The sequence below is a fragment of the Populus trichocarpa genome, chromosome 1 (assembly GCF_000002775.5).
Source record: "Populus trichocarpa isolate Nisqually-1 chromosome 1, P.trichocarpa_v4.1, whole genome shotgun sequence".
Lineage (NCBI taxonomy): Eukaryota > Viridiplantae > Streptophyta > Magnoliopsida > Malpighiales > Salicaceae > Populus > Populus trichocarpa.
Genome location: NC_037285.2, coordinates 43,411,978 through 43,527,444, shown reverse-complemented (window position 1 = coordinate 43,527,444; position 115,467 = coordinate 43,411,978). Strand labels below are relative to the sequence as shown.

The 115,467-nt window shown below is 32.9% G+C and overlaps 8 protein-coding genes and 1 non-coding gene across 19 annotated transcripts; 4 read left to right on the top strand and 5 right to left on the bottom strand.

The window, feature by feature from the left end:
* Positions 1-4,149: 4,149 nt before the first annotated feature.
* On the top strand, positions 4,150-5,067 carry LOC127904429 (uncharacterized mitochondrial protein AtMg00810-like). Its single transcript, XM_052447942.1, has 3 exons — positions 4,150-4,245; positions 4,594-4,801; positions 4,961-5,067. Exons 1-3 carry the CDS (start codon positions 4,150-4,152, stop codon positions 5,065-5,067), a joined length of 411 nt encoding a protein of 136 aa, XP_052303902.1.
* A 1,684-nt stretch (positions 5,068-6,751) lies between these two features.
* On the bottom strand, positions 6,752-13,599 carry LOC18095658 (cyclic nucleotide-gated ion channel 4). Its single transcript, XM_024593624.2, has 7 exons — positions 12,930-13,599; positions 10,217-10,432; positions 8,791-9,104; positions 8,528-8,636; positions 7,876-8,112; positions 7,464-7,550; positions 6,752-7,329 (listed from the first exon to the last, which is right to left on the bottom strand). The coding sequence occupies exons 1-7, from the start codon at positions 13,503-13,505 to the stop codon at positions 6,814-6,816; spliced, it is 2,055 nt and encodes a 684-aa protein (XP_024449392.2). The 5' UTR covers positions 13,506-13,599; the 3' UTR covers positions 6,752-6,813.
* Positions 13,600-48,537: 34,938 nt separating this feature from the next.
* Positions 48,538-49,718, bottom strand: LOC112325214 (uncharacterized). Its single transcript, XM_024591119.2, has 2 exons — positions 49,599-49,718; positions 48,538-49,131 (listed from the first exon to the last, which is right to left on the bottom strand). The coding sequence occupies exons 1-2, from the start codon at positions 49,640-49,642 to the stop codon at positions 48,675-48,677; spliced, it is 501 nt and encodes a 166-aa protein (XP_024446887.2). The 5' UTR covers positions 49,643-49,718; the 3' UTR covers positions 48,538-48,674.
* Positions 49,719-57,111: 7,393 nt separating this feature from the next.
* Positions 57,112-72,983, top strand: LOC18095655 (double-strand break repair protein MRE11). Of its 5 annotated transcripts, none has more exons than XM_052454187.1 (24): positions 57,112-57,225; positions 63,873-63,909; positions 64,174-64,309; positions 64,573-64,730; positions 65,122-65,212; positions 65,475-65,594; positions 65,677-65,745; positions 65,830-65,921; positions 66,133-66,235; positions 66,313-66,420; positions 66,512-66,574; positions 66,643-66,714; positions 66,848-66,925; positions 67,410-67,472; positions 67,569-67,629; positions 69,027-69,109; positions 69,449-69,562; positions 69,774-69,851; positions 70,303-70,374; positions 70,536-70,801; positions 71,323-71,443; positions 72,168-72,362; positions 72,446-72,501; positions 72,589-72,734. In XM_052454187.1, exons 2-23 carry the CDS (start codon positions 63,893-63,895, stop codon positions 72,494-72,496), a joined length of 2,211 nt encoding a protein of 736 aa, XP_052310147.1. In that variant the 5' UTR covers positions 57,112-57,225; positions 63,873-63,892; the 3' UTR covers positions 72,497-72,501; positions 72,589-72,734. The 5 variants fall into 5 exon arrangements, with proteins under 5 accessions (XP_052310147.1, XP_052310141.1, XP_024460185.1 ...); XM_052454181.1 differs by lacking the exon at positions 57,112-57,225 and adding an exon at positions 63,530-63,663; XM_052454188.1 differs by lacking the exon at positions 57,112-57,225 and adding an exon at positions 63,574-63,713.
* LOC18095654 (uncharacterized) lies at positions 72,918-77,167 on the bottom strand. Of its 3 annotated transcripts, none has more exons than XM_024604454.2 (7): positions 76,941-77,167; positions 76,288-76,352; positions 76,154-76,183; positions 75,168-76,041; positions 74,519-74,953; positions 73,398-73,501; positions 72,918-73,277 (listed from the first exon to the last, which is right to left on the bottom strand). In XM_024604454.2, the coding sequence occupies exons 1-6, from the start codon at positions 76,980-76,982 to the stop codon at positions 73,433-73,435; spliced, it is 1,515 nt and encodes a 504-aa protein (XP_024460222.2). In that variant the 5' UTR covers positions 76,983-77,167; the 3' UTR covers positions 72,918-73,277; positions 73,398-73,432. The 3 variants fall into 3 exon arrangements, with proteins under 3 accessions (XP_024460222.2, XP_052310155.1, XP_024460216.2); XM_052454195.1 differs by having other exon boundaries at positions 72,918-73,501; positions 74,519-74,665; positions 74,861-74,953; XM_024604448.2 differs by having other exon boundaries at positions 72,918-73,501.
* A 2,585-nt stretch (positions 77,168-79,752) lies between these two features.
* On the top strand, positions 79,753-81,080 carry LOC18095653 (chlorophyll a-b binding protein 13, chloroplastic). The gene is made up of 3 exons (XM_006370276.3): positions 79,753-79,967; positions 80,056-80,217; positions 80,418-81,080. Exons 1-3 carry the CDS (start codon positions 79,848-79,850, stop codon positions 80,925-80,927), a joined length of 792 nt encoding a protein of 263 aa, XP_006370338.1. The 5' UTR covers positions 79,753-79,847; the 3' UTR covers positions 80,928-81,080.
* A 269-nt stretch (positions 81,081-81,349) lies between these two features.
* LOC18095652 (myosin-2) lies at positions 81,350-95,336 on the bottom strand. 5 transcript variants are annotated; one of them, XM_024595446.2, is made up of 26 exons: positions 95,091-95,336; positions 94,815-94,903; positions 93,558-94,035; positions 92,574-92,675; positions 92,331-92,474; positions 92,078-92,228; positions 91,943-91,970; positions 91,598-91,766; positions 91,438-91,501; positions 91,306-91,319; positions 91,132-91,216; positions 90,051-90,154; positions 89,797-89,935; positions 89,118-89,236; positions 88,849-89,004; positions 88,675-88,764; positions 87,933-88,010; positions 87,648-87,806; positions 86,534-86,701; positions 86,100-86,305; positions 85,879-86,014; positions 84,656-84,785; positions 84,227-84,340; positions 84,036-84,151; positions 83,050-83,262; positions 81,350-82,258 (listed from the first exon to the last, which is right to left on the bottom strand). In XM_024595446.2, the coding sequence occupies exons 3-26, from the start codon at positions 93,999-94,001 to the stop codon at positions 81,794-81,796; spliced, it is 3,594 nt and encodes a 1,197-aa protein (XP_024451214.2). In that variant the 5' UTR covers positions 94,002-94,035; positions 94,815-94,903; positions 95,091-95,336; the 3' UTR covers positions 81,350-81,793. The 5 variants fall into 5 exon arrangements, with proteins under 5 accessions (XP_024451214.2, XP_052307199.1, XP_052307202.1 ...); XM_052451239.1 differs by having other exon boundaries at positions 94,815-94,876; XM_052451242.1 differs by lacking the exon at positions 94,815-94,903 and having other exon boundaries at positions 95,169-95,336.
* Positions 95,337-112,113: 16,777 nt separating this feature from the next.
* Positions 112,114-113,370, top strand: LOC18095651 (uncharacterized). Its single transcript, XM_006370274.3, has 3 exons — positions 112,114-112,282; positions 112,395-112,449; positions 113,006-113,370. The coding sequence occupies exons 1-3, from the start codon at positions 112,195-112,197 to the stop codon at positions 113,160-113,162; spliced, it is 300 nt and encodes a 99-aa protein (XP_006370336.1). The 5' UTR covers positions 112,114-112,194; the 3' UTR covers positions 113,163-113,370.
* A 741-nt stretch (positions 113,371-114,111) lies between these two features.
* Positions 114,112-114,183, bottom strand: TRNAQ-UUG (transfer RNA glutamine (anticodon UUG)). Its single transcript has one exon. It is a non-coding gene; the product is annotated as a tRNA-Gln (tRNA).
* Between the last annotated feature and the right edge of the window lie 1,284 nt (positions 114,184-115,467).

The window sequence follows — 115,467 nt, the reverse complement described above, 5'->3', positions numbered from 1 at the left end:
CCCATAACCTAAACAAAACTCTTCACTTCCAGTCCTTTTTCATTTAACATTGAAAATGGTCATAGCCTCCAAATTACCACTCCAAAATCTTATATCCCCGAATCCTTACTTTTCAAGAACAACATCACCAACACTAACAGTCATGAGAGTGACTAATCGAATAGAGAAGAGGAGACCTTGGATGATGTCATCATATTAGTCGTTGAAAAATAAATTTAGAGTTTTTGGTTTGGTTTTGTTGTTAGGATAACATAACAATAACTTTTATTTTTATTTTGGGCTTTGTTTTCCAGGATAAATGAAGAAAGAGTTACTATTTTAGCAGAATTAGCCACCTACTGATTTCCAAGCATCTCGTGACAAACTTCGAAGTCAGTTGTAATTTTTTCTGCCTAATTGATGGAGCAAATGGTGAAGAATTATTGAGGTTACTTTTATATTTATTTGCAGGGAATTAAATTGTCCTTGAATTTTTATGGTTTTCAAGTAAGATTTTATGCAAAGATAGAAATTCATGCCATCAAGATAAAGATGCAAAGAATATTTTGGTCTTTTAGCCATGATTAATTTTGAAATTTTCAATAATGATACAAACTCAAGATGATAGAATTGAGTGTGGATTGTTAATGTTGTTATTGAAGATACTGTAGCTATTCATGACAAAATGATTCTACAGATGCAGCTATTGATGAATATGATTATGTAGATATTTTAGCATTATACTATTGCCTAATGTAATTTATTTGTTACCTAGTTTTGATACGATTATGTTCTTTTATTATTAATATGTAATCTTAACGAGATGCTTGGGAGAAATTATGTGCAAGATTATCTTTCCTTGACACATAATTTCCCTGCGATATATATAAATAGACACACACACACAACAAAAGAATAATATGAATGAAATTCTATTTTTCTGTAAGATTTCTATTTTCTGCTATCTTAAATTTTTTCATGGTATCAGAGCAAGTTCTCTGGGTTTTTTTAAAAACCATAGGCAGAATTAGTTGTGCTGCCATAGAAGATCACTTTAAGGATGTCATTGACGTTGGCTCAAAGATTTCTACACCAGCAAATTACTCAGATGACACAAACACCTCCCAAAGATTGAGCTCTGTATTGTTGAATGAGTTCAATTATCTTTCTTAGTCAAGGGCTGTAACCATTGCCCTTGGTGGAAGATCTAAATTGGGTTTTATAAATGGTTCGACCATTTCTCCTAAAGTGAATGATCCGAAATATAAAGCGTGGTTGTTCAAAGACCAGCTGATTATGTCATGGATTCTCAACTCCATGGAGAGAAACCTTATCGAGATTTTTAGTTTCTCAGAATCATCTTCAGACCTATGGGATGCTATTCATCACATGTATGGAAATCAAAATAATTCTGCCAGGACTTTCTAGATTCATCGTGAAGTTGCCACCTTCACCAAGAAGGAAAACCTTTTGTTCAATTATTGGGAAGTTTTAAAAGCTTGTGGAATGAATTGGAAATATATCGCCCTCACACTACAGATGCTACCATACTTCAGAAAAGGACTGATGATGATAGAATTTTTCAGCTATTGGCAAGTCTCGGTCTAGATTTTGAAGATCTACGAAGTCACATTCTAATGAATCCAGAACTGTCATCCTTAAAGTTAGTTTGTGCCACCATTCAATGTGAAGAAATACACAGAAAGGTAGTGACTCGTGAAGTTGGAGTATCTGATACTCGTGCATATCAGACCAAGTTGTTGCCGCAAGATATAAATTCTGGAACCACTGATCATGGTCAATATAGATCACTATATGATAATAAATCTTACAAAGGGAAACAAACTAATTTGAAGTGTCAATACTGTCACAATCTTGGTCATCATATGGATCGTTGTTGGCTTCTGCATCCCGAAATCAAGCCTAAATTTGCAAATGATTTGAAAAGACAACCTAGACGCGTAAATAATCATAAGTCATGACTTACACATAATAATTCCAGTTCCATTGAGATTTTTTGGGTCAACCCGACAACTTTGTTATCTGATTTTGCAAATTATTTACAAGACAAACAAGGCCAAGAAAAGTCACATGATCAACCAACCAGTCAAGACCAGAAGCAATCAGCTGCCCTCCTTAGTCATTTTGCTGATTTTTTAGCAGAGATAGACCTAAAAAATAGCCAAGGTAAACTGACTACTTTTATGACTGTGTTAGAACTTGTAAATTTACATGATCTTTGGATAATTGATTTTGGTGCCACTAATCACATGTCAAACAAATTAAATAACATTCATGATTTTAAGTCATTTATCTGTTCCACTTTTATGTTTGTTGCTAATGTGAAAAATGCTTATGTTAAAAGGAAGACAAAGATAAACCTACCATCTTTTCCATTTCAATTGCTTTTTGTCAGTAAAATTACATCTCTCTAAACTGTGAAGTTATTTTTACCCCCATCAAGGTTGTGTTTCCGGATCTTGTCACCAAGAAGATGATTGGTGAAGGATTTTTTCTACATGGTCTCTATTATATCTCTTATAAGTCTTTTGTCTTTAGGGGTTTTCAAACAACAACTAATCCTTCACATGAGAACCTCTAATGGCATCGTCGTCTAGCACACCCTTCAGAGTTTGTTATTAGTAAAATAAAATTGGTTAAAAAACATGAACATTTCAACTATGAGATTTGTCATTTTTTGAAATCTACAAGACTTCCTTTTACTTATTTGGTGTCAAAAAGCACCCATGCCTTTGAACTTGTTCATTCAGATGTATGAGGACCTTTTTATACTTCCATTGATGGTTTTAAATATTTTGTACCTTCATCGATGATTTCTCTAGAGTTAGTTGGGTGTACTTGCTGAAAATGAAACATGACATATTCAGTTGTTTTAAGGATTTTTATTTGTTAATCCTTGATCAGTTTTCTGCTCACATTAAAATTTTTCGATTTGATAATGACACCGAATATATGTCCAAAGACATGTCAAAATATTTACATTCTAATATAATTCTGCATCAGACTAGCTGTGTTGGCACACCTCAATAGAATGAGATATCTTAACGTAAAAATCATGATTTGCTTGAAAAAACTCGTGCCATTATGCTTCAAATGAATGTTCCAAAAGATTTCTGGTCATATAGAGTCCTTACAGCTGTTTATCTTGTAAATCGCTTACTTAGTCGAGTGTTGGAATTTAAATCTCCTTTTAAATTTTTGCAGGATAAAATTCCAGATATATCTCACATTAAAGTTTTTGATTGCACTTGTTTCATGCATTTATCAGCTACACACCGTGACAAATTAGATCCTAGAGCAAGCAATGTATATTTTTGGGCTACTCCACAACCCAAAAAGGATACAAATGTTATGACACGTTGTTAAAAAAGTTAACACGTTGTTGAAGAAGTTATATGTGTCCAGAGATGTTAGATTTCTTGAAGACACACCATATTTTCCTGTAGGAAAACAAGGGGAGATCTTGTCTGATTTTTTTGCCTTTGCCTAGTATTGAGAATACTAACCAACTTCTATCTATTGTTCCCAGTAGTGATTGTATTCTTCTCAATCTGGACCAACAAACTCAGTCCTCCACTGCATCCATTTCCAGCAAAGATGTTCTGCGAAAACATCAACCACAAACTGACCAACATAATAAACTTCAGTCTGCCTCTGATTGCAGCAATCCTCGACTTGACTGTATTAGTGAATCAGATCTACCTAGTTCTCTTGATGTTTTGTTAGCTACTAGAAGAGTTTCTTTTCAAACACGTCAACTGCCATCTCGAATGCAAAATTATGTCACCTATAATGTGAGGTATCCTATTTCCAGATTTATATCTTGTCATTGACTGTCTCCAACATATAGTGCATTCCTTACCTTTATATCAAATGTTCATGAACCAAAGAACTTTAAGGAAGCTTAATCACAGACAGTATGACAGTAAGCTATGAATGCTGGCAAGGAAGTTGTCGAATGTTGTTGGATATTCAAGACAATTTACATCCAATGGGAAAGTTGATCGGCACAAAGCTCATCTAGTTGCACAAGGTTTTACTTAGAAATTTTATGTTGATTACAAGGAGACATTTGCTCCTGTGGCCAAGATGACTACTGTTAGAGTTCTTCTTTCTATTGCCATCAACCAAGGGTAGTCTCTCTACTAAATGGATGTCAGCAATGTATTTTTACATGGCGACCTTGAAGAAGAAGTATTCATGAAACTTCCTCCCGGACATCCTCAAAGTGGAAACTTTATGTTGGTTTGCAAGCTTCACAAATCTATCTATGGCCTGAAGCAAAGTTCTCGTGCTTGGCATGCAAAATTAAGTATTGCTTTTGAAGGTCTCGGTTTTACAAGAAGTATTGCAGACTTCTCTTTATTTATTCAACTTGGTTATGCTCATAAACTAGTCGTGCTAATATATGTAAATGATCTCATTATAACGGGGAGTAATGATGATTCCATAACTCAACTTAAAAAATATCTCCAGCAACAATTTTCGATTAAAGATCTTGGCCACTTGAAGTATTTATTAGTGATTGAAATGGTAGCCTCTCGTATAGGATTCTTTCTCAATTAGCGTAAGTACATCATTGATCTATTGCAGGATGTTGATATGTTGTACACTAAGCCTCTTGTGAACCCTTTAGACAACAAATTAACATTAGAATCTTCTAGTGAACCTCTTGTTTCTTACACTTACTATCAGAAGATTGTTGGCAAACTAATTTACGTAACAATCACCCAATCGAATATTACATTTGCTATCAGTCTTGTCAGTGGCTATATGCATGTTACAACAATTCAACATCTAGGTATGGTCAAATATATCTTGCGATATCTGAAAGGCACCATTGGTTGTGGTATAGTTATGATTCGCAATGGTCATAATAACATCATGGGATACGCTAATTTTGACTGAGTAGGAAATTCTCTCAATCGTCGATCTACCACTGGCTATTGTATGTTTGTAGGTGGCAATTTGGTGTCCTGGAGAAGCAAGAAACAATATGTTGTAGCTCGCTCAAGTGCTGAAGCAGAGTATCGTGCTTTGGCCTCTGCTGCTTGCGAACTGATATAGCTCAAACAACTTCTTGCTGATTTTGGATTTCATGACATTACTCCTATGACACTGTTTTGTGACAATCAAGCTGTTATGCATATTGCGTCCAATTAGGTATTTCATGAATGCATAAAGCACATCAAAGTCGATTGTCATTACATACATCAGCAGGTTAAAGCCAAATTCATCCAACCTCAGTATATACGTTCTCATGATTAATTAGTTGATGTGCTCATAAAATCTCTGCCATCTACTCAATTTCACCGGTTTTTAAGCAAGCTTGGATCCACCAATCCGCTCGATCTAGCTTGAGGGGGAGTATTGAAGATACTGCAGCTATTGATGACAAAATGATTCTACAGATGCAGCTATTGATGAATATGATTCTGCAGATATTCTAGCATTATACTATTGCCTAATGTAATTTATTTGTTACCTAGTTTAGATATGATTATGCTCTCTTATTATTAGTATGTAATCTTAGCGAGATTCTTGGGAGAAATTATATGCAAGATTGTCTTTCTTTGCCACATAATTTCCCTACTATATATATATACACAAACACACAACAACAACAAAAGAACAACATGAATGAAATTTTATTTTTTTTGTAAGATTTCCATTTTTCGCTGTCTTAAATTTCTTCAATTGTGGAGTTGTGATAATGATAATGATGAACTATTATTGGTGAGAGCATGGCAGCTGAAACTTTAGATTCTTCATCAATGATTTCATGTTACAAAATATTTTGGTTATAATATGAACCTTTGCAGATTAGCTTTGAGTTTGTAAAGATATATTGGCAAGCTATAGATTCAAGTTGCTCACCAATTATTTGATAAAATGCTTGAAAATCATAAACTATTAAAGTTACAGTTTCTTTTTTAGAATTCAAGATTTTTTTATTCTCACCATATATTCTTGAATTGTTGAATGTCCAAAATGTTTTTATAGTCGATGGCTCTTTATAATTACAATGAACATATTTTAATGGTTCGTTCACATCTTTTATTCTTATTTAATAGTATCAACATCAATTATTTTATTTTAGAAAGAAATTTGATGTAAAAAAGTCTATTATTTTTTCTTGTTTTACGAAGATTAATCTTATAGAAATTATGAATCTTATGAGGATTGATTAAAATAAAATAAAATTTTTAGATGAAATTGAGACATTATATAATTCTTAGAGGATAAATTAAAATATATCTATATAGAAGAATTTATTTTAAATGAAGATGGAAGAATTCTTCTTCTTCATGTGATGAGTTGATTATCAAAAACTCTTAGAATGAAAGGGAACATTTATAAAAGTTTGTGAAGAATTATAAAATATTCTAATCAATGAAATGAGAGCGATTATCTTATTAACAAAAAGATAAATGGAACTTATTTCTATTCATTAAATATCAAATACCTGTTTATTGAGAAAGCTTTAAAAAGGTTATTTAAGAAAAAAAACATATATTTTAATTGAAAAGTACTTTTTAAGTTTATTCCTTTTCTACTTGAATTTGAGTTTTGATTTTATTTTAAGATATTTCTCTTCGATGGATGTTTTTTCGCCATGAATATCCATCTTATGGCGCATCGAAGGTATACTTGGCCTCCGTTTATGAAATGGCAGGTCACATGCTGCTAGGTATAATTTTCTCATTTTTGAAGTAATGGGGGCCTTATAGCCACTAAGCAAGCAGCCAAATAATATAATGCAACTGCCTTTCAACAACGAAATGTACCATAGTATACAGCACTTGATCATTTTCAAAAGTCAAAATCTTCTTGATTCGGCTTCGGTGAAGTTAAGAGAGCAGTATAAAGCCTAAGCCTATCCTCTCCCAAAGAAGAACACCTTGACAAAGGTCTTCTAGGCCTTATAAATGACAATGAGGTAAGCGTTAACCGATGCTTATACCTTCTCCAAGCCAGCTGAATAGCCACAGCAGCCCAAGTTCTCCATCCAGGTGAATAATACCTTGCGCTTCTCTTAACTCTTTCCTTAACGAATGTGTACCTGAAATGTTGCGTCACATATTTCACGTCTTCAGCTTCTAGGCCAAAAGCCTCGGTGGTTTCAAGAGTGACCAACGTTGATGAAGATGGTGGCAAACGTTCGATAAAGGGTCTTCTCAGGCACCATGATAAGAGCTCATCACCACTGAAATTCCCAGGCCCTAGCATGCAACAGCTTTTGACACCGTCTCTGAGAACTTGGCTACTTTGGAGATGTCCCCTTACTACAAATAACATTCTTTGGACAGGATCTCCCTCCCTTGTAATCTACAAGAAATTCATTTAGCAATTAGGAATGTTCAAGAAAATTATTTTATTACTCACGCGTGAGCAACTCTGCCCGCTCATGTTAACGTTTCCCGTACAATAAATTTCTGCTTTGGATCATAAGAGGAACTTACTGTTTCTCCCTTTGTGAAGATGAGAGACTTCACACGGTCACAAATGTTCTCGAGGACCAAATCATCCATGTGTTGGAACAGTGGTACCTGAAACAGATTTTTGAAACATCCCCTCGAATATTATAATTTGAAACCAGAGAATTTGCAAAGCCCAGATCTGATTGGACTGAAAACGAATGCGGTGGTTGGTCTTGAATCACAGGCCAATAAATGGAAGCTCAGCAGTCTTTTCTTTTTAAAATGTGCGTGGACTAGAAGCCCATTGTATAATAGGAAGAAGATACAGTCAATATAATAATAATAATAATAAAAACCACAATTTTGTTTTTCTTAACTGTAGTGGACCCCATTAGACCCACAGGGAAAAAAAATAAAGATAAAAAAGACAATAGCTTGGTACTCTGGCATTTACCTGTCTCACCAAATCCAGGCAAAGATGGTACTTGATGTCCCTCCTAAGGCCCTCAGGGAGGTTCCGGATCATCTCACATTCATCAACACCCCTCATCGCTGCCCACCGTTGCCGCTCGTAGTTGCGCACTCTCTGCCGGAACCCCGTAGGCAAGTGCCTTTTCCTCATCCACCACTCTATATTCCTCATCTTCAATTGCATTGCTTGCTTCTTTGATGTGGTTGCATGCAAGAACACCTTCATGCACAAACAATGGTGTAAACATAATCTTCTTTCTCTTGATGATTAATTCAAATGAAAATGAAGTTTTGTAAAGGGAATTAAATTAGAAGAAGAAGACGAAGAATGGGTGCTGGTTTGAAAAACAGGGAACACTTGGACGTGGGCCCTTTAAAGCTCTATAATTTTGCTGGACACTGCATGTTGGACTGTCCCAATAAGACAACCCGTCCTTCGAAATTTTTATCAAGAGGAAGTTAAATGGATTCCTTGCAAGAATTGAACGGTGTGTCAGGTAAAATGGTCTTCACGAGTGGCCATTATCAAGCATAGTAAATACGGAATCTATTCCATTAATCATGGGGTAGCACCTGCCACTGTCACCTATCTACGAAGCATTAAGAAATAATAAAGTTGAATAAAATGAGATCACCTTGATATTCCCAATCAACATGGTGACCAAGAGCAGCCCACTCGTTAGAACAATGATGTTGAAAACAACCTCTAACCACTCAGTTGTGCTCTCCAGGTTCCCAAAAGTGCTGTGATGAAAACACATGATTGTCAGAAAATTAAGAAGAAGAGTATCTATCGATGATGGTGTAATCTTGAATTTCTTTCTCGTGAGCCTTTTTGTTTAGTGTACGGTGTACTGCCGGACAGAACGTCCATGTTGAGGACTGTCGATCAAATTACCTGAGAGTCATTAGGCCCCAGAAGATAGGAAAGAGTATCTTCTCTAATCTGCTGTCATTGGTAACAAGCTGAACGGTCCATTTATATGCACCATAATCATATTTATCAGGGCTGTCTAAGCACATAGATCTTGCTAGCTTGTTATCCGCCCATGCCCATCTCGCCTTCTCCATCACTTTTCTTGTTGTTCCATAGTAAATAGGCTCTTTGCAAGACAACAATCCCAGGCCACAACCCGGTGTTTCTATGCATTGTTCTTTCAAGCATTTTGCAGCCCTTTGAATTCCCAGCAAGTACCAACATGCTCCTGCTGCCTGCACACGTTCATTTGAATATTTTAAGAAGGGAAAATTCAGTCCTCCTAATAAATTAACATGTAAAAACAAGCATTGTCTTCTTGATCCAATATTTAAATACAAAATGATGCACATCAACTTTATGGTTTACAGTTGGTAAAGAGTAACTGTATGGTTTACAGTTGGAAAAGAGTAAGGATGACAGTGATTACCGGTGGATTGGGTTTTTAATTATTATATCCAAACCCTAATTATTGGTTTTTAAATATTGTTTATTATTTAATATGAAATTAAAAAAATAATATATATTTAAATTATGTTTGTATTAAATGACAATTTATGCTACATATATTGGTTTAGATTCGAATCAAGTAATTTGAAGTGGGATTTAACAATATTTATACTTTATTTATTAATAATTATAAAAAAAAAACTCACAAAATAATTTGGATCGATATCTGTCAAAGATCAATTATCATGCTGTTTTACTTTTCATCTTTATATGATTAAAAGGTACTTCTTTAGATAAGAAATTATGTTTGTTTATTCAAAGAAGAATCTTGCTTAATGACTAGTTTCGCTACTTCCATGGCACTAGAATCCAGGGCCTAAATAATTAAAAGTTCAAAAGATAACAAATAGAAGCTGATAAATTATTTCTTTTGAGAATCCCTTTTAGGACTTTTTATTCCGCTCTGAGTATATCGCAGTTGATAAAATTGTTTTCACAGTCAATAAAGAAGTTCAAAACGTTAAAACATGTTCTGTTTTTTAATGCATTTCATTTAAAATAATATATTAAATTGATATATTTTTTAATTATTTGATATGCTATGTTAAAAATAAAAAATAAAATCAAAAAACAAATCTAAAAATATTAAGCACACACTTAGATTTTTGTTCCTTTAATTAGGAATTCTCCATTTTACCCTTCTGTTTTTCTAAAAATTCCAATGCTACCGTACGTAGTTGTTAATTAACCTTCTTTTCTTAATTTGGTTTTTGAGTTTTTTTAGTCTTTAAAGTGTTTAAAAACTTTAAGGACACAAAACTCAAGAACATACAAAAAGAAAGGCTTAGAACAACTATATTAAAAAGATATAGGAGATATATAGATAAAGGAAACTTACATGTGATGCAACAAAGTAAGCAATCATGTTGAGAGCGATTCCCCACCAAACAGTTCCAAATATATAGCCAGAGAGACTTTGCATGCGTCGAAGGAGGCAGACGGAATAGTGTATTTTTGGGAGATATTGGAAGAGGAAAATGATCAGAAACACGTTCATCAGTAGCGTTACTGATCCCTTTTGCAACAGAGATGGAATTCCCACCCATAACACAATCTGCAGTGAGGAAAGCAAGCATATATATATCCTGTGTGTCAACCTCAACATATCATGGACACTTTCATTCTGTTTGTCACTTTCACTTAGCGTATAAGAGGTCCGTCATCTATAGATACATGCAATGGCATTTCAAGCAATGTTTGCTTTTGATGTATATGTTCAGTATTTATTTAAATTTATGGGATATTTTTATCAGCTTTAACTGATATATACATATCTCTTTATTACGACAATGACTCTAAACAGTAATTCTGTCAAATTCAATTAATATTTTGCTTGAATATGCTGGAGTCAATATCAGTGAAAATATACCATAACCACCGCTAAAGTTAACATAAATGCTACTATATATATATTTGTGAAATGCCAAGATAAATATATTTGTAAAAGCAGTTTTTTCTTTTGGAAAGCACCTCTAAGATCAATTATATTGAGCTAGAAGGGGCTAGAGATAACCTATGTCTTTCAAAAACATCCTTCATGTGAGTCATCAAAACTAGCAAGAATAGAATTATTTTGACACGACTTGTAAGCTAATATATAGATATTCATGCAGCAACTACTGACATAATGAAAAGTAAGCAAATAATATTCTTGCCCAGATTAAACTTCTTTAGTTTCTTACTGCACAATTAATTACAAGTAATTTTCTTTGCTTAGCAGTTTTTAGTTGATTTTTTTAAAAAAAAATCTTCAAATAAATCTCAACCTTTTCTTTGATTTTTTTTTTCTAAAGTTCCCATTTGAAAGTAACTTTATTTGCACCAATAATTTTCTGTCTACCACTTTGCCTTCCAAACAGCTGCGACCACCTGTCTCCTAGAAACATGTAATTGATAAATGACTGTTTAGACATGAAAAATAACAGCACTCTCGTTTTTCCTTTTTAGACCTCCTTAATCTCATCTATTTAATTATATATTTCACGTTCACCCGCCATTAGAGTTTTAGCTAAAAGTTAGCTAAGCTATTGAATTAATGATTCTGAAACAAAGAGAGTTTACTGTAATTCCAGACTCTGATTGAATTTGGAAGTTAAAATCGAATATTTCTACTGACTGAACTTATGTTCTCATCAGAAATATCATTTGCGGCAAGGCATGTGACAGACACGTGTATGGGAGCAAATGAGTGGAAACTTGGATGATGAAAAGCTAAGTTGAGACTCAATTTCAGAACCGGAATTATTCAGGCAGCATTTGCACCTATTCTTTACGTCCTATAGGGAATATTTATAGCTGATTGATAATTAATGTGGGGGCCTGGACACCTTTTAGCCTTGAATTTGGTTTATGATAATATCATCATCTACACTTCCAATCACACAGAGAACTCGTTTAATTCAGGAATCTAGAAATAGTACTAGATCATGTGTGCACTCATGGAATGCTTCATTAAATGCACATAATTTGTAAGAGTTTAGTCCAGATTTTTATTTATTTTTCTATTTCTTGTATGCTAGTCCAGATTAAGGAATATAGCTGACCTCAACTACTATTTAATGGCAAATAGCGTTGAAGACTCGGTTGAAATTAGCTTCCATTTCACTTTCTTATGGCAAATCAGGAGGTAATTTATTAAAATGAAAGTACTAATTTCTGTAATCTGTAGTATTGAATTTTCAATTAAGTAATTTATGAAAGTGAAACATTCCATTAATTTATATCAATTCACGTATGTTTCAGAAATCTAAAATTAAATTAATAGAATCATTATTTAAAGTGCGGGTTACATCTACGGGATTTAGTGAGTGCTTGAGAATTTACTAATTTTTATTTTTTAGTGTTTTTTTAAAGTATATTTCACTTGAAAAAATATTAAATCGATATTTTTTAGTGTTTTTTTTAATAATTTTGATGTATTAATTTTAAAAATTAAAAAAAAAACTAAAAATAAAATTTTAATTCATTTTCAAACAAAAAAAACTTTTGAAAAGCATTTACATTACAATAACAAACATTATCTATAAATCATTATATATTATATAGTTAGTGAGGTGTGTAAACATATATAAAAACCTGGAAAAAGTTCTTTTGATTATATTATATAATATGGCACCAAGTCAACTTCCCAACAAGCCTAATTAAGAAAGTGAAAACCATAGAGCTCCTTCCAAAAACCAAGCATCAAATTGATCAACAGACCGTTGTGTTTGTTTTCCATTACCCATTTTTATCCTTTTTTTTTTCTTTTCTAAATTGAAAAAACGACATGGCTAGATCACATGGTTACACTACCCTATATAGAGAGAGAGTTAACCTGCATGCCAAAAGAATCCATGGCTAAAAACAACTACTGGCATGGATTTGCATTTGTCACCTTCCTCAGACACTAGCATACAAAAAAATGTACTTAACAAATTATGAACATGCCCCTGGTGACATATATGGTGTTATATACTAGTTGCCATGACATAACAGATTCAATATGCTGGTGATAGTTACTTGAATGGTAATTAATGTTAATTACTGTTGTCATTTGCTGAAAATCTTACCTGGGGTAGAGGCAGAATAACGAAGAGATCAAAGAAAAATCCTTTCTTAGCCTTCAAGTACCTCAGAGCCGAGGAGCAAGGGCCGGCAACTCGGGACCCTCCTCTTTCTCCATCTCCACCACTTTCACCACCACCATGTGGTCTCTTGGCTATTTTCAGCTGCAACCACATGTTCCACAAGTACAAAACATCAGTCATGCACCGGAGAGCCGTGACCGTGATGGCAAACCACCCATCGACGAATAGGCACATGCACGTGTCGCTTATTGAGAGGACGTAGAAGAAGAGAGGGTCCACAAAAAGTCCTGTGGCACACACGAGGAGAAAAACCCTATTCCATTCCTGAACCCATTTGCCTCTAGGGTCTAACACCTGTCCTAGAGACCACCCTCTTCTTTTAGAGCCACCACCACACAGATTCAAGAACATGCCTTTGCAATCTTGTGGACTTTCCTCCTCCACATCTTCTTCTTCTTCATCATCTTCACCTTCATCTTCTTCACTTTTGCTGTCTTCATCTGTAAAATACTGCAAGTACTGTGCAGCATTTGAGTTTTCTTGGTGCTCACTAGCCATGAAAAGAGGTGAAGAGAGGGAGCTGGAGGAGGTGTTTAGGTTGGTAAGGGGAGAGCAATACACGTATGACTTTCTTTGGGGGCATGAATATGTATAAGAAATAAGGACACAACTGTAGACTGTAGAGATAGAACTTGAGAGAAACAAGATCCTTTTATTAAAGTACTAAACTACCCTTAGGTTGGTGTTCTGTTCCTCCATTATCTGCCTCTAATCCTTCACTTAATCAGACGAGTAATTATTAGTAAATGAGTTAAAGCTAAAAAGTCAGCATTAACTCTGGATAATTGATTGCGTTAACAGCAATGGTAATTACCCAACACGTTTTTGGCATGTCTCTTCAATGACGCCATGTGAAATGTCGAAAAGTGTTTCTACCCCTACCTCATATAAACCTTTTCCAAAACATAATATATATATATATATATATATATATATATGGAGAACATAAATACAATTTCAGTGCCATAATTAAATACGATTGTATTAGAATGTATTAATAAATATATTTTTTTTTAGTTTTCATAAAAAATATCAAATGATATTATTTCCGTATGGGTTTGATGGCTAGTGGATTAATTACTTTCTACATTATTATTTCGAAATTAAATTCAAGATTTCTCAAAAAAAAAAAAAAAAAAAACCTTAACTCTTTTCTTTTAAGATGAAAATTAGATTAACATAGAAAATGACACAAAAATATATACAATTGTCAAGAAAAATTATTCTAAGAGAACAATACAGTATAAAATTTTCAAATTCTTGATAATAAAATCTCAAAAAATCTAAGCAGCTTGGGAGCAAGATTTATATCTTGAATAATTAGTTAATCTTTTTATTTTGGAAATCTGATTTATTCTCTCCTCGAGGTGACTAGTGGCTGGTACTTAAAGAGAGAAAATATCTCTGGTATAAAAATGTCTTATCAAAGTAAAAATCATGGGTGCAGCGTTTGTCTAAGCCTGAAGATGATGGTCCGACGAACCGTCAAACCCACAGATGCTTGGCCTCAACGCTTGGTTGGGTCTAGGGATGATGGGTCTGGTAGTTCACCAAACCCATAAAAATCTAGGCTCAGCGCTTGGTTGAGCCTAGAAATGATAGGTTATTACCTTAAACTTTGTTCATTTGTTTATGAGGGAGGATCCAGGAAAAAACAAAAAAAAATGGTAGTCCATCAATAACCCCCCAAATCTGTGTGTATTATATTATACACAGATTTTGAAAATCTTTTGTTAGCAGCAGATGAGGACCTTTTTACCTTCTTCTAAAGATTTCACGTGTCCCATACATGACAGTCAGGATCTTTAAGTCTAGGTGACTTGTCTTTACTATTGGAACGTGTCCTTTGGGAAACAAAGTGGTAGTGGCTTCTAATGTAACAATTAAGTGAATTTCTAAAGATTTGTGATGATATGAAGAGTCATCCATCCGACAATGGGAGTAAAAAGATTTTTTGTTTACAACCCTTGTCATTCTTACTAGTGACTTTTCTTTTACTTTCACTTTTTGTGCTTTTTGAAAACCTGCTCCCATAACAAGATCTCAAATATCTTTTCCACTTTTGTTCCCAATCCAAAAGGAGAAAAAAAATACTTTAAACACCTTTTTCATTTGGACATTTCTCTCTATTTATCTCTTAGTCAGAACAAAATAGACCTTAGAAAAGTCAAATTTGATATAAAATAAAAGTGCTCCTAAACTCAATGAGGAGTTCAGGTTTCAACTATAGCCTGAAAGAAGCCATAAGGACAAGGGTCCATCAAGCTAGGTCCTATAATGAGAGAACCTTCTCGTAGGAGTCCCTCTCCTCCCCATGTTAGAGATACTTAGGGGAGAGAGAGAGAGAGAGGTTGCCCTAGAACCCCATGGATAACATCCCCAGCAACATAAGTGCTGAGGATGTAAAATATGTGGCTCGCTACCAACCAGGAGAGTATATGGCTCAGATACCTGATCATGCTGAGCGTATCAATAAGCAAACCCTAGGATCTACTCGGGTTTATTTTGAAATTACCACCCCCATCTGCATGTACGTGATGAGGTACTCCTTCCCTCTTCAAGGATTTATGAGGGAGGTGTTTAGCCACTACTAGCTAAGTTCAGGGCAACTACATCTCAATGGATGGACAATTATGTCTTCTTTTAAAAAAATTTGTAGGATCGTTGGGCTTGAACCTACAATTAATGTTTTTAGAAATTGCTACTAGTTGGTCGTCAACACCAATAGTGGCAATGACATACACTAGTTCTTTACCTTGACCAACAAGAATAATAGCGTTATAAGGGAGATGGTTGGTCATGAGATTCATTGGGACAATTAAACCTAGTGAGGGGCTAGAGCTAATCTAGGGTTATTCTCATCACTAAAGGGTCCCTCCCCATGAAGTAAACAACAAGCCTCCTATGACCTTGGATAAGGAGAAAAATTATGTTTCACTGGCCTCGACTTCGACTTAATATGAAGTCAATAATATGGTCAAAGGTTATTACCAGATTCTCTTGCAAAATACATTGATTTTCTGTATTTTTCTCCTTTTTCTGAACTTTTTTGTTTTGTTTTTTTTTTAGCTGAAGAAAAAATTTCAGCAGGGCCTATAGAAGAGAGTCTACCCTAGGGATTTTTATTTTATGTATCTGATTGAGGCATAGGTGATGGAGGACCTCCCTATCCTTGTGAACTCTTCACTTCTGAGGGTTTTGCTTCTAAGGAGATCATGATGAGAGTTATGGCCACTACAAAGGTGGAGGGTACTGATCTTCCCCCATCCAGGGAAGAAATGAATATAACTCCCCCTGTGGTGATCGTGGAATTCTGTGTTTCAGTCCCTCATTTAAAGGCTCATATGGTGGTATTTTCTCTATCACAGATTCTTGTATTGTTAACTGAGGAAGCAGCGGGTGGGACTTCCACGAAGGCTGACCCCATGGAGTTCAATGACACCTTTTCTCAAGTAGTTCGTGGTTGCTCTCCCTTTGATTTTCTCATCCTGTCGGAAGGAAAGTAGGAACTCATGGAGGCCATGGTTGGAGGAAAAATAGGCCTCAGGAAGGCTGGCCTCAAGGTAGTGAGAACATTAAAGAGAGTTCTTACATCTCGTCAGACATCTCGGTAATGTCAGATGAAATCTTCCACCGCTATTTGGCTTTAACTAGCCAAATAGCTTTTAATGTAAGGAATTTTCCTATTTTTTTTATTTGGTTTGATGATTTCCTTTTTTAACATTTATCATTGACATATCTCCACAATATAAGCCCATTATCAAGGCATTGAGTGACCAAAAAAGGTCATATGAGGGAGGTTGTAGCTACGAATATGGTAAACCAAGATGCTTTTAAATGGATGCAGAGAGAGAAAACTATTATGGAGGCCAAACTACGGAGTATTAACGTGGATTATTCCACTTTAAAAGACCAAGCATAGGGTTTTGCCCTTGAGCTAGGTTCTTGCGAAATAACATTCGAGGCTACCTACAAACAGATGGTTCCTTTGAGACAGGAGCTTGAAGCAAAGGCCTCCCAAGCTGGTCTGCAAGCTAAAATTATTGCTACACAAGCAAAGCTTTTTGCTGCAAGGGAAGAGGTTTGGTGTTTCCAGGCAAAGTTGGAGACTTTAAGGGACTCTTTTTAGGGAGTTCCATGGATTTTTCATAGGGTTCGCAGCTTTGAGTGAAATACTAGGAGATAAGATATTCTTTTCCATGTCCAACCTATGTTTCTTCAATCCTTCAATGGGAAAACAAGTTGATTTTAGTGCAGCCTTTCACCTATTCCCGGTCCTTAATTTCATGGACATTTTCTCGATTAGAGCCACTACAACCCAACGGGGGGAGTACCTGGATGAGGAGCCTGGCTAGATTTTTAAACCCTTCTAAAAATGTATATATGTATTCTTCTTTCATGTACATCATATTTCTTTCATGATTCTTTTATCTACATGTTGCTCTTCATGAGTTTAAAGTCCCCATGTCGAGTTCTTATCTGGATCTAATGCCTGTACTTAGAAAATTATTTATGTATCCAACACCCATACTTAGGAGATTTCTGGGTCCAACGCCCATGCTTAAGAGAACATTTCTAAGTCTAACGCCTATGCTTAAGAGAACATTTCTATGTCTCCTAAGAGAATATTAGGAGATTTCTAGATCCAACACCCATATTTAGGAGATTTCTAGATCCAACGCCTATACTTAGGAGATTTTTTTTAATTTTAAACTTTTCCTAACCTTAATCAAGGTTAAAAAAGGATATATCTCTTGCTTGTAATGGAGAGAAGAGGCTCGGTCTCAAGTAGATTCCTAGATAGATTTGTAGTGGTTTGTTAAAAAGAGCCTTCTAGGTAGGTGATGGAATTTTATGTTGGTATCCTTAGGCAAGGCAATGTCTATCCCATCCTTGAAGAGATGTGCAATTGCACTAGAAAAACTAAGTCAATCTCTTTCAAGGTAAAGTGTGTCGTAACATTAAAGAGACATTGATTCTTTTCAAAGTAAATATGTTATCGCACTAGAGAGGGTAAATTCATCTCATCCTTGGAAGGTTAAAGGGTTGTCATTCTAGAAAGATCGTATTTGTCCCTGTTGTTGAGAAAGTGTTTATCCCATCCTCAGAAAGATGTGTCGTAACATTAGGGAGATGTTGATTCTTTCAAAAGTAAATGTGTCATCGCATCAAGGAGAGTAAATTCATCCAATCCTTGGAAGGTTGAAGGGTTATTATCATGGAAAGACCTTATTCATCCCCGTTGCTAAAGCAATGTCTATCCCATTCTTAGCAAGATGTATGATTGCACTAGGAAGACCAAATCAATCTTTTTCGAAGTAAAATGTGTCATAGCACTAGGGAGATGTTTACTCTTTCCAAAGTAAATGTGTTATCGCACTAGAAAGAGTAAATTCATCCTATCATTGGAAGGTTGAGGAGTACTTGGGGAATAAAAAACATTGTTGCGTTAAACCCTTTAATTTATATATATGAAACTTATATTCTTAGTCATTGACCATAGAACATTGCTATCTCCCCTTGAGGTATAATCATCTTTAATAACACTTCTATTAAGGGTCATAGTCTCAATTCTAGGAGAAGAGAGAATAGAGTTTCTCCCGTAAATGTCTTATAGGTGATCTTCAGATAGACTTCTCTAGATGTACACTTTGAACCAACATTATATTGTTCTTGTTGAAAACTTTCCAAAAGTTTAAGGCTCCAACGCGTCTGTGAAGTTAATAAATGCATAACCCAGACTTGCTCAATTTTATCAAGTCCATGAGCATGAACAAAGAATCATGTTCTGATTTTGGGCAATCAATTTGTTACGTAGCATTTTTTGCTTCTTATCCAAGAATGTTGAGGCTCTGGTGGAGCGAATATGTTGATGGTTGTAATGAGGTCCATGACGCGTCTCTTTTCGAGAGGGTCTTGGCTCTTTGCCTTTGATATTGATTTGGGATGTCAATAAACAACCCTAGAAGAATAATTTATGGTTATTTTTAATGTTTTCCACAAATGACATCACTGATGATGTCTTAAAAAATCCAAGCAGCTTGGAGTAAAGCTTATGTCTTGGATAATTGGTTAATCATTTTATTCTAGAAATCTAATTCATTCTCCACTTGAGGTGACAGGTGGTTGGTGACTAGTGCCTTAAAAAAGGTTCAATTTGATGAATTTAGGACTCTCCATTGATTAAGTCAGTGATTTGTTTAGAGAAAATATAATAATCTTATAGAGAGATACTTTAAAAAATAAATATACCATAGAGAATGAAGATTTTGAACCTCATGGTTGAAGGATTTATGACTTATTTACAGCCTATAATTTTTTTTATGGAGAGGAGGGGTAAAAACATAATATTGCCTTAATAATATTAAAGAGGAAAAATATACTTGACACATGTACTAATGTTGATGGAATATATCTTTGACATATGTATTAATGTTGATGGAAAATATTCTTGAGATATATGTTAAAAAGAAAAAATATCCCTAACATAAAAATATGTCTCATTAGAGTAAAAATTATGGGCACAACACTTCGCTGAGTCTAGAGATTGTGGGTCTAGTGAGCTGCCAAACTTATGGATGTTTGGGCTCAGTGCTTGGTAGGCTCAGAGATGATGGGTTTAGCAGTTCATCGAACCTACAAAAGTCTGGGCTTGACACTTGGTTGAATCCAAAAATAATAGGTTAATACTCTAAACTTTGTTCATTTGTTCAGAAAATAGAATCTAGGAAAAGATTAAAAAAAAATTATAGTACATCACATTGCTTAATTTGTTTTTTTTTTCTTTTTGGATACATGATTATTGAAACCCTCATTTGAATTGAAATATCTCATGCATGGGTGGTCATGAGAATCTACAAAGAAAAGGTTAGATAGAAATGAAAATATAGTATAAAGAAACTCAACAAACAATCATCCCGTGATACTCTTGATTCTAGAAACTTGTGTAAAAACTTTATAGCATTTATTAGTAATAACGTGGCAAAATTTTTATATTGAGAATTAGAATTTAGTTTTTTTTTATGATCATTTGTTAAATTCCTTTTTCTTTTCTATATTTTTTATAGTAAAGTTAAAAGTTAAGTATTAATACAAAGTATCTTAGTTTTAATACTTAATTAAGTAAATATTAGCTGCTAATATATCAGAGACATTCATTTATTTTAGAAGACTTATATTAAAGAAAAAATGATAAATCATGTTCAAAAAACACGAGAGGGTCCTTATCCCTTTTTATAATGGCATCCTTATTTACAAACTTTTAATCCCGCTTTCATGAGCGTGTATGTCTAGTCTAATATTTGATTAGAAAGGGATTTTTATAATATAAAAAGTCAAAAGGGGGGAAAATACAAACTATTTATTAACTCCATAAAGAACGCTACTATAGCAAAAATTCAATTTAATTAGAAAGGGATGTAGTCTCAATCGATGAAAATAAATGATAAGAATATCTAACATAAAAAAAAAAAAAAAATCTTTGGATTGAGTGGTTAAATTTTAGGATATAGATGAGTATTAAGTAATAAGTTAAAGGGTGTTGAGATTTTACTGTTCACCCACACTCAACGCACTGTGGATTACAACAATAATCCACATTGGATTCTTTTTTTTTTGGGTGTTTGGAAACGCGGTTTCAACCGCGTTTCCTAAAAATATGAATTTGTTTTATTTAAAATTAATTTTTTTATATTTAAATTTTTTTATGTACTAATATAAAAAAAAATTAAATAAAAAAATATATTTTAATATATTTTAAAATAAAAAACATTTTAAATTATTATAATTATTGTACTACGCTATCAATATAAAGACGGAGAAGTAACTGTGCAGCAACTGTTTTGCCATTAATTTACCAGGAAACAAGAAGACAATTGATATGTATATAACTCGATCAGCGGGACCATCGGTATATCAGGAGAAATGATTTTTAGCTACTATACTTTAATCTTTTTTCCCTTGATGATACTGCCTCAGCAAGAGTGTGGATGAAGGCAAGGCACTCCTGTCATGTCAAAACTTTAAAATAGAAAACACATTTATGTTCATGCATGCTGTGCCAAAATGCTGGGAAACCCAAGTTTTCACTTTAATGATCACTGTCGTGTCTTTCTTCGGCGCTGTCTAAGTGTGAGGTTCCGCGTTGTTGATTGAAAACTTCGTGACCTTGAATAGTGTTTATGTATGGCTGTAAGTTTGATATATATAGTGCTATCGGAACTTACACCAAGGTGAACCCGCTACGGTTGCAGTTCGGAGGTCTAACCGGTGGTTTACTTATTATAGCTGAACCACCATGTATCTTTTTATAATAATATATACAAAATCTTCATATATTTATTATTCTTTTACCATATTAAATATTATGGTCAAAATATATTTATCTAACATTACAGTAGAATAATAATCTAGAACATAAAAATTAAAAGCTAGCGGTTTAAGAACCGGCCTACCACTAGGTTAACTGATTCATCAATTTAACTAGATCGTCCAGTCGGTTTTTCTTTTTAATTTATTGTGTAAACAATCATTTCTAAGAATTGATCAGTTCATTTGAGCTTTGATTCACCGTTTTTTTTTTTTTTAGATACACACACACACACACATACATACACCATCGTTATTCATATCAATCATTTTCTTCTTTCTTTCACGAAATTTGGAATTATTTGACCACCTGTCCAAATTTTAATCAATAGGAAAGGGACTGTACTTTAGCTTGATTGATAAGGGGAGCGGAGGTTATGCTCTTTTTGATAATAATCGAGAGAGCTTGTGGCTATGCTCGAAGTGGATCTATGAAGGATATGATTAATTTGTGAAAGCACGGGGACATTTTAGGAAACTTAAAAGAGAGAAACGGAGGGGGAGGGCAAGAGTAACTATACGTGAGGAAGGCGAGAAGGTCAAGAAAAGGACTGGGGGACGGTTGCGGTCTTATTCACAAATAAGTTTGAACAACAGCAGGTTCCATGCAGTTTCGTCCCTTTGTCTGTTTGCCCATCAATTATCTGTTTGATACCTAGGAATTCATGGACGTGAACGACGCAACTTCTTCTTCCAGCTAGCCACCAAGAACTAACAGGTAAGCAGTGATGAAGGGCCGTTAGCCCATCGAACACACCACTGCCCTAAGCATATACAGAACAAAACATCCTTTCTCTCTCTCAGCAGCCCGACTCATCTCCTTCTCTTATTCTATACTCGTACCAACTTGGATGGTTAATGGAAAGTGAGACTGTTGTTTCAGAAAGCATGTGAATGATTGCAGAGTTAATGCAAGAAAATGGACAAGACAGATTGCAATTGTACATACCTAGCTAGCCATGGCCCTCAAATGTGACTCCGTGGCACATGGATGAGCTCTTGTTGATGGATGTAAAATAAGTTTCAAAGTTTTTTATTATTTTTTTTTAAAAAAAGAGAAAATTAAAATTTTATTATGCTAGATAAATTAGAAACTCATTGTAGGCTTTGCTTCTAGCTAGGTAGAAAGAGATTTTATAAACTGTGAAAGCAACCAAATCTTAGACGATAAGATGGAGATCTTTCCATCTAACAAAGAGTTTGTAATGTGGCTAGCTTCCATAATACAAAGATGCCCCTTCTAACTAGTATATACTTTATTGCATTTTCCCAGATACAGACATTTTGCGTTGCAGAATTCGGCTGGGATCTCTGGCCCATAATGTTGAATAGGCCATGCTAGGGAGTGGCGTGTTTGATTCAATTTCAAACATGGCTTGAGCAAGAAAGGAAAAGTCATGTGCTGATTGATTTTCTTGCTAAACTGGGGTCTTCGATCTCGTCATTGAATGGTCTGGGTGCCTTTATTATTGGTTGATGTTATGGATGCTTTCCGTCGTCAGGCATTAGCCTTTCTATTCTTTGCCCTCTTGTGCCAAAAACAGTCGTCAATTAATGAAGATTTTGTGGCATATGACTGCCAGTTCCGTGCAATTTGTATCAATATTGATGCCTGCGGTCTTGTTTGTTATCAAATAAACCAAAACAATATGTTCTTTTACTGTTTTGTGTTTACTGTTCATGCTTTCACAAGCATTTTTGCTCACTTTTTTCACATTTTGGTCTTTGAAGTTTATAGTTTTTTTTTCAATTTAATTACGTTATTTTTTATTTTCAATTGCATCATTTTCATTTAAAGCTATGCTTGTGTAATTTTATGAACTCTAATGATTTGTTTTGCTCTTTCTTCACTCGCTTTGTTAGTGTGTCATTAAACATTTCGATATTAAATTAACAATTAATTTTATAAAATACATTTTGACTTCTTTTTAAAAATAAAATTGAGAGATTGAGGATCAAGATCAAAATGAAGAAGGCCCTTTTTTCATAATAGCACACAAGTTTCAATTGATCCCTCAAGTTTCAATTTTTTTCCTTTTCTATCTCTATTTAAGGTTATTATATTTTAGTTCTAAACTTTATTTTTATTACATTTCAGTCATTGAAGTTGAGCGAGGAAAGAGTGAATAATTAAAAAAAATGATGAGAGAAAAAGATCTTAGGTGGCCGGATTACGAACACTATTAACTTTGATTTTGGATTTCATGGATTTGTCTTCAAGAAAGAAACTTAATAGAGATGGTTTTCGCCTTCAGTTGCGCCAAAAAAAAAAGATTTGAGCTTGAAATTTTTTCTATTTGATTTTGAGTTTTTAGGCATATTAGAGGGCATTTTGGGTTTGTTATTGGTTATTGAGCTTTCTATGAAGATTTTCATGTTCTTTTAAGGTGGAGAGTTGAGTTTTTAATGTCCAAATATGTTGGATCATGATTACCGAACTCTATCGGTCCAAATGTAAAGCAAATTCCATGTCGTCGCCTAAATTTTTTTAAAAAAATAAGCAAGAAGAAAATAAAATAGATGCCTAGGTTTGCTTTGCTAGGCCTAAGCACCTAAGCTTTTTCCTAAGTGCCAAACTTGCAGGTCTAGCTTTTGAGGCTTGCACGCTTAGTCTTAAAAAAAAAATTGTTTGTTTTTCTTAATTTTGTAATGATTTTCTTAATTAAAAGAAAAAATTACCATGAGCATCCTATAGTTTAATCTATTTTACATCTTGCCTTCATTATTTTGAAAATAACATAAATCATCATCAGTCAGCAAAAAAAATCTTAATCAATCAAAATTATTAAAATAATCTCATATATATTATATCAGAAAACCCAAAAACCTGATCCCTCTCTCTCTTCAACTTGCGACTTCTTCTCTCTATTTAGAATTAAAAAAAAAACAAAAACTCTCATCCGTTGGGAGGAAGCCAAGATCTATACAAAAATCAATTTCCTTGTTAAGAGAAACGGTGTGTTGGTGAGGAAAGTTTCTTGGGTGGCTGCGGACTAGAAATTTATGAGATATTTTGTGGTGTTTTCAAGTAGGAATTTTTTTGGGGAAATCTATGGCTATGGATTTTACAATGAATTTTGCCTTTTATTTAAGTTAAAGAGTTTCTCTAGGGATGGATCAGAAGCAAGTTAATGTGTGGAGAAAAGGGTCGTGAGAGAGGCTATGAAATTGGCAGAGAGAAATGTGTTGTGGAGGTTGTGCTTTCACTACTGGTTGGTTTAGTCGGCGGGGAGAGAGGTTTAAGTTGTTTGACGATGATGGTGATTTTAGAAAAGATGGAGACAATCTGTCCATGAAGGTTAATCTTTAATTTAGATTCTCATATCCTATAATCAGAGTAAAATTTTACTTTAGATAAAAATTATTAGATGAAGGGGAAGTTTAATTGATGTTTTGATAAATACAGAGTCGATCTAATGCTAGCTTGTTGTTCTTGCTTCTTTAAGGGACTAGATGGTCAGTCAGATCCTAACATCATGCATGGAATTTTTAGCTCCAAAATGGATAAGAGGTTATGTTAGGGAAGGTTAGCTATAAAATGGATGAGCATTACTAGAAATTCAACGAATATGGTTGGTAACGAGAGTGGTAGAAAGGATGGTTTGGTCAACTTCTAGTGCTAGCAATGTGCATGGAATTGTAAATTACAACAGTAATCCTTACATGAATATGGTTATAGATGCAATGAGAATGAATTAAGGTAATGTCAATCAATGTCCAATCATAATAGAAGAACATAATGCAAACGCGACCAGGTTTTTTGATATGTTGAAAGATTCTGATAAACCATTATGGGATGGTTATACAAATCATAGTAAATTATCAGTCGTAGCACAGGTTTTCACCATCAAGTCGAATTATGGGTTAAGTGAGGACGGTTATGACAGAATTATTGAATGGGCGAAAAGCATTTTACCCGAAGGGAATATGCTGAAAGAGAACTTCTATGTTGCTAAGTCTATGATGAAACCCTTCGATTTAGAATACCAAAAAATTTATATATGTCTGAACTTCTGCATGTTGTACTACCTTGAAAATGTTGAGCTGACCGAGTGCATGACATGTGGGCATTCCTGTTACAAACCCAGAACTGGCATGGAAAAGACTCTCGTGACATATAAAAAACTTCGATACTTTCCAATCACACCTAAACTACAAAGGTTATTCATGTCATCAAAAACTGTTGAGCACATGACATGGCACCAATCACATGATGCGATAGATGGAATGATGGTGCATCCTTCTGATGATAAAGCATGAAAACACTTTAACAGTGTGCATCCTCACTTTTCAGCTGAATCAAAGAACATGTGTCTTGGGTTGTGTATAGACGGATTCAACCCATTCGGGTCATTTGTTGCTTCTTATTATACCCATAGTTTACAACTTGCAACTAGGATCGGTATAAGGCTGGAGTTCATGTTTTTATTTACGGTTATACCCGGTCCTAACAATTCGAGCTGAAATATAGATGTTTGTCTTCGACTGTTGATTGATGAGTTGATGCAGTTGTGGTCCTCCGGGGCTTTGACTTATGATGTATCAAGAAAACAAAATTTTCGTATAAGGGCAGCTTTGATGTGGACTATCAATAATTTTCCAGCTTATGGAATGGTTTCTGGTTGGAGCATGCAAGGAAAACTAGCATGTTCATACTGCATGGAAAACAAGACATTCACGCTAACAAATAGAGGTAAAATGTCTTTTTTTTTACCTCCATCATCATTTCTTGCCAACAAATCACAACTACAGAAATGATTTCTTTGTTGGTAGAGTTGAAAAGGATGTTGCACCCCTATGTATTTGTAGTGAAGAATTGAATGACATGGTGTTAAAGTATGGTGACATTGTGTTTGGTTTCCAATTCACTAAGCAGAAGTTTCTTGGTTTTAGTTTGACCCACAACTGGGTAAAGCAAAGTATTCTCTGGGAGATCGATCATTTTTTTATAAATATATGCTCCAGCAAGTTGCAGACACGTCACATTGAGAGGCTTGAAATGAATATCATCAAGACAATATGTAAACTTGAGATGATATTTTCTCTATCGTTTTTTGACTAAATGAAGCATCTACTCATATATTTATTGTATGAGGCAGAAGTTGGAGGCCCAATCCAGTATAGATGGATGTATTCATTCAAGAGGTTAAATATTACAAATGCAATGTATTATTAATGTATTTTCATTGTTTTTTTTAATTTAAAATATTTTTTTAATTCCATACAAGTACTTGTTCAATCTTAAGAAAAAAGGTTAAGAACAAGGCGCATGTTGAGGCTTCGATATGTGAGGCCTATATTATGAAGGAGATCTCAACATTTATCTCATACTATTTTGAGCCTCATTTGAGAACGAGAATCAACCATGTTCCATGACATGATGATGAAGGTGAAATGCCTTTGAGTGGGTGATTAGTACTTAAAAGTGCATTCTCATTAAGGCTTTATATCATCATATTACACTAAAGTATCATTAAATTCTCTAACTAAAGCATGTTTTATAATAACAAGTCTAATAATATAATATATCTTTAATTTATGGTAAATGCTTGTTTTGAATACAGGTATATCTCATAATTCAAAGGATTGATTGATGTGATTAACTATTGAAAGTGAAGAGACAAAAAGAGGACTAGGCTAAGAGAAGAAATGTTAGTTCAATTCCAAACTGGAACACCATTCGGTTATTGGATCATAACTAGAGTTGTAGACCTTGGATTTTGGTCTGCTTTATATGGATGGAAAGCTAAGACATAGACCTAAAACTTTCATGAGGAGTCCAAGACTCAATTCTGCCGTTTTCAAGTTCAAATCTTAGCAACAATAGAGAAGTCAGAATCTGTCCTGCAGCTCAGACACTGTTCGGTTTTCAGTTCAAAACTTGAGTTCTATAAATCCAAATGAACTCTGGTTTTTTTTGTTGGAAAGCTAAGACAATTGCCAACATCTTTCATGGAACAAAGGGCTCAAATTTTGATGTTATCAATGATGTTTTGGCCAGCCAACAATGTCAATAACCAGCTAATAATGTCAATAACCAGCAGCCAACAATTTCAAAAACCAGCCACCAACTAAATAGTTTGTCAACCAATCAATAGTTCCAAATTTTAGCCTATAAAAGGAGGCATTTGCCATGTATTTAATCATCTTGGTTTTCAGATCAAGATCATGTTCTTGCTTTCTTTCTTTATATCTTTGTAATGTTCAAGTTTTCTTTCATGCTATATTAATCTTTTGTTTATGCTTTTCATCATAACTATGTCTTTATCTAGTTTATTTATGTTCTTCTTCTTCATTATGTTTAGCTAAGTTAATTATGTCAAGGTGAAAAGGTTTCTCTAATGGTGTTAGAATAGGTATAATATAAACTCAACATGGACTTTAATATTTATATCCAATAAAGATTGTTATTAACATGTTTTATCTTTTTATCTTACTAATTATTAATACATTGCTTCTCAAATGGTTAATCTAGATTTGTGTTGTATAACACTTGGTACATCAAATTTTTGATCCTTCATAGTCTTCGGCCAACATCGTTATTATGATAGGAACTTGATTTGTTGTTAACATAAGCTAGCAACATGAATGCCTGATGATATTTATAAGTATGGTGTTTCTTAGATAAGATGATTAATATGATCATGTTAATAATTTATAATGAGATAATAACGATAAATCATCCGATTAGAACCTCATTTGTGTGTGGTTTCCAATTGAGTAATAAAAAGAGTTTGTATTATATTTATTTGAAATACCATTAGTGGATCCTCTAACCTTGACAATTGTTTTATCCTTGTTTAATCCTTACATCAATATTACATCTCAGAGTTCTCTTCAACATCAATATCATTTTATTATTTATAATTTATATAATTCACCTCTCTGTGGTTCGACCCCGGTCTTGTCGGGTTATTTATTACTTCGACACTCCTGCACTTGGGATAAGACATCAACTCTTTGATCGTGTCAGTGGGCACAATATATCTAGCACATGATGTCTGAGTGGTTCATACGACGCTCATAATCTGGTGCTGAGAACCAGAACTGGAAAATTCACGATTCGGTTACAACGCACACCGTCGACTCTGTTCCGTTCATTGAACATGCGAAGTGGATGGTAAGATTAATTTTAATGACATCTATCTTTAATTAATTTGTTGTTATTTATAAATATATTTAACTTGCAACAATTTTTTTTCTTATAGGCTACGTCTCTTGGACGTGAGCCAAGCTCAATGGAGCTTTTTGTAGAGACGCACGTCCGGAGTGAAGACCGCTAAAAGGGGGTGCAACAGTTCGTCAACAATCGCGCTCAACACTTCGTGGTATGTTCATTCAACCATTTTCTTTCGTAAGTTATTATTTTCTTGAATTGAATTTGATGGTTTCTTTTTTAATTTTCAGGAGACATATAATAGCCAGTTGAGGGAGATATACGGGGATGATTTTTTGACCCACCCAGATTTCAATCCGGATTTATGGATGGAGGCAGGATCGTCTAGTGGACCCGATAAAAATCGGGTGTACAGACTCTTCAACACTACGGCCGAGAACTTGAGAGCGGACCTTAGTGTCTCAACTGTTGGGAGCTTCCAATCGGTATCGAGCACCCAGTCTCAGGAGTTCGTAGGTGGAAACTGAGTTTTTAGTGTTCAAATATGTTGGATCCTGATTTCCTACCCGTCTATAATGGTTAAAGCATAAAGCCAATTCCATGTCATTGCCTAAATTTAAAAAATAAATGAAACTGACGTCTTGGTCTTATATTTTTATGTTTTGTTTTTCTTAATTTTGTAATAATTTTTTTTAATTAAAAGGAAAAGTTACCGTAAGCATCCTATAGTTTAATCTATTTTACATTTTGCTTCCATTGTTTTGAAAATAATAGAACATCTTCGATCAACAAAAAATCCTAATCAATCAAAATGAATAAAATAATCCCATATATATTATATCAGAAAACCCAAAGTTGAGAGGAAGCCAAGATCTATACAGAAATCAATTTCCCCGTTGAGAGAAACAACGTGTTGGTGAGGAAAGTTTCTTGGGTGGTTGGCGACTTGAAATTTATGGGGTGTTTCGTGGTGTTTTCAAGTAGGAATTGTTTTGGGGAAATCTATGGCTATGGATTTTACAGTCGATTTGGCCTTTTATTTGGGTTAGAGGGTTTCTCTGTGGGTGGATCGAAAGCAAGTTAATGTGTGGAGAAAAGGGTCATGATAGAGGCTATGAAATTGGCGGAGAGAAATGTGTTTCGGAGGTTGTGCTTTTACTGCTGATTGGCTTAGTCGGCGGGAAGAGAGGTTTAAGTAGTTTGACAATGATGGTGATTTTAGGAGAGATGGAGACAATTTGTCCATGAAGGTTAATCTTTCATTTAGATTCTCATATCTTATAATAGGAGTAAAATTTTACTTTAGATAAAAATTATTAGATGTAGTGGAAGGTTAATTGATGTTTTGATAAATATAGAGTCAATCTTATGTTAGCTTGTTATTCTTGCTTCTTTGAGGGACTAGATGGCCAATTAGATCCTAACATCATGCATGAAGGATGTGAGGTTATGTTAGAAGAGGTTAGTTACAAAATAGATGGGTGAGAGAGAGGGAACATGGTGATTTTATGTTAATTTATGGGTGGTTAGAGTTGTTGTCATGGTTGTTCATGAAGAAGGAGGTTGTGGTGGCAACTAGAATGATGGTCGGTTGAGGAGAAAATGGAGGAGAGTAGGAGGGTGTTATGGGTGCTGAATTGTGGTTCTGGTTTGAAGGGTGATGGAGATGAGGTTGGTTACAATGGGTACGGAAGAGAGTTTGGGAAAATTAGGGAAGATTGCATTTTTTTTAGCAATTTTGTAATTTTAATGATGCAAGGCTTTTTAATCATTAATTGAAATATAATATCAATATTGTAAATAATTTTATCTTTTTATACGCATGTAAAGTGTTATCAAATTATAAACAATAAAATATAAACTGTAATTTTAAAAAAATAAAGGTAAAATAAAAAAAATTAACTAAACTATAGGAGTATTAAAGTAATTTTCTCTAATTAAAATTATTAGAAATATTTTTTATATTTCTAGAAAAAAAAAAATTTCGAGGAATGTATGCTTATTTAAATTTTGTTAGGTTTTCATTCGAAAAATTAAGTTATTTATAAGAAATACTTATATATATATATATATATATTATCATCAAGTCACAAGAGATACTTTTTTTATCACAATACAAAAAAAGAAATACATTTATAGAAAATTAAATTTAAATTAAGAAAATATTTTTTCTCTATAATTAAAATCATTTAGATTTTTAAAAATATTCATTTGGATTATTGCAAAGTTAACAAAAATAGGATGCGGGTACGGCTGGTTGAATGTAATAAAAGAAGAAAAACGTTTCATATATGTTCTTGAATTAAGTAATTACTTAGTATTGTGTGATTATATATATATATATATATATATATATATATATATATATATATATATATATATATATATCATCAAGTCACAAGAGAGGAGTGCAAGGAACTTCCTACGTTTTTCTAAAAATGCTCCGCGTGGTAGATAACATCACGATGAATGTAAGAACAACTGTAGAAATATCGAAGATATTGTAAGATTGTCAGTGTCATCAGCACTTCAATTATAAATGTTATTTGCTATTTAAAGATTCCTCATGTCTCTTTGAACATTGAAATAACATGAACCCAGCAAGCATATGCAGTAACAATGACACCATCCTTTTGATTTGAGAGCGATGTCTACGTCCATCTTATTGAGGATTAATTTGTCTGAGACAATCCCATATCATTAGCATATGGACAAAACATCCTCCTCTGTATATATATATATATATATTTGCTTCAACTTTACAGAATTTCTCGTAATTAAGTTCTTTCCCACAATTAAATTATAAAATGGGCCCATTTTATAATTTAATTGTGGGAAAGAAATGGAGTTAAGTTGACATATTAGCAAGTTGACAAAACGTACTAATCGTACCATTAAATTTCTCTAATTTTCCCAGCATTATTAGTTATTGATTTATTTCTTTGAGAAAAGGACTTCTGGTCTGTGGATTGACACCTCGAGCAAAAGATTTACAGTGAAGATTTTGATTCGAGTTTCCATCCGTCGTGAGAGGGCGAATGTGTTTGGCTTCTTCTGCATTTGTATATATTCTCCTTTGATGTGAGATCACAGCATCCCCAGCTGTTTCTTTCCATCTCTCCCAATAATTCTGTACATGAAATACCTTTATTTCAATTTCGTGCTTTTAGTTTTCAAGAATCTATTAATTAGTTTAAAATTACAAATTTAATTTACCCTTCGATTAAATCAAGATTTTTACCCAAATATTGTATCAAGTTTTTTTATATAACTTAACACAATCTTAAAAAAAAAATTTCAATTAATTTGCAAATTAAAAACATATCAAACATACCCTTAATTTGATCATTTTAATTCCTTCTACAGTCATTTTTTTTTCCAATTATCAACAAAAAAAGAAAATGGTAGTATTGTCTAGTCCTAGTGCTTCCTTTGGAATGAAGTTTAAGTTGCTTGAAAATCATCAACCGGCACAGGATCGGATATTGAAAAGATGCATGGGTTGTCTGGATATGAAAGAGTGATTTGTCCTCTCAATTCATTGCCCTCAAAACCCGTATGTACTTTTATATATTGTAGAGTTGTTTGGTAGTAAGTTTTAACATTTTATTTATTTTTTATTTATTTTTGTTAAAATTTAATTTTTTTAGTGTTTTTTTATCATGTGCTGATGTAAAAAAATATATTTTAAAAAATAAAAAAATATATTATTTTGATGCATTTCTGAATGAAAAACACTTTAAAAAATAACCGTTACTACTCTAATAAATATCCTTAAATGGAATTCATATAAATCAATCAAATTTATTAAAAAAAAAAAAACTAAATGTGATAGGAAAGTTATTGTACCCTTAACACACAAAACAAAAACATATTAATTGTAAAGTGTAATAACTAAATTGTCCTTTAATCATTTAAACTTTGAACTAGGCATTAAAGATGAGGTGGTCTTTTCACCATGATATAATTTTATTTTTTTTACAAATTGTATGGGTTAGATTGGTTATTTGTTTTTATAGTTAAATTACTAATTTAATCATATAATAAAATAATCTAATGCTTATTTCTCAAGAACATTTTTCTATTTTCAGATTTTTAGAATAGTGAAATTAATTTGATATTTTTAAAGACAAAACAAACAAAACTCTCACCCAATGGTTTTTTTTTGTCATTTTACATTATTTTTATTGTAAATTCTAAGGGTATTCATGGGTATTGTTGTAAATTATATTTATTAAATATAATTAAAAAAACTTGTTAGCGCATGTTGAGCACGTGTCAGCTTGTGGATGATTCTAGTGTCATTCGGGCGGTGCGGAAAAGGGTCGTCTGATAATCAAGCGTCGTCTTAATTATGGGGTGGCATTTGAAAGTTCTCGACGCCACCGACCCGATAAGATGGCGCATGTCCCAAGATTCACAATGGTTTGGCAACAGTGACCGTTTTCTCCTTTCTTCTCTCTATCCCAACCTAGATTTTCATGCCAGCCCTTTAAAAATTCAAAAGCAAACCTTTAATTTATTGATTCTTTAGATTTGGTCCCTTTGACTTTTATTATGGGTTTTTTATTTTTAATAATTTATAAAATTGGAATGCCTTTTCAATTTTATTTTTCTTAATTTTTTTCATCTTTCAAATTTGATTCTCATTCTTTTGATTGCTTTTTTTTTTTTTGAATCAATTTTTAAATTGATTTTGTTTTATGATTTCACCCTCTTTTGGTCCTTTTTGTTATCAAATTTAATTATTATTCTTTTGATTGCTAATTTTTTTTATTTGACTAATTTTTATTTGAAATCAATTTTTATATTGAATTTATTTTACAATTTCACTCTCCTTCAGTTTTTTTTCTGTCAAATTTAATCGGTAAATATTGTCCGATGAAAATTATTGACGAAGATTTTCTATCACAAATTCTATTGGTAAATAAAGACAAAATATTTTTTGTTGACACTTCCATGAATTTTTTTTCAATTTTCCAATTGTGGAGCCTCAACTAGTTTCACTACTACTTAAAATGTTATTAATTTCTAGTTCCTCTTCTTCTCATTTCCTTAAAAGGTAAAAATTCTCCATTTCTGTTCCTTTAATTTTCCTTTGTTTCAATAAAAAAGAGGTAAATTTATCTTTCTTCGTCTATTTTATTCCCTTCTCTTAACGTTTTTTTCTTTTTTTCTCTTTTTCCTGCCACCAAACCACTCATGTTTTAAAATCATGAGTTACTTACAAGCTCACCCAGCTCAACCTACAAATTTTGGATTATTTCAGTTCTTAGAGAAAAATACTGGATTGGATCTTATTTTTGCAATCAATTCAATGGATTTGGCGGATTGGATTTTCACTTGCCTCCTCTAAAATAAAGAAAATATTCTGCTGGCCCCATTATATGACATAGAATATTTGACAGGAAAAAAAAAGAAAAAGACAAGAGTGGCCCCAGAACGCATATATCACGCCAACATTCCTTGCGTTTCTTGGTCCATATACGTGGGTACATACAAATAGCAGGAAATTGATGACTTGTTTCAACAGCATGTAAATTACTAAATTAGCGATCTTCAAAACCTTACAGGACCCCACGTACATTTATAAAGCTTGAAAATCCTTAATTTTGTCAAGTGACCCTTCGTATTTGACTGCAAATACACTGTATTTTCTATGTATATACACAGTTTGGCATACGAAGCTTCCTCGGTCTACTACTCCTCCCAAATCTCCATGTTTAAATTGAAGCTGTCATTTTCCCTTTTCAAAAGAAGAAACTTGTTTATTTATTTTTCCCCCAACGTCAGTTTTTTCCCACTCCAAAGCATTGGATGCCCAAAATAGTCAACGAAATCCATCTTATCAACTCCCTGTCATGGGCGATGAGTTACTATGTATACATGAACACATTCCATCGTTTCAAATTCCCTATAATGGGTGACGGGCTAACCATATAAGATGGATATATCCTATGGTTTAATTCCCATATCAGCCAAGAACATTAACAAGCGGATAGCCTACTAGCTCCTAACGTTATACACAAGCTCTCATGTGCTTTACTCGACTGATCTGTAAGCCACAAGGTTCCAACAACAACGAGTAATTCTGCAAGCTTTTTTCTGAATTGAGGCGTCGCATTTTAAATCTGAATTCCTGTAGCAACTTAGAAAACGGGGGCACAACTAGCTAGCAGCTCTTAATTCTTCAGAAAAATTAAACAATTACTAGCCCCGATATTCTTAATTGCACATTTCAAAGAATTCAAGATGCAATGGATCATTGAAATGATGGTACGAGGACAAGCAAACAACCTAGTTGAATTCGAGACATGATAAAAAAGCATGGAGAAAATGGAAACTCCGCAAAATCCAAAAAGGCTAGCTAGTACTCCACGAAGAATTGAAAATCAACGTGTGGCTAGGTAAAGAGAGTGGGAAAAAAACTAGCCTCTGACTTGGACCTTCGAAGGAGTTATAAACATGTCTGTTATAACACTAATGAACTCAAATCCAAACAAATCATTTAGATGTGTGACCCCTCAGCAGCATATATTAATATGACATTTCAACCGGTGTGCTATTATATGATTTATAACATGTCAAAACAGACATGAAAGAACAGGACTCCATTGTCAAAATCCTTACGAAAGTCCACTCAAAAAGTAGACCAAACTTCAAAATCACTCAAGGAAGCATAAATCCAATTATTAGTACATATATATATATGGCTCTGATTATTATTAAGAAAAAAATTGGTTGAATATATGGTTATGATTAGTTGGTGTATGCTTTCGTTAGAGGACAACGACTAATTGGTGAGCTCTTTTACACTCAAGCATGACGAAAGTAATGAATCTAGATATTGCAATATTTTATCAAACAGAGCACTAAATGAATAAGCTAAGGTTCTTGGTTTTGTTGTCTTTCAGCTATTTGTTTTGTTGGTACGTATGCATGGAGAGAGCGAGCGAGCGAGCGAGAGAGAGAGAGAGAGAGAGGAGCTAACGGCTGCTTCCAGCGTCTACAGGACTACAATATCCGATTGCTTAGGGAATTTCAATTGAGTTCATGGGAAAATTCCATTACCAAGTCTAGCTACTACTGATTTTTTCAAGCTCGTGTATACAAAAAAATACTTGTATTAGGTCATATACATTATTTTTCTCCTTTCTGCTTGGCAAAAGCAGTCAAATATAATCCCTTTATATAGTTTATCACTCAATTTAAACTAATAATATGTCAAATGTAAGAAGTTTAACTTATTTTTATCATATGTTATTAAAAAAAATAGCCTTGGTGTTATGATTCAAAGAAAGGAGTTATAATTCAAAAATAAATACTTTAATTTATCCCACATCATTAATAAAGAGAAGATGCCTCGAGCCCACCACCATCCCACAACGCTAATCAGAAAAGGGCTATACAAAAAGCCCAAAAAGTATAACAGGCTTGAAAAGTGAAATATTTGATTGACCGGACAGTATTTTCTTTTTCTTGGTAAATAAGGCGGCTTAAACACAAAAGAAAAGTAACTTGAAGAAATACAAAATCTAGGTATAGCAATCCAAGGGCCTCTTGATGCGAGAGATCACAAATGCCATCAGGAGGAAGATTGAAATACTGCACTCCTAGTTGAAGCTTGAAACCAGTGTTAGCAGACCTTGGTTCCCTTCCGCCATAGACGTAAGTAATTGAGCCTCCAAGCCACGGTAGTTTCTTACACGATCCTATCCTCAAAATTTATTACCATTAAACATCCAAAATGCACAAGGTTTGATTAGGGCTCTTCAAAAAAGTTGATACGAGGGATTAAACTGAAAAAATTAAATTAATAAAAAAAAACTGAATAAATCAATTAAAAAATCAGATAAATCACTCTATCCAGTTTGATTTCGGTTTCAAAAAATTTAAGTCGATTAAACCGGATCAAACCATATTGGTTCTATTGAATCTGAATATGACTTAAAAAAACAAGGTATAAAAGGAAACATCTTTAACCCTAAATCATTTTATTCCTTTTCAGCTGCCCCCTCTACTCTTCTATCTCATTTTCTCTCTTATTAACCTAACACTAAATCCATCCTTTGAGTTTTGACACCACCCAACCTCCTTTTGCCATTGCTCTTTGGCCTCCTTTATGGCTATGGTGAAACTGATCTTTTTTTTTCTTTGGTTTTTTTATGGAACCTACTTGGCTGATAAGGTTACGTCAAAGCAATTTCTACACGATTTAATTTAAGACTCAAGCTAAGTAGAATGTTGGGTTGAGATTCTTAAAGTTTGAATTGTTGTATTGAGTTTAATGACAATGCCAAAAAAAATTGAAGGTCTAGAAATTATTTTATTTATATTTTCTAAAAGCTTTTTTAGTTCAAGCCACAACGAGAGCACAATCAATAAATTGGTTTGTGTATATATCATAGTTGTAAAACATGGCCTCACTTAGCAGGTTGATCCGGAACCCAGTTGACTTAGAGCGTTGGCCGGTTTTACATAGGTGAAAATTAGAGTTGCAATTGGTCAGGCTAAACCTAGGTGACCTGCCGAGTCAACTCGAAACTCAAGTGACCCAGCATATTTATTTTCATTAAGAAAACAGTGTCATTTTGTTTTAGAGATACAAATCCCGACCTCCCCTTTTTCTTCCCTTGTTTCTTCATTCTTCTTTCTTTTGTTCTCACATCGTTTACATCTATGAGAAAAAACTAAAAAACTCAGTCCAATCCCCTACTCTTGCTCCCTTTGTTCTTCATTTATTTTTGAAACTACTGCTTTAAAAGTTCATCATCTCCTATTATAGGTAATTTATTCTTTCCACTGTTGCCAAATCTTATTATCTTGTATGTTAACATGCTCTTACATTTACAACAATAAGTTTTTACAAAGATTACTATGGTGAATTGTGACATTGTTTTTGTCTATTTACAGATATTTGAGTAGTAAGAACAAGCTCACATGTCTAGTTCTCCATCCTCTCAAGAAAATGTCTAACAGTGGATAATTGCAGCTAAGATTTGGCTATCAACTTCAATGATTATAAATTTCTCAAGTGAAACATATATATTTTTAGTGTATAATTATAAAGAAAAAATGATCAATGTTTGGATAAACTTGTCGCATGTGGACGCGCGGCGTCAGAGGGTTATTTAGAGTCACCACGTAGTTGTTTGGTTCAGGGTCGCTAAGAAACTCGAGTGTACTGACTCGGGTGTATTTGTCTTATCAGAAATTCAATGGTAAAGGACTAGTTGTGACCAGGAAAGGTATCAGCACCCTTAGCGTACCCTACCTGAAGTAAGTTGCTTTGTGTGATTTGATGTGGTTTAAAGGTTTTTGTGGTTTTTTTATTGGTGGTCTATCTGTGGTCTAGGATTGAGATTTACTCTTATAAATAAATTTGGTGTTTATGAATTTATTATGGACTCGTGTACCCAAATAAATTCTTAGAAAAAGATTATTCATAATTGGTGTATTATGGTGAAAAATACTCCAAATTAAAATTGGTGAATATTTAGAATAACTCTAAGAATTTTCTGGTCAACTACCGATATTTCAAATATCAGCCTCACTTGTAGGTCCAATGTTCTATACCAGGATTTTTAACCATTAATTCTAATGAATTAAAAAAATAAGAATTTATTAAAATATTGGCCAAATTCTCATGGGTTTAGTAAACTAGTTATTAAATCCTAAAATGTATGCAAAATACATATTTTGAATTCTTCATATGTAAATACTAGACGATATGATTTTGTTTATGTTTTTAAGAGACTTTGATTGTTTGCAATTAAAAACATTTATTTTGTTTTGTCTTTTTAGTTTTAAACATTCTAAAACATATAATAAAATACAACTACACACTCCCATCAGCGGAGAGAGATTTGGTCTTCCAAAGCTTCGATCCTTTTTTCCTTTCTTTCTTCCTAGGCCGGCGGTGAGCTTGATCTTTACCTGCAAAACAAAGAAAAACAACGTAAACATTCAATTTTAATTTTGTTTTTTTAGATCTGATTAAGCTTTCTATTTCAATCTTTCTCTCTAGTTTGTCTTTCTTTTCTTCTTCTTCAGATGGCAGATCTAGTTGTTGGGTAGCATCGGTGCTGATATATCACTGTCTGCAGGTACTATTGGAGGTTATTTCAATGGTCAATGGAGCTTTAGAGGTTATTGGGTTGCGTCATGGGTATGGTTATTGATGGTGATGGGGCCAGTGGTTGTGCTGACCAAGAGGTAATGATTGGCTCATGGTAGGGTTTTTAGCCGTGGTTGAGAGAGGTAGAGGATGGGTGGAAAATATAGGGTAACCAGCGATGAGAAAGAGAAAATGACAATGAAGCTGCAGTGGTTAGAGGCGGTGAGGAAGTTGTTATTTTCATTGGCAGTGATAGGGAGAGAGAAGAGAGGTTGTCACGGAGAGAAGAAGACACAGCTTGGATTTTTTTTGTGGGTCTAGGAATGGTGGGTGACGGTTGGATGGTGGTTCGACCAAGGAAAAGGGTTGCTAGTCAACTAAAGGTGGAAGATGGGTGGCCTCTAAGGGGAAGAGGTTGCTGGTAAAGAAAAAAAGAGGGAGACCTCTATGCAGGGGTTTTCTTTTTTGTCAAGAAAGGGAGGCTGGTATGAGATGGTATGGATAATAAAGGGAGACAATCAGGAGAGGCGGCCAAAAGGTGTTGTTGGTTTTCTTTTTCTTTTTTATGTTGGTAGGTCCTAGTGTAGAGATAGGGTCTAAAGTTTTTTTTTTTTTGTATTGTATGGGTATGGGGAGAGTATGTGTGAGTATTTTTTATTTTTTTTGTATCTCTCAAATTTTCTCCCTCTCTTAAGTGTGTGTGTGTGTGTGTGTAACCCACTTATTTATAGATAAAAATCTTCTTTGGCTTGAAGGCAAAGCAAACCAAGATCAACCATTGGATTTCAAGAATAAATCACAACCATTCATTTGCTAACTTGGAGACAAATCAAAGAAAAATGGACCCTTGAATAAAGAGAATTGATTGTAGACCATTTGATTAAAAAAGATGGGTTGCGTGGTGAGAGGGTTTCTAATTTTCAAATTGGTCCTCTCCCTTCTGCAATTACAATTAGATCACTAAAAAATTAAATGTATTTTTTTCTTTTTTTCTCTTTTTTTTTTAATTTTAATGACCTTGTTTATGTCTACTATAATTTGAGATTAAAATAAAAGTATTTTATTTTCTCTAATTCTTCAAATATTATTTTATCTTATTAAGATGCATCATTGACATTTATATTGTGTTTATCTTTACTTTGACTATGTAGGAATTATTGGAAAATGGTGAAATTATGATCCAATCAATTTTTAGGTATTTTGTGACATTGATAATTAGGTTGTAGAAGATGATCCATCAACATTAACATCTAAAGAAGATGTTTTCGCCTTGATCTATCAACGGTGACTATTAAAGATACTTTCAATGATGATAATGAATGACTGATGCTTTACTTATTGATTTGTTTTAAACAAAGTATTATATAACATGTAATATTTATTCTTTAATTATATTTTAATTATAGATTTGATAAATTTCAATAAGATTGATGATGAAACTATAAAGGAGCATGGTTATGTTTTGATAAGCATTGATGAGGTAGACCCAATACCATCGACACTTAATTTGATTTTTTTTTTTTTTGGACATGGAAGAGCTTACCATGTTCATTATACCAAAGTGAAGGTGTTCACGATGATGCATCAATATGTGTTGCATTGGTTTTCAATATACTTCAACATCAAACTTGAAATATAATGTTGTAGGATCTTGAACTTTTTAATAATGAGGATATTGTTTATGATAAAGTATCTATCAAAATATAGAATTTGAAATTGTAATCATTTAATTGCTTTTCCCCTTGCACCTGTAGCATGTTGAATAATAAATGATAGTTCAATAACGAATATTCATATGGATATCCTAACCTCGATGGATATCTAATTTTTTTACTTTATGGGTAATAGGTAAAGTATGGATATAGAGAAATCCGACTAGTGAGTAACCATTGTCATCTCTAATCAATTCAGTGCTATATTATAGTAAACAAAGAATAAAACATGTGTTTAAAATTTTTTGATGATATGGATTTAATAATTTTGTAATTTATGGCATGTAATTAAAAAAACTTTACTCTCTCCTCTAAGTTTTCAATTTACCTCAACCAATACATGTGTTTTATTTTTTTTTCTTATTGTAGAAATTTAAAAAAAAAAAGAGAATGATATTATTTGATAATTTAATTATATATGTGATTTGAATTTCAACTTATATAGGGTTTATATAGTCATATAACAAGACTTATAAGGAAAAAAAATAAACGAATTATAGGAAATACTTGATCATCATTCACTGCACTTTGACTAAAAGATCAATCAAGTGTTCAACCACAAAAAAACACGTGTTTAAAAATTATTGGTGATATAGATTTAAAAATTTTGTAATTTATGGCATGTAATTAAAAATCCTTCCCCTCTCCTCTAAGTTTTAAATTTACCTCAACCAATACATATGTTTTATTTTTTCTTATTGCATAAATTTTAAATAAAAGAGAATGATATTATTTGATAATTTTATTATATATGTGAGTTACATTTTAACTTATAAAAGGTTTATATAGTCATATAACATGACTAATAGAGAAATAAAATAGAACAAATTATTTAAAATGGTTGATCATCTTCTTTAACTGGATGATTGAAATAGTTTCTTAATTGTTTGGAATTACTTGATTCCTTAATTTTTTTTATTGATTAAAAACATATTTACATTATTTATTTCCTTAACACTTATAACATGGTCTATTTAAAAAAAATACATTTAAATTTTAATTATGATTAAAAAATACAAAACTATAACTTGTGAAAAGACTTAGTGGCTAAAGTGGCCTATTTTCTAATGTATTCTAAATAATAAAATGAAACCAACCCTTGTCTAAAAAAATCAACAAGACCTCAAATCATGACAACCCTAATTGATCGCTAGTTTATATATTGCGATGTGTAAATTGAGAAATATAATATTCTATCTTGCTAGTCAAACTAACAAATGTAGATTGATGAATATAATATTCTAATTTCCTAGTCTAACTAACACAAACTTTGTATTTAGGCCTTGAATAAGCCTTAGGCCATCAAACCTTTTAGTAGCATGTTTGAGGCTATGACTAATAAGTTTGATGAAATCATCAAAAAACTTCACACAAAAATTAGGTTTTTTGCAGGTTGCAATCCTAGACCAAGACATATGAGCTTGAATATAGGTTTGGTGTTTAGACTTGATTATACTTGAAAAATAAGTCTCTTGTTTAACAAGAGCCTCTCTGGTGCTTAAGTCGATAAATGCAAGAGAGAAATGAGAAAGATGTAAAAATAAAAGTGAAATGTTGAGTCTAAAGAAATTATAGCCTATGTGAACCTCTTTGTTTACGCCATGATCTAAGATATTTATAGACCTTAGACATATCAGTTCACCTATAAAGTTGCATGAAAATTGATTGGTGAGACTTTAATGTCCACTATTAGAAGAGTGTGTTTGGTATTGCGGTAGCTGTTGTGTTTGTGGTTTGAAAAAAGTTGTTTTATAAAAAGTACTTTTAGTTGAGGTTGGTTTGAAAAAATAGGTGTTTGGTTAAAACTGTGGTTGAAATTGAGGTTGGAGAAAAAGTAATTTAATGTGTTTGGTTAAGAATGCTTTTAAAATTGAGATTATAAAATAATTTTAACAAAATATATATTAATATTGATGGTTTTAAATTTAAATATTGTAGAATTAATTACTCTTATTACATCATGAAATAAATAATACTTTATGTAAAATATTTTTTATTATCTCATCAAACTATTTATAATTCCATCTCATACAAAATTCATACATAAAAGCTGTTGTGATCCTTGATTAGCTGAGTGAGGTACAATATCAGATAAAAAATCATCTGGAATGAAATTGAGATTGCGATCATACTCGAAAAAAACCTCATCATCGTGCTTCCCCGAAACCTAAAGCACAATTCTCTCAAGAAATCAAGATCACCAACAGATAAAACTACACACAAAAAGACAATTTAGCGAAATCTTGAAATCCGCAAACACTACCAAGAAAACTGATCAACAAAGTATAAGGAAAACACAACAAGTTTGAATGGCAGATTAACAACAAAAAGAGCCCCATAGGAGATAAATAAAAAACGAAATTGATCCATAAATCGGATACAAAATCTCCAAATCAGTACTCAAAACCCAAAATGGCAACTACATAATTTCTTCAACAGACAACTTCCATTAAAAAATCAAGATTTCAAAAACAAGTTCCCAGCACTGTTGTGCTTCCTGCAAACCGAAAATTCCTGTAAACCAAAATAATGGAGACTGCTCGGCATAAATGATTTCGGTGAAGGTGATCTGATCTTCGCTTCACAACAAAAGGGACAGCAGGGAACGATGACGAACACTGTCTCTGGCATCAATCTTCGTCCAGATCAAGGGAACAGGGGGGAAGGGAACACAGGAGACGAGCTCGGGTTGGGAAAATGTTGTGTTAAAATCTTTCGTTTGACAGGAGAATGGACAGAGGGGAACAAGATGGAACATTGTCTCTGGCGTCAATCTTTGTCAATCTTCATCAATCTCGTCTAGATCTGTAACAGAGGGGAAGGGAACAGAGCTTAAGCTCGGGCAAGGAAAGTTGTTTTACAAGAAAAAAAGTGTCCGTGAAAAGTGTATGGCATGGAGTGAAAAGCAAGTGTTACTTGCTTTTCCAAAACTGAGGTCCAACCTCAGTTTTTGGTGGGGCCATGTTAAATAAAAAGTGTGGTTGAAAATAACCAAACATCTCGCTCCTGTTTTTTTTATTAACCGTAGCCGTAGCCGCAGAGCCAAACGGGCACGTAATGTTTGGCATAGTATTGGCGAAGTGTTTAGTGAATGTCAATGACATATTAAAAAGAAATAATCATTAGCCAATAAAAAAGACGTCTGATTTTTATAAAGCATTGAGTATGTTTACACTACGATCATTGGCTAAAAAATGTGGCACTAACCCTGTATAAAAATATGCATTTACAGAGAATACATCAAAAATTATGTCAATTAAACATAAAAAAAATATTTTATGTGTGAGTAGTGTAGAGTTGTGTTTTGAATCCTTAGAACTTGAAAATACATTAGGATCTGTATAAGAGTTAAGAATTTTTTGTTAGGTTGGAGCATAAATAATTTTTTGGTTCAAAATAAAGAGAAAAAACAGGTTTGGTTAGTCTAAGCAAACTAAAAAGCATTTTGTTTGGAATGTAGTCTATAGGGATTGGAATTAGTCCATTTGGGCAAGAGCCTAAACGGGGCTATTTAGGCTGCTGGCTTAAATGACGTGTATGCGTGTGTGTGTTCCCTATAGTACATGCAATGCACGTGCTAAAGAGTGGACTACTTCTCTATCCTAAGGAAACGTGTATGACCCGCACCATCTTTTAATGGTCTTCCAAGGTGCCATTATAATTGTCTCGTCAAGATTTTTCTAATGATACTAGGTATCAAAATCAAAGATCAAGTGTGTCCTTGATAACCTATTATTTCCTTCGCTTTTTTCTTCCTATCTTATCTTTCCTCTCTCATTGCTATGTCATCCATTAAATATTTTAATTTTTATTTCACTCTATTTAGGACAAAGCCCTAACAGGGTAATTGTTTATTTCATCCTGTTTGGGCCATGGCCCGAATGGAGTGGCTTTTATTTCACTTTGTTTTGGCCACGACCCAAACAAAGTGGTTTTCTGTACATACACCACAATTAATCCCCGCCTCTCTGAGGTTTTAAAACATACATGTTTGAAATACTTAACTAGCATAAGTTAGGAAAGAAAACTTACTTGTTTTGTATAGATGATGTTATATTTTGTGGCTATGAGAGTGGTACTGACTTTTGAATGTTGGCTTTTTTATGTTTTGCAAAGTTCCCAACATGAGAGTTTCTTCATGAATTTTGTTAAGTTTTTTGTGTGAGAGAGGAGAATTCAATAGTGTTGCTTGTAAAGACAAGCAGTGTACTGATAAAAAAAATTGAAAGTAATATGGTTTGTGTATATAGATGAAAATATTTCATGAGCAGCCATAAAAACTGAAGAATGATCCTTGATTATTTTTAAGACAGGTAGTAACATGTACCTAGAGAAATGTGGTCATACAGACCTAAAAAAAGTGGTCACGGGGACCTAAAGAAAGATCTCTGATCCTTTAGAAGATATTAAAGATATGTATAAATATTTTATAGAGATTTTGCCATAAATATTTGTTATTGAAATACATTTGGAGACATGAAGATCTCGTCGTGGAGATTTTCATGGATACACATTTGGAGATTTCAATGGAGATTTTTGTCGAAGATATTAAATATGTGAAGAGAAGTTACTGCATTTATTGAAAGTACAAAAGATAGAGATACAATTCTTGGAGCTAATTTGGAGATTATTTGATCTCAAGTAAATCATTAAATATGCAGACTTCTTTTCTTTCATGCTTAGGTTTTCTTTCTTTTTTCATGAATTGGTGGAGATAACTTATAATGATTAATCTTTCTATCTTATTTTTCAAGGCATGCAATTCCTCGGTGTCATACCCATGGTCACAGTAAAAAAGGCAAAATGTATTAAGGCTCCTGGTGTTCGCGTTATATTTTATAGGAGAAGGATGTTGCATAAATTCTCTTTCTAATAGCATGTAGCACCTTAGTCCATGTGGTTGTAAGATGGGTTATCAAAAACTTAGAAAATATCAAGTGATCATGAATATGTCATTTGGTGCTCTTTATGATTTGTAAGGCCATCATAGTTATCTAAGTTAACATTCGTAGGGACACATTCTTTGAAGAGATTAGTGTGTAACACTTTGTGATAAAGTGGAGAATATCATATTTGGTGGGATTAGTGTTCACTCTTAGGAGCTGATCTTATCTCGTGTCTAGGTTCTTTTTTATCAGGGAGTATTCGAGTAAGAGTTAAAGGAGAATTGATGAAGATAATCACTCCTAAGGCCAGGATCCAAGGAGGAGTGCTCTCCCTGGCGAGAGCGGCTTTTTTGGAGTGTGAGAATGTCATGCATATTTTAGATGTTATTTTATCCAGTTCTTTTATTGAACTCGAGTGGCCTTTATATACCTGGTGCATGTAATGGATCTAAGTGTTGAATTTCTTGTTGGTGGAATGGAATGGTGTGAAGTTGTTCTTATATAGTCAAAAAATCTTAATGAGTGAGTTACAGGAGATCTAAAGAGTTAGAGTCCTTATAGCAAGGAGGTCAATTACTTTTTTTTTAAAGTTTTGTCATCTATGAAAAAAGTTTTTTGGAGAGAGATGAAGGTGATAAACCAATTTTTTATTTAGTTTCTCGTAAATGATGTCGGTGATGAAGTCATGAAAAAATTCACATAGAAATTGAACTTTTCACGGGCTGCGATCCTGGGTGAGGACATGTGGACTTGAATATGGTCTTGGTGTTTGGGCTTGATTATACCTGAAAAACAAGTTCCTAATAGAATAAAGGGTTCTTCAATGCTTAAGTTAGTAAATGTAAGAACGAGAGTGAAATGTTCAGTTTGAGGAAATTATAACCTATGTGAACATCTATGTTTACTTGGTGACCCAAGGTATTTATAGATCTTGGTAACATTAGCTCACCTCGGAAGTTGCATGAAAATTGATTGGAAAAAATATTGGTGCCCACAATTGGAAGTAGTGTCTGACATGGTAATTGTGAAGTGTTTGGTGAATGTCAATGATATGTTGGCGAGAAATAATCATTGGCTTAGAAAGGAGGTGCCTGATTTTTATAGAGTGTGGAGCATGTTTGCATTGCGACCATGGCTAGAAAAGTTGGCGCAGACCCAATATAAAAATATACACTTGTAGAAAATATATCAAAGAATATATCAGTTAATCATAAAAAAAAATATCATGTGTATGGGCAGTGCGACGTCGCATTCTAACTCCTTAAAACTCAAAAAAATACGTTCAAATATGTGTAGGAGTTAAGAATTTTGTGTGGTACTAGGTTGAGGCCTGAATAATTTCTCATATCAAAAAAATAGAAAAGGAAAAGAAGAAGAAAAAGTCTAGGCAATCCAAATGAACTAAAAAGCATTATGTTTGGATTATGGGCTAAAAAGATTTAAAGTAGTTCATTTAGGCAATAGTCCAAACAGACTAAAATCACCTCTTTTAGGATGTTAGGCCAAACAAGGTGAAGGCATCTTGTTTGGGCCTCAGCCCAAAGGAGGTGAAAGCACCCTATTTAGACTACTAGCCCAAACAATACGACTTTATTTTTATTTTTTTCGTTTGACACATGCAATGCAATGCAGATGCTAGGAAGTAGGTTGCTCCATTTCTTTTAGGAGGCATATCACGCTTACTCAGTCATCTTGTGGTGATCTTCCAATATGTCATTACAATCATCTCACCAAGATTTTTTTCAACAATATCAGGTGTATCGGAATCAAAAATCGAGTGTATTTCAACAATACTTGTTTTTCTTTTTTCTTTTTTCTTTTTAATTTATTTTTTTGATTTTATTTTTTAATATTGAATTGATTGAAAATTAGATTTCGTAACTTTTCTCAATTTACTTTCTATGAGTTTATCTTTATCTCATAAACCAGATTAAGGGTTTGATATGTTAACCCGGGTTTACTCAAGTAGTTTTTTTTTGTTATTTTTTAAATTTAATATATTTGTTTTTAATTTTATCTTTTAACATTGAATTAATTAAGAATTTATCCTCATAATTTTTAAAGGGTTATCACGGTCTCATGATCAAAACTGTGGATTTGATAAGTTAATTTGAGTTGATTTAATATATTATTATATCAATATTTAAAATAAAAATTCTTCAAATATGATTTTATATTAGTATTTAAAAAAATATTAAATACAAGTCTTATTTTAAGTTTATAATTAAATAATTTTTTATTAAAAACATGTTAATAATATTTAAATATTTTTCTTATTAAAAAAATGATCTAAACAATTATCTAAAAATTAAACTAAATAGCAACCCAGTAAAAAAAAAAAAAACAAGAGAGAGAGAAGTGTGGAACTATTTTCTGCCCATATCCGAGTGTCTTCATTTCTGCTTTGAAATTCACCGCCACCGCAACACCCTTTCTACTCCTTTCAATCCCAAAATCAAACGGTAAAAAAATGTCTCTCTGTAATGTTTTTCTTTTCTCGGCAACCAAACAGCGTGTGCTTCCTTGCTTTTTAGCTCTTTCATTCGTGTTTGTATTTACTTGCTATTATATCCTCAGAAGTCGTGATTCGTGGAACTTTTTTTTGATAAATTTAAGTGATTTTGAGTTTCTATCTAGGATTCTAGGTACTTTTTTAATATTTAAATTTACAGTACTGTTGTTTTTATTTGCTCTTTGTGTTTTTAGGTTTTTGAAGAGGAAGACTTGTCAAGGTGAATTTCTCTCTCTCTCTCTCTGTTTATTTTTTATTTTAATATCTGATTTCAAGTTAGAAAGAAAAATAAATTAATCGCACTTCAAAAAAAGATGAAACTTGAAACCAAAGAGGCTAAAAAATTGATTTTTTTTTTCCAATCTCATTATACTGTACCGTTAGCAAGTCTTGGTAGCTGGGAATTTTTTACATTTATTTTAGAATTTTTGTTTTTTTGATTATATTGAAATGGGTTTCCCAGGGATGATGTTGCAAATACGCTTCGAGTACTTGTTGCAACGGATTGTCATCTAGGGTAGGATGAGATACGGCGGCATGATTCTTTCCAGGCTTTCGAAGAGACATGCTCCATAGCTGAGCAGAAGAAGGTAATTTTGTTTGTGTGCGCTATTGATTTGCTTTTGTGATGTGCCTGCTGGTTTGAAAGTTCTTGCTATATCTTGTATATATAGATAGCAGAAGAGACGTTTGCTGATTTTCTTAAATTCTGAGCAATGATCTACTTTGTGATGGCTAAGGCATTGAGAAGCATGTTCTCTTTTGACCGTGGGGCAGTAATTCTCATATTTCTATTTCCAGATAGCATGAACAAGTAGATTCTTTAACACCGATCTCTTGTAAAAACTCTTATTTACTGGCCCACTAATCAAGTAAAATACATGCATATCTCCAAAATACAATGACATGTGTTACAAAAACATATATTTCTACACAACCCATGATTTTTAAAGGACCTACGCAGGCGGCTGGTTTGGTTCCTCTTCTTCAAGGCATCTCACACTTCCAATTAGCCTGCTCAACATGTGGAGTACCCCAGCAACTGTTTGGCATAAAAAGCTGTACAACTCCTGGAATGATTCGTATGCTATTTTCACAAATAAACAGGCCCACATCAAGGAAATGATGCAGCCCATAATTGGATAAAGAATTGCCAGGAGCAAAATTGCAGCAAAGCCACCAGCAAAGAGGCGGATGTTGCCAACATGTGTGTGATAGATTGATTCAGAAGCTCGGAGCATAACCTCAACCACCAATGCCGTGGCATATATAAATAGAGCCAGGAGGAAAATGAACATGATAAGATGGTGTGTGTCCATGGGAGACGCTTGAATTGATTGGTACTTCACTTGGATGTAATTGCTTAACGTCTTGAGGAGAAGGGCAAAGATCCCATGTTGCACAATAATGATGCTGTCATCACAACAAAATAAAATTGTTTTAGACACGCTAATATTCAACATTATATTTTTCTACGGTGCATGAGGTCAGTAAAAGTTGGGTTTTTTACCAGTAAATATTCGATATAATTTACTTTTAGAAGCTTTGTGTAGTTAATAGTGTTTCCTCTGTTTAGCCCTAAAACCTTGTTTATGGGGTAGGCTTTGACAAAGTGGCAAAGTCAATGACATTAGCCCAAAATGTAACTTTTAAAGAGGAAATTTTGACTTCGTTTCCTACACTCTGAGCAAAGGAAACAAAGACAAGATGGATCAACACTAGGTGAGAACAATGAGCTTCATAAACAACGGAAGGCTAGTTTTGTTATTGAGACTTGAACAGGAATAGATTACAGTAGAAGAAAAATTATAGTTAGTGAAGATCAATAAACGGAAAAAGGAAATTAAACTGAATGAAAAAAAGAAGAAGAAAATACTAACCTTTCTTTTTCAAAAGCAAGATTTGGGCTATTGCTGTCAGCCATTTCCTTTTTTTCCCCTCTCTATAGAGCTAATACAGTCTCTGCAGTTGGTGGGGTGGTGGGAAGGGAGCTGAATTTGGCTATGAGATGGTGCCAAGGCTCTCCTCCATATATATATATATATGGTGGGCTTTCTTGGAAGCTTGGTGCGACAAGCAAAAGAAGGGCTGGGGGTCAAAGAACGTCCCACAAGACGAAGTGGAACAAAACGAGACGTCTCAGAAAGATTATGAATTGAGGGGTTTTTTCATCGAACTTTGACTAAAACGGCAATGAAGTCTTCTCCCACGTCATCCGTTTTCGTTTTGTACGAGACGAATTGAAAGAAGACGTCTCAGAAAGATACAAATTGAGAGGCAATCATAATATTAATCCAAAATCAGACATGGGTAGAGGCAATAAAATTGTAATATTTTACTTCTCTGTTAAATTACCCGCTTGCTGCTGCAATTTTTCTATAATTTTGTAGAAGCCATTCTGGATTTTTTTATTCCTATGAAGATCCTCAAATAACATCAAGATTTTGATACAGCTGATTGTGCTTCTGATAATTCCCAGTGATTTAATATAATAGCACTTGGATCTCGTTATTAAGGTTCTGACTTAGTGTTTTAATTAAGTATATGTTTCCTTTATTAATAGAAGGATTTATTATAATATTATTAAATTAATACACTTTTAAGACAATATATATATATATATATATATATATATATATATATATGAACATATCATTTGTAGTTCGAACATGTTGACAGGTTGTTCTAAAAATATTTATAATTACTTCAAAAAGAAAAGGAAAAGGTTATATTATTCAGATAAATATAATAATTTACATAGATGTCAAGTAATGGTATAGCGAATTGAATGGGCATAGTGAATTTTAAACATCAAAAGGTTCTTTGAGCAAACACGATATTTCCTTTTTATGCATCAAAGAGAATCTTAAATATTTATCTAACTTTTCCTCTTAATTCCTTAATTTTTGGTACTATAAAATTGCTTTCGCAAAAATTATAATGATAAAAAAAAACACTTTATTTTTTTGCTTTGTATAATGATTTTTAAAAAAATTGCATTTTTAAAAAATTAACAAAATAACATGGTGCAAAAAAGAATTGGGAAGATAATATAGTTTACACTTGTCGTGTTTGAAAATCCTGAAATCACAAAATTCAAACTTGTTACTATTTAAAAACACAACATTTTAAATCAATGGTGAAATAAACTATATAAATTATGATGACAGGAAAAAAAAAAGAAAAAAAGAAAACAATAACAAAAAATTTACGAAGTCGCACTAAAGCTCCGATAAAACACCACTAATACCTTTAAAAAAATCTCAAAGAGACAAATCTAACGATACTAAGGAGGTCATTAACAGTGAATTAAATGTGTCATACTTGTCGTGTCAAGGATAATAGGATGACTTATTTGCCTTTAACGACAAGTATGACTCATTTTATTTATTATTGATATTTTTTTAAATTATTAGATTCATTTCATTAAGTTTTTTATTTATTTTTATGATACTAATAGTAGTGTTGTAATTGAAGCTTATGCAATCAGATTCACGTGGGATAAGGCTTCCATTGGATTCTTGGGTTTCTCTTTCATTTAATGCCAAGTTTAAATTCGAAATCCTAAGTTCCATTGACTTCATGTTTTTTCTTTGTTGATTTCTAGAATATTAACTAGTGGGGGTGGTATCCACTACAATGCGGGCTAATATTTTTAATATAAAAATATAAAAAAACACTAATATTTAAGAGTGTTAAATTTATCTGCAAAGCTAGATCTAAAAGTCTTAAATCTGATTGTAACGTCTGACCAAGAGTAATATTTATAATATTAATTATAATATCAATAGTAATATTTATAATATAAATAATAATATTTTAATATTAATAATAATAATAAACTTGTATGACCCAATTTCTTATAGTTTTTTATCCCTTTGAATTAAATTTATGATTTTTCTCCGATAGTAATAATATTTTTTTAAAAAAATTATTAATGATGATAATAATAATAATAATAATAATTATAAACTTAGGTCTGGCGCCTAGCAAGACTCAAGTTCTTATAATTTTAATCTCTTCAAATCAAATTTATGATTTTTTTCAATAGTAATAATATTTTTAATACAAATAATAATATTTTAATATTAATAATAATATTAAACTTGCATGTCTCAAGTTTAAGTGGGTTTAGTTGCGATGCTAGACTTAAAAGCTTTTGACCTGACTGTAACATCGTATCCAAAAGTCTTAAATGTGGATTTGATTATAAAATCTTCTCATGATAATATAATAACTAAAATTAATATTAAAATAACGAAGCTAACGAGAAATGAAAACGAAGATGAAGCCTCATCTTTAACAGAAGACAACGCCAGATGAAATCGTCTAGAAAATAAAAAAAAAATATATTTTTTATAATATACACATAAAAGCCTCACACCAGCAAGCCAATTATTTTCCACAATACTCAGAGAAATTCAGTCATTGAGAGAACAAACAATGCACTTGAAAACACACAATGGCAAATAGTACAATCCACAATAAAGTTACACACAATCAACAGTGAGTATCTCAACACGCATTTCAGAACAAACAATGTAATTAACAGCCATGTACTAGAAAACACACGTTGCCAAACAATGCAATTTACGATAAAATATCATAAAAAAAAATATTATAAAAATCTAACGTCCAGATCATCAGGTATGGTTGAAATACTGGACTAGTATGTCGAGTATGACTGTAACATCGACTCAACAATGATATTTATAATATTAATAATAATATTTAATTTGTACATTTAAATTTTTATATTTTTTAATCTTTTAAATAAAATTATGGTTTTTCTTAGATAAGAATAATAGTTTTTTTAAATCTATTAATAATAATAATAATAACAACAATAATATTTGTAATATTAATTATAATATTAAACTCCCCTGACCAAGTTCTTATAGTTTTAATTTCAAATTTATTAATGATAATAATAATAATTTTTTATTTTACACTCCAAATTAATTCTATTTTTTTCATATTGATAATATTTTTTTTTAAATTTATAAATTATTTTATTAATAATATTATTTATAATAATATTTATAAGACAAATAATGATATTTTTTATATCAATACTATTAATTAGAATAATAATAATAATAATAATAATAATAACACAAATAATAATATTTTTAATATTAACAATATTAATTATAATAAGATTAACAATATTTTTTATACAAATACTAATATTTTTAATATTTACAATACAAAGATATTGGGTCCGGCTGCCCAGCCATACTCAAGATCGGTGGTCTCGCAGGGCATCCAGACCCAACTTTTTTTGAAGTGTTGGTGGGTTTGGCGTAAGGCTGAGCATTTTCGGTTCGGTCCGGTTTTGAACCAAAATAAACAACCAAACCAAAATTATTTTTTAAAAGTTTTTTAATCGAACCGAACCGAAAACCGGTTCAAACTGATTAATTTCGGTTCGGTTTTTTTTCCCTTTCAAACCGGTTCAAACCGAAATTATGATGCTCGATCTAATTTCAGATTCAATCCACTCCTTCTCCAGGGAATGTTACAAGGCCTACCAGTTGCAAACAAATAGAAAGCAATTCCCAACATCATGCATGCACCCAAATCTCATCCTATTGAGGTCACTAAAGATCAGATCGAGTCCATGATTACTGGATTCAACCAAAAGCATTTCTAAAAGAATTTACCAAATATCTTCGCAGGGAAAGAATTAAACAGAAGCATGATCTGAGAGATGAACCTACTAAAACTGTCAAGCACCACAAAGCCACATCATTTGGGCCAAGAACATGCAGATCTGAGAGATAGAGATAAAGAGAATGGAAGAGAATAAGACAGATTTGACTCAAAACATTTGAGAGATGAGAGACAGAGAATAGGAAGAGGAGGCGGTTGAAGGAGCATGGAGCTTAAGCAATGGAGCAGGAGCTTAACAACTAACAAGTAACAATCATGAAGCTGAGCATGAAGAAAAATCAGAGAGGAGAGATGAGGGGGAGATGCAGAGAGCAAATAGAGGGGGGAGATGCAGAGAGCAAATGGAGAGCAATGGGAGGGGGTGAATGTAGGTTTAGGGTTAGAAAACATTCTATTTATACTTGCTTTTTTTTAAAGTGGTGGCCTAATTGAACCGGTTCGGTTCAATCGGTTTCAGACTTTGAAAACCGAACCGAACCGAAACTTTTTTGTGATTTTTTAATTGGTTTATTCAGTTTTTTTCAGTTCGGTTTTTTCAGTTTTTTTTTCTGGTTTTTTTGGTTTAATCAGTTTATTGGTTTTTTTGCTCACCTCTAGTTTGGCGGGTCAGAAGAGACCCAGGCACAGGGGGCTGCAGACCACAGGCTCCCGAGTCTGCAGAACACAAACGCGCGGTGCAGGCTAATAGGTCCTGCCTCAGACCCAAAAAAATTGAGTCCTGTTGCAGAACCCATAAGTTTTGGGTCCAGTCGCTAGGACCCCTTAGCCTTAGGTCCTGACGCCAGACTCAAGAGAATTGGGTCCTGGTGCAGCACCACAGATACCTGGGTCCGACATCCGTACTCATCTCTCTTGGGTCCAGCCATATCGATGGACCAATCAGCCTTTGGTCCTGCGCAGACCCAAGAGAGATGGTACGGACGCATGACCCATTACATTTAGGTCCCGAAGATGAACCCATTACATTTGGGTCCGGACGATAGACCTGTAAACTTGGTCGTTAGCCAAGTCCAGGTGTGCCATGGACTTGGCATCTTTTATATAAACATATTAAAACTATAAAAAAATATATCAAAAAAATAATTTAATATTTTTTTAAGTAAAAGACAATTTAAAAAGTACTTTGAAGCATAGTTATTAAACCCAGTTCGGGGGTTGACCCGGCCAAAGGGCCGGGTCCCGGGTTTTATGGGTCAACCCATAAAACCCGGGTTATTTAAGGGTAAGGTTAGGTTAAAAATAAGAAATGGAGAAGGGAGGCAGTGAAGTGGGATCCATGTGGCAGTCATGTTGTCGCTTGTTTTATGAAAAGAAAAGGCTCAGCTCATCTCATTACCATCTCCTCACAAATTTTATCTACCCTCTCTGACTTCATCAGAGGCAACCAAGTTGTCTTTTTTTTTTGAACCATCTGTTTTGTGCAGGGATGAACACGACCTATTGAAGCCTAGAAGCACAGTCCTTGCTCATGTTGCCTCTCTCTCTCTCCTGAAACTGTGAGTTTGGTCCGCCCCCCCACTCGACGACCAAGACCTGCTAACGAAGAGGAAACGGGTGAGCGAAGAGATTCGTTTGCTTCTTCAAATCAGAGCCATCAAAAGGAAAAACAAAATAGTTGACCAGCTCCTCGATTGGATGAGACTGAATAATGAAACGGATCGTACCCTCTTGGAGGATTTGTCTGAGGAGCAGGGGAGGATTCCCTTTGAATATCTAATCTATTCTTTTTTGCCTTCCCTGAGGCTCACGTTTCAATTGTAGTCCTCTTACCAGCCATTTCTTAGCCATTTCTAGTTATCTTGCTTGCAAGTTTTCTTACACCCCCTTCCAATCATCAATAGTCAGAAGGAAGAAATGGAACCCAACGCCAACCCTCAAGATCTCAAAATCCAGATCTGCAATTATCTCAAGCAGACCCAACTCCAAAACGCCGGGTCTCGTCCGGGTTTGCCCGGGTCGACCGGGTCATGGGTCGACCCGCCGGGTCGACCGGGTTTTGCCAGGTCGTTGCATCGGCCGGTCTTTTAACAAACCCGAACCGGTCCAGCCACCGGGTCGGCCGGGTCCCGGGTCGACCCGCCGGGCCGGTCCGAGTTTAATAACTATGCTTTGAAGAACAATTTAAATTACATTAATAAACATAGCCTAAATTAATAGCATATAATGTACAGTTGACAAAACAGGTTAAACATTCTACTCATTTCCAAACAATTGTAGGATATTGTTGTGAATATAAAAGAATTAAAGGATAAATAATATTAATAAAATATTAGTGGTAGTGGCTAAATCACTATACTCGCATCTAAACATCTACAAAACACTATTTATTAGAATATTATTATTTATTTAGTTTTTTTATTTAGTTTTTTTAAAATTTTATTATTCAGTATTATTATTTTAGAAATTGTGCGTAGTAATTTTTTTATTTCCTTTATGTTAAGTCATATAATGATCTTATAGATTTAGATTTTTTTTTTCTCTATTTCAACTTTCAATCTTAGATTTGTTTAAAATGGGGTTTCATAATTAATTTTCTTTCTATGAATTTATCTTAATCTCATAATCCAGGTTGTGAGTTTAACATGTAAACCCGAGTTGACCCGTGTTTTTTTTTCCTTCTAACTGATTTTTTTTTATTTTATCGTTCAATATTAAATTTATTGGAAACTAAGTTTTATAATTTTTTTCAATTGTTTTTCTATAGAATTATACTGATCTCATTACCCAGGTCGCGAGTTTGGCAACTTGACCTAGGTTGACTATGTTCGATTTTTTTGGGTTCCTTTTTAAACTTGAATATTTTTTAATTGTTGTTCATATTTTTATTTATTTGCTTTCCATGAGGTTATCCTGATATCATGATTGGGTCGTGTGTTTGGCAGATTAATTCTGATTGCCTCAATTTATTTTTTAACTGAATCTATTTTTTTTTCAATTTCACCCTAAAACAACTTAATCTCTCTTTTTTTAATTTTATCTTTTAATATTAAGTTGATTAAGAATTGAGCTGCGTAATTTTCTTCAAATTTTTTTTTGTGGAGTTATCTCGATCTCATGAATTTATTTTTTTCTCGATTTCAACCTTTAACATTAGATTTGTTGAAAATGAAGCTTCATAATTTTTTATTTATGTTTAATGAAGTTATCTCGGTCTCATGATCTAGATGACAAGTATATATAACAAGTTAAATTAAATTGACTTTTTCTTCTTCTTTTTTCTAATTGGTTTCCTTTGATTTTTTTCTTTTAATAATAGGTTGGTTGGAAATTGAACTTCATAATTTTTTTCAATTTACTTTCTATGAATTTATCATGAACTAATAACCTAGGTTGAGGGTTTGACAAGTTAACCCGGACTGACTTAGGTGGTTTTTTTTGTCATTTTGTTTTTCAATTTGATCTTTTAATATTGATTTAATTAGAAATTTATTTTAATAATTTATTTTTTATAGGGTTATCACAATTTTATAATTTAAATTATGAATTTAATAGTTTAATTCGAATCAATTTAACATATTGTTATATCAATATTTAAAAAGAAAAGTTCTCATACATGTTTTCCTATCAATATTTAATAAGATATCTATTACATATCATATTTTAAATTTGTAATTAAATAATTTTTTTTATTAAAAATTATGTTAACAATGTTTGTATATTTGTTTTTAGAAAAAATAATTATCTAAAATTAAACTAAATAGCAACCCAGAGAGAGAGAGAGAGAGAAGTGGGGGACTATTTTCTGCCCATTTCCGAGTGTCTTCCTTTCTTCTTTGAAATTCACCGCCACCGCAAAACCCTTTCTACTCCTTTCAATCCCAAAATCAAACGGTAAAAAAATGTCTCTCTGTAATGTTACAGCGTGTGCTTCCTTGCTTTTTAGCTCTTTCATTCGTGTTTGTATTTACTTGCTATTATATCCTCAGAAGTCGTGATTTGTGGAACTCTTTTTTGATAAATTTAAGTGATTTTGAGTTTCTATCTAGGATTCTAGGTACTTTTTCAATATTTAAATTTACATTACTGTTGTTTTTATTTGCTCTTTGTGTTTTTAGGTTTTTGAAGAGGAAGACTTGTCAAGGTGAATTTCTCTCTCTCTCTCTGTGTTTATTTTTTATTTTAATTTCTGATTTCAAGTTAGAAAGAAAAATAAATTAATCGCATTTCAAAAAAAGATGAAACTTGAAACCAAAGAGGCTAAAAAGTTGATTTTTTTTTCCAATCTCATTATACTGTACCGTTAGCAAGTCTTGGTAGCTGGGAATTTTTTACATTTATTTTAGAATTTTTGTTTTTGTGATTATATTGAAATGGGTTTCCCAGGGATGATGTTGCAAATACGCTTCGAATACTTGTTGCAACGGATTGTCATCTAGGGTTTATGGAGAAGGATGAGATACGGCGGCATGATTCTTTCCAGGCTTTCGAAGAGACATGCTCCATAGCTGAGCAGAAGAAGGTAATTTTGTTTGCGTGCGCCATTGATTTGCTTTTGTGATGTGCCTGCTGGTTTGAAAGTTCTTGCTATATCTTGTATATATAGATAGCAGAAGAGACGTTTGCTGATTTTCTTAAATTCTGAACAATGATCTACTTTGTGATGGCTAAGGCATTGAGAAGCATGTTCTCTTTTGACCGTGGGGCAGTAATTCTCATATTTCTATTTCCAGATAGCATGAACAAGATTCTTTAACACCGATCTCCTGTAAAAACTCTTATTTACTGGCCCACTAATCAAGTAAAATACATGCATATCTCCAAAATACAATGACATGTGTTACAAAAACATATATTTCTACACAACCCATGATTTTTAAAGGACCTACGCAGGCGGCTGGTTTGGTTCCTCTTCTTCAAGGCATCTCACACTTCCAATTAGCCTCCTCAACATGTGGAGTACCCCAGCAACTGTTTGGCATAAAAAGCTGTACAACTCCTGGAATGATTCGTATGCTATTTTCACAAATAAACAGGCCCACATCAAGGAAATGATGCAGCCCATAATTGGATAAAGAATTGCCAGGAGCAAAATTGCAGCGAAGCCACCAGCAAAGAGGCGGATGTTGCCAACATGTGTGTGATAGATTGATTCAGAAGCTCGGAGCATAACCTCAACCACCAATGCCGTGGCATATATAAATAGAGCCAGGAGGAAAATGAACATGATAAGATGGTGTGTGTCCATGGGAGACGCTTGAATTGATTGGTACTTCACTTGGATGTAATTGCTTAACGTCTTGAGGAGAAGGGCAAAGATCCCATGTTGCACAATAATGATGCTGTCATCACAACAAAATAAAATTGTTTTAGACACGCTAATATTCAACATTATATTTTTCTACGGTGCATGAGGTCAGTAAAAGTTGGGTTTTTTACCAGTAAATATTCGATATAATTTACTTTTAGAAGCTTTGTGTAGTTAATAGTGTTTCCTCTGTTTAGCCCTAAAACCTTGTTTATGGGGTAGGCTTTGACAAAGTGGCAAAGTCAATGACATTAGCCCAAAATGTAACTTTTAAAGAGGAAATTTTGACTTCGTTTCCTACACTCTGAGCAAAGGAAACAAAGACAAGATGGATCAACACTAGGTGAGAACAATGAGCTTCATAAACAACGGAAGGCTAGTTTTGTTATTGAGACTTGAACAGGAATAGATTACAGTAGAAGAAAAATTATAGTTAGTGAAGATCAATAAACGGAAAAAGGAAATTAAACTGAATGAAAAAAAGAAGAAGAAAATACTAACCTTTCTTTTTCAAAAGCAAGATTTGGGCTATTGCTGTCAGCCATTTCCTTGTTTTCCCCTCTCTATAGAGCTAATACAGTCTCTGCAGTTGGTGGGGTGGTGGGAAGGGAGCTGAATTTGGCTATGAGATGGTGCCAAGGCTCTCCTCCATATATATATATATGGTGGGCTTTCTTGGAAGCTTGGTGCTACAAGCAAAAGAAGGGCTATGGGGGTCAAAGAACGTCCCACAAGACGAAGTGGAACAAAACGAGACGTCTCAGAAAGATTATGAATTGAGGGGTTTTTTCATCGAACTTTGACTAAAACGGCAATGAAGTCTTCTCCCACGTCATCCGTTTTCGTTTTGTACGAGACGAATTGAAAGAAGACGTCTCAGAAAGATACAAATTGAGAGGCAATCATAATATTAATCCAAAATCAGACATGGGTAGAGGCAATAAAATTGTAATATTTTACTTCTCTGTTAAATTACCCGCTTGCTGCTGCAATTTTTCTATAATTTTGTAGAAGCCATTCTGGATTTTTTATTGCTATGAAGATCCTCAAATAACATCAAGATTTTGATACAGCTGATTGTGCTTGTGATTATTCTCAGTGATTTAATATAATAGCACTTGGATCTCGTTATTAAGGTTCTGACTTAATGTTTTAATTAAGTATATGTTTCCTTCATTTATAGAAGGATTTATTATAATATTATTAAATTAATACACTTTTAAGACAATATATATATATATATAGGAACATATCATTTGTAGTTCGAACATGTTGACAGGTTGTTCTAAAAATATTTATAATTACTTCAAAAAGAAAAAAAGACAGTTATATTATTCAGATATATATAATAATTTACATAGATGTCAAGTAATGGGATATGCGAATTGGATGGGCACAGTGAATTTTAAACATCAAAAGGTTATTTGAGCAATAAGATATTTCCTTTTATGCATGAAAAAAGAGAATCTTAGATCTTTATCTTACTTGTCCTCTCAATTCCTTTTTGGTGCTATAAAGTTGCTTTCACAAAAATTATAATAAAAAAAAACACTTTATTTTTTTGCTTTGTATAATGATTTTTTTAAAAAGTAGCAAAAGAACATGGTTTCAAAAGGAATTGGAAAAATAATATCATGAAATCACGACAAATTTGCTCTTATTCATAAATGCAATATTTTAAATAAATTATGCAATGAATTGTATAAATTATGATAATAGAGAGAAGAGAGGGAAAAAATATGCAGAGTCTTGCTAAAACTCCAATAAAACACCACCAATATTTTTAATAAATCTAAAAAAAAACAAATTCAATGACACCAAAAAAGTTTGTCATGTCAAATGTGATGGGGTAACTTATTTATCTTTGACTGCAAGTATGACTCATTTTATTCGTTATTTATTAGTTTCTTTGTATTATTTGATTTATATAATTGGGATTTTTTCAATAATATTAATGGTATTGTAATTAGAGTAATGGTGTCTTTGTTTTTTTTTCTCTTTCATTTCTTCTCTCTTCATTATATTTTGTGCTAGCTTATTTGAATATTTTTTGAAATTTTGTGTTTTTCAATCATCACATGCATTATTATTTCTCTAAATTTTTTTTAAGTGGTTATTTTACCAATTTGTTTTTTTAAAAAAACAAAAACATTCCAATAAGCAAAAACAATCTTATATAATCAGATTCACGTGGGATAGGGATTTCATAGGATTTTTGGGTTTTCTCTTTCATTTAACGCCAAGTTTAAGTGTTTGAAAGTGTGATAATGATTTTTTAAAAAAATATTTTTTATTTCAAAACACATTAAAATAATGAAAAAAAATTATTTTTGACATCAGCACATCAAAATAATCTGAAAACATCAAAAACATATTAATTTAAAATAAAATAAAATAAATTTAAAAATACTTTCCAATAGCAGTTTCTGCCTAAATTCGAAATCCTTAAGTTTCTTTGGCTTCATGTTTTTTCTTTGTTGATTTCTAGAATATTAGTATCCAATATTTATGCAACTATCCTTTACAGCTATTTCAATTTCATGCAACTTTGCTTCCTTTTCTTTTGCTTTCAAGATTCACAAATAAGCTTTGACTCGAATTAATAGCAACATAATATCCCATATTTAAACATTTTTCTTCGCATTCCTTTATTTACAAGACTCACACGTAATTTTAAAAAAGTATTATTAATTAATCTCTTGATAATATTTGTCTTTAAAAAACACTTTTTACATAGAGAAGGAATATCTAAAACTTACAAACTACTTAGTGAATTCCTAGCATCATGAATAAGAAGCTGATGATTTTATTTAAATTATGCAAATTATAAGTTTATAACATCTCTCCCCTTCTATAAAAATGCCACTATTTTTATAAATGAGGAGATATTTATTGAGATATGACTCCATAATATTAGAAAAATTCAAAATTATGCATAAACTATAGATTAATTAGCAAAAACTCCTAGTTAATAATTTGCTTTTCATTTCTTATTATCTAAGTGTGTATTTAGTAATGCATTACAAGGTGTTTTTAAAAGTTTTTTAATTGAAAATGTATTAAAATATTGTCTTTTGATTTTTTTTTATATTAGTCCATCAAAATCATAAAAAAAAACACCTAAAAATATCAGTTTAATACTTAAAAAAATTTTAAAAATACTTTGAAGAACAAATTGAACCACATTAACAAATATACCCTAAATCCATAGCATATAATTAAAAGCACTATAAATATAATAAAGTTGAAGCGACAAAACAACCCAAATATTCCATTTATTTCAAAAAATGAATTGCAGGGTATCGTTATCAATATAAAAGAATTCAGGTATAAAATAATATTAATATAATATTAGAAGGTATAACACCGGCAAAATATTATTTATTGGAATAATATTTTATTTTTTAAATTTAATTATTTAACAACCCAATCTTTTTTATTTAGTTTTTTTTTTAATTCCACTATCCAGTATTACATTGTTTTGAAAATTATACTTCATAATTTTTTTTCTTTATGTTGAGTCATATAATGATCTTATAAATTTAAATTTTTCTTCTTCTTGATTTCAACTTTTAATCTTAGATATGTTAGAAGTGGAGTTTCATGGTTTTTGTTTTATGAATTTATCTAGATCATATGACGTAGGTTGCGAGTTTAACAAGTAAACCTGAGTTGACTTGTGTCATTTTTTTTTCTTTCTAATTGATTTTTTTATTTTATATTTCAATATTGAGTTGGTTGAAAATTGAATTTTATAATTTTTTTCAATTTATTTTTATGGAATTATATAAATTTCATTACTCAGGTCGTGAGTTTGACAAGTTGACTATGTTTAATTTTTTTAGGTTTCTTTTTAACTTGAATATTTTTTAATTATTGTTTGTATTTTTTTTAATTTTCTTTCAATAGAGTTATCCCGATATCATGGCCGAGTTGTGTGTTCAATTTTTTTGGGTTTCTTTTTAACTTGAATATTTTTTAATTGTTGTTCATATATATTTTTTTAATTTTCTTTTCATGGAGCTATACTGATATCATAATCGGGTCGTGCGTTTGACAGATTAACCTTAACTCACTCAATTTATTTATTATTTTTTAACTGAATCTATTTTTTTTTTCAATTTCACCCTACAACAACCAATCTTTTTTTTTTAATTTTATTTTTCAATATGAGGTTATTTGAGAATTGAGCTGCGTAATTTTCTTCAATTTGCTTTTTGTAGAGTTATCCCATTCTCATGAATTTATTTTTTTCTCAATTTCAATATTTAATATTAGATTTGTTGGAAATGAAGTTTCATAATTTTTTTAATTTGTTTTTAATAAAGTTATCGTAGCGATAAGTATAATAAGTTAGCGTGGAATGACTTAGTTTTGTTTTCTTCTTTTTTTTTAATTGGTTTTTTTTAATTTCATCTTTTAATATTAAGTTGTCTGGAATTTGAGCCTTAAAATTTTTTCAATTTATTTTTTATGAATTTATCATGATCTCATAACTTAGATTAAGAGTTTGATAAATTAACCCAAGCTGACTCGGGTAGTTTTTTTTGTTATTTTTTTTCAATTTCATCATTTAATATTGGATTAATTAGGAATTAATTTTAATTTATTTTTTAAAGGATTATGAAGACTTCATAATTCAGATTATAGATTTGATAGAATAACTCGAGTTAATATAACATATTATTATATTAATATTTTTTTTTAAAAGTACTCATACATGTTTTCGTATTAATATTTCACTCAATACATGTCATAATTTAAATTTATAATTAAATACTTTTTTTATTAAAAATTATGTTCATAATGTTTGAATATCTTTTTTTTAAGAAAAAATAATTATCTAAAAATTAAACTAAATAGCAACCCAGTAAAAATAAAAATAAAAATAAAAATAAAAAAAGAAAGGGAGAGAGGAAAGTGGGGGACTGTTTTCTGCCCATTTCTGAGTGTCTTCCTTTCTTCTTTGAAATTCCCCGCCACCGCAAAACCCTTTCTACTCCTTTCAATCCCAAAATCAAACGGTAAAAAATGTCTCTCTGTAATGTTTTTCTTTTCTCGGCAACCAAACAGCGTGTTTGTATTTACTTGCTATTATATCTTCAGAAGTCCTGATTTGTGGAACTTTTTTTTGATAAATTTAAGTGATTTTGAGTTTCTATCTAGGATCTTAGGTATTTTTTTATTTTAAATTTACATTACTGTTGTTTTTATTTGCTCTTTGTGTTTTTAGGTTTTTGAAGAGGAAGGACCATGGGAGACTTGTCAAGGTGAATTTCTCTCTCTCTCTCTGTTTATTTTTTAATTTAATATTTAATATCTGATTTCAAGTTAGAGAGAAAAATAAATTAATCGCATTTAAAAAAAGATGAAATTTTAAACCAAAGAGGCGTAGATTGGCTAAAATTTTTGATTTATTATTATTTTTTCCAATCTCATTATACTGTACTGTTAGCAAGTCTTGGTAGCTGGGAATTTTTTACATTTATTTTAGAATTTTTATTTTTGTGATTATATTGAAATGGGTTTCCCAGAGATGATGATGCAAGTACGCTTCGAATACTTGTTGCAACGGATTGTCATCTAGGGTATATGGAGAAGGATGAGGTACGGCGGCATGATTCTTTCCAGGCTTTCGAAGAGACATGCTCCATAGCTGAGCAGAAGAAGGTAATTCTGTTTGTGTGCTCTATTGATTTGCTTTTGTAATGTGCCTGCTGGTTTGAAAGTTGTTGCTATATCTTGTATATATAGCAGAAGAGCCGTATGCTGATTTTCTTAAATTCTGAGCAATGATCTACTTTGTGAATGGCTAAGGCATAGAGAAGCATGTTCTCTTTTGACCGAGGGGCAGTAATTCTCATATTCAATCATACATCAAACTTCTTGCTAATAGTATCGAGGTTTACTGCGTGACTTCTATTTGGTAACAGGTGGACTTCTTACTCCTTGGCGGTGATCTGTTTCATGAGAATAAGCCCTCAAGGTCGACATTAGTTAAGGCCATTGAGATTCTTCGCCGTCATTGCCTCAATGATCAACCAGTTCAGTTCCAAGTTGTTAGTGACCAGACTGTAAATTTTGCAAACGTGTAAGAATTTAATCCACTGGTATTTCATTTCTTTTCTTTGGCTGGAAAATGTTTTTCTGCTTCCAATTCATTTTGAAAGAGAGCTAATGACTTCATGTATAAGTTGACCTCTGGATTCTTATCCATGTTGTCACCATGACTTAGTTCATTATTCTAATAAGTTGAGTAAATGTAAAGCCGGACTGTATTTTTAGGATATCCATATTATGATTTTGTGTTTTTTTTTATGTTGTAACATTTTTTGTTTTTCATTTATATGTTCAATGATATAAACACTATTCAGGCTATATGTATGGAGACACAAACACACTTGATTCTTTGCAGAAAAATCAAGGTGCAACTCTTCAAATATACTTGGTAGTGCTTAACAACCTTCATTGTATTGTATCAGATTTGGCCATGTAAATTATGAAGATCCACACTTCAATGTTGGCTTGCCAGTGTTCAGTATTCATGGAAATCATGATGATCCTGCTGGAGTGGTATGAATTTATGGTAACATGGTTTTCCTAAGTAAATTTAGAGTGCAGATAACTATTTCTGCTTGTGTTCACTTTTAAGTGGCGCACAAGGATCTGCTGGCTTTTTTATTCAATGCTAATTTAAGATGACAATTTTTCGCTGTCTGTTCTGGCAATGGAAATAAACTTCTTTAAACAAATTTGATGCATTTATTCAACCATATATTTCAACTGCTCTTAAGCACAACACATCTTGTGCTCCTTACTTTCGTCATTGGTGCAGGACAACTTATCTGCAGTAGATATCCTTTCAGCATGCAATCTAGTGAACTATTTTGGAAAAATGGCACTTGAGGGTTCTGGAGTGGGTCAGATCACACTTTACCCCATCCTTGTCAGGAAGGTATGTTAGTGGATAAATTTAGCAGGATGCGTGGGGTATTTTAAATACTTTAGAAATGACCTGTAGTTAATTTGATTTGCAGGGTTCAACAGCTGTGGCTCTTTATGGTCTTGGGAACATTCGGGATGAACGGCTTAATAGAATGTTTCAGGTATTTAGTATGAAACTTTTTCTGCTGTTTAATTTCTGATTTGAGGCACTCACCTATCTGTTTGGTTTGTCTTTAATTTCTCAGACACCACATGCTGTGCAGTGGATGAGACCTGAAGCCCAAGAAGGCTGTCTAGTGTCAGACTGGTTCAACATGCTGGTACTTCATCAGAACAGGTTGTGTGTGAGTGAAACCGTATTAGTGTGTATGAGTGTGTGAAAGTGTCTGTTTTTGCCTGCTTTTCTTGAAAAGGAAATGTCTAGGTTTGTCTTTGAAATTTTACCTAACCTGGACATTTTGACATTCACATTGTCTGTTAGAATTATTAAAATTGTATCTTGTATTGTAATTTTTTTTTTATTCTGAATCTTCTACTGTGGTCTGCAGAGTGAAAACAAACCCAAAAAATGCTATAAATGAACATTTTCTACCAAGGTTCCTGGACTTTATAGTGTGGGGTCATGAACATGAATGCCTTGTTGATCCACAGGTGCCACTAGCATTTTTTTTTCAACTATCTTTTTTGTCTGCATCTCACTGAATTGAAGATGGGTTTTGATTTAAAAGGAAGTTCCAGGGATGGGTTTTCACATAACGCAACCAGGTTCATCAGTTGCAACATCACTGATTGATGGAGAGTCAAAGCCGAAGCATGTGCTGCTTCTAGAAATTAAGGTAGCCTATAGGAAAACCTTGGAGAAAACATCCTTTTAATAGTTGTGGTACCTTTGTTTTACAGTGTTTTCTTGATGTGTTTGCCTTGTAGGGAAATCAATATCGCCCAACCAAGATACCTTTGACTTCTGTGAGGCCTTTTGAATATAAAGAGGTAACCTAATGACTTTCTTACTTCATATGCGAAAGAACTTTACTAACTTGCTTAGGTTCATCATGCAGATTGTATTAAAGGATGAATCTGACATTGATCCCAATGATCAGAATTCAATTCTTGAACATTTAGACACAGTGGTAAGTCCTGTTTCCTACAATTGGCAAGGACAATTTTGGATATTTTAGGTTACCAATGCCATCTTACCACTTTATCATAGACTTCATTGGTGCAGTGCATTTGCTAACTGTATCATCATAACTTCTTCTGTAGGTCAGAAATCTGATAGAGAAATCTAGCAAAAAGGCTGTTAGCAGATCAGAGCTCAAGCTTCCCTTAGTTCGGATTAAGGTAACATCTGCCTATACTTACAGATGATACTATTTATTATATGTCATTCTCATCATCATCTATGGGGCCCTGCTCTTGAGTCTTCATATTACCATATATTAAACAAAAAACTTAAAAAGTGTTCTTAATATTTCAACAAATCACACTCATCATTATTAGGGACAGGGTACATTCCGCCATATTCGAAGCCATAATTTCTTGTTCAACTCAAATAACTTTTCAGAACTTTATTCTGGCCTTACAATCAAATTATTTTGACTCATATTGCAATGCTTCTGGCTTTGAAGAGGTTAAAAAGCATTTGGTGCTTCTTTTACCAATCAAATTAGGGAATTTGCAACTTCACATAGATTGCATGTCTCAGATAAGCAGAGGCTAATGGCACCTAAGCCTTCTAGTAGGGATGACAAAAGGTGTCAATAATGGATACTTTACTCTTGGACAATTCTAATCGATCTGCTGACTGATCTGGTTAATTTGACAGGTAGATTACTCTGGATTTATGACAATAAATCCTCAAAGATTTGGACAGAAGTATGTGGGAAAGGTATTCTGCCCAATACTCCTCTCATTCAGGGAGTTAAGCTCACTTTATTTTGAGTACATCCGAGCATTGATCCTTAATTTCTTGAACTTTTTTCAGGTTGCAAATCCTCAAGACATACTTATTTTCTCGAAGGCTTCTAAGAAGGGACGGAATGAAGGTATTTTGAAACCTCAAATCGATGTTGTTTGCCTTCTTTGTATTGATAGTCTGATTATTTGTATATTCTACTATATGTGTGCAAAATTAAGCCTCATTGCAAGTGGATCTGCACATGTGTAATTGCATGCCTGTTAGTTATGGTTTTATTTTGAATCCCAATGAGTACTGCATGTATGAGATCTGGGGAGGTCTAATGGATGAAGTGTGGACCTTGGTCAAAAGATTGTTCAATATCTTTTGAAATATTGAAAATAAATATTGAAAAATTCTTTTTTATACACTTCTATAATATAATAATACTTTTACAATTTTTTCCAATAAAAAAAACAATTGTATCACATTACTGCTGCAAATACTGAAAAAAAAAATTTGAACTACATCTATAATGTGCAATTTTTCAATTCTAAATTTAAATTCTTATGACTCTGCCCTAACACTTGAAACAAAACATTCAACAACACATTCCTAAGCAGGAAATTTGAAATGCATAGTATGAAGTGATGAGCTCCACACATTCCTGTACACTCAAAAGATTAAACAATGCATATCTATGGAGGGAATTTAGAACACAAATATTTTTCTTCAAGGGATGAATGTTATATGTGCTACCATGGTGATGGAGGACCTGTTAGGGATTTTCATATTTTTATCTTAGAAAGAAAATGGTATATGTGCCTTTCTCTCTCTATATATATATTGCTTGATTCCTCTTCCCCATCTCCACCTTCATCCTCTCTCTCTCCCCACTCTTTTCTTATCTCTTCCCTGTTCAGCATTACATGGGGCCTGAGTTGTTTGAGCTTCAGGTATTTTCCAGTTGAACTTGGTCAACCTGAAGTTCATCTTTTAACAATTGCCTTTATGTTGTGGCTTGATTCATAACTTCTTCTTTTTTCTTTTCATTTCTTTTCTTTTTTCTTTTTTCTTTTTTAAATAAGTTTTGCAACCTTCTAGTGTAATAAAGCAGTATAGTTGCTTAAAGGAACTAACATCGCTTTGAAGTGAAGCTCAAACCATGGTTTATCATATCAAGTACTTTAAACTATATGCTTGCAAGGAACCTTCAAGTTGGTCTTTGCACTGCCTGTGGCCTTGCAGCTTGGGTTGCTTAGTATGGTTCTGGTACTGTAGTTGTTGAACTTTGAAATTGAAACATGTTGGAGTTCTTGTTGCTATTGAAATTTTTGTATGATTTCTTTCTTTAAGTATTTCTTATCGGAAAATGTCCATATTTCATGCCATGGAACCAACATGTTTTGAAAATAATATCAAGGATTTGTCTTGTACTTCTTTCCCACCTTTTTAAGAAATAAAAAGTTCAGTTTCATTGTAGTAATTGCGTTAATTTATTGCTGTGTATTTAAGCAACACTATATTGTTTTTCTTGAATTGCAGCTAAATTCGATGATACTGAACGCCTTCGCCCAGAAGAATTAAATCAACAAAACATAGAGGCTTTAGTTGCTGAAAATAATCTGGTACTTGCTCATCATGTCCTCTATTTCTTCATTACTTCACCTGGTAACTCTTGTTTGAATATTAAACATCATAATAGAATGGAGTTCCTGTATATCATCTACAGGATCCAAATATCTTGTAATGCTTTAATATTCCAGTTCTAGAGGATGACTTTAGTGGGTTCCATAGATGAGAGATCTCTATGCAACATATAATTCTCTTTTCAACCTTCTATTAAATTGAACTACATAAAATCCTGGAATCAAGTTAGAAATAGCTTAGAATCAGTCGCATGGTGCATTTTTTTTCTTTAATCAATTTTGAGTCTTGATTCTGTGTGATAATTTCTGTTCTTGCAGAAAATGGAGATTCTTCCGGTCAATGATTTGGATGTTGCATTGCACAATTTTGTTAGTAAAGATGATAAGATGGCATTCTATGCTTGCGTGCAATATAATCTTCAAGAAACACGTGTAAGTATGCCATACTATATTCCCAATTTGAAGTAATTCATGGAATATCTACTGGATCACTTCTGAATCACTGCATTTATGCTGTCAAAGTCTATATGGATAATTTCTTGTGGACTACTAGTGGTTCTCCTTTGAGTTATTTGTGTGGACCATTGTGTCGGGACATTATATTTCTTGCTGATGCTTTTGATTTATTAACTTGCTTCCACAGAGCAAAATTGCAAAAGATTCAGATACCATGAAGTTTGAAGATGAAGATCTAATTCTTAAAGTTGGAGAATGCTTGGAGGCAAGAATTTTATGTTCTTATTATTCATAATTTTAATTGCCATGAAGGCTAACTAACGTCCAATTATCCCTGGGACTCAGTTCTTTTTCCAAAGCATGATATACAGGTGGTTGCATTTTTCGAAGCAGTTAGCAGCCACTTATTCAGTCCTTGAGGCTTTGACAGTTGCTCAATTTGATCTTATTTGTTGTGGAAACTTTTAATTTTCACATCTGTTAGTGTGTCTATTCAGTAGGTATCTTTTTCTTCATTTATGTATGTGTGCATTATTTACTATTGGTGCCTCAGCATTATGCTTTTGGGGTGGTTAAACCAACAAACAATGAGCTCCAAATGACTCATTCAGAAGCTCTCCTCAAAGCTCATGCTGAGCCTTTATTTTACCTAGTAAAATCAGTTATATACCAAGCCAGGAATATTTTTTTTGATGATACTATAATATTTGTTGCAGGAACGCGTCAAGGAAAGGTCTGTACACTCCACTGATGCTGCACAATTCACATCCGGTGCACAGTCCATGGAGGTACTTCATGCTTATTTTCCATTTTTGTAAGCGAAATGGGTTTTTCCAAGTTCATTGCAATAACATTAGTAATTCCCAATATTTTCTCTTATTAAAAACTCATTGTACCAGCTAAAAGAAATTGTCTGAGCCTCTGCTCTCTCTCTCTCTCTCTCTCTCAGGATTTCAGAAGTACAAGTGCTGGAGTTGGAAGTGCTGTTTCATTTAGTGATGAGGAAGATGCAGCACAGATATCTGGCTCCACATCCACCACTAGAGGCCGAAAAGGGTCAAGAGTAGGTTCTAGGTCATCACATGATGTGTCAGAAACTGGTAAAGGCAAAACTTCTGCAAGAGGAAGGGGAAGGGGAAGGGGTAGGGGAAGAGGCTCAAGTAACTTAAAGCAGACAACTCTTGATGCAACTCTAGGGTTTCGCCAGTCTCAGAGGTTCATGCTTTTGTTCCTGATTTCTCTTATTTTATGTCTGATTATGTAGAAAGGGATGGAATTTATAGGAATTTATAGTACCATGCCAATTATGTTTGAAGGGGATGGGATTTATCTAAATGACAGCTTTAAGTGGACTAAGCATCAACAATCTCAAGAAAAGAAATAAGGAAATTAAATCATAGCCTGCATCATCTATCAAACCAGAGTTTTATTTAAATTCCAACTATGGCAAAACCAGGGAAATCTGGAGGCTCTGATCACTCACAGAAAAATACGAGTTAAAGAGAAGCTGCCTTATCTTCATTGTGTACGAAATTTGTGAAAAAGTGCGTTAAACAGTTTTAAGGATCTCTGTTAAACAATACTCATGTATCATTACTACCCTAATTTTCATTTGCTCACTTTTGTTCAAAGCCTTTGAGGGGGTACCTCACTAAATTCTGGGCAGTTCTTTTGGTCAAAAAGGGCATGCTGACTTTTCATATCATTGGCCATACTTCAAATTTTTGGCGTTGCAGGTCTGCATCAGTTTCTGCAACAGCAGCAGTTAGAAGTATTGCTGTTGAGGATGAAAATGTTGATTCGGCTTCAAGTGAAGATTCAAAAAAACTTGGAATGAATGAGGTTGCTGATAGCTCGGTATGGCCAGCTAGCTGCTATTATTTGTTTTTTCATTTCTTAACTCTTTTAAATATAAGTTTTCATGATATCACCTTGATTGGTGTAAAAAAAAAATTGTGCCATAATCTTATACCTTCACTCAGAATAAATTGAAAGAAACAGAACTAGGGATTCCGCTAGCAACAGAAGGAACCATCCATCAATTACAGCAATCTTGAATTTATCTTCAGGAAACTAGTTACAAGCCATTGACATGCTCACACATGTACCTGTTTTGCTGTACCTCAATTTACTAATGGATTTTGCAAGGTGGGGCCATGTTTTGTTTAAGCTTATCATGTGGGTGATTGTCTATATTAGCACACAGCCTCAGTTCATTTTGCTTCAACCTAACCAAGTTAACATAATATTGGATGGAACAAAATATTTTCTTGGAGACCAGGTTGCAAGACATTGCCTCTTTCCTATAAATAAGAGTCTCACGTGTGGTCGAACTTAATATTCCGGAAGTAAAATGTAGATTTTTTAAAAGCGAATCTAAAGCTTAAATTCTGAGGTTCAATTTCGATAATTTTGTTATATCTGAGTACTTTTGACTTTTGAAGCTCTTGATTAACTGAGAATCAGGCACATATATCAAGATGAATCTCCTGTTGCTCGGTTAATGTGATAGATTCTAATGCATGTGCCAAAAATGGATTGAATCAAATATACATGTAACTGGATTTGGTCTGTTGTGCAGAACGATGATGAGAGCATCCAAGGCAAAGGCAAAGGACGCAAAAGAGCTGCTGCAAGGGGAAGAGGAAGAGGTGCTACACCATCAAAGCGGGGAAGAAAATCTGAAAATTCTGCCCTTCAAAGGATGCTCATGAACAAGGATGATGACGACGACGATGACGACGTGACAAAGAGATTAAATAAGTCTCAACCTCGGGTTGGTGACTTTCAGATTCTTTCTCTTAGGGGAATTTTATTTGTGCATATTAACTAATACCACATAATTGGTCAATCTCACAGTTTGCCAGATGGCGAAGCTTAGAAATCTCTGCTCCACGGGTTATTTTATGACTACCGTACAAATTTGCAATTTATACTTGAACTTCAAGGTATTAACATTTTTTAGCTCTACTTGAACCTGATAAGTACCCCCTTTTTTGTAGGTAACAAGGAATTATGGTGCTTTAAGAAGGTAAGAGCAGCTGAGGTCTCGCACTCCTATGCTAGATACTGGTGGAGCAGATGGTTTGCTATGATCACGCCGACCCATTCTGGTGTGGATCCTTGTTTGAAGAATTGCTGATGACCCATGTGCTCTGTAATGGAAATGAAGAGAAAAAACTAATCCGGCAGTATTTTCTAATACCGGCAAACCACAGAACTAATGATGCTGATGCATACTGGAGTGCTAGTTGCCGTATGCTTGCCTTTTTCCAGATAAGTGGATGCCTGCTGTGGTTTTGTACAAATTTGAGCTTGTAAAGAACATGACTAATGTGAAGCAGCTTTGAGATCTTTTCATTACATAATCAAGTGGGGTCTTGTTCCTCTTACGCAAGTAAGTTACAATCCAGATAAATATACAAGAGTTAATTGCAAGGTTACTGTTAAGACAGCCTGCTGGAATTAAAAAAAAAATGAAAGCTGCTTGAAAACTGACGGTGGCCATATAAAATATGACTCGCCAACAGAATGGCTTGACAGCTTATTTATCATCTGCTTAGCCGGTTAAAAAGGGCACAAGGCCCTAAACAATCCATTTGATAAAAGTCAACTTGGTGGACGTGGGAAGAGTGTCAGCTATTTCGTATATGCTCAAATAGCAAGGCCTGAGTGAAAAAAACCATGGCACCTGTACGAAAGAAAGCCAAGCATGGCCAGCCAAAAAAAAAAGGCCCCTGAATATGGTAAGTTTGACATGGAAGCAACAGAATTGGGATGAAATTTCACGTTTCTCTGATAGAGAAATTACGTTTACAGTATATGTACTGTCCAGCAATGCTTTGTTTATCGGAGGTGTCTCCTCTGAGTCAAATTTGCTGAATGCCTCCCCTCGGTTGGACTGCTGGTTTTTCCCTGCTCAAAAGTTTGTTGAAAAATCAGATTGTGTGAAGCTATGGCATATAAATTCACAAGAGAGCGAAATAATGACACTCAATTTGTATTCCACCAGAAACATCATAAGAGAGATGTTGCATCGGTTCTTTGTTGAAGATAATCCCATCTTCAGACTGAGAGACGCACTTACCACATGAACAAAAGAACTGTAGGTTACTAAAAGCAAAACCACACCAACGATATTCCATCATAACAACACATCAGACCTCTGCATGCAAGTCCAATAAAGAAATCCTCCCTAGGAAATAAATTCCGTCAACAACCTCGAAAGCAAACAATTGGAGTTTTTTATCAAATGAGTAAATTTTGATTTTCAACTGTTACCACGTTCACGAACAACTTATGGAGCTGCCAACCTCAAGTACTATTGCGTTCTTATGAAAGGTCAAGTGGGGTTAGAGGAGGAAAAGGAATAAAAGAATGGTGCTCATTCTCATTCCTGCCTTTGCAAGCTAAAATTCCCAATTTTAATTTGCTTGCAACATGAGGATTGGCGAGGACAGGAGCAATAAAGAAAAACTTTCACATCTTACACATTTATCAGTCCAAACCCAGCAAGCGATTCAGAATTTCATATTCTTCCCTACTTGTGTTTGTAATCCAAAGACATCTTTAGAAAGAAACAAATGTCTTCCACTAGAACGCATTACACTGCTCCCACAGGGTAGAAGTAAAAAAGGCTTGTACAAATAAATCAAGATGCTTTATAACAGTAGGCTCTTGTTAAATTTCTCATTACCAAAATTTAGTTATCCATTTCAGACTTCTTCTAATGAGCTGTGTAATATTTAACTTTCAAATAAAGAAGAAGAAGAAGAAATGTTAAGTTTCATTCAATTTCCGCATGCATGATTTTATCCTTATGAAATGGTAAAGAAACTCACATGTCCATAGATGACTACGCAATTTTCAGGAAAAAAGAAGCGAACAAAATCGAAGTTGAGGACAGAAAATTGATGATCGACAATTTTGTACCTTTTGTCTAACCAACACTGTTTTGTCACCCTTTCGTGGCACATCCAGTTTAGTCCCTCTGCTGCTGCAATTCAAGCTCAAGGAAGCTTTTCCTGTCACGTTTTCTTTTCCAGGGCCAACCAATTTGCTGATCCCGCCGACTCTCACCTTCTCCTTAGCTTTTGCAGTACCAGGTAATGGGTGCAGTTCATTACCTCTATGGTCTACCAACACTGTTTTGTCACCCTTTTGTGGCACATTCAGTTTAGTCCCTCTGCTGCTGCAATTCAAGCTCAAGGAAGCTTTTCCTGTCACGTTTTCTTTTCCAGGGCCAACCAATTTGTTGATCCCGCCGACTCTCACCTTCTCCTTAGCTTTTGCGGTACCAGGTAATGGGTGTAGTTCATTACCTCTATGGTCTGCCAACGCTTTTACACGAAGGGTCTGGTTCTGGACCTGCAAAGTTTAACAATTTCAACTTGTTCCCATCTTTATGATAAGTCATTTATTAAAAATTCTATAATAAATGTCACTCATCTTGGCAACCTATTACTGTCATTAAAATAGAATGCAATAAGTTATTTTACATGTAATTTATCAAAGAGCCAAAAGTTTCTGGGCTTAAAAAAATTTAATAACACATATCTCTTGAATTTGTACAGATTCTAACCTTTGATTTCAGAGCTTCTAGGGAAGCTGACTTTGCAACATTACTTATACCTCCCTTTCTAGAATTAAAGACCTTCTCCTTAACTCGAACATCAGAAGCCCTGGACATGTCAGAATCTTTTGTTTTCTTCCTCGCTGCTTCAGTCATCCTTGCCACATTTCTGCTATCTGGAGTTTGTTCTTTGAACGCAAGTGTTGAGCTCTTAGCATCGTAACCAGGGTTTGACGATGATCCCCAACTAGATTTGCTGGATGAAGATTTGCGATCTCTTAATTGCTTATTCTCATCATTAATCTCCACCCTTGATGCTTTTCTTGTAACAAAGCTTTTCCTGAGACCATTCCTGACAGCTGACAAAAGCCCACTTGCGTGATCAAATCCTCGACTTGATACTTCTAGGTTCCTTTGCTTTGCTTGATGATCTCTCTCAGATGTAACAGTACTTGTATTGCTTTCAGCTGCCTTAACCACCAGAGAATTCAAACTACTTTCTGTACCACCTTGACCAGATTTGGCTTCTAAATCAGTTTCCTTAGCATTTCGAGTGAAGCTCTTCCCAGAAACCACACTTGCTTTTGACCTAGAAGTTCCTTTAGAATTTACTAAGCTTAGTTTGGGTTTTATTTTGTCATTGGGTTCTGAATTCACCCTCGAAGACTTACTTAACACCTTAACTGGATGCTGCTTATTCATTGAAATATCGTGACCACCTCCTCCCCATTTCTTGCTTGCATAATGTTTGCCCCTTGATCTTGAGACAGAGGATGGAATATTCGGGGAAAATGATCCCTTACACTCAAAATCTGAAGATGTACTCTTCTCACCAGAATAAGCAAACGCAGCTTTTAACTGGCCAGAAGAACATTGGTGGAACCTGTATTGATTTAGTTGTTAATAAATTTCACTATTTTAGATTTTCACCAACAAAAATTCCACCGCTAAATATGGAAAATAGAAATATAACCAAGGAGGATAAAGATGCTTACGGATGGCTAGTTCTAAACCACTCATCATCTCTGCAATGTGGAAAAGAAACGTATCAGTATCACAAATGCAGAATTTCGCTTACCATGGAATTCTAGTAGCAGTTCATAACATAAAGAGGAAGTGATGAACTAACACATCTTGGTAGTTAGACTTTGCTTCTACCAAAAAATCCACCCAAATTGGTGCTTCAATTTCTTCCTGTACATCAACAACCAGAGCGTAATCAACAACGTGTAATAAATGAATGCGTGAAAATCCAGATAAAATATAAAGGCCACCATTAGCAAACAAAAGGCAATGTGATTGAAAAAAAAAATGATATCAACTGAGCCTAAAGTTTTGGAAATAAGACATCTAATATGCTCAAATCATTTCAGGAATATTAACTAAGTCCAAAATCAACATTGTATATCATGACATAATGCCACAACAAATCTAAAAATTTTTGAAAAAATCCAATCAATAATCAAAATAGGACCCCAAGATTAAAAATATACTAGAAATAAAACATCTCCTGCCCGAAACATGTTAAATACCTATCAGAGATACTACCAAGACACCAAATTCAAGATAAAGAACCTCGAAATTTCAATCAAAACCTGTTAGATAACCCCTCCTAAACTACACACATGACCCTGATAAAACATGTGACAAAAACAAGCGAAAAGAAAAAAACATTTCACAATGCAACAAAAATCAGGTACCCATTCAAAGATACAGAAAAAACCACAAACCCCATTAGAATCCTTTTTTTTTTTTAAAAAAAAAAGGAAGTACGAGAGTTACCAGAAATGCCCAGTGATCTCTAGCCTTATTAATAGGATCCATTTTATGGTTTCTTTCGTAAGTGATGAAGAAGAACCCTTCAACAACAAAAAATCACACTGTTCGTGTTTCTTGATTGAATTGTTGTAAAGAACCCAAATTTTCCATTCTAATCTAATGGGTTTTGTTTGTTCTCTTGGCTCCTCCGCTTCTCTCCTGTTTTTTTTTTTAACAAAAATCCCATTGTGGAGACTGCTATTACACGTGACGTTACAAGTGTCTTAGATCTCTGCTTGAGTGAGTTAAGGACGTCGGATTGATTTACGAGTTAGTGGACTATGTGGAGCCCACAAATTTTGACGGTTGAGATCTTTTGATGGGAGGGTTGAAATGTTAATAAAATGGTATGGTTTTTATGGAAATATGGGGCAGGTAATTCGACCGTTGGGAAATTTTGAAATATTGAAATGATGGAACGAGAGCGGGTGAAGGCTACAGTCACGGCGTGGTTCATTTTCTTACATGAAGGACAAATTATATTTCGGAAGGAAGGGAGACCTCGATAGAAGGAATTAAGAAAGAATTCTTTTAAGCTATTTGCAATATTTTTCTTCCACTTTTCTCCAATGTTTCTGGATTTTTTTTACTCAGTAATTTAAAAGTTTTTACAAAATAATACTATTAATTTTTTTTAATTAAATAACATATTTTTTTTCTTGTTGTATTTTAAAAATATGAAACACCTGAAAAACATATAAAAACTCAACAACCTTTTTTCTTTTCAAACTTATGCTCTTAATTTTTATTTTTTTAAACAGTTCTTATTTTTTAAAACAAACTCATAGAACATTTGTTTTTTTGTGATTTTGTTTAAAAAAATAAGAACTGAGAACCTTTAAACACTCAAAAATCAAACTCATTCTAGTCTCCAAGCATTCTTGGATGTTTTTTTCTTCAAAATCATTAACTAAATTAAATATCAGATTAACATAATAAATAATAAATCTCATTAGAATTATTTTTTTTGTTAGATTTAAATACAAGAAAATTTGTTGCTAGAATTCTCTTGAGATGACTACTAGAATTTAATTGATATCCCAATTTAAAATTACAATATCAATTAAATTGATATTGTGATTTTAAATCATGATATTAAAAATATATATTATTTCAGTAAAACTTTTTATTAATGTGTTAATTCACTATTTCTAAACTTCTCCATCATCTCTCTCCCTCACATCTTAACATAAAAACCGATAATCTTACGATACAAAATCCTAATAATTAATATAATTGAATTGGATAATAGGATGTGCTGCAAGGAAATATATTCTTTTTTTACAATGTAATTTCGCTAATATTGAAGAATTATACAACTAAACATAAGTTTGTTTTCACAGCGGTGTATACAATAATATTTTTTTAAATGAAAATTAGATTCAAGTGTTGTTTATAAAATCCCTTGAGTTTCCCTTTGAATAAAAACACATAATCCTTTTGCATTTCTATAAAGTTTGATTGTATGAAGCTTTAGGTCGAGGTCGTGCTTTTGAGAAGGTTAAGTGATTTTCAAACACTAAATATTCTAAAGTGTAAACAAGTAGTTTATGATTAATATAATCATAGTATAAATTGATTTAAAAAAAAAAACGAATGGAATTTGCTAAGTGGAAACTATTTGTTTTAGTACTGCTAGGAAAGGTGTTTTTTTTTATAAAAAAAAAAGCCATAAAACTGTTTTATGTATTTTGAACCTTTTATTTATTTTTTTATATTATTATCTATTTTTTATCATCTAATTAAAATAGAACTAACTTATTAAACTTGGTCAGAAATGTAATCCATGTCATTTGTTTTTTTTTTTTGTTTCTTTAAAACATACTTGCATCACCTAAATTATCACTTTTTTTTTGTTATTATTCTAATTGATACTTTTTTAATGTTTTTTTTTAAATAATTTTTAAATTTATGTTAAAGTTAATATCCTTCTATGATTTCTTGTTTTGCTTATTTTGTTTTTTTTAATAAAGGTCTTTTTTTTAAATGTTTTGTATGTATTTAAATTTTTAAAATAATATACCGATTCGTCTATAATTTTTTTTTATGTTTTATATAAATAAAATTTTAAAAAATAAAAAATATTTATTTTAATTTGTACAACCTTGTATGATATTTTTTTATATTTTATTCAATCAACTTCATGTACACATCTATTTATATTAAGTACAACCGAATATATGGCTCATGTTCTAAGATTAAATATTTTAATTTATATTCGTCTCTTATTTTTTTTATTTTCATCTTTAGTTATCATTTATTTATTAACATAAATAGTTTTAGATTTATTTAGTTTGATATATATATATATATAGGTTTTTTAATTTATATTTTAAATTATTTTATATAAAAAAACATGTCGGATAAGCTTGCATATATATTTAATTTTTTTAAAAAAAACAAATATTCAACCCACCATAAACACGAGTTAAAAGCTAGTAACTGAAACTAAATCACTTCTCAAATAATCTTGAAGACCATTCAACATGATGTATTTAAATAAATTTTTTATAAATACTGGTCTCAAGATTTGAATTTAAAAAATGAAATAATTTCTTTTCAAAAAGAGATTAACAAAACTATCTTAAGGAGAGACAAGATAATATACGAGGATAGAAGGAGATGAGTTGGCGATACTTAAAATCCTTTTGCAGCTTCCTCATTGGTTGTTTTAAACCTCTAAGACCCCCACCACCACCACATGTCTCTCTTCCGTTCTTCACCACTCGTTCTTTTGATTCTCATGCTTTCCTTCACATATAAGCTTAACACTTCCCTTTCGACGCCCTTCCAGTGTACATTTCTCTCCTCTTCAAGAGACATCAACAAGTTTTAACCTAAGAAAACACTGCTGAACGTATTTGCAAGACAATGGCATCGCTTGCTAGCTCCAGCACCATTGTTAGACCAACCCCGTTTCTTGGCAAAAGGGGTTCAAATGCTAACCCTCTTAGAGATGTTGTCTCCATGGGAAATGGCAAATACATCATGGTAGGTCTCTCTCTCTCTCTCTCCTCTAGTTGTCCTTATTTTTTTTTCCTTTGATGGGGGCTAACATGGATAGGTTCTGCTTGAATAGAGCAATGAGTTGTGGTATGGACCTGACAGGGTGAAGTACTTGGGACCATTTTCAGCTCAGACTCCTTCATACCTGACTGGAGAATTCCCAGGTGACTATGGATGGGACACTGCTGGTTTATCAGCTGATCCTGAGGCCTTTGCTAAAAACAGGGCTCTTGAGGTAACCTTTTTGTCTCCAAAATCATGACAAGTTTCTCTATGATGAATAATAATTGCCTTAGAAAATCATGTAAGATGGAATATTTTGATACAAATGCGACTTCGATATCACTAGCCTGGTACAATTCTTGGAGAGGTTTCAGTGATGGAAAGAAGGATCTTCGACAACGTCGAATTAAAACTATTATGCAATATTTTTAGGTGATCCATGGCAGATGGGCTATGCTTGGAGCACTAGGCTGCATCACCCCAGAGGTCCTTGAGAAATGGGTTAAAGTAGACTTCAAGGAACCAGTGTGGTTCAAAGCTGGAGCTCAAATCTTCTCAGAAGGTGGCTTGGACTACTTGGGCAACCCCAACCTTGTCCATGCCCAAAGCATCCTTGCTGTCCTTGGATTCCAAGTTGTCCTCATGGGCCTTGTTGAGGGATTCCGCATCAATGGTCTCCCCGGAGTAGGAGAGGGTAATGACCTTTACCCTGGTGGCCAATACTTCGACCCTCTCGGCCTGGCCGATGATCCAGCTACATTCGCCGAGCTCAAGGTGAAGGAAATCAAGAATGGACGGCTAGCCATGTTCTCCATGTTTGGATTCTTTGTTCAGGCTATTGTTACTGGAAAAGGTCCCCTGGAGAATCTCTTGGACCACCTGGACAACCCTGTTGCTAACAACGCTTGGGTCTACGCCACCAAGTTTGTGCCTGGGTCATAAATTAACATTTAATTTCTTGGATTAGAATGGAAAGACCTTGCCTGAATTGTCATGGTTCCTGTATTTCTAGATTAAAGACTTCGTATCGTTGAGATCCAAAGTAAATTGTATAACCTGTTTTATTGTGTGATCCAGTGTAAATTGTTGTGACGACTGAAGGTTTTCTTAATTAAGATGAACCTCAAACATGGATGCATGGCATCAATGCTATACAAACCTACTGCCTGCTATGCCACTGCATCAAATATTTGGTGACCTGACAAAAAAACCATGACGGATATTCAAGAAAGTTAAAAACACCATGAGAAACAGCATTTCTAATTGATTGATTCAACTTTCAAGCAATGTTTCTTCCAAATATGAACTTGGTATTTGCATGAACAAAACAATGACAGCAAAGTAGAACAGAACAATGCCGATGCTTCAGGGGGGGAAACAAATTACTTACAATATACTTGTTATGATAGAACAACATAACAAGCAATACAGCAATTTCACAATTGGGACTACCAAGTTCGTCCTTGCATCTACGCTAACAAAATATACAACTGACTTCCACTAAAAAAAAAAAAAACTGGGACAGGAACAAACCTATCTGGCTATTCACATGGCCGTCAATCCTTCCACCAAGCAACAAAAATTGGTAGACGCGTACAATTTCTCTACACTACCCTCATGAAATATACATACCAATTGCAGTTGCCATAACAAGAATAAAAGCAACACATCCAGAATCGGAAAGGAAGCAGCTTCCTATAAGCATTGTCGCTCCTCGATTGCTGCTTTGAGTACTCTTCAACTTTCTCCATGTCACACCAAATATGATCATATCATAAGCTGGATCATTTTGATCCTCTCATGCCTGCCTATCTTCTCCACCATTTTCGGCGATTTCTATCAACTTCTCCATGCCCAAGTTTGTGAAGCCTTGCCTTTGTCTCCCGTAATCTAACCTTATAGTCTTTCTTCCAAGTCTCAAACTTTAGTTTCAATCTTCGAAGCTCTTCATCAGGATTCATGTTGGAAGCTGATTGTCCTGCCCTGACCTCAACTAATGCTTTGGCATCATCATCGAAATTTTGTTTCTGCAGCTCAAATTCCTTTGCGAGAGTGTTGACTACATTTACAGAGCCATTATTCTCCCTCCCTGCTCTTAAATCAGGGAAGGCATTAGCAAATATGTTGGGTGTGTTCCCACCAGGAGTTCGTGATTCCATTGAAACATTATCTTCAGAATCATAATCGCGAGGTGATGTAGAAGAATCAAGTTTTCCAGGTTGGGCTGCAGTGTTATCAGCAGCAAGACTCTTTCTGGCAGCGGCAAGACTTGTCTGCAGTAGAATTAAAGACTAATTAGTCAGGCAATGGATGCTGAGTTACTTTGCAGTTTTCTATCTTTGTGTGTGTAGGCTTGTGTGCACACACATCAATAAGAGATCAGCAATTTTACTTTCCACATATTGCATTTGAAGCTATTGATAGAGGAGAATTTACATGGATTGTCATGCATCGATATGCAAAAATTAATCTCTTAATTCTCGGCTTTGAGATGGATCATGGTGCAGAGATCAGTAATAAAGGAAGTAGCAGAAAGGTTTTGATCTCCTCAGAAGACATGGACCTGAACCAGCCCAATACCAACAAAATCTACCATTACAGCCATTGAATCATTCATCAGAGGATATTTATTAAAGTTGCCTTCTCAACTTCTCCTGGGTTTTGAAAATAAGTCCATCAAATAACATTAGAAAATTGAAGATACTACTCAGTTAAAGAGCATGACCATACAATTTACGATTCCTCCACTTTTTTATGACTCTATAGTGGGACCTAGACCAGCTAAAGAGCATTGGAAGTCCCCATGCTTATTTAGTGGATCATCATGGGCAGCCAATATACCTAATATGTACATGACAATGCTCAAACCAATTCCAATTGACAATCTAATCCTACAATCTATGTATCCAGTGAAATATAATGACAGTTCAATATAGAAGCAATTGCTTGAAATTAATTTCTCCACAGTTCTTAAATCTGTTTTAAGTTCCTGTTATACTAACCACAAAATAAAACATATGATGTATGCACTTAGTAATGAATTAATATTAACAAGCAAACTCACTTGCAATGATAACATCTGCATCTGCCACATCTCTTCCATTGCTTTCATTTTTGCCTCATAATCTGACCACCTTTTCTCATACTGTTGTAATTGCTCTTGCAGTGCAGCATTTTCCTCCTCCTTTTGCCCAATTGTTGCTTCTGCTTTAACAACCCTTTTTTGGAGCTCTGCCAAAATTGAAGTCTGAATGTCAATCTGCTCTTGTGGTATGACCTGATCAAGCACGAGAAGTCAACTTCTTAGCTCTTCAAAGATGCTTGATATGCACAGAAAAAACAAGGAAAAGGCCTCTCTAAATATTGCACATGTCAGAGCATACATGAAATCTCATCACAGTAGAATGGAACAACATAATTGCACCAATGTTATACCCAAAGTATAGCGTTCAAACAGACAAGGCCAAGGATTAACACTGCCCTGAAAGGTTGCAGTTCATCAACAAATGCCATCTATCATAGGTTGAATATAATGCATTATAGCAGGCAGACCAACGACAGTAAATGCAATTATTTATTGTGCACATTGTTTTATTGAATATCAAGATTTCAGAAGAAAATACAGTAGGTTGACTGAATACATGATATGGAAAAGGTCAAATACCTAGAAATCAATTCAAACCAATGAAAGACAAACACTATACAGCCAGAAAGAAGAATGTATTTGGACATTCAACAAATGAACCTGGCATCCATACAGCTTAAAACTGTGGGTGGGTGTGTGCAGAAAAAATCTGTACAGATGCATAATAGTGATACAAATTTCAGCCTTGTGGCCCTTCCTCCCATGATGAGTTTCATAAGACAAATAACATAGGAAATACAACTAATTGAAAGAAATCTTGCCAGAAGCCAGAGAAACCAAATACGTGCAAACTTCTGTACATTATATTTGGGAAAGACAGTGACCAACAACCAATTTCAACAAAGGGACAAAAAAGAAAATAAAATCAGGTTGTTGAAACGAAATAATTACACCAATGAGCGTACCTTCACTTCTGAAATCTTCTTGCCTGGCTTTCTTTTAGAATTTGAATTCTCATGGATTAACCACTTCATTTTATGCATATTGTTGAAGTGCTTTCGAGCCAACCACCCCCGGATTACTGCAGGGACAAGTAATGAGAATATTGTATCTAACAGACAAAAAGTAAAAATCAGCAATAAATAACAGCATTTACCAGATTGTAAATATACAGCTGCCACTAGCTGCTCGTCCATTGCTATGGGAGCCCTAGCTGTGCACTTCTTTTTAATGTGATTGAATTTCCTTCTTAAGTTTTCACCACGGACAACTGCATCTCAATAGTAACTTGAATCAAATGCTGAGCAGAAAATACTTAAATAATCAATAACAAGCTCCTCAGCATCCATCCCAAAGGAACAGACTATGCTAAAGCTGCCTGACAACTGATTTTGGTGCCATATAGCAAAAACATACAGAGCACCAAGGACAAAGGACACCTAAAAACAGAAAATACGATTTGTATTTGTATTTGTATGGTGCAAAGAAAATGTGAGCCAAAATATGAAATTACCAAGACTACAAACCAAATGATAAAAATCTCAAATGAGACATTGAAATTTGTTTTTGAAGAATAGTGCATTACATGATTGTAATATCATCACTCCTTGTTTGAGTTCATGGAAATTGTGACGGGCCTGGCCACCACGGAAGTATTTTTGAACCCCAACAATACCTTGCAGAAACTGTTTTCTCTGCTCTTCTAATGTTCCAATCTGTGAGCCAACAATAAGAGTCAGGGAACTAGTTAAACATGAAAATCTTGCTACAAGCAAAGAGATTTATTCAAACCAATTCCTGAAAGTAGCATCAAACTAATGTGTGAACTCAGCTATGTTTTGCTCTTAAATTGGGTAAATGATGATATTATTGTACACAGAAGAATAGATTGTACCTCCACGTAATGAAACATGGAAATATTACAAGCAAGAACAGAGAGGAGCCAGCAACCCAATATTGTTCCAGCCACTTTAAATTTTTCTAACTCGTCTCTTCCTTTTTCTGATCAAAACCCTAATCTAATACACTGGAGTGCATATAAGCAATTGATACTTAAAGCAACAGCCAATCAAGGCCACAAGGACAAGCAAATGTTCGCAGAAATCAAAGCTAACCAGTATGATGACAGCAGCCATATATAGCTTGATCTATTGCACCAGGGCAGAAACAAACCAAGCCAAGACAAGTAGAGGTTTGTTCCATTCAAGCTCTATGTGGTTTAATTCTAAAAAGCTTGAGAAATAAATTTTCTAATGGCAGCTCAAGCTTGGAACTGTTGCAGACCTTGGATCTATTGCACCAAAGAAGAAACAAACCAAGCCAAGACAAGTAGAGGTTTGTTCCATTCAAGCTCCATGAGGTTTAATTCTAAAAAGCTTGAGAAATACATTTTCTAATGGCAGCTCAAGCTTGGATCTGTTACTAAGCTTGACAAGCTTTGATCAGATCTTAAGCTCCTTTATTCCATTAACACTGGCAAGAGCCATGCACTCAAAACTTTTACTTGGTCATCTTACACTATTGTTAGTTTTTTTATTTATCATTATTTTTTTTCATCTATTATGTATAAAACACTTTCTGTTAAGACTTTATTTTCTAGACTGTGCCAGGGTAATTTAATATAAAGACAATCCAATGATTAAATACAGCTCTGGAGGTTTAGCAAAATACACCCTGTCATCAAGTCCATGCTAAAAGGCTGAATTACAACTTCTGGCCATTAAAAGCAACGCAGATATAATCCATAAACACCATATTAGAGGAAATAACAAAACATTTATGAACTGTGAAAATAACATGAGTACATACCTGGCCCATCCGAAGATACACTTTGGTGTAACCAACTTGATACATTTCAGGGAGGACATTAAAATTTTTGAGAACAGCAACTGACAAGCTTAATGGATCCTGAGATACATTTGTCTCCGGGAGCAGGAAACCATACCTAAATCAAGTGCAGGGTTATGATAGGAACGATCAGCTTTAAAATAAGGAATTATTGGAGAACTAACAGATTGTATCTTATTTACCTTCCTGCAAATTCTTGATGAGTCATTCGAGTAGGATATCCAGATCTTGAGATCCTCACAACCTCCAAAACTCCACAACATCGGAGTTGCTTTGAGACAAGATCATCTTCATACTGGCCAGGAAGCTGCTTAGCATTTGGTTTTATGCAGCGAATGAAGTGAGGTGTAGTTTTCTCCAACTGGTGCATTAGTTTGAAGAGTTGACTCTGCAGGCAGGAACAACCACTCAACATTTTGCAAAATACAAATTATGCCAGAATGCAGATAAAAAAAAGGTTGATGCTGTTGCCAGAAGAATTATTATTTTGCTCAAGCACAAGATACAATTTTTAGTATGCAGCGATCAATTCTAGAGCACCAAAAATCAACCAGTAAAAGTGTTCAAAATGCCAGAAAATTATAATTGTTATGCAGAACAGTAGAAGCTTATCTACCTTGAACTTTGTGCCAACACTTTGCATCGAGGATTCCGACCCACCAAATTGGCTGGATGGACTTGCTAATTTCAGTAATTGACAACCACATGATGATAGCAATTGGATGAAATCAGAGTGCATTGGATCTCGGTTCTTTTCCAGAAAGCCATTTGTATCATACACAACCTGACAAAACTCCAAATATTAGTTTATTCTTTAACCTATTATCAACTTAAAGGTTCAGAAAGAATAAAAGTTTCGATGGATCAGAGTCAAATGTAATTTTAGCTGACAGCTGGAGATGCTACTCAAACAAAAGAGTAAAATATGCCAAATACAAGAAAACGTACCCTCTATCAAAATAAATATCTTAGAGCATTTTCAATTATGAGAAATTACTTGTCTCATTGCTAAGATGCAAATAAATATTAAAACTTGGATTTAGAACAAATGAGTTCTGACATTAAGAGTTTCCTTTTTAAGTTTTTGGCATCAATTCCAACTTCTGAGAAAAATTGAAGCTATAAAAGCTCTACAGAGTTTCATCATTGTAGCTTTATTCTACAAGTGGATCAAATTTGCAACAGGTACTTGGCCATGATTAGATGCTGCAATATAATCGTTTCCTATTATCTAATTAACTACTTAATAATAAGAAAATCCTAGAAGGAAGAAATATAAGCAGGAAGATATACAGCACCATGTTGCATCTTCAGTTATCCCGCATTATATGGAACTTTTTTTTTTCCAGAATTGTTAATAATTAAATTTAAAACATGAAAATCATGAGTGAGAAAAGGGTGGAAAGATGGATTATGCAGAACAGCCGCCAATGGACATAAAGAAATATCTGCAAAATCATTAATAGTACAAGGGTTGAAGTCTTCGTAAATATCAGATCCCTATTTACAGGCTTTTTTTGTAACTTTTAATGACTTTTTCTGCGGTCAGTTGTTGTTGTCATCATGTAAGATTTTTCTTAAGCAAATTATGAACTGCTTTACATGTATTCATTTCAAATCTAACACGACGGAACAAGCAAAAACCCTGATTGAACTAAAGCTGCCAATCTGACTTAAACATTTCAACAGAGCAAAAAATCATAGCTCCTCAAAAGTAAACTATAACTCACCTCTCCAGCGTAATGACAAACACCAAAAGCCCTGCCTCTTTCACCTTTAAAGCAAGGATTACCATTCAAATATTGCTTGAGCTTATTGGCAAAGGTTAAATCAGTGGCATTGGGGAAATTTGATTCCTCATCCAATAACGACAATAGCCCCAAAGGTTTCTGCAGAAACCAAAACAATTAAGGAGCGACCACCTTAAGTATAAGGCAAGCATTTTGATATCACATGCCTAGGAGAACTCTAAATATGCATGTGCAGGACATAGACAAGAGAAGCTGTTAAAATACCTTCTCAAAGAGATTTAAGCACTCTTGGTTATCCTCAAAATCAACTTTAGTCCAATCAATCCCATCCTCTTCATACTCCTGCAATTAATAAATAAAATGGTGAGTTTGACAGTTAAAACAATCAGATTTCATTAACCAAATTCTTAAGCAGGAAGGGGGGGGGGGGGGAAATAAACCCAAAAAGTCAATGAGACTTTATAGTTGAGGAAATAAAAGAATCCAAGTTTTAAAATCGAGAAAAATGGTTTGCGATAATTAGTTGGTGTGATCAGAGCAATGCAGACCTAAAATATGACTTTCTACACATTTTCTAAATACAAACATTTTAAAATGCAACTGACATGTTAGCACAGAAATTTAACTGAATACTTATATGCTTCAATATTGGAGTTGCAACAATCTACATAGATGTCACATTTGTTTCATGCCTATGACCAGGCAGCATAACTTAATGGAAACAGAGAGGCCAACAATTTTGGTGATGTATACTTCTTGATTCGCTTTTAAAAATCCCTCTTACACAATTTTGAAAGTATCAAGACAGCAAAAGCATATTCATTTCATTTTTATTAATTAGAGATGACATGTAAACATTCTTTCACAGTGAAAAAACACAGAAAATAAGTTTGTATATGAAATGATAGCATATGGATAGCATTTTGCACCATTGCAACCACGAAGGCCACTTCCATTATGATCAGCACACCCCAGTGTTGATGTTGCTTCAATATGATATGCTTACCTGCTGCTCAAGTTTAAATAGATGCCGGTTGAAATGTTGCTGCAGCCTCTCATTTGCATAATTTATGCAAAATTGCTCAAAGCTATTATTCTGAAAATGTAAAGAGGTGATCATCAGGGACACAAGTGTAGAGCACTAAAAGTCTCACCACACAGATAGATAAGATTTATAAACCTTAAATGACTCAAATCCATAAATATCAAGGATACTTATGGATCTCCCAGTAATCATCAGTTCACCCACTTCAAATGACTTGTTTATTTGTACCACAAGCCACTCAAACAGGTCTGCATAGATAAACTTTGACAATGCATCTCTTCTATCAATAGCCTGAAAAGAATACGATAAGGAACCCTTAAAAAACCATGTATCACCGGTGAATATACAGTGCTTTTGGGGTAACGCGTGGGTAAATTTGTTTTCAAATGAAGAACTAAACATGCCTGCTGCATTGTCAATTTTTTAGCAATGCTATCCTTTCCAGCTTGGATTTTATGGCTTGATAGAGCCAACATCAGATCCTGGGCACTGCAATTTAATAGCCTGGCAGCACTGTTAAAAGCTGCCAAAAGGAAAACAAATGGAATCAATCTTATTTCAGAAAAATCACCATGGTATACCAGTGATAGCATGTCATGAATTTAGCATTGCCTCATGCAATGTGCATGTTTGAAGATCCATTATTAATCAAAATCATTGGATAGATCCATTCCACTCATTCAACTGAATGTTTATATCAGCAGACATTCAAACACATTCCAGGTGTTATTGATCATGCAAATACTATTTCAGCATGATACTTGAGATGAAATTGCACAAATGATTATGCTCATCCAAATTGCCATAGGAAATCCAGGACCAAACTCATTAAACCCCATCTCTTTCCATGAAAATATTCTTCCTTTAGAGTTAGGAAGACACCAACTCTTGAAACAATGAACAGATTCAACTAGGCACTTGCACCTTTTTTATGATGACTCGAGACAAGCTAATCAAACAAAAAACAATCAGTATGTGATTTCCCAATTCCATTTATGGTGAAATAAGAGAAAATAAGATGTCAGCTATCGTCAAGTACTGAAAGCTGGCAATTCAATTTACTCAAATTGATATCACTCTTACCTTCATCGGCCAATGCCTCCACATGATTTTCGTTGTCAATTACTTGAAATGAAATGTTTCCAAGCCATAATACTGCAGCAAGCATTGCAAATGCCTGCTCTTGATCTTCTTTGTGAATTTGAACAGTGTCCAGGGCTTCCTGGGGAGATAACGAAAATAACACACAAATAGGGAAAGATGGATGCTTATGACCATGAAATAAAATGAAGTGACAGTGGGCCTTCAACCCATAAACAGACAATCATTTGAATTACCACAAGCTTATGAAACTTCATGCCATCATCAACACCGTCGATTACCAAGCACTCACTCTGGTTAAGATACTTGTACTCACTGGCCATTTTAAGGTTAAGTCTATCTGCAGAAGAAACAAGAAATTACCCCAACTTATGAATCAATTGCATAGTGGAACATAGAAGTAGAGAACACATGATATATGTTTATCTTTTCAAGAAAAACAGCTGGAACATAGAAGTAGAGAACATAGAAGTAGCATGAGAGTTTCTGATTGATAACTACAATAAAGCCTTCCCAAACTAATCTCAGTCAGCTATATGGATTTATGATTGACCATTAACAAATTTCAGTGTGTTGTGTCCTCTACTATTATTAATCACCAACAAAATTAGCATATAGAGAAGGTTCAAGCAATTGGATGATCTTCCATTTGGTTACAAAAAACATCTTTCCAATTTTGCAGATTTCATTTTCTTTTTTAACAGGAAAAGGTGTTCATTTGGCTGAACATGAAGAACTGTTTCCAATTATGAAAAATCACAAATGCATTATATTTTGAGAAAGACAACATAATACGTAAATACATTGATCAAGCATGAATATCAAAAAACAATAACAAATTATTATAATCTGAGGGCACAACAAGGATTTACAGGCTTCAACCACCAATGAAAATAAAAGCAATAACAATCTAAGAAAGGAAAAGTACTTTGGTAATAGTGAGTATCAAGAAACTGCACGACAAAGTGGATGACACCAGATTTTTTTGGATGCTAACAGGGTCAGGAAAAAAAAAAACTTGAACTTGGTAGGAGCGAATGTTGTCCAGATGAAAAACAAAGCAAAATTGTATACAAGTTTCAACATAAACATGGAAAAACAAGGACTCACAAGAGCGAACCTTCATTTCCCAGTGCAACTAACATTCAGTTGAGATTCTAGAAGACATATATAGTTATAGACACGTGAGAAACTATTAGCCTAAGCAGCATTATGTCAATGCTACTAGTTCAGCCCTTTCTGTTCTGTGAAAGAATGGAAAATACATGGATCCCATCCCATACAAGGTACTGAGGTAGCATAACGCAAAAACAGTACCTCTAAGAGTCGATGGAGCACCAGCACAAAGTTGATAGAAGATATGGTATGATCTTTCACCATTGGCAAGCTGAACTACTCTTGACTGGTCAAATGAGAACATGTAATTTCAGAAATGTATGGTGATGCTGATTGACATTCCAAGCTAAAACTTCAGAAGCAGGGGTAACTTACCTTTTCGAGTAGGACTATCAACAATTATCATCGGCGAATGGTTTTTGAATATACATGAGTTCAAGTTAATCAGTACCCAGATATCAAATGGCAGACTAATAATGACAATCTATTCAACTTCAACATACTTACAAGTTTGGATTTTAGCACCACGAATCTTTCCTGATGCGGTAAAATGAATTTCAATCAACTTTCCCTGCACCAATTGAGAATTACCTATAAACCAAATTGCAAGAACAACAGATTTAGGAATCTAACCCAACAAGAAGAAAAAGAATTGGTGACAACTTACAAATCTACTAGAGTTGTCATTCCTGGATGTTTTTGCATTCCCAAATGCTTCAAGTATACAATTGGTCTGAAGGATTTCATACTCCATACCATCATTGCCACAACCAAGAGCTGCCAAGTACTGCATAGCATACTTTGCTGTCTCAGTTTTCCCAGCTCCACTTTCACCACTGTAGGATAAATAATAAAAGTGACTCTTCGGAGCAGCAGAAATATCTCAATTGCTCATGAAACATGAAAGAGGCAATTAAAGCTGCATAAAAGAAAATACCACAAGACAACAAGGGAAAATATCATGGAAAAGCTCCAAATTAGACTACATTAATGAAAGAAAAAGGCAACAAACCTTATGATTATGGATTGGTTCTTTTCATCTGCAAAACCGCAGACAGGAAAAAAAAAGAATGAAGAAATAAGAACTCTCAGAAACGATACTAACTTCAAACTCAAATGGTGAAAGGAAAAAAAACGATTCATCCACCTCTCATCATCTCATTATAAGCAGCATCTGCTATAGCATAAACATGAGGGCTGTCCTTAGCATTCTGCTTGTAAGAAGTGAGGGTTTCATTTCCATAAATTGGAATGTCTTTAAAAGGATTGACAGCAATCAAAACTGGCCCTGCTTTACTCTGTGGAAGGAAACACAAGAGCCAGTCAAAGTCAAGCAGAAAGGAAACATAAATTTGGTTTGCAAGGCAATTGCATGACCATCAGAATTATATTCTACTCACATAAATCAGATCCTGAGCATATCTGTGCTTAACATTATGAAGCACAGAAGGTTCATTTAAATAACTAAGCTGTATGAGATCATCTACACCCTCAAGGACATCAGGATTTGCAGGTATGAGCTCTTCTGTAGACACTTTGATAACCTAGCAAAATGACAAGCATTATTGCATATATAATCCACCAAGGAAGTAACCAGCACATGTTTAAATAGAATCAGGGATAAAAGGAGCTTATTAACTTACAGTTCCTGATGAAAGTGAAACAGTTGCTTCATCCCCTGAATTTGACTGTATCTTTCCTATCCCCCACTGCCCATTTGGGAGCCGACACCAGACACGTAGCCTCTGGAAAAAAAAATGTGTAAATTAATGTTACAATTCTCACAAATTTAAAGAAAAAGCAGAGAGAATTTTCACACAAAAGTATGCTCTTCTCAAAACAAATCTGGTGCCTTCTGGGAAGCTACTGTAATAATTGACAATAAAATAACAAATCCTTAGTATCTAGCCTCTCTAAAAACTTCAGCTACAGTGCATCTTCTAATTTAAATTACTTACTATTTGAGGGTGTTTGGCACAGCTTTTGCTACTGCTTTTAGGTGCTTTGGGCTTAAAAATGCATTAAATTGATGTTTTTTAGTGATTTCTGATGATTTTGATGTGCTAATGTCAAAAATAAAAAATAAAATTGAAAGAACGCATTTTCAAGCAAAAAGCTATTTTGAAAAGCACCCTGCACCACAATCCTAGACACCCATTTATGATAAAAGGTGTCATCCAAGTACACACTACGTGATACCTACTAACTCATCTCAACAACACAACAAAGTTAACTTGTATCTTCTTTCGCATTCTGCCCCACCCACCATAAACCATTAACAATAACAACTCTGCTCTTTCTTCAAAGTTAGTCTTCCAGTAAGTACAGCAATATAGAATAGGAACTACTGGTCTCTTCGAGCTTAAGTACCCCTGCTGCTACACATGACACCAATGAATTCTCCATGATTAGAAACTTTCTTTAACTCTTAAAATTACTATTTCTGCCGTGTAATTATAACAAAAACCTTAACTAACAAAACATGCATAACAAGAAACACCCAAGCATTCCTCTTCTTGCAACACGAAATTGCAAACTAATAATAATATTACACACCAATAACCAAGTTAATCCAACAAAATAAGAATAAAAACCAAACACATTAATTAATTTTTTTCATCAGTTACCTTCTTGATAAAATAACCAATGTTATCATCCCACTCTGGCTCTTTCCCCTTTGGCACTGAACCCGTGACTGGTCCCTTCGCTTTCTCATTATTCTCTTCTACATACGGATTAGAATCCACACAATTTTGATCTTTCCTCATTTTCTTGCTTCCAAAACTCCCTGATTTGTACCCTAACTCCTTCTCCTTTCTTTTATTATACTCCTTCACTTTAGTAACTCTTGTCTCCACTTTGCTCTCCACTTGTCCATTGGAACCAACTTTAAAGTCTGTAGGCAGTGAGTGGCGTGCCGATGGAAGCCGTGCCCTAGAAGCAGGCCGTGCTGGCAAAGCGGGCGGCAGGTCCTTTGAATTCTCCAAAGCCTCATCTCGTCGCCGCAGCGAATCTAGCATCTCCTCCAGAGAGCTCCTTGTCACCGCAGCTGGTGATGCTGATAACATCATTTTTATCGCCAATTTTTCTTCCAATGTCAAAACCCTGAAAAAATGACACACCAGTAACTCATAATCTTTAAGAAGAACGCTCAAAGTGGGACCTCCAAAATTAGATTACAGTCAGGATTTCTCGTAACAACTTGGGATCGATGCTTGCGTTTATGAGGCCCAGAAGGTAAAAGAAGATGACACAAATTGGGTTTTTCTTTTCTGTTTTGTTTTTTCTCTATTGAGTCAAAAATTGAATAAAAAAATAGAAAGAACTGATTCAACAACAAACTCTAAAATTGTCACCAAAAGCTCAGAAACTTGTAATTCAGTACACAACACTTTCAAAAAAACAAAACAAAACAGCTTAGATCATCTGCTTAAGATCAACATGGGACCCGCAAACTTAAATTAACAACTAATGACCGGTGATTATGAGGCCCGAAATGCAAAAGAAAAGGGAAGAAACTCAACTTGACACCATCTTTGCAATAAATTATTATATATACAGAAAGTTTCTAACTTGGGGTGGTTTTGTGATTAAAACAAATATTAAAGAGGAACAAAAAAAACGAAGAAAAGAAAACTATAATTCAACAACAAGTCGTTAATTGTTACCAAAAGCTGAAAAATTGGGATTTATTAAGGACAGCTTGACAGCTTACAAACCCTAATCTGGATCAAAACTACAAATTTCCAGAAACAATAAAGAAGACAAAAATCTCAAATTCAAAATAAAAACAGCTTCTTGTCTCAAAAACTCAAAATTGATGTTTAGACAAGACAACAATTCAATAATAATAATAATAATAATAATAGAACAAGTATACTTACAATTGGTAACCAGAAACTCGAAATCTTTGTCTCCAACAAACGCCACCTTGTCCACTTCGAAGCTAAAGACCCAAAAAAGAAACCTTAATCTGGACAGAAATTTAAGGCTAAAGGTTTTAAGAGAAGGCGAGATTTACAGGTGGAAACAAGAAAAAAAAACTTCGTTTTAAGGAAAAAAGAGCGTAAGTTACGAGGGAGGTTGAAAGAGTAACAAAATGCGGTTTAAGTTTTGTTAAGAAAACAAAAAACAAAAAACAGAGAGAGAGAGAAACAAACCTTGAGACAACAAGGAAAGAGGGAAAAAAGCTGTTTTTTTATAGAAAAAAAAAAGAAGGAAAAACAGCAGAACAGAACTTATTACTAGGTTTGATGAGGTTGTTGTTGTGGGTAGTGTCGTTGTTGTTGCTGCTTTAAGGTTTTCTTCTTCTTCTTCTTTTTTGTAATGTTGTTTGTGGTTGCAGGAATTCAAATTTTGTGCTCGTTAGGTGGTGAGGGTATTTTTATTCGTTTCTTGACAAAAACGGTTTATTAGATCTGATAAAAAAGATGATGGATAAGGCAAAATGTTAAAACTTTGCTTCATAAGACGCACAACATTTGGCACCGTAATGCTAACTCTTTAAAAAATTTTAAAAAAAAAATTAATTTTTTATGATTTTAATAGAATAATATTAAAAATAATTTTTAAAAAATAAAAAAATATTATTTTAATATATTTTTGAATGAAAAACATTTTAAAAACTAATCGTTACCACATTCTCAAACACCCTCAATATTTAATTATTTTTTTAAGATTAGAGAGGTTGTATAATTTTTTGGAAAATACATAAATTTATTTTAAAATTATTCAAAAGACTATTTAGAATTAATTTGTATTAAATTTAATTATTATATTTAATTTGAATTTAATTGATAAATAAATTAAACTCATATATTTAGAAAAGATAAAATTCAATTTATTTTTTTTCTTTTATTATACTTATCACCTTCCTTTTAATTTTTTAAAGATCTCTTAAAAAAAAAGGTAAATGACTATTTAGAAAAAAACTAGTTAACTTCTCCTGTTTAGTTTAATAAATCACAGAAGTTGGTTTTTAATTTATTTTTGTACTATTTTTAGATATTTAATTCTTTTTTAAATTCAATTCTTAACACTTAAAACAATTATAAACATGAAATTTTATTTAAACATCTTAATTTAATATACTAATTTATTTTATTTCATGTTTTTATTTTTTAAACCAAATATATTTTTATTTTTCCTGTCTATTTTTTTCTATTGACCAAATATAATGCGACTTAAAAAAGCCACGAGAGAAAATATGGAAAGTTTACCGGGGGTTTTTGGGTTGGATTGTCTTTTGGGTTTTTTTTATTTTAGGTAGAATTTACAGCTTTTATTTGGTTTAAAAAAAGTAAATATTTGAAAATTTGAGTTAATTACCGTTATAGGATTTGCTGTGTTGTTTGGGTGGATGACATTACCCCACTGAGATTCTGCTGCTTATGTGGGACTTTGTTTATTGCACTAGAAATGGAATTATATGTAATGTTGCTATCTACGACAAAAAAAAAATCTATCAATCAATCATGGATTGCCGTAATTGTTAAGAAAATTCAAGTTAAAAGTAATTCTGATCTTGAATAATTGAACCCATGGCCTACTCTTCTTCGTTATAAATTTATTTTCTTTTATTGAATACAAAATAGCAGGAGTAGTATTTTTTTTCTATGATAAATGTATTTTTAAACTAGTTTTTACATAGTTATTAAACCCGGCCCGACCCGGGACCCGGTCGACCCGGTGGCTGGACCGATTCGGGTTTGTTAAAAAACCGGTAGGTGCAACAACCTGGCAAAACTCGGGCGACCGGTGGGTCAACCCATGACCCAAGCTACTCGGGAGAACTCGGACGAGACTCGGTTCTTCTTCAAATTGGTTTCTGTCATTCGGCTTCTCTTTTTATTTCTTCATCTTCTTTATAATGAGCTATTGTTTGCAAATGCTCCAGTCGTCCATGGAAGCTGGCTCGACTGAGACATGAAAGCTGGCCCGACTGAGACAAGCTGGCTGAGAAGTTTATTACCATGCGCAAAGCCAGTCTTGGAAAAGAAACACATAAATGAATGGTTTATGCTGTTTGATTTTTAGACCTTTAATGCTACTAGAAAATAAGAATAGTGCAGAAAACAAGCAAATCGCCATTGAAAAGCTGGGTCTCTTGGTTTGGCCAATAGGTGGCTGGGAAAAAAGAGGGAGGGGCTCTCTAGTTTTGGCCAAATGGGCAGGGGTATGATTGAGAGAGGTATGAGGGAAGTTGTGGCTGGGTCTTTGTGGCAGCTACTTTGACCAAGTGAAAAGGGAAGCTTTACTGGTTTTGGGAGAGAAAATCCAAAGCAAGGGGGTCAGCGGCTTGTTTTTATTTCTAGTAGAGATAGGGAAAATTTAGGCATGTTTGTGCCCTTTTTCAAAATTTTAAATAACATATTATTTTTTAATATGAAATAAAAAAATTTAAAATATTTTTTAAAATTTTATTATTTATAACATATATAGCCTATATTCATATTGATTTTTTCATATAAAATATTAAAATTTTAATATTTTTTTAAAACAATTTCCGGGTTGACCCATAAAACCCAGAACCCGGCTCCTTAACCAAATCAATTTCTGGGCCGAGTTTAATAACTATGAGTTTATATGTTAATCAATGTTATTAAAGATGCATTGCTCATAACAATCTAGTGCATTAAGATGAATTTAATAATTTAAAAAAAATACTAACGATGAAGATTAAATTCAAAAAAATAATGAATTAAAAAAAAATTAACCATGAAGACAACCCTTTGAAATTAATAAGAGTAGTGATTAATTAAACCTTGTCGATGCCTAAAAAAATCTAGAAAAAAAATAATTAAAACGGTGACAAAATTATTGATAGAAAGGTTATTTTATTGGCATTTCTATAGGTAATTTTATTGGAATTTCCAAATGTTCAAGGCTTTCCAGCGAATTTGGCAAAGAAAGATTCTATCGGCAATTTAGTTGCCTTGGAGTTTCTAACGGGAAATAGGCAGGAAAATCTTATTTTTTGAAAACCGACGAGATACTTTCCAAAAACATGTTCTTATCAACAATTAAAAATACTAATGAAATCTAGCTTAAATACTAACAAAATATTTCTTCGGTATTGTCAAATATTTTGGTAATGTTACTTCTTTAACCTAGCGTGAAAAAGCAAAATAAAATGACGATGATCATTATTACTAGGGTTTGTTTGGCAGTGTGGTTGCGGTTGCTTTTCAAATAGCTTTTCGTGCTAAAATACATGCCAATGATGTTTTTTTATTTTTTAAAAATTATTTTTGACATCAGCACATCAAAATGATTTGAAAACACTAAAAACATATTAATTTCAAGTTAATAAAAAAATAAAAAAATTTCAAATTTTGTCAAAAGCGCTTTTGAAACGCAGAAACAAACAGAAAAGCAGGATAAAAGCACCGTTTGTTTTTGCATTTGAGCGCATTTCAAAAGTGTATTTGGCTTGAGGAGATATTAAAGAGATATTAAATTGATGTTTTATAATGATTTTGATGTGTTGATATAAAGAATAAAAAACAATTTGGAAAAAAATATAAATTAAAGTATTTTAAAGCAAAAAAACATCCTGCATCATAATATTAAACACACACTAAGATGAAACCGTGATCAAAATCATTGTTAATATTTTTTTTTCTTTTTCATGTCTGAAAGAAGAAGCTTTGAATAGCTTCCACTCAATAACAAAGTATAAAATATACCAAAATGGCTAGATAAATCATTATATAGTAATTCACATTATTTTATTTTAATTTCATCCTTAAATGCTTTTTCAATTATAGCTTTCTATGTCAAAATTAATAACTAATTTGTTAAAGAAAGAAAACATTCAGCAAAAGTAGACCAAGGTGTAAAATAAAAAGAAATCTCATGGCCAATCTCAAATTCGCTAGCAAAATTTCTATTTAGTCCACTTAATTTTTTTTTTCCTTTACAATCCCTATAGTTTTTTTAATTTTAATTTTAATTTTTATTTGCTTAACATTTTAGTCTCTCAGTTTGAAAGAAAAGAGAAAAAGTCTTCTAAAAATAATGAAGAAGAGAAAACATTATCGGTTTAGCCATTTTCTAGCGATATAAAAGATTCATATTAATATCAACAAGTTTTATTAAGATGTTTTTGAACTTTTATCATGTTTAACGGAGTAGATCTGGGTCGAGAGATTGCTTTTTTCCTAGTTTGATTTTTTTATATATATAAATTGTGTATTAATTACCATAATTGGTAAACCAGCCTAATCTTAGCAATAAATATATAATTTTCACAGCTAACACATAGGTAATTGATGATTAGTCGATGGCTAAGTCCTTCTATCATAATGGATCACGATTCATTGAATAACGAGGCACTTAGACGGATATAATTTGTATAAATAAGGTAGTTCACTTTTAAACCCTCTACTTTCCTTGGTTTAAACATTTATGGTATTATAAGATTAATTATGGCAAATCAAGACCAAGTCCCTTCTAAATTGAATAAGCAAAATCAATGCATTCATGGGGTTTATTTCACAACTTTCTTTCAAATTCAAATTTAAATTCAAAATAATAATATAAAAAAACAAATTAGTTTTGTACCCGACCCCCTCGGATTCTCCCTTGCATGGAATTAGGATAGATGTTTGAACTTCGACCCATGTTGTTTAAGTAATATTTGAGTGTGTGATAATGATTGTTTTTTAAAGTTTTTTTTATTCGGAAATGTATTAAAATAATATTTTTTATTTTTTAAAAATTATTTTGACATCAGTATATTAAAATGATCTTGAAACACAAGAAAAAAATTTTAATTTGAAGTAAAGAAAATAAAAAGTTTTCATTTTTTTTCAAAAATGCTTTCGAAACGCAAAAACAAACGAGGTCTAATTAATCTCGTAAACAAAAGGCAAGTAAAGTTCCTCTTGGCATAAATTTTTTCAAATTATTTTTCATCTTTTAACTAAACTTGTGTTATAAATAACTTTTAACTTAAATAAAAAAAAAATCTTTAAATTTGAGTCAAATTTTCACTTTTTAATGATATAATTCTTTTAGTATAGCTAAAACTGTGGCGTGTACCAATGAAGTGTTGGTCTAGCGGTTAAGGTACTGCTATATCCCTGTAATGATAGTAATACAAGTTTGACTTCTAGAAAGTATATTTATTAAAAAGAACAGCCACGAACCTCAAATAAAATTAGTCTCATCTTTTAAAATGGTATGAGAATATCTGGAAAAAAAAAAATGTTGCGTGTATTGGTTATAATCAAATGTTCCGGGGGGGGGGGGGGGGGGGATTAATGATATCAGAACCAAAAACGGCGGGCTGAATAAACTTGCTGCACGCCACGAACCAGTCGCTTGGAAGCTAAGGACATAGACCAGTGAATTAAAATGATCCTTTGCCGGAAACGGCATGGTAGTGAATAAGCTCTCGAAAGAGGGCACTTTCATTTCTTCCGGCATATAAAATAATAAGAATAATTGATGAGTTTTAATGGCTGTACGCAGTGCAACGTGCCGAAAAGGATAGGGAATGTCTTTTTGTCCTTGGACCATTTTTAGTCGATTTGATTAAAAAGCTAAAATAATCTAATAATCTTTTCAAAATTTAAATAATGTGCATGATTATGGGTCGAGTTAAGATAAGGCATTGTTGGTTGGATTGTGACCTTCCATGCTGAGGAGGGAAGCCTGAATAACTTGGAAAATAGTTGACACTAGTTATATCACCCGCGCGAAACCGCGGGTTAATTTTTTTTTACATAAAAATATCAAAAAAGCTAAGATTTAAAAGTGTTACGTCTTTTTGCAAAGCTATACCTAAGAGTCTTGGGTTTGGTTGCAACACTTGATCCAAGAGTAATATTTATAATATTAATAATAACATTAAACTTGCATGATCCAAGTTTAAGTGGGTATGATTGCAATATCAAACTCAATAGCCTTGGATGTGGGTCTGGCTGCAAGGTCATGTCATAAAAGTGTGATAATCAAATAGATTAATTAAAAATAAAAAAACAAAGAAAAAAAACCAACAGGAAAAAAATAATAATGAAGAAAAAGAAATTTTTTTTGAATTAACTGGGTTAACCCTTCAAACCAGGTTAACCCGTCAAACCTTGGATTCGTGTCGTGAAAGTTTGATAACTAAATAGAAAAAAAAAATTGACGGGTTAACCCAGAATTAACTGGGCTAACCCATGAAACTAGGTTAACCCATCAAACCCGGAATCCGTGTCATGAAAGTTTGATAACTAAATAGAAAAAAATTTAACATTAACAAATTAAATTAAACAAAAAAAATTAACTAAAAAGAAAAAAAAACAAAAACAAATAAAAGACATCACCCTTTTCACTGTGGACTACATTGTACAGTCCACAGTCAAAGGCATAAAAACGACAAAAAAGCAAAAGGAAAAAAAAAACTAAAGGCATCAGCCGATAACTAAATAGAAAAAAAATTAATATTAATGAACTAAATTAAATAAAAAATATTGATTAAAAAGAAAAAATAAAGAAAAAAACCTATAAGAAGAAAAAAAACAAATGAAGAAAGAGAAAAAAAATCTAAATTAACTTTGAATCAACTGGGTTAACCTGTCAAACCAGATTAACCCGTCAAATCTGGGATCCGTGTCATAAAAGTCTGATAATTAAATAGAAAAAATTTAATATTAAGAAAGTTAATTAAAAAAATTAATTAAAAAACAAAAAAACACAAAGAAAAAAGCTAAAAACAAAACGAAAGGCATCAGCTTTTTTACTGTGGACTGCACTGTACATTCCACAGTAAAAGGCTTAAAAAAAAAGAAAGGAAAAAAAAAAAAAGGCATACGCCACGGGTAGATTTTTTTTTCTTGCATAAAAAATATCAAAAAAGGCTAAGATCTAAGAGTGTTAGGTTTTTCTGCAAAGATATACTCAAAAGCCTTAGGTCTAGCTGCAACGCTTGACCCAAGAGTAATATTATAATATTAATAATAATATTAAACTTACATGACTCAAGTTTAAGTGAGTCTGACTGCAACACCAGACCCAATAGCCTTGGATGTGGGTCTGGCTGCAAGGTCATGTCATAAAAGTGTGATAATGAAATAGATTAACTAAAAAGAAAAAAATAAAGAAAAAAAACCAACAGGAAGAAAAAAACTAATGAAGAAAAAGAAAAAAAATCTGAATTAACTGGGTTAACCCTTCAAACCAGGTTAACCCGTCAAACCTGGGATTCACATCATGAAAGTTTGATAACTACATAGAAAAAAAAATTGATGGGTTAACCCAGAATTAATTGGGCTAACCCATGAAACCAGGTTAACCCGTCAAACCCGAGATATGTGTCATGAAAGTCTGATAACTAAATAGAAAGAAATTTAAAATTAACAAACTAAACTAAACGAAAAAAATTAATTAAAAAGAAAAAAAGAAAAAAAAAATTTAGGTTAACTCGTCAAACCATGTTAACCTGTTAAATCCGGAATCTGTGTCATGAAAGTCTGATAACTAAATAAAAATAAAATTTAACATTAACATACAAAAAAAACTTATTAAAAGAAAAAAAACAAAGAAAGAAGCAAAAAAATAAATCTAAAGGCATAAAAAATGAAAAAAAAAACAGCTAAAAAAAAAAAGAGCTCAAAAAACAAAAAAGAAAAAGCTAAAAAAAATGAAAAAAAAAGGCTCATCTTTTACTGTGGACTGCATTGTGCAGTCCACAGTAAAAGACTGAGCCGTTTTAGTTATAGTTTAACTAGGGCTAGTGCTTGCGGGACGAATAAAAACCAAATTATTATATTAAAAAAAGATATATAATTGATGTTATTTTTTTTCATGTGATAAAATATTTAAAATAAAAATAAAAAAATCTCAATTAGTGTGTCAAATCATATTAATCAATTGTCATAGGTGTTAATAAGTAAAAGAAAAGGTTTATATGACTTGTTAAACCTAGCGAATCAAATAATAATCTGGTTAAAAAAAAATTTATGTCATCATCGTTTTAACCTCAACTTAGTCCCAACTTAAATGTACAATAACAAATTATCAAAGGATTAAATCGTAAAAAAAATTAGAGAGTGAAATGAAAAGACAACGATACACTGTATTAACTAGGATAAACACGTAAAATCAGTTAGAGAATAATATAAATTATATATTGAGACCTCACTTAAAAGCTTAAGTTATTGGGTTGAATTGGTTATTTGACATGGTATCAGAGCCTTGATGACCAATCAGTCACGAGTTCGAATCTCATCATCCTCATTTATTTGATAAAAATTAAGCATAAGATAATGTAGGTCTGTATAAGTTTCAAGCCCGAAGAATTTTCATTTGAGGAGGTGTGTTAGAAAATAATATAAATTATATCTTGAAACTTCACTTAAAAGCTTAAGTTATTGGGTTGAATTGGTTCTTTGATAAAATCTATGACCTGAGTAATGGTCATAACCAAAATGAGCTAACCTAGTTAGACAATTTGTGTCTGTCTTTTTCCTTCCTTTATTTTCTTCTTGGTTGAGCCTTGATTGAGTATTAATTGACCTTAAGCTAGACTACATCCAGAACCAAATTCTTCAATTGTAAAGAATTAGAAATAAAATTTAAGAAATAAAAAAACATTGAAGGATGAAACTGGAAAAAAAATTATAAGCATGAAGAAAGGAATACAAAACTAAGAAAATTCAGGCGAATATCTTAAACTTGGGTTAATTTTCTAAACCCACAACCCGTGAAACCCTAGACTCGGATTCAACAAAGAAGCTCAATTCTCAATCAATTTAATATTAAAGGATGAAATAAAAAAAAAATCCAATCTAAAAAATTTGCCAAAGTAAAACAAATAGCAATCAAAAGAATAAAGAATCAAATTTGACATAAAAATAAAATAAAATTAAATGTTGATGGATGAAATTGAAAAATAAATTCAATTAAGAAAATGATTAAAAATAATAATAATAATAAAAAGAATAAGAACCAAATATAACATATGAAATAATTGAAGGATGATGAAATAAAAAAAATCAATTTTATAAATAATTTCAAATAAAATAAATAGTAGTAAAAAAACAAAGACTAAATCTGAAGGAAAAATAAATTGAAGGATTGGTTTGAAAATTTGGATTTCATACGTAAAAATCAAGGAAAAAAGAGAAAATAAGAAAAAAATATAAAAGAAAATGTTATAAGTGCCAAACAAGAGATCTGTAGGCCACACGCAACATCAAAAAATATAAGGGTCGTCAAAACAATTTGAACATTGCCCCATAAAATACCATTTGACCACTAGTTCGACTCTACACGAGTTGTTCTAATGGTACAACTTCAACCCATGTTTTGATGAGTGAAATGCATGCATGAGCTATTTTTTAATAATATTTATATTTATTCAATTACAAAAGTGTTCTTATTTAATTTAATAATAAAAAAACACTAATAATAAAAAAAACACTAACATGAAAAGACAAAAAAGCTCATGATTTTTTTTTTATTTCAAAGGCAATCTAGTTATTTTAACATGCTTTAAAAATAAAAGTCTAAACAATTTCTAGAAGCTAGTTTAATATTCTGTGCTTTCAAAGCTAAATTATTAATTTTACCGTGTAAAAATATGAAAATAACCTATTATTCCCAATAGTGAAGCCAAATGTTTTTGGCAAGTTGGGCAAATTTGTTATTTTATTATTTCAATCAATAATGTAAAATAAAATAGTTTATAACTACAGTATTCGTCCCCACTAAAAACACCAGTTTTAGCCTTTTCTCAATGGATGCCCCTCAATCGGACACCTGTTTTGGTATTAGTGGCTAGCTACCTCCTGTCCAAAAAAAATATTAGTGGCTACTAAAAAGTTTCCATAGCCCAATTTATATTCTCTGGTTGCGTTTGAAAATTTTGTTATATTGGTTTTTAAAAATTTAATTTTTTTTATTAAAAATTAATTGTTTTTTATGTTTTGTATAGTTTTCATAATCTTAAAAATAATTTTTAAAAATTAAAAAAAATATTATTTTAATATATTTTAATATAAAAAATAGTTTAAAAATTAACCGTAATTACAATCACAAACATAAGTGATTATGACAACAAAAACAAAGAAAAAAGAAGAGAAATGGATGAGATAGTTCCAGGCCAATGTAGAGGTCAAGATTTGCTTAGACCTCTCGACTATTTGTTTCCATGCAATATTTTTAATCTGTCCTGCTATTCCACTACTATATTTTAGTTTTCTTTTTTCCCTTTTAAAGGACTAAAGTGACATCCTCTTTTGTTAAAATAAAATAAAATAAAAGGAAATCATAAGAGAGTCAATTCCACGATAGAATTTTTTTTATATATATAGTGCAATTCCTTGTAGCTTTGGATGACCTTGGATGATTCATATTTTCTGAAAGACACAACATGCAATTGATTTCTTTATTAAGGTTTTGTTCGGTTATAATTATAATTAAACTAATACCACTCTTCACTAAGAATAAACCATTAATTAACTTAAAATTGACTCTTGACTCAATTATATACAAGAGGTTCTTTTCATGTTGAATGGAAAATCAACATGATGTTTTTTCTAATAGAAAACACTTAAAATAATGTTTTTTTTATAATCTTTTATATAAACACATTAAAATCATAGAAAAATATTTAAAAAACATCAATTTGATACCTTTTAAGGTGAAAAACATGTTCAACCCAAAAAACAAACACTCCTTTAAGTTCCTAGTCAATCAACAAGGGTACGTGAGTAATTTGAACTGTCTTAAATTAGAGGGTATTTTTGCCGATTAGCAAGGTTTTTTTTTTCTAAACAAAAATGATAAAATAACATAGTTTGAAAAAGAATTGATGAAATAACATAACTTTTACATGTCACAAATGAAAAACATGACATTCAAACTCATAACTATTTATAAATGCAACATTTCAAAAATATTGTGAAATGAGCTGCGTAAATTATGAAGAGAGCAGAGAAGAGATCAGAGAGAAAAAAAAGAAATAAAGAAAGGGATCCTAAAAGCATACTAAAGTTTCGATTACGATACCACTGGTACCATAAAAAAATATCAACAAAATAAATCCAACACCAAGAAAGGTCACCAATAATGATCGAAGTGGGCTACATTTGTCACCCAAAGATGACAGATGACTTTGGCAGCAAATGCAGTTCACTCCGATCACCGTTGATAACCTTCCCTAGTGTCGTTGTATTTGTCTTGTTAAGATCTTTTCGATAATATTGACGGTGTTGTAATCGAAGCTTCAATGTGCAATCATGGTCTCTTTCTCTGTTTTTTCTTTATATCTCTCTCTCTCATCTCTCTTCACATATTCCAATGAGGAGAGATGAGGGAGAGAAAAATGCCCTCAAGGTATACCAAAATTTCGATTATGACACCACCGGTAATATAAAAAAATTTCGATGAAATGATTCCAACAACAACAAGAAGGTCACCAATGATGATTGGAGTTGGCCACACTTGCTGCCAAAAGCAAATGAGTCACTCGCTATCTTTGGGTGGTAAATATAACCCACTCCGATCACCGTTAGTAATCTTTCTTGATGTCATTGGATTTATTTTGTTGAGATTTTTTTGATATACCAATAATGTTGTAATCAAAATTTTGATTTATCTCTAAGGTTTCTTTCTTTCTTTATTTCTCTTTCTTTTCTTTTCTTATTGTAATTTATATAGTGAATTTCACAATTTTTTTAAATATTGCATTTATCAAAAACGATAATTTTAAATATCATGTTTTTCGATCTTAACATTTGCTAATTATTTTTCAAGTTGTGTTATTTTGAAAACGTGCTAATTTAAAAAAAATAATCTAAAGTGGACAACGAGGGATCCTGGATTTTATAATTTGTTCGAAAGTGGTGGCAGAGTAATGATAACGGTAGCATGGCCCCCGATAATTAAGGGCAAAAGGCAACGGCCATATTAGACAATGTAATGGAGAAGTCAACAACAAAAGCTAGCAACAAACTTGAACAAGCAAAGCCCACCTAATCCTCGGCAATGTTGGAATGTATTAGTTGTTTCTTTTCTATTTAGGAGTTGATTTAAATTGAGAGTTGATATAGATTGAGGGAAATGTTGTTATTTAAAGTTTTTTTTGTTTGAAAATATATAAAAATAAGATTTTATTTTATTTTTTAAAATTTATTTTTGATATTAATATATCAAAATAATTCAAAAACACTAAAAACAATTAATTTAAAATAAAAAAATATTCAGATTTTAATAAAAAATAGGTTCCACCGGAACTCTAATGACATATTAATCCCTTGAACCTTTTACTTCCTTCCTTTTTTCAAAGCTATATTACATTGTGACTACACTTGGTTTTCACACATATTTATGGCATTAGTATTCATTTAGACTAATATGTCGCTCTGTTTGGAAATGCAGGCCAACTCGTGTTTTCAAAAAATTTAATCTTTTTGTTAAAAATTAATTTTTTTATATTTTCGGATCGTTTTGATGTGCTGATTTCAAAAATAAATTTTTAAAAATAAAAAAATATCATTTTAATGCATTTCTAAACGAAAAGCATTTTGAACCGCAATCACAATTCCAAACAGGCCCGCATCTTATTGGTCTTGTGAATGTTACCAACTACATTTGCAATTTTTTTTTTTAAAATAGTAAACTACTTCTGCATTATTCGTTTAAGAGTTGAAATTGAGTTCATAACCAAGCTCTCTCTTGGGAAATTTAATGGATTTGTTTTTTTAAGAATCATGCTTAACATGGGTATATATTACAATAAATTTATATACCATTCCGAGTAATACTATACAAATGCAATTTCTATACAAAGAATTCATACAAAAACATGTATTATTTACTTTTTTAAAAAAAACAAGAAGCTAATCATTTATGACATTCGTTGATAATCAATTTCTTACCATTCCTCTCTACATTACTTCTCTCTTGAGCAATTTCTAAAGATGACATCAGGTAATTTACTAAAGATTAAGTGTATATAAAAGAGGAATTGTGAGGTATAAAACTTTTAGTTTCACATGATTTTTAGACCATTGATTTACTCTAAATTTAAGGATTAATATAAAATAAAAGAGTCACGCACACACACATATATATAAGTATCAAATTTCTTAATTTCGTACAATAAAATATCTAAATGGATGTATGTTATATAGTCAAATAACATTTAAGAGTAATAAGATGTCATATATATAAATTGCTTCTAGAACGACCAAAACTTAACTGAAAACTAAGAATACTATAACAACATGAATCCTAAATATTATCTAAATTGTCCCAGTACGTTCATGTCTTTACTTTAATGAATATATTATTATTTAACTGATACACATCGATTTAGATATATACTTAATTTATTATACAAAATTAAAAAATCGGCCACCATTTAAATAAAATTAAAAATCAACACTTAATTGTGAAAATCATATAAATTTAAGTGCTCAAAAATCGCTGTATCTCATTTATATTATTAAGAGAAATAGTACTTAACAAGATGAAATAGCAAGAACAAGTTTTAAAGAAAATATAAGTCCTTTGTGTTAGGGAATAATATAAATCATATCTTGAAACTTCACTTAACAGCTTAAGCTATAGAATTGAGATGGTTCTTTGACATGATATCAGAGTCTTGATGACCAAGTGATCTCGAATTTGAATTTCATCATCCCTATTTATTTGATAAAAATTAAGAACAAAGTAATGTGAGTCTATGCAAGTTTCAAACTTAAAGAGCTTTCCCTTGAAAAAATGTATTAAAAGATAATATAAATAATATCATGAAACCTGACTTAACTTAATTGTTTAAATTATTAGATTGAAATGTTTTTTTTTTAATGGATAAGATCAATTAAACTTGTTTATGTAATTATTAACATCACTCGTTATCATGTCATTAGTTTTACATGACATGTAAGGGCAACCAAGCTAGTCCGAGGCAAATCTGCTATAATGTCACTAGCCCTTCACAAGTCCCATGATGTCGTCATTTCATAGGTGATTTTATGACTTCCAACTTTGTTGGAATCCTTGGAGAAGCCTCCCCTTCCCCTCCAAACAGACAATTTTCTCTAAGAATTCAATTTCTTTGCATTATGTGGAACTTTTATCGTGAATATGAGTAGCAAGATTCTACTCAGTTTACAGCATGATCGATTTGGAAGATTCGGAAATAAGGTTGTTATATTGTGCCAGCCAATAAGCCTATAAATATCAACATTAATTTTACAGATGTTCAAATCATGGGCATTCAAGATTTCCACTAAAAAATGCTCTCATTGAAGATACATATATTCATTAATTAATCTTAGTGTTTGGCACTTGTGATATTTAAATTAAGAACTACCTCTTTGTTGATATTTCTTTCTTGTTTTCGGAGATGTTTGTGAGTGTGGTAGTGATTGCTTTTCAAAGTGTTTTTCACTTAGAAATGTATAAAAAAAATATTTTTAATATCAGCATATCAAAATAATAAAAAAAATATAAAAAAATTAATTTTAAATAAAAACAAATTCTCAAATTTTATCTATCTCATGTTTAGAACGCAATATTAAACAAGAGCTTAGTTGATACATCGAACAATTATTCATATGAGAAGCTAGTTTTTGTTTAATCTCTACCTTTGTGAAAAAAGAAATAAAAAACAATTCTAATAGACCTCATGCAAAACTTAAAATATCTCTAATTACTCAATTGATTATCAAGAAATTCCAAAATTTAGAATACATATGCCATGTATTTTTTACTTGAAATTGAATAATAAAGATTTTTTTTCAGATTATTTATTTATTTATTTATTTATACTAGTACATCAAAACTATATAAAAAAACATTAATCTAATATAATACATTTTTAAGATGCAGTTCCAAATGCAAGTATAAACAGTGATACAATCCTTGCTGGGATTTTGGCAAGATTCTCGCTAGTCAACCAGGATTTTGGCAAAATTCATGATAGTTTTTGTACGTGGCTGTGCTGCATTTAACCTCTGGGTTAGCAATTTCTAAGTTCTAAAAGAGAGAGTGATGTGTTTCATAAAAATGTTCCCCGTTTGTTTCCCGTGGCATGCAATTCACCTAAAAGTCTGTCTGAAATTTAATATAAACCCACTTCACCTAAAACAACACATCAAATCATTATTTTCCCCCCTTTTATCATCAATCCAATAATCACTGCATGTTCACCATCTATTAAAAGTCTCTTGTCTTATGTATTTGATTTGAACGCTCATCATTCATGTCCTTTATGGCCGCACAGTTCTATTCTAAATAAAGCTGTGTATTGCATTTAGGAGTAGGTTTAGATCAAGCATCTAAGCATAGTGGATAAATACTTAATATCTAATTGATTAAAAAAAGTAATCCAACTCACGTTTCTTAATGATTGTTGCTTGGGGTTAAAGACAGCCAGTTATTATTATTTTTTGGGTTCACATAGGAATAGTAATAGATTTTCTTTTTACTCGTCCAATCTCAAGGTTGATGAATGAAATAAACCCTAGAATATATCAAGTTATACTCTTAATAATCCATTCTTACACACACATATATAGGGTTTTTTTTATATAAATATCATGAGGAACTTGAGCTCACATACATCTTTTAAGTGTATGTTAGATAGATTTCAAATATGTTTTTAGCAGATTCAACGTGACTGCGATTGAAATGAGACTCATAATTAAAGTCAATTTGTGGCTCACAAGAATATATATAGTTTCATAAGTTTATATCCCATTTTTCAACCAGTAGTTAAGAGTTCAATCTTGCATTGTTTGTTTGTCTCTGCGCGCTACTTATTTTTAAGAACCATTAACATCAGCACAAGATTCTTAGAGCGACTCAATGCAATCCTACCAAGAAGTTGGTAGGATTGCATGTAAAACGACCAAGTTGAGCTTCATCATCACCAGCTTATCAATGAAGGATAGGTAGCTGTGTGCTTGTTGATTAGGTTGGAATGTAAGCCATGGAAGTAGTGTAATGGCTTTGACACAAGGGCCCTGGAAAAGAGCAGCAGTTGAGCGATCGCATGTGTAAAAGCCACAGGATGCCTCTTCTTTTTGAGGCATGTGCCAAGACACCTTTTTTAATGATTGAACATCATTGTTGTGATGAAGATGAAATGTTGCTGTCAATTTTAACAGAATGTGTCTTAAAAGAGGCAGAGTGATCTACAATAGTCCAAAAGTTGTTGCCAAATTTTACCAGATAAGCAGCTTCTTGGCTCCCCACAAATCCCAGTCCTTTGATTGAGTAGTTACCAAGTCAATGGATCTTCTGTTCTACTGCTGGCTCCTTTGCCCTTGCTCCTCCTCCCAAAGTCACGAGTTCTGATCCAAATTATTATTGTTTTTTTTTAAAAAAGCTTGAATCATTTTATGAAAAAAAATTAAATTAGGTAAGATAACTTAGTTCAATGGGTCATCGAGTTAATCCATTGAACCGGATTGAGTCTTCTAACTAGGTTTAATTTTTTCTTGAGTTTATATTTTCATTTATTTTTATTTTTGTTAAAAGAATATTTTTAATGCTTTGTGTCTCCTATGCTCTTGTTGCTTATAGAATTAAAAAAAGAAGGAAATTTAAGATAACTGTCCCCTTTAAGCAAAGCATCGTCTTCAAATTCCTTGTTTTTGCTGTTTACTTAGGGTTTGCATTGTATCTGTATATGTAAGGTGGGCATTTGTATAGTTGTATCGCACCTACAATGTTCTTGTACAAGCTAAACATGAAATCTATTATTGAGAAAACATGTATAAACTTCTTATTATTTTTTATTTAAAAATACTTGTATCATATATTTATTAACTTCTAATAAATTAATAATACTATTTTAACTTATTAGAGATTAAATACTGAGTTGATTTAAGACTCCTTCAGTTTGAGTATAAAAAAAATTAATTTGATATAACCCTATTAAAAACTTATATTGACTTATAATTGTGTTGATTCAGGTTAAATTTGAATAAAAACTTGTTAATTTTTAATATTTTTTTAAATAATATATTTTTAAATTTTTTATAATTTTATTTTAGTAAATCTAGGCTAATCCATTATATGCGGGCCGAGCCCTGAGTCAAACTTGGGAGCATGATTTTTTTGAAAGCATGGCAGGACGTGTATGAATGGTTTCCATAAGAAACAGGGAATAGCTGGCCCAAACTGTTTTGTTATTGAGTTGGGCCATTTTCACTCTAAAAGCCCATTGGTCATTCACTTATAAAAGCTAGGGTTTTGTTTTTAACCATCCTAGCAGTCTCTCGGTCTCTCAACTCCCTCAACACTTCTTCAACCATGGCGAAAAACAGAAACAAGAAGAAGGAGAAGAACGGTGCCGTTTCAATGGACGTCGCAGAGCCCACTGTTTCAGATCTTCCTCAAGGTACCTCTACCAATCATATTTTTTTATTTTATTTTGTTATAGCTCCTGTTTTGTTTCCAAGAAAGAATAATAATAAGCCAAGAAAATGAAGCTTGAAAAATTGTACGTGCAGCGATGGACACGTCAGAGTCTGGAGCTCAAAAATCAGCTCCTGTTACTTCTGTTAGGTCAGTGCTAATGAGCTTGTGGTTTCTCTTGATTGCTTATAATAATTAATTATGACTTGAACTTAGCTAGCTTGTAGTTTATACTCTACAGTCTACATAGCATATATCAAATTGTAATAATTGTTTTGTAGAAACTGCTTTTGCTGTTATAATTCTGCAATTAACTATATAAAAAAGAGGAAATGGGCATTTTTGTAATGAAATTTCACAACTTTTTGTATTTTGGAGATGTGCTTTACAGTTTGTTTTAGGATTAAACATGTGTTTTAGAGGTTGCTCTTATGGTTTGCATATACGTTGCTTGTGTTTATTATCATGGGAAGAGGCATCTGTTAGATATGTCAAATGGAAACTCTCCAACTCTCCATTGAAGGGCTCTAGTACTTCAGGTTTTTGTTATGTCCTATGCTGCCAAACTTAAGTTTCACCTCCAAGGAGACGGAAACCTCTTCCGATTTTGATCCTTTGGTTTTTGTTTTCAGCCCTTTGCATCCTGCTTAATGACCCCTTCTTTTTCTACTCTTCCTGTCTTGATCATGAGCTTCTTTTGAAACAGAAAGACAAAGGGAAGACCAATGAAGAGATCAAAGAATGTTCGGAAGATGAAAGCAATAGCTAAAGCTATATCTAACAATGAGATAACTGTTGAGAAAGGTTTGAAGAAAGATGGTAAAACAACAAGAACTCAATCAGCAAAAAAGTTGTACGAGTGAACACTGAAGGATGCCAATTTCTTTAACCTTAGATGTCTTTCCATCTCCATGTTAATCTTATTATTTTCCTTTGCTGTGTTGTTTGTGATTTAATTATTTTTCCTCTCTACGAGTTTCTAGAGTCAGTTAAATTTATACAAATCCGAATGGTCGAATACTGATTAACTTGATATTTAATGAGTATTTAGACCTCCAATTGGAAATCCAATAGGATTCTTAAGCTCATTCAAGAGAGCGAGGGAGAAATGAGCTTCGGACGGTTTGGAGTGAAATCTTAAACAATCTTCGGCCGTTCTCTCTAAATTGATTACTCATCATTTTGTACAGCACTGCCGACTGAGATTAAATGAAGAAACCTTGCCTCGAAACTCGGAAGATCAAATTTAGGGCAAATAGCGCCGTGATGATGTAGTGAATTAGCTGAGTTCCCGAGACAGGACTTCGATTTTGTTTTAAGCTACAACTAGCCTAGAATGACAGGGACTGAGATGTACAATATTTAAGATATCATCTCTTTTCGTTCAATGAAAAGGAACTGGGGCTCACAGGGAAGAAGATTCTTGCTCGCTTGTGGGACTATCTAATGAGCCATCCTCATGTTGAACTTCATGCTGTCTGGCTGTGGAATCTGCGTTTTGAGTTTGAAACATGTGTGAATGTCTGGTTGTCTTTCAGGAGGAGGCCTCGGAGAACTCTGATGATACAGAGATTAATTATTATTTCAGTCTGAGTGCTAGATCAATATCGGAGTGGGGTAAAATACTCCTTCCTATACAGTGACCCTAATTGATCTACCTGCCGAATCGATTGAAACATGCAAAATACTTCCCAAGAGAAGGAAAGCAATGTTTCTGAAAAATATTGCTGCATTGCATTTTTTGTACTCGTTTCAACGATAGAAAAAAAAAGGTTTCTATCTTATAATAAGAATTTGATAAATAGGTACATAAGGTCCTACCGGGAGTCGAACCCAGGTCGCTGGATTCAAAGTCCAGAGTGCTAACCACTACACCATAGAACCAGGATGCTGAGGGGACTGAATTAATTAAATATATAGATGGTTGGTGCCATCAGCAAATCTTTCTGGTGGTGGTTAGAAGATGGAAAGAAAAAGACATGTATAAAAAGCAAGAAGACAGCAGCTATGCCGATTAATGCAACATATAATTACACTAGTGGGCTCCCTTTGACACCAATACTTCATCCTGCCTCCAATCCAGCTCCCACCCATGGAAAAAATGCAAGAGAAGGAAAGTGCAGAAAAGATATCTGGATTTATATTTGTGCGATGGAGAAGCAAAACCTGAGTGTCTGAGTGCTACCGCTATCGGACATATCATGGAACCTGGCACAGAGCTCTTTCTATTTGATTTTGGCTTGAAGCGGCATTTACACTGCCATTTCCAAGGGAGAGGTGGATTTGGAAGTGGCTGTAACGGGAATTTCCAGCACAGGTGAGATAAATCGTTTCATAATGATATAATCATATATGCATAAAAATTTACCTAATTGAGTTTTCTTATCCAATGATTAATAAGACTCTTGACGCAAAGCGGCATACAAGCATCTTTGTAATTTATTTTATGCATATATGATTATACCATTTTTGGGTTTTTATCTTTATATTTTATTAACATGTTTTAAAGTAATTTTAGGCTTTTAGCAGTAAAAACTAAGGTACCAAATAGGACATCTATTCTTCTGTTTTTTTAGGATTTTATGTGACCTAGAAATAGGGATTTTCGGTGTTAAAACAAAATTTAAAGCATTCTTTTTTATCAATCAATCGCATACATAACGAGAATGATAAATATAATGAGAATGAATTGTAATTATTTAGGTTAAAGTTTCCGCAACATCTATTTAGAAGAAGAATAAAATGTAGATGCAATTAGGTTTTCTGAACTTTTAAAAGATTTTAAAAAACCATTATAAGATGAATACACAATTCATAACAACTTATTGATCATTACATGAGTGTTTATCATCAAATCAGATTATAAGTTGAGTAAGATTGATTATGATAATATTATTGAATGAACTAAAACATATTATCTGGAGGGAATAATATCACTGAGAAATAATGCATTGTGAAAAGGACTTTTGAATATGTGTACATAAAGCATGATGTGTTTTTTAATTATTATTTATTGTGTGTGGAACATGTTGCTTTTTATATTTTTTTGTTATGAGTTTATTACATTGAAATTGAGAATTAACTAGTGTTATATTTTGAAGATGCTAAGAAAAATCTCAAAGACATGTAAAAGTGTTACTGCTAGTACTAGTTTAACCAACATTAGTG

Excerpts from the sequence above, each read along its gene's own strand:
- LOC18095655 (XM_052454187.1), top strand. Across the intron at positions 65,595-65,676 it reads ACCCCATCCTTGTCAGGAAG|GGTTCAACAGCTGTGGCTCT; the intron begins GTATGTTAGTGG and ends TTTGATTTGCAG. Across the intron at positions 71,444-72,167 it reads ATGAGGTTGCTGATAGCTCG|AACGATGATGAGAGCATCCA; the intron begins GTATGGCCAGCT and ends TCTGTTGTGCAG.
- LOC18095653 (XM_006370276.3), top strand. The coding sequence starts at position 79,848 with ATGGCATCGCTTGCTAGCTCCAGCACCATTGTTAGACCAACCCCGTTT. Across the intron at positions 79,968-80,055 it reads GAAATGGCAAATACATCATG|AGCAATGAGTTGTGGTATGG; the intron begins GTAGGTCTCTCT and ends CTGCTTGAATAG. Across the intron at positions 80,218-80,417 it reads CTAAAAACAGGGCTCTTGAG|GTGATCCATGGCAGATGGGC; the intron begins GTAACCTTTTTG and ends CAATATTTTTAG.
- LOC18095652 (XM_024595446.2), bottom strand. The coding sequence starts at position 94,001 with ATGATGTTATCAGCATCACCAGCTGCGGTGACAAGGAGCTCTCTGGAG. Across the intron at positions 92,676-93,557 it reads TTGGTTATTTTATCAAGAAG|AGGCTACGTGTCTGGTGTCG; the intron begins GTAACTGATGAA and ends TTTTTTTTCCAG. Across the intron at positions 82,259-83,049 it reads TGCAGATGTTATCATTGCAA|ACAAGTCTTGCCGCTGCCAG; the intron begins GTGAGTTTGCTT and ends ATTCTACTGCAG.
- LOC18095651 (XM_006370274.3), top strand. The coding sequence starts at position 112,195 with ATGGCGAAAAACAGAAACAAGAAGAAGGAGAAGAACGGTGCCGTTTCA. Across the intron at positions 112,283-112,394 it reads TGTTTCAGATCTTCCTCAAG|CGATGGACACGTCAGAGTCT; the intron begins GTACCTCTACCA and ends TTGTACGTGCAG. Across the intron at positions 112,450-113,005 it reads GCTCCTGTTACTTCTGTTAG|AAAGACAAAGGGAAGACCAA; the intron begins GTCAGTGCTAAT and ends CTTTTGAAACAG.
- LOC127904429 (XM_052447942.1), top strand. The coding sequence starts at position 4,150 with ATGGATGTCAGCAATGTATTTTTACATGGCGACCTTGAAGAAGAAGTA. Across the intron at positions 4,246-4,593 it reads AAAGTGGAAACTTTATGTTG|GATGTTGATATGTTGTACAC; the intron begins GTTTGCAAGCTT and ends GATCTATTGCAG. Across the intron at positions 4,802-4,960 it reads TACAACAATTCAACATCTAG|GTGGCAATTTGGTGTCCTGG; the intron begins GTATGGTCAAAT and ends GTATGTTTGTAG.
- LOC18095658 (XM_024593624.2), bottom strand. The coding sequence starts at position 13,505 with ATGGCTAGTGAGCACCAAGAAAACTCAAATGCTGCACAGTACTTGCAG. Across the intron at positions 8,637-8,790 it reads TGGGGCCTAATGACTCTCAG|CACTTTTGGGAACCTGGAGA; the intron begins GTAATTTGATCG and ends TTTTCATCACAG. Across the intron at positions 8,113-8,527 it reads TGTTGATTGGGAATATCAAG|GTGTTCTTGCATGCAACCAC; the intron begins GTGATCTCATTT and ends TTGTGCATGAAG.
- LOC18095654 (XM_024604448.2), bottom strand. The coding sequence starts at position 76,982 with ATGGATCCTATTAATAAGGCTAGAGATCACTGGGCATTTCTG. Across the intron at positions 76,042-76,153 it reads TGGTTTAGAACTAGCCATCC|GTTCCACCAATGTTCTTCTG; the intron begins GTAAGCATCTTT and ends AAATCAATACAG. Across the intron at positions 74,954-75,167 it reads TAGAAGCTCTGAAATCAAAG|GTCCAGAACCAGACCCTTCG; the intron begins GTTAGAATCTGT and ends TAAACTTTGCAG.
- LOC112325214 (XM_024591119.2), bottom strand. The coding sequence starts at position 49,642 with ATGGCTGACAGCAATAGCCCAAATCTTGCTTTTGAAAAAGAAAG. Across the intron at positions 49,132-49,598 it reads CTTGCTTTTGAAAAAGAAAG|CATCATTATTGTGCAACATG; the intron begins GTTAGTATTTTC and ends TTGTGATGACAG.